Source organism: Lotus japonicus, chromosome 3 (genome assembly GCF_012489685.1).
Source record: "Lotus japonicus ecotype B-129 chromosome 3, LjGifu_v1.2".
In the NCBI taxonomy this organism is placed as follows: domain Eukaryota; kingdom Viridiplantae; phylum Streptophyta; class Magnoliopsida; order Fabales; family Fabaceae; genus Lotus; species Lotus japonicus.
Window position 1 is genome coordinate 23,588,581 of NC_080043.1, and position 142,619 is coordinate 23,731,199.

Genomic DNA, 142,619 nt, shown 5'->3' on the forward strand with positions numbered 1-142,619 from the left:
TTCCCTTAATTTTCTCTCTCTTTTTTGATTGCATTGTTAGGCGCAAGAAAATGCAGTAATAATCGATTTTTTAGATATTATTCCCACAATTTTGTGAAAATTTTGAATGTTTTGCAGCTTGGAAATAGGGCAGCGATTGAAAAGGAACGTGCTCGGCTGTAAGTTTTCAATTTTGGTTTTCGGGGTTTCGTAAAGTGGTTGAACTGTAATCAATGTAATGAAGTGTTTTGTGCAGTACAGATGAAATGAATAGGGGATACTTTGCTGATATGGCTGAATTCAAGCAGCATGGTGGTAAGGTATTGCTAATTTAATTTGCAATTTACATTAGGCTGTAGCGAACTCTTTCGTTGCGTATTTTGTTACGATACCATGTCATAAGATACCATGTCATAAGATCAGGGTTGTAAATGGCAGAGAGCGTAGCGTAGTTGCAAGCCCATAAAATGCTATCGAGCACTATAGCGGCATGCTACGCTATTGTGCCGCTATAGCGCGTTTCACACTTCATAATTCAGAGTTTTGTATTGCAATTCAGTTAACCGCATAGCCCATTAGGTAAAGAAAATTAGAATGTTCCCTAAACCCATATTGTTCAGTTTTAGCGGTGAATAGTGGAGTAGCGGTGAACCCCTAGGGTGCTACGCTATTGCGCCGCTATAGCGCGTTTCACACTTCATAATTCAGAGTTTTGTGTTGCAAATTAGTTAACCTCATAGCCCATTAGGTAAAGAAAATTAGGAAATTCACTAAACCCCATATTGTTCGGTTTGAGCTGATTTTTTGCTAAAGTTAGTAAGTGTTCGTGCTTGCTTAGAACCTGACTTCTCTTTTTGGCTTACCTCAAAGCAGTTGGTTCATGGTTGTATATCATTTTGACCAATGTATACATTTATTATCTGATAAGCAAGTAACAGCGGTTGGTGGTTGATAGGGAGAAACTCCCATAAAGCAGCCGCACAGCCAGGATAGGCAGGCTCAAGCAGTGGAGGCGCAAACTGCTATAGGCAGTTAAGAGCAGTTAGTGGGTTAGAAACTGTTGGGTTAGTTATTATTAGTTAGTTACATCAGTTTATGTTAGTTGTGTTCTATCAAAACTGCCTAGGGGTTGTTATTAATTTTCTGGTTACTAAATAGGAGTTGTGGGTGTTAGTCTAGATTATTCAGAAAATCTGTCAAGTGAATAGGAGAGGACTGGCTCTCGAACACGAGTACATGTATAATTATTCAGTAATTCCAATCTACTCTTATCAGTGATTAGAATGGAAGTACATCTTGGTTGTACGGGATAAGAGTGTGACAGATTTATCTGTGATTTGTGCAGATTGCTGAAGCTAATAAAGTGATAATACCCGCAATGGAAGCTGTGAAGTTTCCGGATTTCGAAGTCTGCTACTCGGATGGTAAAACAATGAAGCTTCCTTTCCGTCTTTGTGATAATGTAGTTGGCTCTGATAAATCTTCTGTCCCCAAGGCAACTTTGGTTTGTCTTTCATTTCGAGCAAGCTCCCAGGTAATGGATCATGGCATTGTTTCATAAAGTAAAGATATGACTTATTTTATCTACACCACTGAGTTGTATGCTCATCTAAGTGCTGTCAACACCAACCATGTATGTCTTGAATGGTCAACACATGTGATGGTAGCATCTGTGGTAGTCTTTCTATTCAATTCAAAAGCTGAACAGTATCTGCTATTTGTTTTCCACGGTGAAGGGATTTAAATATAACTAGAGAAATGAGTGTAAATGACAAGAAGAAAAGGATAGAAAGAAGGATATTAAAAGATGCAATGCTATGGAAAGTTACTTCACTCTTCAGCCTAAACAATCCTTATATTTTACTGGCAAATCACTCATATATTGCTACAAATCATGTCGTACCTTTCAAATCCTGAATTAGTGTCTTTTAAACCTTTTGATCAGATCAAAGGTAATTAAGGAATTGTATAGTGCGTTCACTGTATTGTTTGGTATTTTGGTAACAACATTTTGTTTTGGTTTTGACTTACTGTCGCTGCAATAAAATTCCTTTCTATATCCTTCACAGGAAATGATCAACTCTTGGAGCAGGCCTTATGCTGAAGCATTTAGCAAATCCAAAGATGTCCATTTATATCAGGTGATTTTCTGTTTTGTTTAGATTTTGTCCATTTCCTTCTCATTGATTGTGACATATTGATCAGCTATTTATGATGACACATAGCTAAAATCTCCCTCCCCAAATGCTTAGCTTTATGTTCTGAAACTTCCTGAAAGAAAAACTTGAAAGATGCTAAGTGATACATTAAATGCTTTTCCATGTGTGTTTCACAGGTTTTTTGGGTATTTATGAAACTGTGAGAAGGTTACACCATGAAGTTGAAAACTATTTTCAAAGATTCATTTTCCATTTGAAATCTATATTTTAAAATTTTATTTTCTACCTGTGTTGTTTCTCTGGCCATAATCGTTCAGTCTGGTTTAGTTTGTTAAGGATTGAAGAGAGCCTTCTTGTCAACCACTTCCTCCGTTGGATCTAGGGTCCTGAGGTGATCTTATGCTGGGCTTCTCATTGAAAAACCAAATATATGTTAAGCCAAGCTCCTGGGCTGAACCCAAAAAGTTTAAATGGCCACTTTTATTTGAAATTAAAAGTATTACAAATATCAAGAAGTTATTTTTTCGTGAAAACGTTTTTATTTTTTCAAAACAAATATTATCCTAATACCTAAAATGTTAAAATTATCTTAAATACATGATGTTAGATTTTTATATTGAGACTATAGTAGGTATAGTAGTTTTTGTCTGTGGGCCAGTCTTTTCAACAAATTCCCCTTTCCTGGTCCAGGGTTTGATAAGGCCTAGTCGGAGCGTGAAATGTCATCTTATTACTCCCCTCTTACTGGAATTTTTTTATTAGCATGGAAGCTTTGCCATTTGCATTTATCTAACTATTGATCTTCAGATTGGAAGTCAGGATGTTGAATATCCAATAGGTCCCACTTGTTAGGATGTGGAATTGAGTTTTGGAATAGTAATTGGAGTCTTGGACTTTCCAGTTCTAATTAGAATTCCAATTCTGAGTTTGAACCCATTGAATTAAAAAATAATCACAAATATAGTCTTTTCCTAGAAGTTAGGGTAAGCTAGGATAAAAAAATAACTACTCTATAATCAATTATTTGCTTAGACTGCAATGATAACCAAAGAATTCCATCTTCCTTGTACCAAAAACATGTTAAACTTGATATTTCCTATTTTAATGTTCATGATCATTGTCACATGCTGATCCTAGAAATCGTTGCCGTTGACATGCCATTGTTGTCTGCACCTGCCATGTCACTGGCAACAACCTCCTCCGACCACCACCATCAGCATCCTCCAACCACCTCCATTGTCACTACCAATGTCCTATGATTATCATAGCCACCAACTTCCTTTAATAGAATTCCAATTCAATTTGGCTTTATCTCAATTCTTTAGTTATCCACCAATTCCAATTTTGACACAATTAATACTAGCATTCCAAATTTTAATTTGTTAGAAATCCTTAGTTAGAACCACACAACACCACAAAACCTTAGGCTTAAGGCAATGGGTGTGTGTGTTCTTTATTATATATGCACTTGTGCACTTGCTAATCTTGGCAATGTGGGACTTCTTTGAGTTACCACTTCATTATCTCTATTACTCCCCCTCAATTGGGACTCCATTTTTTTTTTTTTTTTTTTGCCTGTGCCTTGAACTCCAGCGGGAACATCAGTGGTCGTCGGACTTGTGCTCCTTCGTCTGAGTCTGCCTTTCGACTTTCTTTGTCTGGGCTAGTACTCTAGCGGGAACATCGGAGTTCCTTGGACTTGTGCTCCTTCATCTGAGTCTGAGGTCTTGGCTTGCGCAAATGGGACTGCCATTTTTGCTTTTTTTTTTTTCAATCTTTTTTTTTTACTTTTTTTTTACGTTTTTTTTTTTTTTTTTTGAAAGCGGAAGTCATGGCTTGGATCAGACCAGCTCTGATACCATGTTAGAAATCCTTAGTTAGAACCACACAACACCACAAAACCTTAGGCTTAAGGCAATGGGTGTGTGTGTTCTTTATTATATATGTACTTGTGCACTTGCTAATCTTGGCAATGTGGGACTTCTTTGAGTTACCACTTCATTATCTCTATTATAATTTCATTATTCAAACGGAAGAGATTATTTCTTTCCGTTTGCACCTTGAATGATCATCTGCAAATTTAATAAGAGGCTTAAGTATTTTATATCAGGTATCATTTATAGATTCATGGCTTTTATGTCGGGGTCCTGTAAAGCGTTTCCTTCTCTGGACAATGAAGAAACCTAATCACAATGAAAGCAATGATACACTTCAGAGGCAGACTGTGTATTCATTTGGTGACCACTATTATTTCAGAAAAGAACTAAAGATACTGAATCTCCTCACAGGGTATGAAAGCTTTTACTTGCTTATTCAATTCATGGCTAGCCAATGAAGTTGAGTTATGAAGAGTACTAACATTTCAATTTCACAGGTATATCTTCCTACTAGATAATTTTGGTAGAGGAAGATGGAAGGGGTCTGGATTGGCAACAGAAGATGAGCTGTCTTCCCTTTTTTCTAGCACATCACTGCTTCTAGATGAGTAATGAGGTAAGACATCTATTTTGATGGCTTGTGCCTTGCTGTAGTCATATCGTATTAAGTAAAATTATTCTTGAAAACCACATTTTTCTAATTTTAGTTTTTTTTAGCATTTTTTTCTATCATTTTGTGGGTGAGAGACGACACTGATGTTCTGTTTTTCAGAGTTTGGGCAATGGTTGACATAATTGGATGCAATTTTGACCAGTCTGTCGGACATTTATGGAGCTACAATTTTGTGAGGGATGGAAAGTGGAAACTGTAACCTAAGGAAACTACGTGAGGATAAAAGTGTTTTTTCTTTTTCGGAAGTACATATAGTTTTTTTAACCATAAATTGAAATTCATTCAAATAAAAGCACATAGGATTTTAGGATAGTCAATAGTATTTGCTTATAATACGTAGCTTTACTCTCGACTTAAGATTATCCTTGACAATGCAATCTTTTGTAACGATCACTACATTATGTGCTGATGAAGAGGGTATCACTTTTTATGTCAGTATAGATCTAAAGATTTTTCACTTTCATCATTGACTGTAAGGCTAAGTGCATGTTTGAAATTCTTTTACTTTTACAATTGATTTATGAAGTCAGTAAATTTTGGAGAGAAGTTTTTGTGAGTTGTTTTTTAGTGTTAGAATTGATTATTGATTATGAGCCGTCAACCGTTGGCACAGCTAGTCACAGGTTTCGAGTTTAACGCTCACCTCCCCATAGGTCGAGGGTTTGAATGAGACCTATGCATCCAATAAAATTCTAGTTGGTGTGCAATTCTCTCTAGGGGGAGGTGTTTTTTGCTTTATTCTGCCATTTTTGTTACTAAAATTAATATTAATTATGAGGCAAGATAAGTTTATCCAAGCACAAAAGAGATGAGTTGTTTTACTTTTATTATTTCATTTCAGCGTATTAGTTTATTACGTGCAGCTACTCAGCGTTGTACCATTACTACAAACCAACTCTCTTCTCTGTGGCTTGAGCATCCATTCTCCTCCATGTGCAAAGCACAATGTCAAATTCACAACCCATCAGGCACTCCTAAACTCACTTATGAACTACGCTTCTATTAGCCTCCATCATCCAGAACCGTGTTCATTGCAAGTTGTGAACAATCAAATAACCACCAAGACAGTGCCTAAGCTATTACCATGTTTGGTTCCATGGTCAAATGCCCTGGAACGCCCCTCAGGGCAGAGATACAAGTCAGCGGTGACACTTGTGCTTGAGGTTTTTGGGTTTCTGAATTATGGGTTTTGGTGTGGAGATAGCATAACCAATTTTATGGCATGATTTTCTCAAAATTCTTATCAATATGTATCAAAGCTTTACACTAAGTTTCCCAGCTTCAAATGAGTGCTCGAATGAGTGGCAAGGATTATTTTGTGGGATGATTCTTTCAAGGTGTAATTGTGGCCTTAATTTGCTTGCTACTATAATCTTATTCAGCTTTACATTGACGCAGTTTAAATACCAGTTTTTATCTAGATATGTAAGCAGTTTACAGTAATGATTATATGCAGAAGAAACCAAGCTTAATCAAAACAAGCAAAAGAAACAGTTATATTTTACAACTCGTGTGCGTAATTGAATTAGTAATCTTGTGAAGTAATTTTACAATAGTGCCAAAAATAAATAAGAGAATCTGATTTACAACACTGATAGTGTACAACAGAATCATCTAAAGCTGACCCTCACAAACCTGTTGTGCATAAAAAATGAGGCACAAGAAACATTCAAAATAACATGTGGTCCTGCCAATCGGCATAGATATACACTGGAAATGGAATATACATATGAAAAAGAATATTAGATATCTCCCATAATACACAAATACTACAAAATTACAAGGCTGCAAATCAGTGTTATATGAAGGAAGAAGGCCAAGAACCCTGTATTTGTCAATCTAAGTCCATCGCGTAAAGAAGTGCTTCCACCTGTCTCTCCACTCCCAGCATTCACAAACTCGCTTGTGCCGGTGCCAGTTGTGGCTGAGACATTAACCGTCGAAGAACCTACATTGTTGAATTTCAATTGAAAAGCATTAGAATAAAGATTATAGAACAAAGTTAGAGTCTTGTTCTTTGTTTCTCCCACCCTCAAACGAACAAAAGAAGTTTCTTTGTTGGAGTGGAAAAGCAGTAACTTAAGAGCCTCATGAAAAATATAAGTATTTATTTCCTTATGCCATCCACTAGATGCCTTTCTGGTAGTGTATTTGAAACTTACAGTCATAGTTAGCCCATCCAATGCGTTGACCAGCCAGATCATAAACAATAATTTTATCTTTTAATACAAGATCTGCCAAAACAGAAATTGATAACTTCAGTACAAGAAACAATATTTTGAATTGATAATGATATTCTAGCAGGTTGAGTGTAGAACCATACTAGGGTTAAGTGTTAACTGTGAAACCACAATTTGCTTTCTAAATATAAGTTCCAGTTTCAAAAAATTTAGCTAACATTCAATCAAATGTAAAACTTCATGCAACATATTACAATAGAAATGATGGATATATGACCTAAAGAGTTCAAACTGATATTATACCTCCTAGAATTGTTATTCCTTGACCCTGAATTTTCTGAATGCCAATGCACCACACTGCTCCACCACCCTGTAACACGCATATGTTCACCATAGCATTTAGTGCGATAACATACACTATATAAATATCAGATACAATGAAGCAGAAGATGCAAGTGAAAATGCACATAATCAGTGTTATCATCAATGTCCAGAATCAACAATGGTACCTTTAGACAGGTCAAACTTTCTCTACACTCCTTGGTACCAGATATCAGTTGCAAAGTGACGTTTAGTTAAAAGAAAACAAATGGTAATCTGTAACCAACTATAATGGAAATGCAAAAGAAGCTTGTTGTACTGGAGGATAATTTGGATAATATCATATGATTTAAGAAATTATTAGTTCTATACAAGAAGTTATCTTGGAAATTGTTTTACAGAAAGGCACATGGGGCATCTTTAGAAACAAAAGTAAAATCAAAATCAGCTTTTAAGGGACAAACAAGTCTAATCAAAGGAAAAAAAACAAACTAATAGACACCAATTCTTCAACCTTTGTCAAATTCAACTCACTCGGACTCGAAATCAATATCTTTGGAGATCATAGAATCTAAACCATTCCTCATAAATTGAAACGTTAGAAACTGAAGCTTGAATACTTACATTAAAATTCTGTTGTATAAGGTAGTCCTGTGGTCCTAAAACCATAGATGCACCGCCAGCAAAGTTCAGACTTACTTGAGGAAAAATGTCAGTGACTCTAAACACAGCACATACAAAAGGAGTTAGCGAAAGAGAGTATCAAGGTGATCTATTTTTTAGCTCCTAATTACAAAAATGTGAGTAAGTGATAAAACAATCCAGAAAATATCTAACCTGGCAGTGGTTAAGTAACACTGATTTCCCTTGGAAGAAACCGCACGTATGGATTGTGGAATTGCAGCTGTAATCTGCATTAACCAAAAAACCATTTTGCCACCAATATTTAGTAAACCTCTAATCAAGAGCATGCCATCGTTGCCAATTCATAAATAACGCATCCAAGCTACATAGGCTATTGATAAATTGAATGACATGCAACTACCTAAACGAAACTCACCGCATTGACAAAGGGATCATAAGCCTCTTCTGCAAGATACGCTAAGGTTGTTCCAGAATCAACAATGGTGCCTCTATTGTTTGATGTTGTGAAAACTGATGAATCAATTTGCAATGTCTGGCCGTTGACAGAGATGCTCTGCAGATTTAAATTGTAATGAGGCCTGAAATATTTGCAAAGTAAGCAGTTAGTCTAAATATCATTTCAGATGGACATTCTTTTAAGACACTTAGTAAAAAAACCAAATGTTACAAACTTGTTTATATTCTTCCATTCCAATTCAACTTCTGCATAAAACTGAGAGGACTGACTAATGAATGTACATCTTACTCACGTTCATGATAGAGAATATATTTCTTTCTGGGTTCTGAGGGTTGATTTCAACTTCTTTCAGGCTTAACCTTATTCAAATATGAAATTTAAATTGGTGGCAATTCATATCTTCATCTAGGCTTTCCATTCTTAAAATTTCATAATCACATTCTGATAAGAACCAGCCACTGAAGAATTAAAGAAATCTGATTTTATTGAAGTAACACCCAGGTTATTCGAGAGAACCTGGTGTTTCCCTATTCTCAATTACAAATGATCCCAAATATACCCATACTCCCACTAAACTCTCTTATTGTAACATTTCCTCTCTCACGGTCTAACTAACTCTCAAACTAACTAAAACTACCTCTACTAACTTACTAAACAACTAACTAAAATGGTTACCTTTCACATTCCTGACCTATATGCTAAAACATAAAGTGATATTGACATTCAAGATTGAAAAACAGGAACTTTGTTTTAACATCTTGCTTAGATGATAATTAGAAGCCTTGAATACCGAATGACTTCCAGTATTAAATACTTGCCATCTATCAGTACGTCTGAAACTTTTAGATAAACATTTTATTATGCTCCTAAGAACAAAGGAACAAATCTCCATTTGCTAGCTGCCTTTACCAAAGAATTCAGATTACCCTCAACATAGATTTATTAATTAACTACCACAAAAAGAAAGAATGTAAGCTTAATTACTAGAAGGATATTAAAATGCAGAAGAAAGAACTTACTGTAATGGAACAAGTGGAGTATAAACTATGTTTGGCTCCACAATCTCGCCGAGAACCAATATGCCGCCACCACTACTATCCCCTTTAAGACAATGGGAGAATACTCTTGGAGCAATCCCTTGTGAGGAGAGCTGAGAGATGACAGACATTTCCTGTTGCCCAAATCCAAATATCCCATCGACCGCTCTGTCAGATTTTGTCAAGTCCCCACTCTGCTGGTTACTACAACTGCTCAACTCAACAAAGAAATGCTTTCCGAGATTAAACCAACAAACCTGAAGAAATAGGAATGCTATCAAGTAACAACCATCTCAGGCAAAGAAAACTCACCCAAAAACTACAGGAGCTGATGAATTTGACGTCACGGATCCCTCGGAAATAGTGTCGAGATGCAACATATCCGACACGTAGTAGCCTGATGTCCCGCTACCATCTCCATACTGGAAACTGTAAGAGCACTGGTTGTTCTGACTGGAACAGCTGGCATCTGATGTCTGGATTCCAGCTTTGCACCTTTTGTCAGAACAAGAGATTGATGAAGATGTTGATGAACGCCCGGGGTCAAAAAAATTAAGCTGAATCTGTAATAAAATCCAAAAGCCATGATATTGAGAGACTCGAGAAGTATATATATTGATCTTACTGTTCTCCAAACATGATACTGGATCAATAAATAAAGAAATTTGAGTTCACCTTAAGCCCAGTTGTCTGAGGACAACCATTGCAGGAGCTGCAACTGACCCAGAGAACATCACTACCAGTGTCAATCTGCACATTAAATTCCACTGGAGGAGTACCTAACTGCACTGTCGTAAAATAGAGCCTGAAATAGTCCATTATTTTCAAATTAAAAATATATATATATATATATATATAATGCAAGAAATGAAAAACTAACAGCTGGGGAGTAGAAGGAAATTAATAAAGCAACTTAGAAACCATATATTTACCTCCTATTATATCAACAAAAAGTGAAAAGTATCTGAGTTTAAAATATAAAAATGAATCTTGACAGCCTCTTAGTGTATAGTAGACTTCTAGTATAGTAAGGGTGTGTTCAGGTAAACAGCTTAATTAAGTGTTTATGGCAACAAGCACTTATGAAATAAGAGCTTATTGATAAGTGAATTTGACAAACTTATTGAAATAAGCTGAAAGAAGGTTATAGGAAAGCCTAAGCTAATTTTAACAGCTTACGTAAATAAGCTCAAAACAGATTATAGGCAGCCAGGTAGGCCATAAGCTATTTGCATAAGCTCTCTTAGACACCTGTATAAGCACTTATATGTTATAACATAAGCTCAAATAAGCTCTTCCAAACAGGGGCTTAATGCTGTTATGTTAGCTTAGCTTGTAATAACCATTAGCATAACAGTTGCTGTTAGCAGTTGGAATGGAATTCTATTAGCAGTTACTAAAGATTCTGTTTGGAATTCTGTTAGCAGTTGTATAAACTCACTCCAGTATTCAATTACCAATGTAATGAAACAATCTCAATTTTCAGAAAGCTTACTCTACACTTTCCTATGCTCTCTTCTCTTCCTTCTATCAAAGTTGCAAAGAACTAAATAAATCAAAATATTCGGTTTAAACTTGTTCCGGGAACCAGTATGTCCAAACGACCACATGGTTCGATTCGAGCTCCGAAACTCTTCTAGTCGGTAAGTCCGGCTATCACTATAGTTCAAGCTCCACAATGCTTGCGGACCAGAACTGGGGGACTACTAAATCCGTAAAATTCTCGTATAAAATTGGAAACCCAATATTCAAAATCAAACAAAATCCCAAAAACTCAAAACCATTCTGATTGATTCAAGCACACGAAACCAAAACCCACCTTCCAAAACACACATAAAAAATAGGAAAATTGATTAAAACCGAGAGAAATTACTCACCCAACTTGGTAGGGATCGAAGGTGCCTTGAACGGAGAAATCAACGACACCGTTTGAAGATTCCGACAGCATTCTACGATGCCGGAACATGTCCCGAGCACGAAGATGACTCAGCTCAACTCCATGATTCGTCGGAAACGCTCTTTCCAATGTGAGAGTCGCCGGAGATCCAGAAACAACCGCCGCTGCCAACAGTGATAAAGCGACGGAGACAAGAAAAGTAACCGCCACAACCATTTGTGTTGCTTTGTAACTACCTGTTTTTTTCTTACAGTGTATATCTATCTATAGATTACATGTACAATCTGAGAGAGAATTGAGATAATGATGATGGGTCAAAGGATTGTGCGTGAGAGACAGAGGTTTTGAGGTGATGATGTTTTTTGTTGTGCCGTGTTGACGTAATTGTAGAGATGGGGATAGATAGAATGAATGTGTCTGAATTTGTAGTATTCAACAGAGGTGTGTTCCATTCCAATCACAAAAGATGGTTTTCAAGTTGCAGTTTTCAACTATGGATTACGTAAAGTTTGATATTCTCTGTCTTCTATGATTTCTCTGTTTTTCTTCTTCTCTTTTTTTCTTATATATTTTATCATGTCACCCATATTTCCATCTCATCCCTTTTCTTTTTTAAATTCCAAAATTACTCTCATTTTCTTCCAAACTCTCACACCTCACCCCTAATAATAATGTTATTGTTATGTTCACACCTTATTTTCATTCATTTTTATTTCTATCTCTCTCATTTTAAGAATATTTCTAATTTTGGAGCACTATTAGAGCAACATGACATTGCATTTCTTGTTGCTTAAATTTTAGCAATGTTGTTTATTTAAGCAACAATTTCTTATTCTCTTTATTCTTGTTTTTTGACAAAAAATTTATATTTTATCTTTCATTCATGAACTTGAATAGTGTCATGACTTTGAAATAATATAAATATATGAGGTATAGTGGGACCCAATCAAAAGTAAAATCAGCGTGGTTGGAGCAAATTCTGCTTGGGTTGCTTAAATCCTATGTGGCATTTTGGACCCACCAGAATAGTGTTTAAGCAATCCAACTAACAACCATGCATTGGAGATGCTCTTATTATCTATCGCATCTCATATTTTCTCATCTTACTTTTTCTTTTCCTATGTCGCTCTTCCCCTTCCACCTTTTTCCACACAAAAAAATGTGAAAACAACATTATTCGTTGATAAGTTATCTGGGTATTAAATCCCAATATATTAAAAAGAACTAGTGGGATTTTGAAAATTCATTATATGAGTTATTGGGTTTTTAATCTCAATATGTTAAAAGCCACAATCAGATTTCCTAAATTTGGTATTATTTCAATTTTTTTGTTGGTATTATTTTAATTTTTGGTATTATATAAGGAACTTAAGTTTTTACTTTTTTGAGTGTAAATCACATACTTGAAATAAGAACCCGAAAACAATCTAGGTTTTTATGTATCAAATTTTGTTTCCAGTATGTTAACAACAAAAATGTGTACTTTTTAATATTTGATAAACAAATGAAACACACAACATTTTAGGAGATTATATATTACTTTTAAGGGTGTCGAATTGGGTTGGTGGGGTAATATCGACTCTCCACCGATACATCTCACTTTCTACCACTCTAAAAATGAAAATGAGGTGTTTGTGCTATTCAGACCGAAGAAATTTTCTAAAACCTGAAATTGCCCCTTTCGAACGCACCTTTAACTTGCGTGATGGTCGCAGTTTGAACCTCATTTTCCGAGTGTGACACTAACGCACACTGAGAGTGCATTGTTGACGCACTTTGAGAGTGCGTTAAAAACGCACCGGCCATTGACCATGAGTCAACAACCGGTAAAACTCATTAAATGAGTCATTAAGTGCGTCGTTACAACCTAGGGCACCGCAGCTCTATTAAGAGGGCTTCCCGATCCTTCATTTTCACACAAAATCTATCTTCTTCCTCCCCTCCTCTTCTATGCTTTTCTTATGTCTTGTTTTTAGGGGGTTTTGAGTGGTTGGGGTCATGTGGATGTTATCCCCAACATTAGCAACTTTGAGTACTTTGAAAGTGAAATTTCAAATTCAGAGTGCCAAAGTTGCTAATGTAGGGGTGACCATCCTTACTCATCCTTACTTGTTCAAAGTTGCTAAATAGAATAGGTCCACGCTCCAGTAGAAAATGCCCTCTGGCGTCTCCTTTTTATGATGGAAACATCAAGGCTCACCCAGGCTCAGGTGGCTGCACTGAATCCATCCGGAATGCCGAGGAGCAGAAGATAATGAAGAGGACCTCAGAAGCCAAGAAAGAGACCTGAAGAAGAAGAAGACTGCCTCCTCTTGGTTGTATCCCATATAGGGGTCATTGTACTTGTATATGTCAAGTACTAGGGTCAGGACTTAGGGTCTAGGGGTCATTGTACTTGTATGTTCGAAAATTTTGTAATGTATCATCAAAAAATTATGAATAAAGTCTTTTTTCTTGGATATGTTTCTGTTCATGTCTGTTTCATCATGTTTCTGTTTCATATCTGTTGTTGTTTTGGAGTTACAAATCGCACTCTCATGATGCGTCTGAGACGCTTCTCCAAGGAGCGTCTGAGACGCACCATGGAGAAGCGTCTAGGACGCATCATGAGAGTGCGATTAATTCAGAACTTGTGTAATGTACAGGGACCCTGACCTTAAAGTTACTGTTTGAACATAAATTTTGTTACACGTCGCACTCTCATGGAGCGTCTAAGACGCATCTTGAGGGTACGATTCAGTCGCACCCTGAGTGTGCGATGTTCGCGCACCCTGAGAGTGCGTTTATAAAGGAACTCTGCACCAGAAACGTTTCAGGCAAAACAGAAACATTAAAACAGTAAATGGTACAAAAACAGAAACATGATAAGAAACATAGCAGGTAAATGATACAAAACACAACAATTGGAGACTAAATTAATCACATCACAACATAACATAACATGTCAACATAAATTAATCCTAGGTGAAAAGTAATTTGTCTTCAATACAGTCATCCATAAATTAATCCTAAAACACTAGACCTAACTAGTCTTCGAGGTAGATGCTTTTCCTTTCTTCTTTCTGTCAGGGCCACCACCACTATGAGGTGCAACTCCATTTCCACTGTCACTATCATCATCATCACCTCCATACTCCAAGTGTTGCAGTATGATATCCCGCATACGCTGGTTTGCCTCGAGGATCCGCTGAGGCGTCTCACTGGGGTCAACTGTGATATCACTCAACTCCCGTAATTGTTCGAGAACATCCTACAAGCAACAATGAAACAGAATCATAAATTGTAACATAAACAAAATCAAACTAGTCATTAAATTATTGATCCTTACCACAAGAGTTACTGCCATAGGACCTCTTGTTTCAGGAGGGACCACAAAGCGGTATGAGATTGACTTGTACCACTCAAAGTAGCGAGGCGTTGTCGTTGGAGTGTCAGTATGTTGAGCAGCCACGCAATGAGCCATGTTCTCAAACTTCTCATCAATATCCTCAACAGGGGGAATGTTTGCCGGTGGTAAATTGGGTTGATCCTGGAGCATATGGAACTGCCTCAACACACGCTCTGGCAGATATGGGCAAATGATGCCTGAATGCCGAATCCACCCACTGTAAATACACTCCTGCCGAAAAGGGCCAATCCACACTATGCCCGTCATATGGAGTCCATATAACACTGCTATCCCTAAGGTCATATAGGATTAGCCTCTTCGCATGCATGTCCACAGTCCCCCTCTTTGTGACCCATTTGCAAGCTCGCGGGTCTTTCTCACTGTATTTCCTGTTCAGGTTTCTATCAAACAATGAAGCAGGAAAGTGCTCAAATATCCATGCCTGCAATCAAATACTCATACATCAAAATGTGATACCTTATACATTAAATTACGTTAATTACAATTTAACTAAAATAAGAGTTATAGAATCATACCTGAAACAGATTTAAGTATCCTCCAAGGCTAGTGGTGCAGAGTTTGGTGGCGTCCTTCAGCTGGTCATAAATGAAAGCCAATGTCATGGCGCCCCATGCATACTCCCCAACCTTCTCCAAGTCCATGAGCATCCTCAAATATGCAACATTCACCTTGTTGTTTGTCTTCCCACAGAAGATCGTCATCCCCACCAAACGCAGCAAGAAGGCTCTAGCAACTTTCTTGGTCTTCCCTTCCTTAGCCATGTCTTCAGCCACCTTCAACAACCATGTATAACGAGCATAAGGTCCTAAGGACTTCCAAATCTCCTCTTCAGCAGCTGCTTGTGTAACACCAAGCTATTTATGCAATACAATGACTGCTTCCTCACGAGTCAGGATTGGGAGAGTGAAGAATTTTCCCTTCACAGGAATGTGTAGCAAAGAAATAACATCATCCAGTGTGATGGTCATCTCCCCAAATGGCATATGGAAAGAGGATGTCTCCGGCTGCCATCTCTCCACAAACGTTGTTAGCATGGTCTTGTCAATAGAGGGAAGGTTTCATGTCAACAAAGGCAATAAACCAGCAGCCTCAACCCTTCCCTTTACATAAGTCGAAAAGCATTTTTTCACATCGTTATGCTTCTCCTTATCATTCCCAAGCATAGCATTTCTATGGTGGTAGGTTTTCAAGACACCCCTATCAAGCACTTCAGCAGGTTTCTTGTAATGCTTCCACACCTCCAGTGATATATGTTGCTTGAAGCTCTTCAGCAAAGTATTGTCATAAGGCCCCCCAGGAAAGAATATGTCATCATCATCATCTTCCTCACCTTGTTCCGCTTGTTTATCCCCGTCCTCCTCTTCCTCCTCCCCGTCCTCCTCTTCCTCTTCCTCCTCCTCCTCCTCAGTAGAACCCTCCTCCTCTTCTTCACCAAAACTCTCCTCCTCTCCTTCACCAGAACCCTGTTCTGTATCAACCATATCATCATCTTCAGGCTCCTGTACTGGTTCAGGCTCAGGCTCAGGCTCAGGCTCCTGTACTGCACTGGCAATAGTTGTTGCACTACCTGCACGCCTTTTACGGGTTTCCTCGTCACGCCTTTTACGTGCTTCTTCTTTCTTTCGTAGGGCGGCGGCTTCACGCTCCTTACGTACCGATGTCGTGAGGGGGATTCTCCTTTCGTTGGCCGGGGGCACATTCAAATTCTTTGTTCTTGTCATATCTAAACCAACATTGGAAACATAAAACTCAAAACAGAACAAAAACATAAAGGCATTGAAGCTTTGACAGATAAGGGTCTATGACGCACTCTCAGGGTGCGTCTGTGTCGCCCCTTAAAGGTGCGGCTCAAGCGCACCCTTAAGGTGCGTTCATTCTGAAATGCACGCACCTTCAAGCTGCGACACAAACTTATCTACAAGGTGCGATTAAAACCATAACAGAATGGGTTGGGTCGCGTAACAAACCTGGGTTTCGGGAAGAATGTTGCAGCAGAAGGTGGCGATGGGGGTGGCGGCGACTCCACTCGGTTGCGATGTCGCTGGCGATGGCGGTGGCAGGCGGAGGCAGTGGAGGAGATGTGTGAGAGAAGGAGGGAGATTTTGAATGAGTGAAATGTGTTTGGGGGGGTTTCAGAAGTTTGAAGAAGTGGGATAAGGGGGGAAGTGGGAGGGGGGGGGATTTAGTGGGGAAAGTGGGAAGTTTTTTTTTTTTAAACAGGGGCATTTTGGATAATTCACCAATTTTGAGGGGTCTGAATAGCTATCGGGGGGTCTGAATAACAATTCTCATTAATTATTTGAATGTGGCTAATCTACCCCTTTGTTATTGTTATAGTATTGTATATTCTTTTTCTGTTTCGTTTTGTCCTTGAAATGTTCAATGGGCAGAGGTGGCATTTTGTGAATTAGCAGGGCCATATTATTATTACATTATATAAATATGAAGCCTTTTATACCTCTTATATAAATAATAGAGAGACATTGGTGTCGTCATTATTATTCTAGAAACTGCTCACTTGTCAGGCAGAGGTTGCCCAAAAGAGAAGTAGAAGTCAATTACCATTAGTCCATTATATACATGTTTTGGGCAATTTCCTAACAAGTTCAGCTTTGGCATTGCTATCTCTATGCATCATAGATGAAACATTAGGTAGTGACGATAAATCAAGTGATAGGATCAAATCCATAAAAAACCTCAAATAGAGAGAATGTGTGGTAGTAGAATGAAATTTCCTATTATATGCAAACTCAATGTGATAAACACGTTTGAAAGTATGATTTATCACGTACATGATCTATTTGTCCATATATTTGTGGAATGTGGATGACATGAGGTGAGAAAATAGAAGTTTGATTCCTAGATTTTGTTAGAAAAAGAATAGGCTTGATCGTGATGAAATCACTTTTCTTAAAGTATTTCAAGCACTTTCTGAATTCGTCTTAGAGTTTGGATGCTAGAATACCCAGGATAATCAGCCTTACTTCGAGTTTGCACAAGACTAATGAAAACTCGAAATGCAGCGAAGTGTTTTCTGGAAAAACAGAGGATATGATTGTGTGTTCTGAATTCTGAACATGCACTCTATTTATAGGCAAAAACAGAACAATTTATAAGGTTGCGACCCTTCATAAATTATGTCTGTTACTCAAGTGCCGTGCCGTCTACAAGCCGCCACCGGCGAGGGGTGGTGTGAATGGAACATGTGACATAAAAGCTTGGGACCACCAAACCATGCACATGTGGCACTATATCCTCACTTTGTCTCTTTGTTGAATGGTTGGCATTTAATGATATATAAATGCTTTGAATAGTTACTCCACTTTCTATGTGGGACTTCATTCAAATCCATTCAATGCAACACATTTGTTATTTTGGAACACACTATGTAATTATTACTCCTTGAGTAATTATTACAACAGATTTTTCCATAGCGTCCTCCGAAAATGTCTTAGAAACTTAAGTCTCTATGATCTGAAACTAAGCTTCTTAGCAAGCCATGCAACCTCACAAACTCATTGAAGTACAAGTCAACAACATGTTTTCATTTACATCATCTACCACCATACGTTAAATAAATCTTAGAGAAGCGATATCCACAACCATAGATATGGATCAAGTCCATGGCATACTTACAATGAAATTCATATATAGAAACATCCGTTCATGGGTGATCCGGAACATGTAATGGATTATAAAGGGCCATGATATTTTTTTTTGTCTTGAATAAGGTATCTCCACAGCCGATAGCCGTGAGATTAATTCATTGCCCCACGGTCAGCGCAATAAGCGGTAGTGGGCTGGTCAATGAGTTTTTTCTATTCGTAAGAGTTGGGATTCGAACCCCAACCACTTGCTTAAATGATGAAGTGTTAAACCACTACACCAACACACTTTTAGTGTATAATAATTAAAATCCGGATTATATCAAGTTTGACCATTCTTGAATCTCATAAAATCACATATAATACTATATCAATTATTATGAACCCACAAGTCATCTTCTCATCTTATGCCTTTTATGTAAATTTTAAAATTTAATTATTCTCTGACTAGTTAGACTTCCTCTTGTGATCAAAAAATTATCTGACTAGTTAATTATTTTAATCAAATAAAAATTATACTTTTCTTGAAATTTTCAATCAAAATTTAAGTTTTTTAATTAAACATTAGCTAGGCATAATATATAGATAGTTAAATAATCATTAAAATGTAAAAATAAATTGAACACGTGTTTTCTACTTTTATTATTTTGTAGAAATAATTATTTTATTAATTTATACCTTTTTAACTTAATATTTCTTTTTTTCTTACGGAAGTGTCCATGTATGGAATAGGATATTTGCAAGTTAAGAACCAATTATCATTTCTTCTCCTTTCATTTTCAACCAAAAATATTGTTGTTACTCAAATTTCCCCACATAGTTGCGTATAAAGTATAAAAAGAACAAATGATTGTATATTTTGTTTAACTGGCCTGCACGACGTAATAATTTCCCATGAAGTAAGCGCTGATGTTTCTTCTTCTTTATTACTTGGTTTGATTTGAACGTTGTTGTGTGTTTGATTGTCATTTGTCAAGGTCTTACAAAAGAATTGAAAATGATATTCTAGAAGATTATAGACCAGGTGCAACTGTGTGTTATTGTCAAAAGGGTGAAACAATTAATATTGACAAAAGCTTAACAAACTAAACTGCCGTAAACATTGACTTAGTTAACTCCACTTTGTCTTTCTGTGACTCTTTGAAGACGATTGTAAAAAACAAAAGCGTTTTGGTGTTGTTACGAGGCAAAACATAACTCTAAAAAAAAGTGGTTCAATAGTGTACCATTACAAAAAGTTAAAAATATCATCAATCATCACATACTCTCTCCTTCCTTTGCATCATCCACTTCTAAACATTTTGACTGTCGTCGTTACTCTTACATCTCATTCTCCAACTGCAAGACCGTGTGAGAGAGGGGGAGAGAGGAGGAGATCCCAAACGAGAAATTGTGGCAGGGGGAGAGAGGAAGAATGAAACTTGATGCCAAGCTCACGTCATAAAAGGCTATGTATAGTGCTTCCGTCGTGGTTCTCAAAGGCGAAACCTGACCACGACTCAGTTGTTCAGGCCGAAGACAGGTTGAGGGCGTCGCGACTTCTAGTGATAATTCGAGTGCACTGCAAGACAACATGTAATTATCGACACCATTTTACCACCAGCCTAAAAAGTTATTGCAAAATCTCAATGTTATTGATGGTAACATTCTTTTAATGTGTTACCGTCGGTGTTGACCGGAGGTAATTTGGCATCAGGTAATTTTTTGACAGAATCAGTTACTATCAACTTACGCACGAACAAGGTTGTCGGTTTTCTGAAAGAGATTAGTTTCTATGCACTGACAGTGTAAAAAGTTTTACACAGTCATTCGATCACAACCTTCCATTTCTTATTTTAAATATTATAAAATTTAAAAGTAATTATGAGATGCCAAAATGGAGGGATGTGATTGAATGATTGTGTAAATCTCATTTACACTATCAGTGCATAGAAATTAATCTCTTTCTGAAATGACTGTCAAATTACTAACGGCCTATGCGGCTGGTAACTTGAAAGTCTTTCTAAATTCTGACAGTTAGTTACTGACGAACAAAGTCATCAGTAATTTCAATTTTTTTTAAAATTAGTGAAGGCTGATCACTTGGACGATCTATTTAAATTCTAATTGTTGGTTACCGACAACCAAAGTCACCTGTAATTTCAATTTTTTAAATTACCAGTGGTTTTGGTCGTCTGTAAATTGAAGGTCTATTGAATTCTAGTCATTAGTTGTCGATAACCCTATAATTTTTTTTTGTTTACCTTGTATTAAGGGTTGAAAAGTGAAAATGAACAATGGACAAAAAAAACTCTTTCTGCTAAGGATGAAAATGTAACAATTGTGGAAGGAACTTTCATGAATTGACATTCATAACCACAACAAAATGAGTTTTTTTGTGCAAGTCAAATCAATTGCCGACACTCAATATCATCGGCAACATACCCAAGGTTGTGTCCGTAGATAACTATCGATGACCTAATATTCATGTAATTACCAAAGTTCAAGATTGTCCGTAATTACCAATTGTCAGTAATTCATTGTAAAAAAAATTATCCATCGACAACCTTTGGTTATTACAGACGACTTTTGGTCGTTAATAATCCCTTGTTTCCTTGTAGTGGCGAAGGCCGAAGAGGTTGGAGTCGCAGTGGTAGATTGTGGCGAGGGCTACATTGTAGCGTAAAGAAGGACGAAAACAACATATGGGCTCGATTAAACCTCAGCATGGTACGAAGAGTGTCCAATGTGTTCACCACAATGGCACAACTAGTTGGTTGTGGTTGTGGGATGAGGCCATCAATGGTGGTGGTTGTTGCGTCGTGGTATGGGGTCGACAATGGTTTTGGTTTGGGAAAAAATGGGTCTTTAAGTGGATGGTTTATAGAGGTTTGGAGTCTGTTGGGTATGACTTGTAAAAAAATTACCTAGGGTTTTAGGGAGAAAAGGGCATTGGAGAAATGGTAGAGAGGGAGTGAGGGAGAAGGGGCAGTGTGAGGAAAAGGTGGCGGTGATAAGTGTCATTTTTACGTGATTTTCAATATCATTTAGGCATTTATCTGCTTAAGTGCTCCGATTACATATCACTTTATTCCTCAGCTGAGTAAATGTTTAGACTTAGGTTAGATTTATGTTAACTTTAAGTGTAATCCCTAAATTTTGTGTATGAATGAAGTTTGAAGAGAAACCATGAAGATCCAACTGAAAAGGAGGAAACAAAAGCTGGGATGAAGGAAAGTTCTCTATGGAGGTTCAAAGGAAGGAAAGACAATTGGATCTCGCTTCAGCCAAACTTGAGCGAGCATAAAACATAAAGTAAAATCTTTAAGGTTCGCTTAAGAGACCTGAATCTATTGAAGAAATGATTTCTTTGTGATCCATCTATTGAGATAACTTATTCGACTTGGATGCGGTAAAAATAAAATAAAATAATTATTTGACTGCTCAAACAGTTACTTTTAAGTTTTAACCATTGGAACCAATCGGTAATGTTTACTATTCTCAAACAAAGATTTATCTTTCATTTACGTGTGTTTTCCCGGCAACACCCACACAAAAACCCTAATTTCGTTTCAGTTTTCACCGTTGCCTGAGTTCAAGGGTTTCTGCTACCTCTTCGTCAAATCGATTCACCATCGTTGAAACCTTCAATTTCTCTCACTGCATCGATATCAACAGTTCGTGATTTGTGAACTGTGGTGGTTTGTCCCTCAATGGCGGAAGACCGCAACCGCAATGAGGCGAGTGACTACAGTTCGGAGGACGAAGGCACCGAGGATTACAGGCGTGGAGGGTACCATGCGGTTCGGATTGGGGACGCTTTCAAGAATGGGTGCTACGTGATCCAGAGCAAGCTCGGTTGGGGTCATTTTTCCACTGTCTGGCTCGCTTGGGATACTCAGAAATCGGTTAGTGCCCTCGTGTTTTTTTCCTCATGAAACTGTTGGGAAATACTAAAAATCTATGCTTTTTACCTTTCATGAGTAGTTTAATGTTTTGGGTCAGGGAAAAGATAGTATCTTGTGAGCTATTTTACATGTTGGTAGAAAATTTTGATTAAAGTATATGATTTTCTTCACTTTTATCATCCTTTTTTAGTTTGGAACAAATAATAGAACTTGTCTTAACCGAACCATCCAAACTCGAAACACTTATTAACAAATTTTGCAAGTAGTTAGTCACACATAGTGTATGTTTGTATTTCGGTTGAACTGCGGTTCCACGTTTGAGTCAATGTGTCAAAGTCTTGCTTATCCGTTAATGCGTTGGGATTTGTGTTTTCCGGTTTCGGTGGCACGTGCTTTTTGTTGCCTTGTTGCTCTTTATGTTTTGCTATTATGTGTCATATGATGGTAATTCACTTAATGGCTGTGTTATTCTTTTTATCTTTGAAAGCTAGCTGATGACACACATGTTGTGGTCTTTCATTTGGAACTCTACTGATGAGGGGGGAAATTATTTGTTTTTGCAGCGATATGTTGCTTTGAAAATTCAGAAAAGTGCTCAGCACTACACTGAAGCAGCGATGGATGAAATAAAGATTCTTAAACAACTTGCTGAGGGGGATCTAGATGATAAGAAATGTGTTGTAAAGCTTTTGGATCACTTTAAGCATTCAGGGCCTAATGGCCAGCATGTTTGTATGGTTTTTGAATTCCTTGGTGATAATCTCCTCACACTTATAAAGTATAGTGATTATAGAGGGATTCCACTTCCAATGGTCAAAGAAATTTGTTTCCATGTTTTGGTGGGTTTGGACTACCTGCATCGTGAGCTTTCTGTGATACACACCGACTTGAAGCCAGAGAATGTCTTGCTTCTGTCTCCAATAGATCCATCTAAGGATCCTAGAAAATCAGGTGTTCCACTTGTCCTTCCAAACACCAAGGACAAGACCTTGTCCAGGAATGGGACCATAAAAGATGAAAAAAGTTTGAATGGAGATCTGACCAAAAACCAGAAAAAGAAAATGCGGAAAAAAAAGGCTAAAAAAGTAGCTCAGGGTGGTGTTGTGAAGGAAAATTCTGAGGAAGCAGAGGAGGACTCTAAAGCACCTCAGCAAGATGATTGTAGTATTGATTCGAAAGTAAGTCTAGAATCTAGTGAAAATAAACCTAATAGTCCAGTGAGTAAAGATGAATCAAAAAAGACTTGTGAAACTAAGGATGTTCCACAAGGAAGTCAGGGTCATAGGAGAGCTAGCCGCTCTACCAGAAAGAAGTTGCTTGCAGATGTTGATCTTAAGTGCAAGCTGGTTGATTTTGGTAATGCTTGCTGGACATATAAACAATTCACTAATGATATTCAGACAAGGCAGTATAGATGTCCTGAGGTTCTTCTTGGATCTAAGTACTCAACTCCAGCAGATCTATGGTCCTTTGCTTGCATTTGCTTTGAGCTTGCCACTGGTGATGTTCTTTTTGATCCTCATAGCGGTGACAACTATGAGAGGGATGAGGTAAGTGCACCTATTTTGGACTTCAAAATAAGTGTTCGACTTGACTTTTGTCTATCATTATCTAATGCTTGCTGTTAATATTAATATTTTTCTTATTTTTGCTTTAATAACTCTCTTGTCTTCAAAAAAAATCTGAAGAGAGTAGAAGTTGTAAAAACTGTGTGATTGGTTGTTAATTGTTATTTAATTCTACAATTTAATTGTTTATCTTTTCATACTACAAGAGTTGCATCTTCATTCATGAATACTTCTTCTGGTTTTGTCAAGTAAATAAGTGTTTAAATTTCTTTTACGTATCTTGCTAGCTATTTATATATGCGCAGCCACTTCCATTTTATCATTGCTTCAGTGCTATACTTTTTACTGTCTGGGTGAATAATTACATCTTTTGTTGATTTTTTTCTGTTTATATCTGCCATCTTGGTCATTTGCATTGTATTTTGAGATTAAGGAAAGTTTAGTGTGAATATTGCCCTATTAAAATTCCTGTTGTACTAATATGCTTTAAAGGTGGGTTTAAGGTTGTTAGCTCGGCAACATTTGGGGCCCCAATAGTTTGGTTAAAAAGGACATATTTTCCATCTAAATATTTTAAGTTCTGGTCAGCTTTGTTTCTGAAGGTTAAAATAGAGGTGTACTTCTCAATCTGTAATTATGCTACCAGACCACTCATTGGACATATCAATTCTCTAGTATTTTAGATTCAATTATCCGCTAAATTATGGCTTTGGTCTAAAGATGTTGCAGTCTTTTCAACTTTTTGAATATATTTGTTGTTTATTCTGTTAGTGATCTTACAATTGAAGCTTTACTATTCTTCTTTGGCGCTTAGCAAAAGCTTTTAAAGTTCAAATCTCTAGGAAGCAAAATAACTTTTCTACATTTAGGCAATTTCTCTGGTTCTCATCTAAAAATGGAGGGATTTCATACCTTTTTACCTTTATTTGTCATGCTTTATTGCATAATGAACTTTTGTAATTTGCAATCTAGTCCTTTACATTTCAAATGATGGACTGAATGGTTCTAAACCCTCCCATTTTAAATGGGTACTGGAGCAACACCCTTGCGGCTCGAAGCCCTCATTTCATTAAAAATATTGTTTACTGTTGAATTTGTTTTTCTTGTCCATATCTACCGAGAATGCCATCATTTCCTGTTCTTTTGGGAATATATGATATACTGCTGCAGTTATTTGGACTTCAACTTCAATTTACCAATTATTTTGATCAGATTTTTACTCGACAGGATCATCTGGCATTGATGATGGAGCTTCTTGGAATGATGCCGCGCAAGGTAGGCATGTTAGGTGTTTTGTTGCTAAACATATAAGTTTGTTATTATTATTTTGCATCTTGTTATGCTCAAGAAAAGAATATTCAACTCAACATACATGCTGCTTAATTCTCCCTTATGTTATTCAGTTGCTCCACCGTAGACACTACTTTCATGATCTTATAGTATTTATATTTACTCCTTTTTTTTTACTGCAATCCATTTTAAACTGATTACTATCTTCCATCTGCAAAAATTGAGCAACTTTTTCCTTCAGATTGCACTTAGCGGCCGCTATTCCCGGGACTTTTTCAATAGATATGGTGATTTGAGGCACATTCGTCGGTTGCGTTTCTGGCCTCTTAATAAAGTGCTGATGGAGAAGTATGAATTCAGTGAGCAAGATGCAAAAGACATGGCTGACTTCCTTCTTCCACTACTTGATTTTGTCCCTGAGAAGAGACCAACAGCTGCTCAATGCCTCAGTCATCCATGGATGAGTGCAGGTCCTCGAACTCTTGAGCCCTCATTGCCTAATATACACCCTGATGCTATTGACAAGGAAATGTCTGAAAAGGTGAAGAGGGAAAAGGCTGAGCATGAGGCTGTGGAAGTTGGTATGGGGAACATAGTCATTGATGGAACCCCAAAGGCATCAGAATAGACGCAAATTGGTGTGTCTGGGTTGTGTATGCAACCTGATTTTGTTTATATGATAAGCCTTGATGGTCTTTTGAGCTTTGGTAGTCTCGAACTGTCTTATTAAGCCTTATGTGCACTATGGTTCATACTTGAGGTTGTGATTTGAGAAGCCCATCACAGGGTCAGGGAAGCTTGGATGCCTGCTATAAACAGAGCAGAATCTCCAAAAGATTGCTTCCTTCATTTCAATCAGAAAGTGCACTGATTCATAGCCACGAGGATTTTCCCCTGGAGAGTTTTTGATTAGTTGTTCATCTTGCTACTTTTAGGGGGTTTGAACTGTACATTTTAATGAGTTTATTTTTTTGTGTCTATAACAGATTTGTTGCAGACTTTACATTGTTTTGTTTCCTAGTTTTGGTATTTCATTAGTATTTCGCATTTGGAATTTTACTTTGACCTAGAACTTAACTTAGGCTTCATTATATATACTCATATTTTATGTTTCCCTAATCATAGTTTCTAGGTTTCTTTCTACGCGGTAACATATAAATGCAGGTGGTTGTGGAGATCAAATATTCCGATACCCATTTATAACTGATGCTATTTACCTTATGCACGTCAAATGATTAGTCTATTCGAAGAAAAAATTGGTAGATTTTAGAATATGTGGGAACTGACCAAACTGGATCAAAACCGGTGATAAGAGATAATGTATTCATAATAAAAGGTATTTTTTTGGGTAGATATAAAAGGTATTTTTTTTATAGGTGTTGTTATCCCGTGATGAAATTATTTATCGAATTACAATTTTAAAATTGGCTCATACATTCATGACCTTCTTTTTTATAAAGATAATACATTTATGACCTTTAAAATGCTTTGTAATAAAACACTTTTAACTAGATTTATTACCTTTTAAATAAATTTTAATAAAACAAACCTTTAAATAGATCCCAGTTGATATCTTTCAACATCTCAAGTAAGTAGCTGTAGGTAGGTGTTAAATAAATTTGACAATAGTAAAAAGATGTCTATGATTTGTAGAGAGGTGCACGAAGCTGAAAAGCATGCTGCAAATAAAAGTTATTTGATTTTGACTGAATCTGGATATGCAAACCAAATGCAGCACATTTTTGGAAGCACATGATGCTGTGCACATTCAGGCTACCAAAGAACCAAGGTGCTATCTCTTTTACTCTTCTTTTTAACCTTTCACCAAAAATTTAGAGTAAGCATACAATTCAAAACATGGTAACTTTACAAGCTACACTTTGACCTTTTCCGCAGAAGTGATTACATGACTTCCAATGACAACTAAACATAAGATTAATTCGTGTTTAGAGAAAATGTCTCAGAATTACTTTTTAGCTTCGCACCAAGTTTCGGTACACACCATTAGTAGGCTTAAGCAGATAATAAAAGGAGCCAGATACGTGTTCATTGTTTTTGTGGGTGGAAGTGTTTACTGATTTCAGACATACATTATCACCCTAAATATTAGTTTGGTAATATTATACCACAAACAAAAATGTTTATTGCTATCTGCATTGAATTACCTACTTTAAGCATTGCTTATGTATATTGTATCTTTGACCCTATAATTAGCACACACAAACGCCCACAAAAGAATACAACCAAATGTGGAATCTCATGATAGCTAATAATCTATCATGACTATCATATGAACTCATGAAGCAATAAAGAATTGTCTACCACCCTCAAATAATGTGAGTAATATGATGCATACTTCCGAACTCAATTTTGGATGATTAATCCTCATCGACAATCACTGCAGCTGTTGGGTGCTTGCTTTACTTCATAATTTAACATCCCCTGAAAATGATTCAGATTTCCTTCAGCCTTCAGGTTCGGACTTTAACACGGAATCATGGTTATAATATAATGATCACTATACCTTGGAAGATCATTAGAAGCCTTGAAAATACTTTAAATGTCTTTTAGGTTAAAGATGCTGGGCTCGTTTGTTTCCGCTTAAAAATTAGTGATTTTAGAGTTGAATAAAAAATCAGAAATTAACTTAGGTTTGTTCACAAATATAAAAATTGATTTTCACTTTAAAAGTTACTAGAAGTAACTAGATTATTCCAAAAGCTACTAGAAATAACATAAAGAAAGGGTATACATACAGTCCAATAAATACATAAGTGATTATTTTTTGAAAATAAATGATTAATTCACAAAGCAGAGAAAAACAGGTCCATTATATTGGTGATGTCATAACAATAAATTCACATCTCTGCCTCATACTAATAATCTCGGAAGAAAAAAATGGTGTGAAACAGGTTAAAAGGTAATAAAATTACCTAATTTGAAGTTTCATCAGAAGATTTTCCTTGCCCTGAGGTAGGAATACATAAGAAAAAAAGCAATTATACCACCAATAATTATCCCAGCGGTTGTCAGCCAAAATGCAAGCTGCATAAAACCCACAAAGTGCGGTTATTTTAACAAGAGAAAATAACAGTTTCGCAACAACTTCCAATAAGAATCAAGAAATTCATGCATGGAATAAGATTTGAGACAGTGAAGTCATATACCACTTGCTCCTCAAGATAGGACTTCAGGTTCATGCCAAATATACCTGAAATCATGAAAATATTTATCGATAAGTAAGGTAAGGACATAATGCTCTCTCACATAATAGATCAGCCAATCGCATGCTTTAGACGTAATTATTCATGCTATATAACCAAAAGTTCTTATGTAATTTCCTATTCAAGATCAAATTGAGCACCTCCAGATTCAAAATCCTGGAAGTCCTATAAGGAGAAGTATTTAAACAAAGCAAAATTCTGCAATGATCATGATGCAAATTTATGTAACAACTAACAAATTAATATCTACCTACATGGTTAAATGATACAGTGTCATGTTTGTATTGGCAAACTTCAAAACTAAATGATATAAAATAAATAAATAATTAAGTGATGGGTGCAGAATAGGTTGTTTTAATGCCATCCAAAACTTCAACAAAATTTAATTAATCAAGTTTGAGTTCACTTCTGGTATGTGAAATTGATTTCTCTACTAATGGGCGGTTTTCTAGGAACCACTGTGCTGTATCAAATAATCACAGAAAATAGGTACCTGCTACGAGGGCACCAACTGCCACACAGAATGTTCCAACCTGAAGAAGCAGTTCCACTCTGCTAACCTCAAGCCTTCGTGAGCTGTTGAATGGAATAAAATTTATTAGAACAAATAAGGTTAGTAATGACAGATATAATTGACGGCAACAAATTCCTTTTCTTGAACCGAGTTTAAAGCTAAGTAATCTATGGTGTCTGACTATATGCATGACGGAATGTTGATGGTTCTTAATTACAACAGCACTAAACTTCCTAACATTAAATTATGTAATCTTTCAAACCTTTCAAGGTAGTAATTAACAATCAGTTGATACAAGTCTACCCCCCACCACCACCACCACAAAGAGAGAGAGAGAGAGAGAGAGAGAGAGAGAAGATATTCAAACCTCAAACTGACACCTATAGAATCTTCCATTTCCCTGGCAGAATCAAGAAGTCTTTCAGCTTGACCATGACAAGATTCACATCTGCAATTTTATACATAAAAATCAACTTTGAGGATGAAATCAATAGAAATGTTAAACTTACAAAGGAAAGTAATTAGCATTTGCCAGAGTTCTCAACTAATAGTGGAGTTTGAACTTTGAACGCTTTATGAGAGTAGCTTCTTAGTTCTAATGCATATTCCTTTCAGATACTGTAACATGGTTTAGAGAGCTTTCTGGATATCTGTGGGGTTGTAACATTGATGGATAATTATTAGTGCCGGTCAGTGTGTCAGTTAGTTACATAAAGAGGCTTATCTTTTGTTTTGGAAAAAGGATCTGTATTAGGAGAGAACCAAGTCTGTCGAATATGTGGTTGTATATCTTGTATCAACAATTTTTCTTGTAAATAAACACATTTTCTTCCTATATTCTGATCCAATTCCTATCAAATCAAACATGTACTTCTCGTGTATGGACATTAATTATAAGTTAAACTTCTGATTCTTGGTTTCAACTTGTTTCCAGTTTCCATCATCTTAAACTCAGACAAAACAAAGATCATGAAGGCATGTAATAGTGCTGCATGGCGTACTACTACTCCAAATACCATATATAAATCCTCAATGCATGAAAAATCAATTATGAAATATAATGCACAAATTAGGAATGAGACTAACCTTTGAAGATAATTTTCCAGAAGCATCTCAATTTCCTCCTCCTCCGCTACATATCATGAGAAAAGCAAAGTAGAAGTTGTGTTATAAGTGCAGAATGCAAATATCTATATTGATGTCAACACAAAACAGAATCCTTTGAACAGCTTACCCTCAGCAATCTGCTTTTCTGAGGGCAGTGAGCATTCCACATTATGGTTTCCTCTATTAAGTATGCAGTTTCTTCCCATGATACATATCCGGCGTATTTCATCGGGGTCCTCCAGAAGGTCAAGCAGCATCTGTCTGAGTGATCCTGCCTTAGAACCTAACTCAACCTAGCAGTTGGCAGGAAGCAAATAAAAAACTAATTTTCTCCCACAACCCCTGATTAGTTGATGATTACTGAAGATTGGTAAAAAAAAAGTTAGACAAAATACCAAAGTTTGTTTGCTAGTACGAAGTTGCTCCAATATATCGCCAGTTATCCGATTTGGCAAGGCCTCAAGAAGAGCTTGAACCTAGGACCAAGGGAGGGAAGAGAAGATGGAGAGAGAAACTAGTTATTCCAATCAGGGGATGAATCCAGAGACAGAGAAAAGTGCAAACTTTTAATCTGTTAAGAACTTAGAAGGCAAAAAATCAATCTACTCAATATTTTAATAAGGAAGTTTGTGCTTGTAAGCATATAGCCATATACTGATGAGAACCAAAATACAGAAATAGAGAACAAAGTATGAGAATAAGGAAACACTTTGATTAATACTGAAATAGAAGAAACAGAAATGCAATAGCTACTGCTATTGCCCCAGAGTAAGACTCCTGTAGAAGAAGAGACTCTCTTCACTCTACTCTTAACAACCTATTTCTCATCATAGTCCTTCTCATTCTAACAGAAAGCTTATATGAGAATCTCCACTCAGCCTTACGCACCTCTCACACCCTTCCTACCCGCAAAGGCCGTAACTAACTTGTGCCAGCTCACCCTCCTAAGATTCCCCTCTCTTATTCTTTCTCACATATACTTTCCATCCTTTGGGCCTGGTCTCATTGGCTGTGGCCCCACCCTCACTAAGAGCTCTATCAATTCCACCGGCTTGAGGAACAACCTTGTCCTCAAGGTTGAAGGCGGGAAACTGATTTAAAATAGTCAACTCATCTTCCCAAGTGGCTTCATCTGCAGACTTGCCATTCCACTGAACGAGATATTGCTTCACAGTTTCCCCTTGTTGTTGGATGGTGCGGGCAGCGAGCACCGTGCTGGGTTCCACTGATGGTGGCAATTCTCCCGCAAGGCCCTCTGGAAGTTCTTTCTCAACCTGATAATTCCCGATTGCTTTCTTTAGAAGAGACACATGAAACACGGGATGGATGCGAGATGTTTGGGGAAGGCGAAGCTTGTAAGCCACAGCTCCTATGCGCTCAAGCACTTCAAAAGGGCCATAATACCGTGGGGATAGCTTTGGGTTGATGCGTTGTGCCACAGATTGTTGGCGGTGGGGTCGAAGTTTCACAAAGACCCACTCACCCACGTCGAAGTGCTTCTCTGTGCGCTTCTTATCAGCCTGAGATTTCATATATCCTTGAGCTCGAAGGAGGTGACTTTTCAATTGACGCAGTGCCTCATCTCTGTCCAACAGCTCTCGAGCTACAGCTTCCACTTTCGTTTCCCCAACAGTAAAACGGAGCAAGGTGGGAGGGGCACGACCATAGACTACCTCGAAAGGAGTCACTCCCGTGGACGCATGGTAGGTGGTATTGTACCAATACTCCGCCCAGGGTAGCCAGTAGAGCCATGTGCGCGGTTGGTCCGCAATGAAACAACGAAGATACGTCTCTAAGCAACGATTAATGACTTCAGTTTGTCCATCCGTCTCAGGATGGTACGCGGTACTCATAGTCAGATGTGTCCCTTGTAACTTAAAAAGCTCAACCCAGAAGTTGCTGACAAAGATGGGGTCCCGGTCGCTTACTATGGATCGAGGAACTCCATGTAAACGCACGACCTCTTTGGCAAAAGCTTCTGCCACACCTCTGGCAGAGAAAGGGTGGCGCAAAGGAATGAAATGTGCATACTTGGACAGTCGATCAACCACCACAAACACTGTATCAGTTCCTCTGACCTTGGGCAAACCTGTTATGAAATCCATGGAAAGCTCATCCCATATCTTCTCCGGAATTGGTAGCGGTTGGAGCAGACCCCCTGGTGAGGTAGCTAAGTATTTTTGCCTTTGACACACATCACAGGCCTTGACAAACTGTTGAACCCTCCCCTTCATGCCAATCCAATACATATTTGCAGCAATCCTGCGATATGTGCGGTAGAAACCCGAATGCCCACCCTGCGGTGTGGCATGAAATTCGCTGAGGAGTTGAGGGATCCAGCGAGATGAAGCAGAGATTACAAGGCGATTTTCATAATACAAAACCCCCTGATCATAAGTATAGCCAGGTTTACTGGAAGGATCCAATTGTATCGCAGCAATGATCGAGGCCAACTTAGCATCTTGATGGGCCTCTTGAACCAATTCTTTGCCTTCTGACCATTGAGGATAGGAGACAATGGACTGGAATTCACCGTCTTCAAATCTACGAGACAAAGCATCTGCTCCCTTATTCGTTGGGCCGGGTTTGTACACAATGTCAAAACGATATCCTAGGAGCTTGGCGGCCCAATTCTGCTGGTCTACGGTTGTGATTCTTTGGTGGAGCAATTGGCGTAGACTCTTTTGATCAGTATATACAGTAAACTGTCTCCCCAACAAATATGGTCGCCAATGTTGCACTGCTAGAACGATGGCCATCAATTATTTCTCATAAGCAGATTTGGACAGATTGCGAGCACTCAAGGCTTTACTAAAGTAGGCTATGGGTCTGCCTTGCTGGAGAAGTATGGCTCCTACCCCATTCCCGGAAGCATCACTCTCTATAGTGAAAGGTTGAGAGAAATTTGGTAATGCAAGTACAGGTTCAGTCACCATTCGTGCTTTGAGTGTGTCAAATGCCTGCTGAGCTTGTGAAGTCCATTTGAAACCTTCTTTTTTTGTAAGTTCAGTCAGTGGCCTAGCGATCTTACCATAATCTCGCACAAACTTGCGATAGTATCCAGTCAACCCGAGAAAACCACGTACCCCTTTTACATTCTTAGGTACTGGCCATGAGGTGATGCTTTGCACCTTGCTAGGGTCCATTGCCACTCCCTCCTGTGAAACCACATGACCCAGATACTCTACAGAATTCTGGGCAAAAGTGCACTTTTTACGATTCGCCACCAAACGCTGTGCACGTAGTCTCTCAAATACCATGGTCAAATGTTGCAAGTGCAGATCCCAATCTGAGCTGTACACGAGGATGTCATCGAAGAAAACAAGTACACTCCGACGCAAAAGGTCACGGAAGACTTCATTCATCAACGCTTGAAAGGTGGAAGGGGCATTCATCAAACCGAAGGGCATCACAAGGTATTCATAGTGCCCTTCGTGGGTACGGAATGCAGTTTTGTGTACATCTTCCTCTTTCACCAACACTTGGTGATAACCCGACTTGAGGTCAAGCTTGGAGAAGTAGCGAGCCCCATGAAGTTCATCCAATAACTCGTCTATCACTGGAATTGGGAATTTGTCAGGGATCGTTGCCTTGTTCAACTCGCGGTAGTCCACACACATGCGCCATGACCCATCCTTTTTCTTCACTAAGATGACGGGGCTGGAGAAGGCGCTTTGACTGTGTCTAATGATTCCTGATTTCAACATGTCCCTGACTTGTTTTTCTATCTCGTCCTTATGGTGATGGGAGTACCTGTATGGCCTCACATTCACCGGCCCTTGTCCTGCTACAAGATTAATCTGGTGATCTTTCTGCCGCCTTGGAGGTAATCCCATGGTCTCCATAAAAATGTCCTCGAAACGACTGAGGAGTGATTCCAACTGATGAAGCTGTTTCTCAGAGAGTCCTGAAACTTCTTTGGTGTTCTTAGTAGTATGCGCTGCTTGCAGCTCTTTGCTCTCACCTTCGTGCTCCTCACTTTGGCCAAAAATGCTCTGCAAAGCCCACTGTTTATGCTGTATTCCCTTCTGTCCTTGCAAAAAGAACCACTTCCCAGCAAGCTGAAATTTCATGGTTTGTCTCCCCCAATTGACTAGCATGTCTCCAAGGGTAATCAGCCACGTTACTCCCAAAACCAAGTCAATACCATCCAAATCAAATAGGATTGTCTCTACCGTGGTTGTGTAATCACCAATTTCCACTCCCACATGTTCAACCTTACCGCTGGCCATCACCTTGCTTCCATCTCCCAACAGAATTCGCATCTCTGGTGTAGCTTGAATTTCCCACCCCATCGCTGTTGCTACTCGTTTGGACAAGAAATTGTGCGTTGCCCCGCTATCAACCAAGATGAGGATTGGAACGCCCTGGACTGTTCCCTGCAGCTTCATCGTGTGGGCTTGAAGTGGCTCGGCTCCCAATTTCATGATGCTTAGCTCACCGTCCACAGCCGCCGCGTCGTCCTCTTCTGCTTCCAGCGACATATTCCCCTCTTCTCCTCCGTCGTCTCCTTCCTCTATCAACATGATGCGGAGCTGCTTGTCGGGGCACTGGTGAAGTGGGTGGTACTTGCCGCCGCATTTGAAGCAGAGCCCCTTCTGACGCCGGTCAAGGAGCTCTTGATATGGCAGATGCCTTATCCCTTTGTCGCGATGGGTGGGACGCTTGTCTTCACGTCGATCTCCTTTGTCATCTCGGTTCTTCACCATTACCCAACCTTGGGTTGAGTCACGACCCGCTAGAACTGGGCCTGATGCTGTTTGGTGGGCCGGTCGGTTATATGACCCCGATCCATATCCATATCGTGGGCCTCCGTTTTTTGACCCGGTTGAGCTGCGACCCGCTCCGTGGAGCTCTGTCTCTATTGCCCGAGCTAGAGGAATCAATCATGAACGAGGTAGCGTCGTCAGAGCCCGCATACTGCGAACCCGTGCTCGAATGTCCTCACGCAACCCATGGATGAAGTACCCAAAGTACTGTTCATCGGGCAGATTTGGCGTCTGCGAGAGCAAACGCTCGAAATCAACCACATAATCGTCAACGGTCCCCTGTTGCTGGAGATCCGAGAGCTGTTCGAAGACGTCACCCTTGTTGGCGGTGCCATAGCGCTCCAACAACTCGTTGGTGAGTCGTTCCCAGGTTAATCCGGGGTCCAAGTGCAGCAAAGAGTTGAAATAATGGATCGTGGATCCTTCCATGCATAAGTGAGCCAAGTTCACCTTGACTTCTGGGCTTGTACCCATGACATGGAAGTAGACCTCAGCACGGCAATCCAACCCGCCGGGTCTTCTCCATTGAAAAGAGGAAGCTCTACCTTCTTGGCAGACTTGCGGAATTCATCCAACTGTCCTCCATCGAGCTTAGTCCAACCAGATACACCAGATGGACTTCCCTTCTCGGCTCCAGATCTTGCTGGTGTGTCTAGATTTCGCACACTCCCCGAATCATCTTGCTCCTGAGTCTGCTTGGATAATTTCTGGGTTAAAAGATCAATCAAGCGAGCCTGATTGTTCTCCGCTTGCTCCTGCATAGTGACAAGAGTTGATCGGAGATTTGCCACTTCAGTTTCCAGTGCTGCTACCTTCGCTTCCATCTTCTTCGCTGGTGGCATTCGTTGTCAGATTCAACGAAGATGAACGCTGGCTTCCGTCTCGTAAATGATCCGGTAGGTCGGACCAATTTGATGAGAACCAAAATACAGAAATAGAGAACAAGGTATGAGAATAAGGAAACACTTTGATTAATACTGAAATAGAAGAAACAGAAATGCAATAGCTACTGCTATTGCCCCAGAGTAAGACTCCTGTAGAAGAAGAGACTCTCTTCACTCTACTCTTAACAACCTATTTCTCATCATAGTCCTTCTCATTCTAACAGAAAGCTTATATGAGAATCTCCACTCAGCCTTACGCACCTCTCACACCCTTCCTACCCGCAAAGGCCGTAACTAACTTGTGCCAGCTCACCCTCCTAAGATTCCCCTCTCTTATTCTTTCTCACATATACTTTCCATCCTTTGGGCCTGGTCTCATTGGCTGTGGCCCCACCCTCACTAAGAGCTCTATCATATACTATGCGAGAAATATCTCAAAGTGCCATGGAATGCACTTAATGATACTTTTAAGACCTCATAGAATGGCAGGAACACATCACACATGAAAAAACAGATAAAGCCCAGAAATTTCTACCAGTTTTTGTTCACATGGAGGTTTAGAAATAACTACTTATCAAAACCATAAACAAAAATGTACACATCTGCAATTACAGAAGCAACAAGCATTATGTACGTGTGCGCACCCGACACACACAAAGAAACAACAAATCATATTCAGTTACTCACTGTGTTTCCATACTCACACGAGGTTCTAAGCGCACCAGTCTCTGCTCCAAGCGTTGTATTCTTGAAAGCAATGCTGCTTCAACAACCTGAAAGTTCCACCAAGTTGAACCAATTATCCCAAAAGCATAAGCTGTTGGGTATATGACACATGAATCATGATGGTTTTATATTATATTTCTAACACGCCCCATCACGCAAAAGCCCACTTGGGCTTGAAGCGTGGACAATGCACAAACCCACATATCATGTGCTTAAGTTCAACATTTTATTAGAATAATGGGGGCAACAGGGTCGAACTCTAGACCACTTGGTCACAAACGCTCTGATAGTGTGTCATGAACCAATTATTCCAAAAGCTTAAGTTGTTGGGAAATGACACATGATGGTTTTATATTGTATTTCAACACAAATAACTAGGGGAAGACTAGCCTATGATGATAAGCCAAATGGATGATGACCCAACACTATACAAAATAAAAACAAAATTATATCCATGATAACCCACTTATCATATGCATGCTCATGTGAACAGGAATTTTCAAAATTCCTTTAGTTTTTTAAAGAGGGTATTTGCCACATGTAACAAGACCTAGACGGCTAGAACAATTACTTGGAAATAAACTCCCAAAACTTCAAAAAGTCATAGACCCAGATGGCTAGAAACCAATCATAAATAATACTATAAATTGTCTTAAATTACTCTAAGATAAGATTAAGATATTATCAGATATCTTTTCATTTTCTAGCACAAGTACATAACCATATTCAAACCAGATTATATTCCCCTTGCTTTGTCTCGTAGGATTGAAAATCACTTTGTTCTCTCAAAGACATAGCATAACATGAGTTGGGAAACATAGCATTGTTGCACAAGACTATGCCTGGAAGTGACTGCATCTTTATTCAGTTTTGTTTCACTCCTATTAAGTAATAAGCATGTTAAATGAAGAAGTAAATTCCAGACAGACCTCGAGTTCAAATGGCATTGATGGACCTCCATTGTTGTTCTTGGGGTTCAACCGAGGCAGCAGTGACTCTAGAAAAGCTTGCCCTCCTTTACTGGTAGAAGTTTGGTTTTAGTTTACTACTACTTTATCAAAGAAGTAACGACAGCGATGCATCCCATGATGCATGAATTAATTCAGAATTAAAAAAATACCGATTATAGTCAAATATAAGTACACAATCTTGCATTGCTATTGCTCGTAGTGAACCCAGATTTAGAAGTATAGCATACTCACGGACCTGTACAAGACAAAGAAATTGAATAAATATTAACTGATAAACACGACAGGTGATATAGATGTTGTATATTCCTCTTTACCACATACTGGGTAAACTTCACGAAACAAAAAGTGTGCATGTGTGAGTAGGGACTAGATTCAATTTTATGAGTGTTAATTCATTTTGAGGCTGAATTTTATAAACAGTGCAATATAGGAAGTAGTTTAAGAGCAACTTTTGGGTCAACCTTTGCAGTAGATTAATTAGACTCTTATTTCTTATGGACCTAGTCTTGTGTAGTTTTTGTCCTACCACTTTCAGTACATGGTTCTAGTTTTACATGTTACCTATTTTATATAAATCACACCTACATGGTGCTTTACTGAAATTTGGGGGGGATCAAGAACGATGATGATGAAAGCCAAGTTCAAATTCTATTTCTCAAAACAATACAATGAACCATTCCTATTTTCAGCATAATTATCTGGACTTATGTGCATTTATACTTATAATGAGATATTAAGAAATGATACAGGGAGAAAATAAATTGTACCAGTAAAGAAGGCATTGAATTTGTCAAAAACAATGACGGATCCACACTTCGTATGTCTCGTGGACGAAGACCTGAAAAATTAAAATACTCATCAAACTGCAAATGAAAAAAATAATATTCAATAATATAAATAGTTTAGCGTTGTTCAATAACGGAGGGTAACAATAAGTCAATAACATTACAAAACAAAACAATATTGATAATGGAAGACAAGTGACAACACAAAGCAAGTGCAATGGACAATCAATATACAATTGCTATGCAAAATTGCAAATTATATTTTAATAATTATGCCATAAACAACTGACAACTCCTTCTAAATTGAGCCCATTAAAGTGAAATAAGCACAAGCATAGATTATACATGACCGTGAAATATTGAGTGTTTATTCTCAATTCAGCATAGAATTTTACTTACCACTAGACTTCAATAATTGTCTCCTGTTGATTTTCCTGGTCGATACTGTCCCATTGGATTTCACTTCTACAACCTGCTCAATTCACATATATAATTTCAGAATTAAGATAAAATCAAAAAAAAAGGAAAAAAAGAGCTAAGAAGAACGAACTTCATAAACCGGTTCCCGAATCCCGAGAGAGAGCGAATCGCCGGAAGAAGTGGTTGCAATTCTCTGAGACTCAACACATTCACTTGCAGGAACGGTTGTTGAGGTCGGAACCTGACCATTAGCATCATCCGCCGCAGCTTCATCGGAGTCAGACGCTGCTGCGGTCTCGGCTTCTTCACTCCACTGCTTCTCCTCCGTGGATCTGCTGCCGATGCACTTCACCGGCTTCAGCAGCGGCGGAGATGCGACGAAGATCTTGCTCCGGCGGAGGAGGTTGAGGGAATCGAGGCATGGCGGTTCGAGGGAGCGGAATTCGGCGAGATCGGAGAAGAAGACGAAGTTGGCGCGCGGTTGAGAATGAAACTGCAGTAGGTGCGGCCAAGTTAACGCCATGTTATGGTAGTTAGTTGAGTTCAGTTGTTCAGTTACGGTGGCTGGATATGGTTACGGTTACGGTGGTCATGCATTGCATGCTGCCGTGAATGGAGGTAGTTGGAGAGCGTAACGATCAAACTCAAAACGAAACAGATGAATGATTTATCCAGATTAGTTTTTTATTATATTTTTTTTTGGCTCTTAAATACTGTAACAACATTTTTAATTTTCTTGTAATATACTGATGAATTTGAGCAGGGAATAGGGAAGAGGTGGATAAGCAGAAAAGGCAAAAAAGGGAAGTTTTAATATAAATGAATTATCAAAAAAAAGATCGTGTATATATTTCTTGGCGCATTCTGTATGTGTGGCTGAAAATCCGTCGACGAATGTCGATTCGAATGCGATTGATCTCTGATTTATCCTTTTTTTTTTGAAACAAGCTTTATCCATATTTAATTGGTTAAGTTTCAAAAAATGATTTAATTGGATAAGACTCATATTTATTCAATTACAGCATACATTTTGTGAGTTGATAATTGGACAATGGGCAAATTGTAATTATTACACTAATTCCTCCTCTATTTTTTAATAAGATATTAATCATTTTTTTATGCTTAACAACAAAGAGAAAAAGGAAAAACAACAAGAACAGAGAAGCCCCTACTGCCTAACAGTTACATAACCCAGAGAATCAGCCACAAGCAAATGCTCCATTCTAGGGGGATCCTGGAGGAGAAGAAAATCATGATCCTGACTTGCTCCCGCTTTCGCTAAGAAATCCGCGCAGGCATTCCCCTCACGCAAAACATGAGCTACCTGGACAGCCCAGTCATGCCGCAACGGATCAAGATACTACCAACCAACACACCTTCCACATGAAACTGGTGGGGAGGCTTTTGTATCAAGCCGACGGCCAATAAGAAATCTGAGAAACACTCAATCTGTCTATGCCCCAGGTTCCACGCAATTTCCAATCCATGATAAATTGCTAAGAGTTCCATATGCAGCACCATTCCCTGGGCACCACAACCAAGAAAACCGGTGATCCAAGCTCCATTAGAGTGGCGGAGACAACCTCCAAACCCTGAACGCAACAACACTCCAAGAGAGCTGCCATCACAATTGACAGCAATTGCAAGTGCCACCGGCGCAATCCAAGATATTAATCACTTTTAATATACGTACTAAGAATATTGCACTAATTTCTATTGAGGTTTATTATTATTACATTGATCTTCCTTAAAACTTTTTTATTATAATACTCATCACTCCACTCCTCCATGATTCTAAATGAAAAAGAAATGAAGAGATGTATGGCCTTTAGCCCTCACACGTAGAAAAAATAAATTAAGAGATGTCAATGTATTTTACAAACAGAAAAGAAGATTAGTATAATGGTGATAAATTTCAGTGAAAATGAAAGCAATTTCTCCTTCAAAATTGAGTAAGTGAATAAATTTACTTATATTGACACTCCATCCACGCACTTATCTATCATGCAATGGAAAGAAGAGAAAATTAGAGATATGGATAATGTGGTATAAAAATAAGAAAAATAAAAAGAGAGAATGAATGTTAATAAGATAGTCTAAAATTAAAAGTGTGAATGAATTATAACTCTTATTATATGAATTACTAAATATTCGGCCAACCTTAACTTATTCACACCTCATATTTTTCTACCTTATTTTCACTAAATTTTATTACATCTTTTTCTCATTTTCTATCCAACCATTTCTGTAATATTATAGTGGAGTGTGAAACACATTTTAAAAAAGGGTTAAAAACTATAATCGTCCCTGAACTTTGAGCGAGTTTTGAAAACCGTCCTTCGCCGGAAAATTATCTGAAAACCGTCCTCATACTTTTAAAAACAAATTTGACCCGTCCCTCCGGCCACCATAGGTCCGGCCGGAGCTTACGTGGCCGTCCACGTCATTAATGAGAGTCCGACGTGTATTTTTTTTAAAATAATAAATATTTCTAAAAAAAACATCATCATTTATTTCAAAATAAACATCTTCATCCTGAATTTTAAAATAAAAAAACTTCTTCATCATCTTCCATTGAAACTTTGTGACTGTAGATTCCATGGCAAAATAAGAATAAGCTTCAGGGAATTTTCAATGGCAAAATAAGATTCCATGGCAAAATAAAAATAAGAATAAGCTTCAATTGCTGGGCATACCAAAAATTCTGACGAAAGTATTCAAGGAATACAATAATAGTTAATATGTCTTTATCATTATGTTAGGCGTTGGCACCATATTTGTGCAAAACTTCAAACACGCAGAGCCCAGAAATTTAAGCAAATCTGATAACAATCAAGTCTTAAACAACTTGAAGAAACAAATTCAGAAATCATCATCTTCTTCATTATTATCTTTAACATCCAGAACCCACCACAAACCCTAAAACCCAGAGCCCAGGAAAGAATACACAGGCTCCAAAATTGAACCACCACTGCAACATATTCAACATCGAACCCAGAACCACCACCCACAAAACCCAAAACCCAAATCGAAACTCAGAAAGCGCAAATTGAAACACATCAAGCCCAGAAAACCCTAGAAGAAGAAGAAGAAGAAGAAGAAGAAGAAGAAGAAGAAGAAGAAGAAGAAGAAGAAGAAGAAGAAGAAGAAGAAGAAGGTAGTCTCCCACCGTCGTTGTTCAGATCTGAAACGAAACTCGGCAGCTCCTCCACTGTTGTTCACATCTGAAGTCAAATCTCCCTTTTTCTCTTCAAACCCAGCCAAATCCCCCTCTTTCTCTTCAAACCCAGCAAAACCCCCTTCTTTCTAGGTCGCGTTTTGAGGTTTGTTGATGGTTGGAGGTGGAGGCGCGGTCTGGGCTAGGGTTGGGGGTGGCGGTGCGGTGTGGTTGCGGCGGCGGCGCTATGTGGTTGCGACGGTGGTGCGATGTGTTAGGGTTGGGGGTGGTGGCGTGTTTTGGGATGTTGGAGGAAATGAAGACATGAAGAAGATGATGATATTGTTGTTAGATGAAATGAGATGAAGATGAAGAAATAAGAAAGAACATAAACGATAAAGGAGAGAGATGATAATGAAGATATGAAGAAACTAGGTTTAAGGTTAATTTGGGAATTTAGAGTTAATTTAGGATAAATAAGGTAATTCAGATAATTAGGAAATATTTATTATTTTAAAAAAATACACGTCGGACTCTCATTAATGACGTGGACGGCCACGTAAGCTCCGGCCGGACCTATGGTGACCGGAGGGACGGGTCAAATTTGTTTTTAAAAGTCTGAGGACGGTTTTCAGATAATTTTCCGGCGAAGGACGGTTTTCAAAACTCGCTCAAAGTTCAGGGACGGTTATAGTTTTTAACCCTTTAAAAAAATAGTGGAGTGTGAAACACCCCCGGTTCATCACTACATCTTATATTTACTTGTGGTATGCGAGGTTACTTTGGGAACATCATCTTTAATGATGGGAGAAACAGAAATGGCCAACGGAAATTACCTATAGAACGAATAAATGTTATAAATACATAGATTTGACTTTAATATCAACAAGTGGTCGTTGTAGTGTAGTGGTAAGTATTCCCACCTGTCACGCGGGTGACCCGGGTTCGATCCCCGGCAACGGCGTCTTTTTATTTTGTGTCTGTTTTTTCAATACACAAGTTTTTTATTTTTTGGTGAAAAGCTGAAGGGAATGTTATCGGCCTGATGGGTTGGAATTGGGCTTTATTATTCTGGCGTACCCAAAGTTGGGCCGTACAGAATAACCAAACCAATTTTACACAAAAATAATCTAGCTAACCCAAATAAAATTTAGGGAAATATTTTGGATACTATTGTTATAGTATGCATTACATCTCACTCATCTCTTAAAAAATCTCTTATATTTTGTTCTGTTTTTCTTGTAAATCTTTTTCTCTTTCTTAATTATTTTTTGAAAAAGAACAGTTAATTTATGAGAAAAAGTTTTTTTGAAAAAGAACAATTAATTTATGAGAAAAAGTGCTGATGATTTAATATCAGCTGAAAATTCATCACAAATTAGACCTTAGGGCTTTCATTTTAGAGTTCAATTTCTATGTACCGACGGTGTAAGGTTTTTTTACACTGTCAACCAATCAAATTTCAAGGATATGAGAAAATCTTTCTTTTTATTTAATTTTATTAATTGACGTGACACAACCTTAAAATCTGATTGGTTGACGGTGTAAAAAAACTTTACACCGTCGGTGCATCATCATTTTTCTCTTCATTTTATTTTCACTGCTCAAAATGAAATTATTCATCTGCGAGCTAGCTAGCTATCTATAGGCTTTCAACAACTCAATATTAACAATGTCAAACTTATCATATCCAATAAATTGATTGATTAAAAGGAAAGCGATTATCATTACCACAGGAGGAGTATAATGCTATAACCAAAGGAAAAAAATTCCCTTTTCATTAATCTCCAACTACATAAGTACATGATCTTTTGTTATAATATAGATTCAAATGTGTTACTTTATAGCCATAACCATTAGCCAACCAATACTCTCTTCCTTAGTTAGTGAAGTGGCTCTGGTCGTCAAACTTCATAGAACTTTCAGTCACTAACCCAACTAAATAGGATAGGACTTCCAACAAAGTTATCCCATCTCCCGAGTTCTACATGTTGTTAGTTTGATTCCTTTGAGGTTGCTCAAGCCATGATATTGGCTTCCCTCGGACTTGGAGAAATACATACTGCAACTCAAGTAAAACATAATGAGTTGTATATGTTGGAGGGCTGTTAAAAAAGCTAATAAAAGATATTTCGGCTTAGAAAATAAGTTTCTTTCATTGTATCTAGGAATTCATTGCCTGAATTTTAGTAGGTTAGCTACTTGTGATTGTGAACATACTTTGTAGACGCTGCTCAATATAGATGCTGCACTTAAACAAGATGGAGTTGGATTTGGAGCAATCATAAGGAATGAAAAAGGACAGACCATGGTGGCAGCAACAAGGAAAGGGCGAGCGCAAGATGATGCCACGATGGCGGAAGCTTTAGGAGCTAAATGGGCACTGGAATGGACAAAGGATCTTGACGTCACTTACTAGAAATGAATTCTCTAATTTTGGTGCAACAATGAAAGAGTAACAATTTAGAGGACTCCTACCTACATGATGTTATTAGATTTTGTAAGAACATGTCTTTAAGATTTAGTTATTTCTCTGTTTCTCATGTCAAGAGGTCGGATAATAGAGTTGTTGATTTTCTTGCTCACTTAACTAGTACTATCACTCGGGATTCCTATTGGATTGAGGAAGACCCTCCCGAGACCTCTACCTTAATTAGCTAAGATGTAATCACATAAATGTCAGCTGACAAAAAAAAACACGTGTCTTTTCTATGTCAAGCCCAAAAAAAAAAAGTTAAAAAAAATCTAAACTCAAGTACTCAACCCTTGACAAAAAAATAATCCCAAGTACACAACCTCTCCAACTCAGACTCAGTAACGGAGATTGATCAGGGGCTGTCTCACGCAGGTTAAGACTTCATTTTTTGCAAATTCTCGTGCTTTCCAAAATTGGAGGGAAAAACAAGCTAAGGTAAAGAAACGCATGGCGGTTCCAGCAGATCCAGCAATCGAAGAAGAAGAAGAAGAAGAACACAGTGGTCCCACTCACCACCCTTCCGCTCCGTCACATGAGGTTATCATCGATTGTTCTTTGGTGATTGTTCATACTCTCAATTCTCAATTCCTATTTGGTGATTGTTTTTGAATTTTTCCTCATGCAGTTTTTCGATTTATCAACCACGGTTGATCCTAGTTATATAATCTCCTTGATAAGGAAGCTTCTACCTTCAGATTCTGCTTCTGAAGAAGGGGATGCACCACCGTCTGCATCTGCTGCTAATGGTGAACACATTGAATCATCCATGAAAAAATCTGAGAACATGGATGTTGATGTTTCCAGTGAGTTTTCGGACCGGCGAAGAGAATGTCAAGGTAGGGGTGATGATGGATTTGGAGTTAGAAATTCCGGTGTCTCGGTTGGAGAGGATCCCTGGGAGGAATGTGGTTGCGTTTTGTGGGATCTAGCTGCTAGTAGAACACATGCCGAACTCATGGTATGATAGGACACACTGTCTTTTGGTGGTTTAGTCAGTGTTTATTGGAGTTCCTTTTGTTAGCTCTCATGATGATCGGTCAATTTTTAGCGAAATTCAACATATTTTTGAAAAAAGTGATCAATTGACTAGGCAAATCATTGACTTTTCAAAGAAATTGCGTGTTCAAAAGAGTGTGTTGCTAGCATTTTTCGTATTGTCAAATATTAGTTTCTATTCAAAATGTGTTCTAGCCGTGTAGTGGTCTCTTCAAATAATGAGTTGATTCGATATACCTTGCTGTCACTACCTGGTCATGCAAAACCATGTTTAAGTCTCAAACTTCACTCATATTGGCTTTTTAATAACATGATAGATGATCATTTGAATGTTTTCTGACATAAGCTTTTTTATCATGCCACTTTCTCCATCAACCATCAAGCTCCTGGTAATTGGTATCAAAAACCATCATTGTCACTTTCTCTCACCAGGATCTAAATACATTTAGCTTGTCAATGCTTTGAGCCATTCAATCTTTTGCTTGTTGTATAAACTGTAATATAGTGGTTGTTGGGCATAATCCTGCAGGTGGAGAATCTCATACTCGAAGTTCTTTTGGCAAATCTCGGTGTGTGCAATTCGATGCGTGTTACTGTAAGTCAATATCAAAATATGCATCATGATTCAGACTGCACTCTTTTAATAGTTTGTTAATGTAAAATTATCAGGTAGGTAACTGAGAACTCTAATGTCACTATTTTTGCATGTTTTTTTGGATTAATTACATGGTGTAGGAAATTAGCATAGGAATTATTGGGAACCTTGCCTGTCACGAAGTTCCAATGAAGCATATAGTCTCGACAAAAGGACTAATTGACACAATTGTGGATAAATTGTTTCTGGATGATCCTCAGGGCCTGTGTGAAACATGCCGGTATGATGCATTTTTTACACATGTATTTCTTGTCAACTTTGGAATTTTTATACCTGATGTTAGGGATCAAATTTACTTGATTGGTTACTGACTTACTGTTTCTTGTTAGTCCTGATTTTTCATCTCTGCATCTTCAATTGTTCCTTGTTTATTTCCAATTTACTTGACTGCTCCACGCAGATCTAATTATTCCTTGTCTATTCCCAATTGGAACATTTTCATTTTTTTCCAGGAACTTACATGATATGAGGTTACTGAGTTATAGTCTCTTTTGCTTTTACTGAATTTGTTCATCTTTCTTCTTTTGTATTCTTACAGAATTAACAGTAACAGTAATTACATGTACTGAGGTGCAGAATCCCATTCTTTTGTCTGCCAGTGCTTATTATGTGTAATAGTTTTGAAAGCAGAGCTATCTCATTTTGCATTGTTCTATAGCTACTTATCATGGGAATGGGCTCTTTGGGATTTTGGGAGGATGTTGGGTCTGTCCTAGGGATTTGCATCAGTTTCTCTTAGTTGATTTCAGAGGTTTTACCTTAAATATAGAAGCTAAGGTTTTGCGGCAATTTTCTGTCTGTGATTCTTTGCTGTTTATGGCTGGAGAGGAATGCTAGAATTTTACAGAACACTTGTTTACTTCATTTGGAATTAGGTAAACCTTCTAGGGTTCTACTCAGTTCTTATGGTGTTTTTAGATCTGTTTCTTTCTCAGACACGCAGAAAGATTGGCATGCGTTACTGCATGATTCAATTCCTAGGTGCTAGTTTTGCTTTGTTTTCTTCAAAGGATGTTTTATCATCTTTCTTTGTACTATTATCTCCTTCCTTAATAAATTTCTTTCTGTAAAAGAAGAAGAATATGCACACAGATATGCCTACTCAACTAGATAGGAAAGTGGAGTGATGTTTTATTTATTTATCTCAAGAATTTTATGAATGTTAGTTGTCCTTCACTGTAAATTAGGTATCATACTACTTTTTGGCACCATCATATTTATTTTGCAAACATCTCTTATAGTTAGCTTTGGGAACAGATTGTTGACTGTCGGTCTTCAAAGTGGTGAATCCATTACATGGGCTGAGGCGTTGCAGTCTGAACATATACTATGTCAAATATTATGGATTGCAGAAAATACTTTGAACCTTCAGCTGTTAGAAAAGGTAACGAGTAATTCATGATAGTTCAACTTTTTTATTTTTATGGAGGTTACAAGTCACTAAACTTTGTCAAAAGCATTTTGTAAATATTTTCACAAAAAATATAATTTCAGAGAACAAAATGAGTAATTTGACATTTTTTCTGAGTCAGAATGCACGTTCCATCCATTCAATAGATAAGAGTATTCTACTTTTTAACAGAGTGTTGGGCTTATATTAGCTATATTGGAAGGTCAGGCGAAAGTTGTGGATGCTCTTCTTCCACCTTTGATGAAGCTTGGTTTGGCAAGTATATTGATCAATCTCTTGACTTTTGAGATAAGCAAATTAACTAGTGAAAGAATCCCTGAAAGGTGCCTTGATCCACAACCCTACATTGTGCAATGATTTATCTTCTGAAATAATTCTGACAATTTCAGTGACACATGCTTCGAAAATGGACTGGCTTGCAATTTTTCCCCTCTTACATTTCATTTTCTAGATATCTATCCATCCAGCTATCTGGGGGAACTGATATGACAGCCTAATATCTTAACGTTTCAGGTACTCAGTTCTTGATTTAATTCTTCGTGCAATTGAGGCCATTTCTATTATAGACGACCATTCTCAGGAAATTTGTTCAAGTGAAGAGCTTTTTCGACTAATATGTGATCTGGTTAAGTTCCCAGATAAAGTTGAGGTACAGTGTTGCTGTAGGTAAAACTTTCAATATTGATGCATTTTGCTAAAGGTCAACTGTTGAAATCAATAATTTGGTTTTAGATGAGCTGTAAATTTATGAATTTTAATATTCATATTTGAATTTTGTTTTGTCCATTCTGGGGTGTAAAATATTGTCAACGGGATGTCTTAGTTTGGAAAATTATGTCCTCAAGCTCATAAATATTGTAACGAATTCTCCAAAATAATTAATGTCTTTTTATTTTTTTCTTAATATTTGAATTTTAAGAAGAATCACAAGCTTTTATATCTTTAAGGTAAGGAGCTTTTTCTCTGTCAATGAACAATATGGTATTTTTGTTTTCCTTTTCTTGGTTCCCCTGAGTACCATCAATTGAGGTATTGAACTGTGTACTTCTGATATTTTCTCATGGATATTTTCCACATTTTCCGGAAGCCATGATAAGTGTTTTGACTGTGGGTTTTGCTCAAATAGACGAAGATGAGGGTTTTCAATACTAGGCTCCTCTCCCCCAAAAAAGATTGCAAGTATCTTTCATGAAACGCTGAACATTGATGATAAATTCACAATTTATTAATATATAAGGGTGGCTGAGAATCGAAGTTACTGTTACACTTATCTGAACTAAAAAGGCATCGTCCTTCTTATGGAGGATTTTTTAGAAAAAACTAAATCTAAATTCAGTTGAGCAGTGAACTAATGCGCCGACTTAATCGTGCTGTTCAAACCTTTGTCAATTATGAATTTTGAGACCTGTTGTGGGAATCAAATATCTGCCGAAAGAATAAACACCTGATTTTCTAAATTGATGTAGAAAATTATATGAAATAATTATTATGATTAAAATTATGAATCATGTCATCTGGTAACCTGATGCTCATGCTCTTGTGCCTCTTTGTATTTTATTATGTGCTTCTCTCTTGCTATATTATTATGTGCTTCTCATAGATTGACAAGAAATGAAAATGATTTAGCCAACTGAAAAAGCATGGTGAATTGGTGATTTCTCCTGCAGGTTGGGAATTGCTGTGTTACAGCTGGAGTTCTTCTTGCAAATATTTTGTCTGATGTTGCTGATCATGCTTCTGAGGTCTCACAGGGTAAAACAGTTTTCTTTCACTCTCATCCACAAACTTAAATTATTTCCTTCTTTCTGTATCTCTGGGTTAGTTAATAACATAATATAATGGTAAATGGCATTGTGCCTTCCAGATTCGTGCCTTTTAGCTGGTCTGCTTGACATATTCCCTTTTGCTTCGGATGATTTGGAAGCTACAAATGCAATCTGGAATGCAATTGCTAGAATATTGGTTAGAATTCGAGAAACTGAAATGAGCCCTCCAAGTGTATGTAACTATGTTTCAGTTCTTGTCGGAAGAATTGATCTGATTGAAGATGAGCTTCTCAACCAACAGGAAAGCTTGTCTTCTCCTGGTTCAACAGCAGATGCTATAAATACATCTGTATCCTTCTCTTGTAGTTAGCTGAATTTGTTGTTTCTGATTCTGATCCCTACTTTGCATGGACAGGAATTCAAATGCATGAGTCACAATTCTTGGCATGATGTTTCGATGTCTTAAAAATAAACTGTTGGATTTAATCATTCCTTTTGTTTGCATGCTGTCAAGATTATATGATTAAGAATCCATTTTGATTCATCTTGCAGTAATTAGCTCAGGCTAGAGAAAAAGTGATAATTTATAGTAACTAACAAATTCATCATAAAAAAGTTAAAACATTTTTTTTGTTGAAATAAAAAAGAATTTCATTTTGATAGATTGTCACATGCAATAATATATCATTACATAATTTAATGAGTTTCACGTCTCCTGTCGTTGCTAGGAAATCATTTACACAAGCAACTAGTTTATATTATTTTTTTGTTTTACAGTCTTAACATACAGTGATACAGGGCATTTTTTTTGGTATTTATTAATGATACTGTATGTTACAGAGGAATTTTTACATGATCAGGTACATACAGCGGAAATTAAATATTAACTAAAGGGGAAATTGCACTCACCTCCCTTGAGGTATCTTATCTCAGGGGAGGTCAGTGCAATTATAATAAACCTGAAGGGAGGTCAGTGCAATGTTACCAATGAAATAAGGGTAGTTAGCGTCTTGTTAAATAATAGAGGGGAGGTCAGTGCAATAGTGCAAAACTTCAGGAGAGGTTAATGTAATTTCCCCTTAACTAAATGTTAATTTGTATGTTATGTCGTAGAGTCCATTGGTGACATTTATTATTTTCCTTTATATATTGTCAATGTGGTTCACTAAAGAGAAATTCTTAAGCAGGGAAACAAATGCATTAATGATCTTTGTTTAGATTACTGTCCTTTAAAATAAGCATCATACCTTTAAACCTCTATCTTGCTACTAGCCATCCAACGAGCCTAACTATAACAAGCGAGCCATACCTACTGACAGTTAGGATGACATGCTTAATTATGTGGATGCATGATTTTCCATTTATTTGTTTCCCTTTACCTTTGAACAATAGCTCAGGAGGATAATCAGCATTCTGAACCAGTGGACTGCTGCAAAGGAGAATACTGAGAGTAATGGGAATGCTGAAGTTCTTGTCAGTGAGGCAGATATAAACAAATTGTTGAATTGCTGTCGTAAATTCTTGATGTAGAATTACTTTTATCTTGTAAATTACAATTGTCCAGACAATCTTTGAAGGTTCTGTACCTGCAGGTGCCGTTGTATTTGCTTGTTCTGGACCTGTTACATTTAGCTATACGTACATCAATTTTGACATTGTCCTAACTTACCTTCTTTCAGAAGCTGTTGCTGGTGGGAGAATTTTCACCTACCTTTTGGAATTGTTTGCTGATTGCTGGGCTTTATGCAACCTCTATGCTGAGAGGTAATAGTAATCTCTCTGGTTTTGTTCTTCATGAGTGGTGATGTTATCCCCTTGCTTTGACACCTGGTTTAAATCCATCCTGAAGCTTCCAGCACCTTTGTACCTTTGTTGATGTTGATTAGAGTTGAGAAATCCGACTATTGATAAATTCTGAAGCTAGTTGTCTGAATGGTCATCTTTTGTTTGGTTTAGAGAGTAGGACAGGAAGTGTTTGAAAAAGTGTAGACTTCTAGTGAAAGATATATTCTATATATCCATGTTTGAGCTTGTATTAACATATGTTTATATGTTTAACACTTAACTAGTTATATTGTCAAAATGATTTTTCTTTTTGTAGAATGATGGTAATGGAGTTTCATTGTATAATTTTATGTAAACTATTTAAATTCTTCACAAGTCTAATGCGAGTTGCTTTAAGAATTAAAATGTTGATGGTGAACTTTCCAACAATAATTATAATTATAATTTACATTTATGCTTCGAAGTGAACCTCTCATTCATATTTTAAAAAGCAGTACTGTGCATAAAACTGATGTTATCTGTCATATTTCTGACATCGATACAAGGCTAGTGAGTTTCTTAAACTCGTTCATTTGAGAAAGACACATGCAATTCAGCTTACATGGAAAAATTCATCTTCTTAGCCCATGATGGTCCATGAAACTGGAAAAATTTGACTGTTTATGGTACAAAAAGAAATTGACATCTTAAAAGAATCATTTAGAATAAATAGATTGATATCACATATTTGCAAATTCACAAATGATAACAGTTTTGAGCCTGTGTGATTAATTATGGAATATGGACGAGTACATGCTCTTCATTAGTGCATTTCTACAGGATATAAACACAACCCAGACTTAGAAAATTCCAGATTTTAGATGCACTCCTTAATGAACCTATTTAGTATTCTACTATAGTTTTATGTCTGTATTTGCGATTAGTTTATCTGTCACACAAAACTAGATTCTATAAATAATATAAGTAGAATAAAAATCCAGCAGGAACACCTTTGAACACCCGAAAACAGAAAATTTACATAAAGCTTACACCAATATTGGTCTTATTACACAGGAAACTTGATAATACATAGCAAGCTTTGAAATTGAACATATTCACCTCCTACCACATAAGCCAAACTCACAACAACAATGACAAATAACTCCTAAAAAATCTCAACTGCAGAAAGCGACCCTAAAAATGTTGGATCAGGATATCAGAGAGATGCCAGCAGCGATCAAATCACCTGCCAAAACCTGGTTTGCAGCTTCTGAGGGATGAAAACCATCCCAGAAGACATACTCAGATGCATTGGCACATGTTCCTATGGACTTCTGATTGCACAGTATAGACGTCTCGAGCAAGCCGGTTCCACAACAAGCCCTCCTTGCTTCGGCAAATCCTGCAATAGTGAAGGGTGCAACACAAACAAACCTTGTTAACAACCCTTGTTCATGAGTCATATGCAATAAGATTTGGCTTTGTGGGATTAATTAGCAGAGTTAGATGTTGTACCATTTTCAGAAGGCTTAGTGACAAGGTCATAGAGAGGTTGGTAGATATCAAGGAGGACCAATTTGAGGCCAGGAAGTGATTTTTGCAAGCTCTGAGATGTGGTGTTTAGCTTTCTATTGAAGTTAACAGCATCATTGTTTAGCCTTGCCACACATTGGTTGCTATCATGGCCAAAGAGAGTGATGGCGGCTGGCAAGCAACCCACTGGAGCTAATGTTGTCACACCAATCCTCCTTGCCCCAAGTCCATATAAATTCTGTCAAATGCATGTTTGGAATTTTAAATTGCAAAGAAAAACCAGCAAATGACTTTAGCAAAGGAAAACAAATATTTCTTTTTTCTTCTGATACTTTTATTTTTTTTATCAACACACACATCTTAGTGGAACATGGTTGAGAAAGACATGCCTGAATGAAAGAGGCATAGCATTGGATGAGAATGTCTGAGAATTGATCAGCAGTATAAACCTTGTAAAGCAGAGGATTTATGTAATAGTTTTGAACAAAGTCACTGCTCCCAGCACTAATAAGATATATAGCACCAGAAATAATTGAAGAAGCATTTGATTTCCCTGCTACTCCCACCAATATATTCTGGGATTCTTTGTAGTGTTCAAGTTGCTGGCTCAAAGGAATTGCATGCTAGACAAGAGGAAACAAATGAAAGAAAAGCAAAACATACACATATCAGGACTTACCGATATGATGAGATCATGACAAGTAATGAAAAAAAGTGAGAATGTTTAAAGCTTGAAACTTCCAAATATACACTTACATATAGCTTGGCTGTAGGTTCATAGTAGCCAGAAGCACCTGAGGCAAAGTTGGCACCATTCAAGAGGTTATTTCCTTTGGTCTTTAAGTTCATGTAAGCTGGTGGGTAAGAAGTAAATCCCAGGTTTTCAGCTGCGGTGAATGGAAAAAGAAAAAATGAAAGCCTTGTCAAAAAACAAGATAATGGGGGTGATTTATAAGGAAGGGATGTTTATTTATCAAAAGCAGATGTTAAGGGAAGTTGCTTTTGTCCACCACGATATATAAATTTTAAACGAGTTTCTAAACATGTACTAAAAGGAGTCTGAGGGAGAAAAAAAGTACCAGTGAGGTCTGTGGCAAGTTTTCCATTGCAAAATCTCCCTGTTGGCTGGTGATTCTGGAAGTCTCTTCCATAAGGAAGGAAGTTTGACTTAACAATGGTGGGTAACTGGTTATTATTGCCCACATCAACTACTGAGTCCCCAAATATGAACAATGCAGGTACCAGAGGCTGTCCTTTAGCCACATTGAACAACACCACCAGAAGCAAAGAAGCCAGAAAATGACTTGAGTGCACCATGCTTTTCAATTTCTCTTCAGTAATGAGCTTATTCAGAGAGAGAATGAGGCTTTAAAGATGGAGTTACAGTATCGGGAACTATTGCTCTGAGGATGATTTATTGTGCTTTGAAGCTGTAGCCTGCAGTGGAGCTACAGTTTGGCAAAGCTGCAATTCCGAGAATCTTATAAATGATCAACTTAACTTTTAAGGCACACAAGTCAAAATAGAAAAATCTTCCACTCTAAACTAGAGTATATTAATTAGTATTTTCAGTGTCTAAAACTTTATTTGCATGCTGTATTATTTGAAAAAGAGATTGCATGCTTGTATTATTATGCTACTACTGTGTAACTAAAATTGACAAGTAGAGGTGATAAAAAGTTTAATTAAAAAGAACAATCTTATTAGCTGTAATCATCACAATGTCACTCAACTTTGTGGAAGAATGTACTCAATACAAATTTATAAGATATCTTGAGCTACAAGATACACGTTGAAACATACATAATCAAAGTGGGCTATGAGTAGCAGGTAGTTTTCTCAGCATACTACAAGATGTTAGTTGAGAAGCAAATAAATGCCATTTTCTTACTCTGGCCTCTACATTTCCCAAAACCAGAAGGCTTGGTAACAATTCTATAGTGGTAACAAGTGGCGTTTAGTACAAGCAGAGTCTTGCACGTCATGTTCTGAGCTGTCCCCGGCTTCAGCAGGAAGCCCAACTTTTTACCAGACCAAATTGGATATCACAACTGGGCTCAACTTAAACTCCCATGGTTTGAGAAATAGGGACATTTCACCGAAAATAAGAAAAAGAAATATAGGGACAAGAGGATATTTTTTACATAGGAAAATAAGGACAAGAGTGGATACATATGTGTGTGTCCGTAATCATACACGGTAGTTGAGATTAAATGTTATTTAGCCATTTCGTCTTACTTTATGTTTTAATCGTTATCATTCATGGTCCGCTCTAATGATTAAGATTCACTCCTCTGAGAAACTCCATTCACTTGATACATATACTATATATATATAGAAAACATTCACACACAAACTAAAATATGCATTGTTTTTCTCTAAAGCAAAAGAATATTATTAAGAATCAAAGTTCAGAAATAGGTCCTCTCGACAAATGACGATACGAGAACGAAATTACGAGATTACGAAAGACAAGAAATTAACCAAAAACAAAACAAGGACACAAACGATCAGGAAAGAACTCCTAGAGAATAGTCGTTGCTCAACTTCCCTAGATAATAGTTGTTGCTCTCAAGGCCTAGCTAATTCCTTCCTAATTCAAGCACTTCTTTCCAAGCTCATGTGCAACATTGTTGCCTTCCCTAGCAGTCCAAGTGAAGCCACATCGCTGGAAATTGTGTCTCGGGCTTTGAATGTCTTGCAGAATCGAGTCTATAGCCCACTCAGATCTGTATTCTATGATCAAAGTGATGAGAGGGAGACAATCAGATTCCACCACATCGAAGGTCGGATGAAAATTAGATGCAATCACCAAGGCTTATCTAATTGCAAGGGCTTCTCCAGCAAGGGGGAGCCTGCAAAAACTTTCTTAGCACGCGACAGGAGAGTAGATCTCATCTCATCTATCATTACGATCCCGATGCCACTTATGGAAAATGGAGGTCTAAAGGCAGCATCCACCTTCCATTTGATCACCCCTAGAGGCGGCCACCTCCAGACTTGGTAAGCTTCTTGCTCCCTTCTTTGTCTTTGTTGAGGGTTGCTTTGTCTTGGGGAGAAGCCAATGGTCGAGGGAAGCGAGTTTTCAGGCTCATTAATGGTAGCTAGGATCTTGGAGACTTATACTTCTGGATTTGGCCTTCTTCCTTGGAAGAAGCTGCAATTTATTTCCTTCCAAATACCCCATGATGTTTGTGCTAGTAGAGTTAACACCCCCCCCCCCCCTCTCTCTCTCTCTCTCTGCGCTTATCATTTGGATGTTTTGGTCAAGCCAATTTTGGGAGACAGGGGTCTGCTCGTTAAAGGGGAGGAGTTGAAGGGGAATCGCAGCCCAGACAAGGATCGTCCACTCGCATCCTAGCATATCATGTTCAATTGACTCAGGGACCTGAGAACATAGAGGGCACATGGGATGTGGGATAAGGGTTCTTTTGTACAGATCTTGCCAACTGGTTGAGCTTGAACACAACACTTCCAGAGAAGCACCTCAATTTTTCTATAGCATTAATACTCCAAAGGTGTTTCCAGACACAAGGGGGATTGAGACCATCTCCTTAAGGTGAGTGGTCTAGTTGGGTAACTTGGTAGCCCCTGACTTAATAGTGTACAACCCTTCCTTGTTGTGTGGCCAACGAAAATCATCTTCTCCATCTATGATCCTTATAGGAATTTGCATAGCTTGGGCTGCTAAATTCCTTGGAAGAGTATTCACCAGTCTGTTTACATCCCACTGACCTGGAGAGTCAATAGAGAGCGAGCTCATTGTGGTAGTTAGACCAATGTTTCTTGTTGGCACCACTAACTAATTGGTAATCCAGTTTTCTTTCCAGATTATCACCTTGTCTCGTTGCCTATAGTCCACTGCCCTTTATCTATCAAGAAGCCTCATCCTTGTAGTATACTCGACCATCCCTATGAAGTGTTTCAAGGATTAAGGCCCACAGCGAAATAGGCTCCTAGACCATCTTGGCTAGAAGGGTGTATTCATTTGGTTGAAGTCTTTGAAATCTAGTCCCCATCTTCATTTGGATATGGATTTGTCCTTCCACCTTCTCTAGTGGATACCTTTATCCTTCCCTGGTCTCCTCCACCATAACTTGGCAATTTGAGAGCACAAAGAGTTGCAAAATTCTTTAGGGAGCCTAATGATTGACATAACGTAAGAGGGAATAGCTTGTAGGACAACTTTTATCAAAACCTCTTTACCATCTTGGTTTAACAGTTTTTCTTTCCATCCCTCAATATTTTGGAAATTTTTTTCCTTTATCCAGCTTCGAGTACTGCACTTTGATCTTCCACAATCTACAGGGAGCCCCAATTATTTCCTTGGGTTGTCTCATGCTCTCATGTTTAGGATAGCAACAATTTTTGTTCTGGGTGGTTGGGGTACAAATTTGTTGAAGATTATGCCCGACTTCTATGCGCTTTTCATTGGCCAGAGGAAATTGAGTAGGCATTGAGGTTGCAGATGAACTTGTAGGATTCTTCCTCGGTGGCTTTGGCAAAGAAGATTGATTCATCTGCAAAAAGAAGGTGGGTTACAGTGTTTCTGACAAGTTTTAGACCTTTCAGGTTCCTTTATGCCTGTCTTCTCTTTGTTTTTTCATTGGCCAAAGGCCATTGAGGGTGAAGATGAGCTGGTAGGCTTTTTCCTCGAGGGCCTTGGCAAAGAAGATTGAGTCATCTGCAAACAGAAGGTGGGTTATAGTTAGGCAGTTTCTAACAAGTTTTAGACCTTTCAAGTTCCCTTGAGAGAGGTTTTATGACATGATATGTGAGAGTTCCTCGTCATTGAGGACAAACAGGTATGGGGAAATATGATCCCCTTGCCTGAATGCTCTTTGAGGAGAACATAATTGACTAGGAACCATTGATTTTGAACCTGAAGGAGGCACCTCTCACACAAGAAATAATTTTTTCTACCCATAAGTCATTGAATCCAAGAGCCTTTAGGAACTCTTGTAAGCCTCGCTCGACTTTGTCATATGCTTTGCTCATATCTAATTTTAGGGTCATGATCCCTTCTTGGTATGTTTTGGATCTTTGGAATTGTTGGAACGCCTCGTGAGCCACCAAAATGTTGTCTTGGATTTGTCTTCCTTGTATAAAAGCACTATGGGTTTGGTATACTAGTCCATTCATGTAGGGCTTGAGTTTGTTAACTATGATTTTGGTGCTCACCTTATAGATGAAGTTGCAACAGCTAATAGGCCTTAGTTGGGTGATAATGTCTAGGTTGGAGATTTTTGGAATCAGGCTCACAATTGTCTCATTGGTGTTGTTTGAGAGAGATTCGTTGCTAAAGAAGCGTCATACAACATCACAAATGTCATTCTTAATAGTGGCTCAATGTTGTTTTAAAAAGATGTCATTTGGCTCATTTGGCCCTAGCGTTTTTAGGTCCCCCAAACTATCAATTGCTCTTTTCATTTCCTCATCTTGGATCTTTCTAGTAATCTGATAATTGCATTCCCCAAAGACAAGCTTTGGGATGACCTTAAGCCCCTACACTATATATGTAGTTCATGTGGTAGAGAAGAGTTCTAAGTAGAAAGACTTCACTGCCTTGAGAATATCTGGTGTGCCTTATACCCATGCGTTGTCCTCATTCTTTATCCTAGTGATCTTATTTCTCCCTCTCCTTTGTATTGTGGTGGCGTGAAAAAAATTTGAGTCCCCTCCCCCCACTTGAGCCATCTGAGCCTTGATCTCTGACCCCAATACTTATCTTCTTGCAACATGATTCTTTAATTATCTCCTTCACCCACCTCATCTCTTCCTGATCTTGGGTCTGTACACCTCTGTTGGATAGACACTCAAATCTTGGTTTCATCCTTTTGATTTCCAAGTCAGCTCTTTAGAAAGTATCCCTACTCCAGTTTTTTAATTTCTTGCTGCTCCTCTTCAGATTATTGAGAGTATCCCAATTCGATTTTCCATGTGTATTTGGCAGCCATTCTGTTTTAACAACTTGTTTGCAATCTACATGATCCCCCCAAGTAGGCCTCATATTTGAAAGAGATTGGGCTTTTTTTTTGTCTGGTATAGTGTCAATCAAAATAGGGCTATGATCTGAGCTAATTGATGGCAAGACTATGAAGATTGCATGAGGAAACAAGGCTCTCCACTCCCAGCTCACCAACACCCTGTCAATTTTTACTCTGATCTGAATATTCTGTCTCTTTGCCCCATACCAGGTGAATTTTCATCCATTAAGCTCTACATCCATCATTATTTCTTGATGTATGAAGTCTTCGAACTGAGCCCCAATTCTAGTTGGGCAGGCTGGTCTTCGTCCTTGCTTTTCATAATGGTGTAACACTTTATTGAAATTATTTGTGCAGCACTAGGGGATATTGTTGTTAGGTTGAAGATTATAAATTAAAAATGTTTTGTAGTGTCGTGACTCTTGGTCCTATCAGGGTTCTTTTTTGAAATATCTCACTCATTATAAAAACAACTTTTACACTAATTGATGAACAACTAGAAATTTGTGTCTTCAATGATTCAGATTCTAACCTAGAAGATTGTGTCTGAGCACCTGCCTCCAATGAGTATATTCTCTTTTATTTCTCATTCCTTCTTCTCTCCATTTTGTTCCTCTTTTCTTCCATTTTTTCCTTTTTGGTGATCTCTCACTCATTATAAATAGAGCATTTACACTAATTGATGAGCAGCTAGAAATTTGTGTCTCTAGTGATTCAGATTCTAACCTAGAATTGTGTGCCAGAGCAGCTGCCTCTAATGAGTTTTTTCTCTTTTATTTCTCCTTCCTTATTCTCTCTATTTGGTTCCTCTTTTTTCTATTTTTCTCTTTTCTGGGGGATCTCTCACTCCTTATTAATAGACCATTTACATTAAATGATGAACAACACTGGTGATTGAGATTCCAACCTAAAAGTGTGTGTGAGGGGACAATAGTATTTGATTTTTACCGACAAGTTATGGCAGCATCATCAAGAACTTTTCTTCCCAACTATCATATGGGAAAGAAAGACTGTAGGCCTGAAGCCATCTTCGGGTCGAGTAAATTCGGGTCGAGTAAACAACCACATAAAGAAAGGAAAGGGATGAGATAGGATGATCCCAGTCAGCAGCAGAGTAGAACTCAACCTTCTATCCTCGGGATAGGGCTATGAAAGAACTCGTTCCAACTTCACCTCAAGCACGAAACTTCAAGTTCATGATCAAAGGAGCTACCCTAGGCATTTAGGGTCATCAGATCAGTCAACGACGGTGAAGGAGTAGCGGCGGTAGCCCTCCGATAGCACAGGTTCCGGCTTCGAGGGAGTTAAGGGGTAAATGACTCTGCCTTAAGCGTTGAGCTTACGCGAACCAAAATGCGAAAAATACTTTTATTTTGGTAGCCTTCCATGCCAAGCCAGCACATGGACCAGATTGGTACTATAGGCCCTTCCAATTCAGGTTCCAGCCCATCACGCTCGACCCCAGAAGACTCCTTCGAGATTCGGGTCTTAATGGAACCCTTTTCCAAGACTGCATCGTCGGCTCCGTCCATCAGTGCGTGTGGAGCCTCATGAAGCTTCTTCTTTGTGCTCGTCGTCCCCTTCTCCTCCGGCGCAGATAGAGACTGAGCTGAACCTAGAGTTGGAGCAGCACGTGATGAAATGGCAGTGCTTGCACGACCCCTTGAGGGCGCTCTTCACGATAAATGAGGAAGAGAAAGGGGCTCGAGTCGGAGAACGACTCCTCCGCCGAGTACAAAAAGATCGAGACGGAGGCTAACTCGGGATGGAGAGATGGAGGGAGATGAAGAAGAAATCGTGATAGAGCCATAGGCCATGGTATCACATATGGGTTTGGACATGTTGGCTTGGCTATGGTGGTATGGGAATTTGCTTTCAGATCTGAAATTTTTTAAGGTGAAGAGAGATATGCTCCGATACCATCTATGTTCAATGCAAATCTCTTTCTTTTCTCAATTCTTAAAGCTTTCTTCTTCTCCTACTCCTCCTCCTCCTCCTACTCCCTATTATTATTCTTCTTCTTCCAACTATTTGTTTTCTCCTCTTCTAGTTTCTGGATTCGCAAAACTTTCTTCCTCTTGTTCCTATTTTGGCTTTTAATTCTTCAGTTTCTGCAACAATGGAGGTTTTTTATATTTTCTTAAAAACGCGGGAAACTAGATTTATGTATCTTAGATGAGAGATTTAGGGATTTGAGGTAGGGACATCAAGTTAGGGATTTGAGGGTAGAATTAGTGAAATAATTTTAGATTAGGGAATACTGGAACCAGTCAGTTGAGGCGATAATATCAACTCCAACAGTATATCCTTGTTCTCCTCCTCCACAAAAGCCAGATCCTGAGCTTTCTACAAATGGGTTAAAAGTCATGTGCTGATTTTTGAGTTCTTGCGCTTATGGATGAAAAAGTGTGTCCACTAAATAACCATTCACCACTTCTACCAGTTTACCATATGATGGTTCATGGGAATAGATCTTGCAAGACGAGAGGTTTTTGTAGCTTTATCTATGTATGGTAAAAGAAAGATGAGAAATGGGCATTATCTTATGTTGAGTAGAGCTTTTGGATGGTTGAGACACATATCTAGGTAACCAATGAAGATTCATGAATGAATGGTTTTGGGGTTTCTATTTTTTTTCTTGGATTTCTAGATTTGTATGTTGGAGAAGATGAAGAGCTAATGGAGATTCTTGTTTTATTTTTTATTTTTAACTAATCTTTTCAATTAAAATATTATTTAAAAATGCCATATAGGTAAAAAAAAAATGTTAGTGTTTTGACGGAAAACTGTCAAGGGACCAAAACTGTTAACAGAAGGTAACATCCGGGAGGTTGGATTCTATTTTTAAAGTTTATAGATGTTGTTTGCAAATTGTCTAAAATAGCCTTAAAAGTCAGTTTGGCAGCACCAACTTTGGCGACAGAGAAAAAGGAAGCGAGAGAGTTAGCATGGATCGCATCTCTCCTCCCTCATTTTGTCACTTGATAGTGTACATCAAGAGAGAAAATTATGGTGTACTATCCAACATTTTCATAGTCTTCTCAAAATTAACGAGAAGAAGTTGGCCACATGTGCATCTTTTTTAGACTTTCAATCATTGCTCATTTGATCAACTATAAAAATAATTAAATATTTATAGATATGAGGGTAAAAATGTTATGAAGTAGCAAAAAAATATCTTGTTTATTCACCTCATTTTTCTCTTATCTTTCTCTTATATCTTTATTATACCAAACAATCGTAATCACCTTTTTCTCTACTCATGTCTCTATTCTTAACTTTTACTTCTTTATTTATCTATTCTCTATCAAACAAAGTGTGAGTGCACAAATGTATTTTTATTGTATTTTTTATAATATATACATTTTTTTTGAAAATGTATAATATATACATGTTAATTATGTAAATGTCTAAGAGAAAGCACGTATAAACAAGAAATATTTTTTAAATAAAATTCAAAGTAGTTTGTTGTCCCCGTAGGATAACTCAAGTGGTAGGAGCTAGGGCGCATATGAGTTTGATAGGGGAAGGTCTAGGAATTTATTATTGACCAGTGTAATTTATCTTTCCGATGTACGAAGAAAAAAGTAATTTCATGTTTTGTAAATTTGTTTATAAATTGTTTTCTTTTACATCTTTATCTTTCAAATTAGGTGGTTGACCTTTTGATATTAAATTTCGATCTATATGAAAATCAGTGATAATCATCAATTAAGAATATACTCTTACAAGATACTAGCAATTATAGTAATATTCAAGACATTGACTGTAAGGGGAAAAAAATCATTTTATGCTTATTTTTCCTTATATATTCGTTTCCAGCTTTAATGACATGAGACGAACGCGAGTGTGAAGGAATAAAGTTGGAGTTGGACAGCTAACGGCCACAGCTCAATACAGTCGGTGACTCACATTCGCTTCGTGTGAGATCTCATTCGCATTTATTTTTTTGTTTTCTTTGTTTTATTTTCGAAAATGATGGAATTGATCAATTGACCACTAATTGCTCACTATAAACAACTAAATTTTATCCGTTTTTTATTGAGTAGTTATTAAGTTGAAAATTTATGAAATTATAAAATCTTAAAATTCATTAAAATGATAAAAAATTAAAAAATTTACCATTTCAAAAAGAAAAGCCAATACAATATTAATTAAGTTATTAAAAATAAAAAATGTTTTGTCATGTAATAAATCTTTGGCCCATTAGAATTCTACCTCTCACTGATTATAAATAGAGCATTTACACAATTGATCAGCAGTTAGAAATTTGTGTTTTCAGTTATTTAAATTCTAACATAAAAGTGTGTGCCTGAGTAGCAGCCTCCCATGAGTATTTTCTCTTTTATTTCTCCTTCATTCTTCTTTCTATTTGGTTCATATTTTCTTCCATTTTTCTCTTCTCTTTGATTTTTTTTCTTCTTATTTACCCTCTTTTCTTTCATTTTTCCCTTTTCTCTCTTTTCTTTTTGTTTTTATTTACTAAGGGAATGAGTTTAAAAAAAATCATATATTATATATAGTTACTAAGGGAATGCCAATGTATGCAAACAAAATGCAGAGATCTCATTCGCATTTATTTGTTTTCTTCGGGATAATGATGGAATTGATTAATTGATCACTAATTGCTGCTTTGAACCCCTAAGTTTTATCCGGTTTTTTATTTTGTAGTAGCCATTAAGTTGAAAAATTATGAAAATTGAAAAATCTTAAAATACATAAAAATGATAAAAAAAAAATTACCGTTTCAAAAAGAAAAGTAATATACAACATTAACTAAGTTAATAAAATTAAAAATTAAAAATGTTTTTGAGGTGTCATAAATTTTTGGCTTATTAGGGTTCTCTGTTAGGGTACCTCTCACTCATTAAATATAGAGCATTTACACAATTATATTAACCAGTAACTAGAAATTTGTGTCTTTAATGATTCAGATTCTAACATAGAAGTGTGTGCCTGAGCAACCGCCTTCAATCAGTATTATTTTCTCTATTATTTCTTCTTCCTTCTTCTCTCTATTTGGTTCCTCTTTTCTTCCATTTTTTCCATGGGATCTCTCACTCATTATAAATATAGCATTTACACTAATTGATGAGCATCTAAAATTATTTGTATACTAGATATCATACCCGTGTGATGCACGGACTTACTTAAAATATTATTTAACATTATATAAAAATTATTATAGTTAAATAATTAAAATTAAAATATTTTTCACTATAAATATAAAAAAATTAAGTCAAGACATTTCAATAAATATTATTATAGTTCATTTTGTATAAATAATTAATATTACTCAAATTTAATTATTAGCATAAATTAATTTTAATAATTAAAATTTTTATTTATTTAATAATATGAAAATTTATTAAGTTAATTTGAAATATTTAAATTACTAAAAACATGTTTAGTAGTAAGTGTTTTTTTTTTTTTGAAACTAAGTAGTAAGTGTTAAATGTCATGAAATAAGTTTTAATATCATTTTTTATATTTTTTACATGGAAAAGTCATTTGGTGTGACATGTCAAGACCAAGAAAAATAAATTAATTTTAAATTTTTGAATTATAATAAGTGATAACTTAAATAACATTTTTACAAAAATAAAAGCCCAAAGTATTATCTTATGAATTTAATTTTTTTCAACTTATTTGGTTTGAGAGTCTTTTCTCACAGCCGATAGCCATGAGACTAATTTCTTGAGGCTCTACGATCACGGTAAGTGGATAGACCAAGCCTCTCAGAGCAAACATTTATTCAACTTTGACCATTATTATTTTCTCTATTATACTTCCTTGAGTAATTTTTATTAATATATCATAGATAAAAAACATTTTTTTCCAATAATGCACATATATGTTATAGTTAATATTAAATACCTTGCAGCAGCATTTTTCAATTTTAAAATAATTTTAATTTTTAATATTTGTAAAATGCAAAACTTAAATAATTTTAAATAAAAATTTAATATTTGTCAAATGCAAATAAATATTTATTTTTTTATGGTTTAATGTATTTAATGTAAAACTCAAGTCTCCTTTACATTTTTTTTGTACATCGGAAAGATAAATTGCACTCGCCAGGAATCGATTCTTGGACCTCCCCTTATCCAACCCATATGTCTCCAGCTCTTACCACTTGAGTTATCCTACGGGGACCAAGTCTCCTTTACATATAAACTCAAATGCACATATTTGTTTTTAATTGTATTTTTTGATTGTAAGATCTTTATAAATTATAATTTTTTATAAATATAAGAAATATATTAAATAGAAGAAGAGTCACTATTTCCTTCACTATTGTCTTATAATTTTATTTTTTAATTAGTTAACGGCTTTCAACATTGCAATTTTATTAAGTTTTTAGAGTTGTGGTATGCCACACGATTTCAGATTATAATCTCATTATTTTCTAATAACTGATACTTAAATTTTTTTAGTCGGTTACATCTCCATGGATATGCATGTAGTATAATTTTTTGCGAGTTCATTTCATTGACCTTTCATTAAAAAAAAATATAAATACATCAGAAAACACAAATACATTCTAGGAGTACATTATCCATTGTTTGTTGATTATACATATTCATCTATTTATTTATTTAACCATTGTTGTGGACTTTTCATTTCTGTCAGTTTCTTAATCCTTACTCCCTCATATGTCAACTTACTAATGTGGATTATCATGCTTATAAAAAAAACTAATGTAGATTATTATTTTAATTTAATCTTTATATTTAATACAATGATGAAGTCTCTTGTACATATACATATTTAATGCTTAAAAAAACACAAGTGTGCTTTACATACATATATAGATAATATATAGATAGATAGATGATGATCCAGACTCTAACATAGAAGTGTGTACTTGAGTAGCTACCTCCAATGAGTGTTTTCTCTTTTATTTCTCCTTCATCCTTGTCTCTATTTGGTTCCTCTTTTCTTATATTTTTCTATTTTCTCTCTTTGATTTTTTTTCTTTCTTATTTACCCTCTTTTCTTTAATTTTTCCCTTTTCTATTTTATTTTGTTTTTACTTTACTAAGGGAATGTCAATGGAGGAAAACAAAATGCAGAGATCTCGTTCGCATTTATTTGTTTTCTTAGTTTTATTTTCGATAATGATGGAATTGATTAATTGACCACTAATTGCACTTTAAACCCCTAAATTTTATCCGGTTTTTTCTTTCAGTAGTTATTAGGTTGAAAATTTATTAAACTTAGAAAATCTTAAAATTCATAAAAAATTACCATTTCAAAAAGAAAAGTAAATACTATAAATTAAAAAAATTTGTAGTGTCATGAATCTTTGGCCATTAGGGTTCTCTATTAGGGTACCTTTGACTCATTATAAATAGAGTACTTATACAATTGATGAGCAGCTAAAAATTTGTGTCTCCACTAATTCAGATTTTAACCTATAAATGTGTGTTTGAGCAACTGCCTATAATAAGTACTTTCTCTTTTATTTCTCCTTAATTCTTCTCTCTATTTAGTTTCTTTTTTCTTCCTTTTTTTTGGGATCTCTCACTCATTATAAATTGAGTATTTACACTAATTGATTAGCACAGAAGATTATAAATTAAAAATGTTTTGTAGCATCATGATTCTTTAGCACATTTGGGTTCTCTTTTAAGGTACTATCTCAATCATCATAAATAGAGCATTTACATTAATGAATGAGCTGCTGAAAATTTGTATTTCTAGTGATTTATTTTAGCCTAGAAGTGTGTGTCTGAGCAGCGGCCTCCAATGAGTATTTTCTCTTATATTTATCATTCCTTCTCTCTATTTGCTACAACCTCTCTTCTTCCATTTTTTTTGGGATCTCTCACTCATTATAAATAGAGCATTTACACTAATTGATGAGCAGATAAAAATCTGTGTTTCTAGTTTTTTTTTTGATAAGCCATGAATTATATATAAAGATATGAAGTACAAGGGGTACTCCAAACCCAAATAAAAAGAGAGAATCCAATCTAAACTAACATAACAGAAAATAGACTAGCCTAACAAAAAAAGAACTCCCCAGCAACTGTCCATATTTGCAAGCCAGCTATTGCTTTCCACCACCCAAAGACTTTGAGCAACATCCTTGGGACTTTGGAACTTTAACAACAGCAACAGACCCATATGCTGCACGAAACCAACAAGCCAAGCATCTAACGTGACCCTTGCTTCAAAACAGCAGCCTATTACAAGGATCATTTTATAGTATATATATATTTATCTGCCAAATGGAACTCTGCATACTGAATACTACACTAGCACAAAGACTCACACCAGTTCCATGAAGGACCAACAAAAAACATCAAAGAATTGCCCTGAGGCACAGAACTGGATTGGCACACCATTCAGAAAATGACTGCTGGAAGCCCCTTGCTCGTGTTGATAGCCATCTCCAAGACCTCACTTGTACTAGCTCAAACACCTTTTCTGGAATGAATTGCTCATCCCGAAAGATAAGATTATTCCTTGCAGTCCAAATAGATCACACCACCGCCATCCAAATCGATCGGAAGCCATCATTTTGCCCTGCAGTCAATGAAGGCAAATCATGTTGCAGTAGATGAGATCTCGCCTCCCTTGGTAATGCAGTAGACACACTGAGCCACAAATGGCAGTAGGTCCACACCTGTAAAACTAAAGGGCATGTAAAAAACAAATGATTAGTAGATTCCTCCGCCTCATTACAGATTGAGCACCCTGCCTCCGCCTCGTCTGTTATGATGTTCCTTCTCCTTAGATTAGCTTTTGATTGAACCCTGTCTATCAATACCTTCCACACAAACGCAGCAACATTGGATGGAGCCACACCCGCCCAAAGCCTATTAAAGAGCAATGAATCCTCTCCCACAATTGAGTCCAACAATACACAATATGCAGAACTAACAGTGTATCTCCCATCTGACTCGTGTATCCACTGCCATGTGTCTCTAGTATCCTGCTTTAGGCTTACTGCCTGCACAACCTACAGCATCTGATCCAGCAAGGCCGTCTCTCTCACACTTAAATCTCTCCGCCATCTAAATTTCCAAGTCCAGATACTATTCTGCCACAACCCCATTTCTTTGATCCTGCAATTCTTCTGCATTGAAAGGGAAAACAGTTTCATGAATTGATTCTTCAGTGGTCCATCCCCAATCCATTTATCCTTCCAAAACAGACATGTACTACCGTCTCCAAGGATCATTTTAACACTGTCCTCGAACCAGCTCATCTCCCCATCCCCGAAGCACACACACCACACATCTTTCCACCAACCTGATGCATTTGAAGGACAACACAGTGCACCTCCACGTTGGGCATCCTCATACTTTGCTCGAATAATTCTACACCAGGTGCTGTCCCTTTCTTGAGATAATCGCCACTTCCATTTTCCTAGCAAAGCTACATTGAACTTCTCTAAATCTTTTAATCCCAGTCCCCCAAACTCTTTAGGCCAGCACATCCTCTCCCAACTTACCCAGGACACCTTGTTCCCACCCTCCACACCACCCCAAAGGAAATTCCTCATGATACCTCTTAAGATTTTTGCCACTCCTCTCGGGATTCTAAAGAATGATAAGTAAAACAACGGGAGCGCAGACAGTACGCTCTTGATTAGGCATATTCGACCACCAAACGACAATGACTTCCTACGCCATAGAGCTAGCTTATTCCTTACCTTAGTGATAACCGGCTTCCAAAAGTCAATCAACCTCTGATTCCCTCCAATCGGCAAGCCTAAATAAGTGAATGGAAAAACCATCTCCTTGCAAATTAGAAAATTCACAAATCCCCTCAGCACCTCACTCCCCACTGCCACTCCCCCACAGCAGCTCTTCTGGAAGTTAATCTTTAACCCGGAAGCTAATTCAAAGCATCGCAATACACACTTCCAAGTTCTAACATTTTCCAAAGTAGCCTCTCCAAATAAAAGGGTATCATCTGCAAACTGTATTAGTGAGACTTCCACCTCTTGATTGACACCCACCTTGACCCCCGAGAGTTTATGAGTACTTACTGCCTTCTTCACTAACCCATTCAACCCTTCAGCTACTATTAAGAACAGGAAGGGTGCTAACGGATCGCCTTGTCTGATTCCCCTCTCCGGAATAAATTCCTCACTTGGGCTTCCATTTACTAAAATAGACACAGAAGCAGATTTCAGACATCCCATCACCCAATGAATCCACTTGTCGCATAGTTTCATTCGTCTCATCATGTACTCAAGAAAGCCCCAATCAATTGTATCGTAAGCCTTCTTGAAGTCCACCTTAAACACAAGTGTAGGTTTCTTTTTCCTCTTAGCCTCATGGATTACCTCACTAGCCACAACAACACTATCTAGCATATTCCTACCTCCCAGGAACGCTGATTGATCAGTATCAATTACATTTGGCAGCACAAATTTCAAGCGGCTCGCCAACAGTTTTGCAATTATCTTGAACATGCACCCAATGAGCGAAATAGGCCTGAACTCGTTTAAGCCTTGGGGAGACTCAACCTTTGGAATCAAAGTAATGAAAGATGCGTTGCATCCCTTAGGCCAAGATCCAAACTGATGAAATTCCTCCACCATCTTCTGAACATCCCCCTTTATAACTTCCCAGAACGACTTTAAAAATCGGAAATTAAACCCATCTAGTCCAGGGCTCTTATCACTGGCACATTCCCACACCGCCTTCTTAATCTCTTCCAAGTCAAAAGTAGAGCAAAGAAACACATTATCAGCTTTGGAAACTGTCTTGAAAGGTACCCCGTCCAGCTTGGGTCCCCTACCTTGCTGTCTTCTAAACTTATCTTGGAAAAAATCCACAACCCCCCTTTTGATCATCGCTGGATCCTCCACCCAACTACCACCAAAATTCAGCCCCCCTATACTATTTATTCTCCTCCTCCAATTAACAACAGTATGAAAGTATTTGGAATTCGAGTCTCCTTCCCTTAGCCAACGTGACCTGGACTTTTGAAGGAGAATGGACTCATGTAACTTAGATATTTTCCAGAATTCAGCTAGTAGCGTTTGTCGTTGTCGCACATCCTCTATACTCAGATCTTCATCCTCCGCCATCAAATAAATCTCATTAAGTGATTCAATCAGCACCTTCTTCTTGTCAACGACATTGCCAAATACCTCCTTATTCCAAACCTTTAGCTGTCCCTTCAAGGCCTTCATCTTTTCTTTTAAGACGAAGGTTGCTCGACCATGAATCTGAGGCTCATCCCATTTTCCAGCGACAAACTCTTTGAACTTTGGATGTTGTAGCCAACAGTTTAAAACCCGAAACGGCTTTGGTCCCCAATCCTGACAGATGTTCCTTGGAAGCAAGGGGCAATGATCCGAGACTTCCCTGTTGAGAACCAATTGAGAGCTATTTGGCCACAATTCCAGCCACTCTTGTGTTACCAAAAACCGGTCTAACCTGCTCATAGCTGTACCATTTGGTCTGTACCATGTGAACTTCCTCCCTAGCATCGAAATATCATCGAGCTCCATTTGATCAATAAATTCATTAAAAGCATCAATCTCTCTTCTCCCGTTAGTTAGATCTGTTGATCTCCCTCTCCTTTCCTCCGCACTCCTGATTGCATTAAAATCGCCTGCAACACACCATGTTGGAATATTGCTAACAGCTTTCCATTCAGCCAAATCTCCCCACAAAGCTCTCTTCCCCTCCATGCTGCAGGGGGAATACACGTTTACTATAACACATGTGTGATTTTGATTCTCCCAAACACCCTCCAGACCTATAAATCTAGTACCTAAATGCACATTGTCAACATGAAATACACCACTTCTCCAAATACAGAGTAACCCACCACTCATATTTACTGCAGGTACCACCTTCCATTCACAGTTCACATCACCCCAAATTGCACCACACAACCTTGTATCCACCACCTCCAATTTGGTCTCCTGAATAAGAATCATATCTGCATTCTCCCTGCTCACCATCTCTTTCATTGATCGCCACTTCACTCTACTGGCGATCCCCCTAGCATTGAAGCTTAGTATCTTCATTGATCACAATGCGTAATCCCCTCTGTTGCTGGCTTCACAAGTAATTTCCAGGAACCATTATCTCTCTTTTCCAGCTCAATTAACCTCTCTATCATATTGATGTCCGGCCCGGCAAAAGTGGCCCCAAGCTCCTTCCCCAGTTTCCAAACATTGCTTGCCTCTTCCTTTAATTCTCTTTCCCACTGTGCTCTATTACAGTCCATCACTCTGGGATCCAACATTGGATTACTCAAAGAATAGAGCTGCTGTCTCACCTTTTTCCTAACGGCAACTGCATGATTATATTGAGATGAGATCAAGGAGGTCGAGACATGGCTCTCCGAGGTCTCCGGCTGCTCGTCAGGATCTTTCCAATTCAGTGAAAATTCGACGCCAGGTTGCACCCCTACGGTGCCATCATCAACTCCTGGGTATGCCACTGAGCACTGTCGAATGGACTCCGCATTTTGGATCGCGACCACCGTACGAGGTGCATCCCCAGCTTGGTTCGATTCTGGTCTTCAATTCACCCCATCACCACCAGGATTCTGTCTAGTCAACTCCCCCCAACCAGGATTCCAAGTCGTGTTGGATTTCCCTTGACCGAGACAATCGTTTGCCGCAAGAGATGGTTGAGCGTTGTTTGTGAGGGGTGTTTGGGTCTGGAACGTTGTGGAATGGATCCTAGCAGGATTTTTGTTTGTGTCATCCAGGCCCATCACTTCCCCAAGGCCCTTGGAAACTCCTATTGGGCCTTTAATGTGCTGGCCCAGTTTTTCCCCCAGCCTTTGTTTCTTTGGATCCTCTGCTATCACTTTTCTAATTTCCTGCTTATTTTGGCATTATTAGAATTTTCCTCCTTGTCTGGGGCCCGCTCACAGTCTTCAATTCCATTCCCACCCACCAGTGATTCCACAATGATTGGCGCATTATTCTCACCCATCCTCTGATTTTGTGCATTGACTTTACCGTTATATGTTGACCCATTCTGCAGCCCTAACTGGTGCATTAATTTCCCCTTTATTTCATCAAGCGTTTCTTCCACCTCATCAATGTTACCGGACTTTTGTCTCTTGGTTGGCGACGGCGCCAGCTCGCTTTCCTCAACGTTGTCAAACCAACCGGAACCATCTTCAGACGACTCATGCCCCTCCGTAGACAGTACCTCATGTTCCCACCATTTGCTTGATATGTCCTCACCGATCTCCTCTACCAGCCTTACCCCATACACAAATCCATTAATTCTGAGTTTTCTGAAGAGTGCAATAGGGTCCAGCGCTGCTGTCCTTATATGAAACCTTGCATAATCCACTTTATCAAATTCCTCTGTTTTCCTGTCAATCGCAAACACGTCCCCCACTGGTGCCCCAATGAAATTGAAACATCTTCTGCTCCACAAATTCAGTGGTAGGCCATAACATCTCACCCAGGTGATCCTGTGACCAGGGACAAGTGTGTGATTCCACCAATATAGAGATTTAAAAGTTTCTTCAATCCAGCTCTCATCCCCTCTCAAAATCTCCACCAAGTTCTCCTCCCCGGTTCCAGAGATTAGCATCATTTTATCTCCCATATGCCTGACCTTGATAGAAAGAAAGCCATGCAGGATAAACTCATCTTGTAGTGTATCAATCAACGCGTAATCACGCAAGGTGCCCACCATACTCTTTTGAAGCCAATCGACTCTACTTCCAAGATCGCTACCCTCAAAATCTTTCCATTCCTCTATGTTATTCCCATCTGTTATTCCCACATTGTCTCGCCTAACATCTCTCCAACCTTGATGCTCTCGTTTCATTTGTCGTGCCTCCCGGTAATCTGGTGCCTCTGCCACTATCTGTGCGTAGGACTTCCTGTTTTCGACGTGCCTTCTCTCCACTACCTGGGATTTGACTTCTGGTTTCCTGTACGACACCCTCACCTGGCTGTTTGGGATCACCAAATTTTGGTGCACCGGATACCTTAGTCGATTAACCTGTACCCTCATATTACCAATCAGGATGGTGGATAGCCCACGTTCCAATCTTGCTGGATCCTTTTCATCCAGGAACCTTACAAACCCAAACCTATTGCCTCCTTTGTCTCTCTTCCTTTGGATGAACACTTCCCATACCCTTCCATACCTCTGAAACAGGCCCCACATTTCCTTTTCCCCAAAGGAATCAGGGAAATGAGTGAAGTAGAACGAGGTGAGTCGTCCATTGTGGTCATATTTGCGCATGTCCTCCCTCCTATGACCTCCCTCCCCGCCTGAGAACTGTTGTTGGCGTACCTTTGGCCTCTCAAGCCTCCGGGGCCGCCTAACTTCCACCCACTCTCCCTCAGCTCTCTCTCCTGTTTCTCTCTCCTGTTTCTCCCTCATTCTCTCTTGATAATTGATTATCTGTGTTTCTAGTGATTCAGATTCTAACATAGAAGTGTGTGCCTGAGTAGCTGCCTCCAATAAGTATTTTCTCTTTTATTTCTCGGTCATCCTTGTCTCTATTTGGTTCGTCTTTTCTTCCACTTTTCTTTTTTCTCTCTTTGATTTTTTTCTTATTTACCTTCTTTTCTTTTGTTTTAATTTACTAAGGGAATGTGAATGGATGCAAACAAAATGCAGAGATTTGTTTTCTTAGTTTTATTTTCGATAATGATGAAATTGGTTGATTGCCACTAATTGCTCACTTTAAGCCCTTAAATTTTATCCGGTTTTTTATTTAGTAGCCACTAATTAAATTCCACTTTAAGCCCTTAGATTCCTCTTTTCTTCCACTAATTGCTCACTTTAAGTTTAAAATTTTAGAAAATAAAAAAATCTTAAAATTCATAAAAATGATAAAAAAAAACAAAAATTACCATTTCAAAAGAAAAGTGAATACTACAACATTAACTAAGTTAATAAAAATAATAAATTAAAAACGTTTTGTAGTGTCATGAGTCTTTGGCCCATTGGGGTTCTGTGTTAGAGTACCTCTCACTCATTATAAATAGAGCATTTACACAATTGATGAGTAGCTAGAAATTTATGTCTCTAGTGATTTAGATTCTAACCTAGAAGTGTGTGCCTCAGCATATGCCTTCAATGAGTATTTTTTTTTTATAAGCTAGTTTTTTCTTCATCCTTCTTTTTTTTTTTGGATCTCCTACTCATTATAAATAGAGCATTTAGTCATTTACACTAATTAATGAGCACCTAATATTATGTGTATATGATAATTCATATTCTAACATAGAAGTGTGTGCGTGAGTAGCTGCTCCCAATGAATATTTTCTCTTTTATTTCTCATTCATTCTTTTCTCTACTTGATTCTTCTTTTCTCTCTTTGATTTTTCGCCTTATTTACTCTCTTTTCTTTTTCTCTTTTCTTTTGTTTTCTTTTTCAATAAGAGAAAGTGAATGGATGCAAACAAAATGCATTGCCTTATAAGCTTATTGGTGGAACTTGGTATATGTATTTTCATTTTATGTTATTTGGTGCAAAATAAAGGCTCTAAATTTAATTACTTCCTTAGAAACTCTCAGTGAATTTAACTCTAGTTTCTAACTCATGCCAACTCAAACTCGTGATATTTTTATCTGCATGGGTTATGGGTATGTGCTTATCTCCTTCACTGAATTTTGTTCTCAAAACCTGATTGGAATTTGTAAGCTCATGAGTGATTGTGTTCACTTGACCACCATCATCAAACTCTTCTTGGCTCAAGCTAATCTTTCAAAATATCATTTTCTGGTGTCCACCAATTTGGAGCTAACTTAAATTACACTCATTTTCCTATTTCTTCATAGACATTGTTGGAGATTTTAGTATCATCAATGGATTTTAGTAGTAATGTGATTTATTGTAGGCCGATGCGATTATGCGTTAAGCTTGGAAACGAGTTAGGGTAGTGCGGAGTGCACGCTTGTTGGGCCAACGCATAATTGACAGCGATTAGATTGCGGGGTTCCAAGAGGCGGAGCCCCTGACTGAAACAAACTCCTTTATAAGGAATTATCTGGCCTCAGTTTTAAAAAATACAGAAAACAAGAACCGATATCTCTCTACATTCTGATCTGTTCTCATTTTGCCTGAAGCAGATTGCTCTTGAAGAATTATCCCAACAAGGATTTCGTGAACCCAGGCAAGAATAGGGTCGAAATACTTTGTTCGGAAAGTGTACGAACACGATTCTTTCAAGTTTTTCAGGATTATCATACCCAATTTCTAACAGACATCACCCAAAGATTAAATTATATACTAAATGCTTAAAGAGGCTAACTATATATTATTTGTGTTGGTCCTTATTAACATGAATCGATAATTTTAGAGAAAATAAGTTGGTAGGAGATTTGTGCACAACCATTTAAACGTTTAAAAGATTCATTTTTAATAAAATATACCAAAAGTATAATATATACTTATCTCTTAATTAAGGTCAATGTTGGTATTGAAGTAAGAGGTGATAGACGTGGAATTGATTATTTTTCTCAGAAGAAGTGGAGGTAGTTTTTTTTTTGGTTACAAGAGGAAAATTAACAAAAGAGAAAGACTAACTAATTGCATCCAAATACAATGATGCATAAACAAAAGAGGGAGGTCTAGCCCAAACTTGCAAAGGTGAACCCAAGCGGCATGCTTCCCGCGCTAATTTGTCCGCCGTGTTATTCTTATTCCGATCAACATGAGATAACCGAAAACTTTGAAACTGCAATAAAAGACCACGCACCTGCCTGATCTCCTCTCTATCCCAAAAGCTGCTAGTATCACCCCCATCCTGTAATGCTTGCACCACTTGTAAACAATCTGATTTACAATCCACAGTGTTGTGCCCCTGCTCGAGCGCGTGTTGTAAACCCAACTCCACAGCCTTAAGTTCAGAAAGGAAGCTGCTGCCATTATCGTAACTCAGAGAACTTGCAGACATCCATTTTCCGTGGCTATCACGAAACACAGCTGCACAACCCATACGACCCACTTGAGGATCCCAACTCCCATCCACAGCAACATACACACTAAAGGGGGCCAAATATGGCAGCGTGTTCCCCCATCCTCCGGAAGACGCAGCGGTTTTTTCATCGTCTCGCGCCATAGGGCCTCATCTCTAAGCACACATCGCAACACTTGGTTCAATGGTAAGTTCTGAGTTTCGAAGACACTATGGTTACGCCAACGCCAAGCCCACCACAAAACTGCGAAGCCTAAGGTGCTGTTCCTGTGTGCAAAAATAGTCCCGAGCCAATTAACAAAATCCATGTGAATCGCTAGTGGTGGAAGTACAGCTTGAAAATGACTCCAGAGCCTTCTTGAGTCCGAGCATCCACGAAAAATATGGTCCAGATCCTCTTGATCTGAGTCGCACCTCGAGCAGGCTGCGCTGACGGCAAGATGGGCCGTGAAACGCTTGACATTGGATGGTAGTGCCCCATGAGCTACGAGCCAGAGGAAGAAACGGATCTTCTCCGGCACTCTCGTCGTCCAAATCTTCCTCCAGATGCCAAAATCTCCCATCACCGGTGTCGTCAAGCTATGGTATGCTGTGCTCGGTGTGTAGTAACCGTTAGGACTGTGGATCCATCTTAACGCATCTGAATGATTTCTGTTCGGAGGAATTTGAATACACATTATTTCGGCAAAAATCTCAGGAGGCAACACAGTATACAAGACATTAAGATTCCACTGTCCCTCTTGCCACAAATCTGCAACCTTTACTCTTGTATCCGCGATGTTTACAAATGGAAGACGATCACATAATCTCCCAGTCCCAAGCCAATTCACGTACCACAAGGATGAAGAGCCATCCCCTAGTTGCGGCTTGAATCCAGTACCAACATGTTCAGTAGCTCGTATGATGCTTTTCCAAATATAAGAGTCCCCTTTCTTATATTTACCTTGAAGAATCCCATCCGTTCTCAGATATTTTTGCGTCATGGCAGTAACCCAGGGCTTGTCCTTATGATGCAACAAATTCTCTACGAGGGAGCCAAGCATGGCAATGTTATTCAACCGGGCACTACGAAGACCTAGGCCGCCGTGCTCCTTAGGCTTGATAATTTCACTCCAAGGTACCAAACTCCAACCGCGATTGCTTGTTCCTTTAGCCCATAAGCAGCAACGAATTTTCATGTCCAGAAACTCACAGACAGATTGAGGTAGCCAAAGGGATTGCATGGTGTAAATAGGAATGGACGTTAAGACAGATTTTGCAAGGCAAAGCTTACCGGCCTTATTCAGCATACGAGTTTTCCAAGAAGCTAACCTTGCATTAACCTTCTCCATGATGGGGAGGAAAAGATCCCGAGTCACTCTTCCTTTTAACAAGGGAATACCAAGATATTTACCAAGGTTGGACGCTCTCCGAACTCCCAGAATGGAAGAGAAGTCTTCTTGGACCGCATGAGCAACAGTTTTAGAGCAGCACATACGAGACTTTTCTAGGTTCACACGCATTTCTGACGCTTCACAGAAATCTTTCAGCGTTTCTGCTACTACACGCATTTGTTCCCTGTTTGCTTGACAGAACAGTAGCACATCATCTGCAAAAAAGAGATGCGAGATCCCCATGCCTTCCTTTGCAATGCGGACAGGATGCCACGCACCCTCATCAACTCTCTTCTGTATCAGAAGTGCCAGACGCTCCATACACAAGACAAAGAGGTAGGGTGATAGTGGATCCCCTTGTCGGAGCCCTCGTTGAGGATTGAAAGAATCAAGCTTTGATCCATTCCAAAGAATAGATATAGAAGCCGATTGAACACCCCACATAATCAACTCGACAACCAGCGGAGGAAAACCAAAGTCGTGAAGAGTGGCTCTGAGGAAGTCCCAGCTGACCCGATCATAGGCTTTCTCCAAGTCAATCTTTAACGCCACCAAACCCCCTTTCCGCTTGTAAGTATGAATGGTATGCATTACTTCTTGTGCCAGAACTATATTCTCTTTGGATCCTCTCCCCGGGATGAAGCTTCCTTGAAGGGGGTTGATCAAACCATGTAGAAGAGGCCGGAAGCGATTCACTAGGACCTTTGTGATGACTTTATAGGCAACATTGCACAAACTGATGGGGCGGAGATCTTTAAAGCGAAACGGATTATCAACCTTCGGAATGAGAACAATGAGGGTTTCTAGAAGAGATGATTCACCCTTCCCTTGGACAAAAGCGTCAGCCACCATAGCATGAAGATCTTGACCCAATATGTTCCAATACTGCTTGTAGAAGAATGCTTGGAAGCCATCAACACCGGACGCCTTAAAGGATTGCATGGTCATGACTGCACTACGAACCTCCTCTAGCGAAACAGGTTGCACAAGGTCAACCCTATCCTCCTCAGAGATAGATGGCGGCATGATCTCCATAACATGGTTACGGTAAACCTGCGAGTCAATAGAAAACAGGTTAGTAAAAAAGGTTTGAGCTCCCACCTTCAAACCTTCCGGATCCGTACACCATTCCTCGCCAACAAATAGCCCATGTATTTTGTTTCGCTTCCTGCGAACCACGGTCTGAGTATGAAAGAATTTGGTGTTCCGATCCCCAAGCTTCACCCATTTCTCCTGGGACTTTTGATACCATGTGAGCTCCTCTTGGGTGAGGATCTGATCATACTCCTCTTGTAGGGCCCGTTCCAATCGCAGCAATGATTCTGTCTCTTGCACTTCAAGTTCATGTTGGAGTCCCTGAAGGCGACGCTCCACACGTTTCTTTCTCTTAGTGATGTTGCCAAATACGTTCGCGTTGAAAGCTAGGGATGCCACCCTTATATTGTTAAGCTTCCCTGTCAAGGAGGGGGGAGGTTCCTTCCAAGTATCTCGGACTAAGGGCTCAAAGGAGGGATGAGTGGCCCAAGCTGCATGAAAACGGTAAGGTCGGGACTCACGATCACCAACTGTCGCATTGCATCTAACAAGGATGGGGCAATGATCAGAGTAGACTCGTGCTAGGTGTTCTACGTATGCCTCCGGGAAGATGTGCCTCCATGAGATATCCCCAATGGCACGATCCAAACGTTTAGCTATTGTGCGCCCGCCATGTGGTCTCCGTTCCCAAGTAAATTGTTTCCCTGTGGAGCCTAGATCAATAAAATCACAAGCTTCTATCATGGACAACATGCGATTAGCTCGCATTTGGCAAAAATCACCACCAGACACCTCATAGGGGGAGATTATCTCGTTAAAGTCACCGATAGCAAGCCAAGGTTCAAGAAACCTTTGGCGGAGGGAAATCAAGTGCCTCCATAGGTCTTCCCTCAGAGTAGGATTAGGGCTTGCATATATAGCTGAACAAATCCAAGCTCGGTTATTAATGCTCACCCAAACGGAGACCACTTGTACATGCACATCCACCACTTGAACCTCAAAGCTTCTATCCACTGGTGCAAGAATCCAGATTCCTCCCCGATGGCCAAACGCCTCCGAAATGCCACATAACTCGTAACCTACACGCCGCCAAAAGGATGCAGCTATGTCAAAACGACAGTGTGTTTCCACAACAATAAACAAGGAGGGGCGGAATGACTTAATCAAATCCCTGACTCTCCGCTGACCTCGAGCTCCCGCTCCGCCTCTAATGTTCCATGCTAGGACACTAAGAGGTGTACTATCCATAAACACTTTGAGGGGGAAGTGCCAAACAGACAGACGCTACTGCCTGCTTGAGGGGTCATGAACTGCGTGCTGTGCTCCTGGGTCAAAGGGAGTACCAACAGAGGCATGTAGCACCAGATGATCTTCCTCTCCATGAGCTCTTGAGTCTTCTTCCTCATCCAGCAAGGCATAACGATTGCCTTGTTGGTGTTCCAAGTTCAAAGTTGTAGCCGTCCCGCCTCCAAACACAAATATTTTTTTATTCCCTATCATTCGTGTTTCTGGTGGGAGTCTCCCTTGGTGTCCTTGTTGTTGTATCGACTTTGGAGGATTAGTTGAGGTGGATTCCCCAAAAGGCTCTAGTCGCTGGCCCTGTGAGGTTGTCTCCTTTCTTGTTCTCTTCCTACCAGAAGGTGCCACCTTCGTATTGAGAGAGATGGCTGTTTCAGTTGCTGCTCCAGCTTGCATGGCCCCACTGTGCACATCATGGGATACCCCTGCCCCTCCCTGCTGGCTAAAACCTTTTTTCCCACCTTGATTTCTGCTAGGCGCACGCACAGACTTAGGAATATTCCCCAACGGATTCCTAGGCTTTGAATTCTGATTTTTCCATACCTTTTTGGTAACTGACATCCAATCACCATGCGCTGATTCCGGGCAATTAATCCTCGCGACTTTCACGCCAGGGTCAACGCCCTCAGTCATCTGTTGGTCGGGTTCTAGGGTTGTCCCTTGGCGGGTATCCTGAGTTGTTGCCGCAACCGTCGCCGTGGCCGTCGGCGGAACCGTAGTGGCAGTTTGTGTGCGGGTCTGCGGTTGTGGAACTGGCGTTCCTGTGCACTGCCTAGCAAGATGGCCATAGCAGCCACAATTCGAGCATAAGAGGTGCAATCCCTCATATTCAATGTTATACCAAACACCACGTAACCCAACCCTACCAAGAACTGGTTTGTTTAAATCAATTTCAACGCAAACTCGCGCATACTTCCCCCTTTGCATATCCACGGTGTTCATGTCTACCCGGATGGGGGTACCAACAGCAGATGCTAACGTAACAAGAATACTCTCATCATAAAATTGGAAACCAAGGCCCGGTATACGTATCCAAACCGCTGGATCAAAAATGTAAACTTCCTTCAAGAAAGATTATATAGTAATAGTAATTCACTACTAAAACTATAATGACCAAAATCTCATGTAAAATATATGGATCAAAACCAGTGATATCAGACTCGGACCGGTGATCGACTCGGTCGAGGCACTGGGTCAATGAGTCAATGGTTCAACCACTGGGTCACTGGTTGAACCGTTTGACTCGGTTGACAATAAAAAAAAATTCAAAATACCATAACAATAAAACATACAAGGTTCCATTATTTTCCAATGTTTTATGTATATGGGCCTGTGTATTTCAACTATATCCTTTGTAACCGTTTGGGCTTTGCCCTTTCAATAACCAACCTTTGACCAAAGTGCCTAGCAGTTGTTTTTTTTTTTCTTTTCAATAGTGCCTGCCAGTTGTTAAAATGTAATGCATTGAAAAAAGTAAAGTAAACAACATATATTTCTGTAAAGTAGCTTTAGAAACAGATCTGGATCCGTATGTTTTCATCCATTTACAAACCTTGCTAAGTTTCAACCGATTGTTCGTGTGTGCAGCAAGCTTGCCTCTCAAAACTGAAAGAAACCCAGAAAGCATAGTAGACAGATGATCAGTTTGCCCACAAATCCCTCCTCCTTCCTCCCACACCCCTCTCCCCTCAACTATTTTGCCAACGGAGCCAAGCCATCATATCATAAAAATTAGCAATGAACCTGAACGTGATTGAAACAGGAGCTAAGCTTAAAATAGGAAGGAGAAGCAGCTCACCAGGAAGAAGAAGCTGTGAACCGTGAACCGTGAGCAAGGCGTGGTGGAGCGGCGGCGGGCCACGGCTACAGGCGGTGGAGCGGCGGCGGCGGCGAAGGCTTGGAAGTTGGAAGCCGCGATGAGGAAGAATGGGTGAAGGAAGTGGTGAACCACTGAAGTCTGAACCGTGAACGTGAGTTTGAAACCCTACTCCTGAAGGGCTGAAACGACAGTGTTTTGTTCTGTTTTACAATTTGTGTTTTCTGGTTTTTTTTTTAAATAGCGAACCGGTTCAACCGTAAGGACTGAGTCACTGGTTTTTTGACTGAACCGGCCGGTTTTTTCCGGTTCGCAGCGAGTGGATTGCATGGCCGATCCGATGCTCGGCTCGAACCGACTTAGGGTCCGGTTCCCGGCTCAACCGGTCGAACCGGCCGGTTTGAGCCGAGTTTTATAACACTGATCAAAACTACGATTAATTCAATATTTTATGTTGACAATTAACAAGTATACAGTCTTGAAAGTAATGCTAGAACCTGTAACAATATTTTATTGAATGTCAAAAAAATAAAAAAAGAGATGGAAGATTGGAATCCCAAGTGGCCACATTCTTCTTCAAGACAAACAATAGCCTTATAATACACAGCTCATGAATCATGGATCACTACTATAATAAACAAGAATCACATGAAACAAACCAAAATCTTTCCATAACAGCACACACTTATTTTCTTCCTAACATATCACACCATTGGCAAAGATGTGACTAATCATTTAAAACTCTGAGATTACATTATTTATGTGAATAAAAATTCTCCCAACAAATATTTATCTATACACATCGTTCATAAATCAAATTCTAAACTAGATGCTTATAAAGTTCGACTATCTATACGATGCTCTAATCATAAATTAAATTAAATACCTTGCGTGCAAAAATCAAATATCGATAATAGCAGTGAGTGAGTGACAGTAGAAAGAAACCAAAGAATCACAGGTGGGAGAGCAAGCACCACTTCTTTATATTCACACCACAATCTCCTTCATTTTCCCACCACCATCTTCTTCTTCTTCTTCTTCTCTGCATTGTTGTTCTTGCCATGGCTGCGCGTGTGGATCTCGATGGCAACCCCATCAAGCCATTGACCATTTGCATGATCGGCGCCGGAGGCTTCATCGGATCCCACCTCTGCGAGAAGCTCATGTCGGAGACGCCGCACAAGGTGCTCGCTCTCGATGTCTACAGTGACAAGATCAAGCACCTCTTGGAGCCTGACACGCTCCCTTGGGCTGGTCGCATCCACTTCCATCGCCTCAACATCAAGCACGATTCTAGGCTTGAAGGTCTCATCAAGATGTCAGATCTGGTTCGTTTTCCTTCCTACCCATCTCGATTTTTCATCACCATTTCTCATTCTGTCATCTGGGTCTCCCTCAAAATTCTCTCTTTCTCGCTGATTTTCTCTCTATCAATTCTGGGTTTCCCTCAAAATTGTGTGTTTTTTTCTTGCAGACTATTAATCTCGCTGCAATATGCACTCCTGCTGATTACAACACTCGTCCTTTGGACACCATTTACAGCAATTTCATTGATGCTCTTCCTGTGGTACGTGTTCTTATCTTACCTTCTCTCAATTTTGGAGTCAAAGGTTCACTTATTGTGGTTGTTGCTATGTTGTGGTGTGGAAGAATTTGATTGATGTAGAGGATTTTTGGTTTCAGGCGAAGTACTGTTCGGAAAACAACAAGCGTCTCATTCATTTTTCTACTTGTGAAGTGTATGGGAAAACAATTGGAAGCTTTCTTCCTAAGGATAGCCCACTTCGTCAGGTGAGCTTTCATTTTCCCTGTTGCATGTTACTTCAGATCCGTGGTTAAACAATGATCCGTTACTTTTGGAATGTGTCGGTGGTTAGTGGTTACCCCATTTCACCCCAACCATATGAGATCACCTGGTTTCATGATGGTAAATGCATGCATGTGTGCCTTATAAACATAGAACTTGATTGATATTAGCATTTGGTATGTGTATTATAGGACAATCAACAATGTGAAATGTCATCACATATTGAGAGATTTACATATATGGTTCTTCTTAGTTTCTTTAGGAATTGTTTCTTAATTTCCTTTGAAGTATTTACTATTAGAGACTGTGGATCTTTTTGAACAACAGGTCCTCTTTGTCTTTCTGCCTTTTTCCCCCCTTTTGCTGCTGCCATTGCTTTTATGTTAGGCTTTAGGAGTTAACTGCTTCTTTTTGGTAGTGAAGTTCTTTGGTTTCTTCGTTTTGGTAATGAGCTAAATTATTTTATTTCCAATGCTGTGTTAGGATCCTGCATATTATGTTCTTAAAGAAGATGAGTCCCCTTGCATTTTTGGTTCAATTGAAAAGCAGAGATGGTCCTATGCTTGTGCAAAGCAGTTGATTGAGAGGCTGATTTACGGTTAGCTAATTTTATTTCATTTGATTTTTTGGTGGATTTATCTGTTTCCGAGCCCTGACTTATCTCTTTTACATTCCATCATTGACAGCTGAGGGTGCTGAAAATGGCATGGAGTTCACAATTGTGAGACCTTTTAATTGGATCGGACCAAGAATGGATTTCATTCCTGGCATTGATGGTCCAAGTGAGGGTGTTCCCAGGGTTCTTGCATGCTTTAGCAATGTCAGTCTACTTTTCTATTAAGCTTGTGTACATTTCAGTCAAATTCTTTGAATACCAGCTCTAAGATTTGGCTCTTTTCCTTTCCTGCAGAACCTCCTCCGCCGAGAGCCCCTCAAGCTTGTGGATGGTGGCGAATCCCAGAGGACTTTCATTTATATTAAGGACGCTATTGAAGCTGTCTTATTGATGATTGTAGGTTCTCATATCCAATGCTTTACAATACTTTTTTCAATTTCAAATTATGTGGTTGCGGAAGTTAATCTTTGAAGTATTGTTCTTATTTGTTGATCCACTAAACATGCTATGGCCTTTTAACAGGAAAATCCTGCCAGGGCAAATGGGCACATTTTTAATGTGGGTAACCCACACAATGAGGTTACAGTTAGGCAGCTTGCTGAAATGATGACTAAGGTTAGATAATTAAGTATTTTTTTATTGTTTCACCCTTTCATTTAGAACCTCAGCATGTTATTTAGTGGCATTTCATATATTAATTTCCTTTAAATTCTCGCAGGTTTATTCAAAGGTAAGTGAAGAAGCTCCTTTGGAAAATCCTGCAATAGATGTGAGCTCCAAAGAATTTTATGGTGAGGGGTATGACGATAGTGACAAGAGAATTCCTGACATGACCATAATTAACAAGCAACTTGGTAGGTTCCCTCGTTAACTATACCATACTTATAGCATGTTTGGATCAACTTCTATGTTCTCATGATCAATTTTGAAACCCTGTAACTAGTCACATAAGCTTTTCACCAGAGTTGGTTTTAACTTTAGGAGTCAATTGCGGAAGAATTTCCAAACATGCACTTAGACCATAAGATTGTTAACATTCTAACATTCTTTACCTGTTTATCTTGTTGTCTCTTTTTCAGGCTGGAATCCTAAGACCTCACTTTGGGACCTTCTTGAATCTACTCTAACTTATCAGCATAGGACTTATGCTGAAGCCATTAAGAAGGCAATAGCAAAACCAGTTGCAAGCTAAGCTTACATGGTGATGTTAATGGAGTGTTTGGCCCATGGGGGCACTGAAATATAGTTTACTTGTTGATTTTACATAAATGGTAATTGTCCCAGTTGGTTTTGGCAGCCAATAGCCCACGCCCACGTCTCTTTTTTATTACATGTTTATGGAGAAATAGTAATTTATCAAGGGCAATCTTGTGCTTTTGCTATGTAATTTTCATGCAAAGCTTCTTGCTATACATGTTTAGAGACCCTTGTAATGTTTAGAGACCCTTCTACAAGGAAAGATATTTTTTTGTATGGTAGGGATGTGTCGGTCATTCCTTCAGTTGTAACATTTGCCATATGTTTCCTACATAATTTGTCATTGATTTATTTTATGGATTATTTTTTGTATCAAAATGTTTTCCTCTAGTAATTTGTACAAGTTCCACCAACCTTCATTCTCAACAAAATAATTAAAAATAAAACAGTGTTGATCTATCCTAGTTAAAAATCACTGGCCTAGACTTCAGTCAGATAATTTTGTACTTGAGGACTTGGAGTGCATTTATATGAAAGTAAAAATCAATAGAATCTGTCCGTAGAAACTAAACATGAGAGGATAATATATGATTTCTATAGATAAAATATAAAGATTAGTAGTTGTTTTTGGATGAGATGTTAGTTTTATTTTTAAGTATTCTGAAATGAAGAATTAAATTTTGAGAATAGTGACTATTAAAGAATATATAATTTGAAGCAGGTACTGACTTATGTTTGGTTGAAATTAGTGAACTTACAAAATGAAAACGTTTAAATAAAAAACAAAAAGGAATGGGTGAAAAGAAATTTAAATACACGCCCGGTGGGACTCGAACCCACAATCGCCTGATTAGAAGTCAGATGCCTTATCCATTAGGCCACGGGCGCTTGTTGATATAAAATTTGGGTTTTCAGAAATAAAATTTATTTACCATTCATTACCCCTCCAATCAATTTAGAAACTGAGTAAGTGACAAAGGAAAATATTGATAAATGTTAGTTATAAATTATAATGATGATAATGATGCAATGAAAGTTAAGAGAGATTAAATCTTTGTTTGATTACAAATGTTTTGTATGAAAATGGAAAAATAACACATTTTGAAAATTATACAATCTTTGAAAATGATAAGATTAAATCCGAGAGTTACCTGACGCCACTTACATGAAAAATGAATAATAATCTCAATGAAAACAATGCAACAAACAATACCAAAAACATACATGAGTATAGTACTTAAGAAGGCCAGCAATTCCATACAATGTATTTTAACATGTTTTTCATGACTAATAATGTAATAAAAACAATGAATTATACAAATTTCTCAACAACAAGCTACATTATATATAATGATGTTTATGAAGTTACTTCCTTCAATTGTACAAATGAGAATGTTCTAAGGAAAGTGAAGTTTTATTGCATATGTTCCTTGAACAGAAATGAAATGAAGGCTTATCATGACCAATGTTCCCTTGTTTGTTTTAGTGGTAATAGTGGTCCCCCCCCCCCTCCAAACCCTTTTGACCCCTTCCATTATTCATGTTCACCCAATGATCAATGGCCATTTTAATTAAACAAAAATATATTAATGAGTCCTAAAACATATGTAATGTTTTGTTACATATGACCTTAGAAGATTTTTATTAAATTTTATCCTCAGTCCTTTCAAGTCCGAAGTTTCTAAAGCATTTAAACTTTTTTTTTTTTTTTGAACATAAAAAGCATTTAAACTTACACATGGTACCTTTTGTTTATGGTTATTAGTTGGTCCTACTCACCTAACGGCCGTGCCCACAAAACAAACCCTCCTCACTCATTTGTAAGGTAATAGAAAAATAGCACTCCCTTACTATTAACAGTCAATTTCTCTTCAAAAAAAATTGTATATTTGAGTTTCACTGTCAATGTGAGAAATATATTAACGAGCGATTTATAACTTCTATAAGGATTAATGATGCATTCACACCTCATTTTTTTAACAATCTTATTTTCACGCATTTTTCTTTCTATCTCTTTTTACATTTTCTATCAAATTGCAAATCATATCACTAATTTCTCTCATTTCTCTTTCTATTTACATCTTGAGAAAATTAGATATCTACGCAACATTATTCTAATTCCTTCTATAGGTAATCTAAGGTCCCAAAAGGATACCCTGATCCGTGTGATAACCGAAATCGAATCCACCTAAATTTTTCCTTCATATGAAAAAAAAGTTATAGAAAAAATGAAAGCCACTCATGTTGTGGTTAGTTGGACCAAAGTTGCTGAGTGCAGGCCAAAGAATAATAAATAACCCAAAAATTAAAAAAAACTTTAATTGGGAAAGTGGGAAAACAGAGTGTGACTGATGAGAAGGGGGACAAAAAAAGAGTTCCACGACACATCACACTCATTTATTGACCTTGTAATGTTCTTCTTAACCCCAACGACGCTCCTCACAATGTTGTTGTTTCTTTTCTTATCTCTTCCATTCATTCATGATTCCCCAACATCATTTGATCATGCTTTTGTTTATTAAGACACTCACTGCCGCTCCTTTTTCTTTTTCGAATTTGCTTTTACTTCACCATCACCATCACCATTCACCGCTTCATTCAACCGTCGTGATCGCTGCCAGCGTCATTTTCTGTTCCATTTTTAATTCAAACCTTGTTGTTCCTTTCCTATGATTGCTCTTCTCTGAGCTTTGTGTTCTCTTTGTACTACACTTTGGTTGTTGGGTTTTTTTCCATATTTAAACTAGTAAAGAGTAAAGACACACTGTTGTTGCTGTTGTTGTTGTTGTTGTTGTTGGGTATTCTGATTCTCTTTTTCTTTTTTGCTGTCTACCCTTTTTCTCTTTTGTCCCCCCATGTGTTCTCTTATGCAAGAGGCAACGATTTAGGCCAAAAAATGCTGTTGGGGTGGTAGAGTAACAATAAAAATTGAGTCTTTTCCTGTTGACCATGGCTCCAGCTGGGAAGCTTTCTGGGTTTCATCGAGAAGGCGATGATTGGTATTGCCTCTATCAAAAGTTTCTGTTTTGAATTTCAATTTTGAATTTTTTGTTCAGCTGATTAATGGGTGGAGTCCAGCTCAGACATGCATTTCTGTAGTTTTGAAAGAGATGTTTGAAGTTTGATGGGATGCTTTTTTTTGGTTTGTGGTTTTGGTAGGTTCTGTGATACTGGATTGCCAAGTGATATTGCTGTTTCCATTGAGGGTGTCACTTTCCATCTTCATAAGGTATGTGGCTGTGTCCTCCTTTCTCAATTGTTCTCTTCTCTCCACCAAATGGTGAAATAGTTGTTGGCCTGTAATTTTTGTGGTTCTAGTTTATCCTACTACTTTTTGCTGTTTTGTGCAGTTTGGTCCAACACAATTAATATGTTTATGCTTTTGCTTTTGCTGTTAGTATGTTCCATCTTTATTGTTTAAGTGTAGATACTAAGCATCCTTCTTCACATAAGGGAGCTGCATTCTTAATTTCACTAGACACAATAATTCTCTGTACAATAAATAATAATACCAGTTTATCCATAACCTTGTGGATCTTCCTATGCTGGAACCTATTTGTATGGTTCTCAAAGGCTGTGGCCTATCTTGTTTTTGATTTACTTTAAGGCTTAAATATTGAAATTCCTGCATCTTAGTCTTAGTTGAGATAAGGTAGGGACAGGCCTATCTTAAATTCTTAAATGTGGACTGTATTTCAATTCATCTGGTGTTCATATGATGACTATAAAAGATTGCTTTTAGATGATTGGTTGTATCTTGGTGTGTGCGTCCATCGGTGCAGACTTGTAATTAATGGTGCTTGACATAGCAGTTAGTAATCAAACTAAATTTTTTTTCTAGTTTTGCCAAAGGCATCATCATCTATGCTGATGTATTAAACAAAACAACTTCAGACACATTTGATTCACAAAATTTGCTGTTTTGGAAGTTATGCTGCTAGATGAGGTCTATGACATGCCGTAAACTCTTGTTCCTGCTGTGTCATTTATTTTTCTAGGTCCTCCCTCTCAACAGACTCAATAGGAAAAAGAAAGTGTTTTGAGAGAGCGGAGAAAATTTACCTGGGAGCTGGTGTTTCCCACATTTCAATTTTGACTTCATGCGTAAATGCGCAGTTAAATAACAGACATTTCTGTAGTACAAAATTTGATTTTATGTCAGTGGTACTGTTATGCTTTTGTTATGAAAAATTATTAGTTATACTGTATTTGAGTTTGAGTAAGATTTTCCATGGAACTGCAGTTCCCTCTTGTATCAAAATGTGGAAAAATTGCTCGGGCACATGAAAAGTCCAAGAATACCCATGAGGAGACACTCGCAATGGTGCTGGAAGAATTTCCTGGTGGTTCGGACACTTTCTTATTTGTGGCCAAATTCTGTTATGGGTTTCGTGTGGAACTGACTGCGAAAAATGCAGTTCTGGTCCATTGCGCTGCAGAGTACCTGGAAATGACAGATGAATTTGGAGAAGATAACTTGTTGTCGAAATCAGAGAGCTTTTTCCATAAAAATATACTGCGCAACTGGAAAGATTGCATTTTGGCTCTCCAAAGTTCCGAGCCTGTTCTACCAAGAGCTGAAAGTCTTCATTTAGTGGGCAAGTGTTTAAATGCTCTATCTATGATGGCTTGTACTGACCCAAGTTTGTTTGGATGGCCCATGATGATGTACGGGAGTTTTCAGAGCCCTGGTGGAAGCATTCTTTGGAATGGTATAAACACCGGTGCTAGAATTCGGAGCGCAGAATCTGATTGGTGGTTCGAAGACATCTCATATCTCAGTGTGAGTTTGTTTGAGAGGCTTATTAAGACGATGCAAGCGAGAGGTATAAGACCTGAAAACCTGGCAGGTGCCATCATGTACTATTCTAGAAAGCACTTGCCCGGTCTGAGTCGGTGGCAGGGTGGCCAAGGCGGCAAAACCCGGACAGTTGTGAGTTTCAGCTTGACGCCTGCTACTACTGTTGATCAGAGGGTTCTGTTGGAAAGCATTGAAAAGCTTCTTCCTGAAAAGAAGGGAAGATCCTTTTGTTGCTTCCTACTTGGACTTCTAAGAGTGGCTTTGATATTGAATGTCAGTCAAACTTGCAAGGATTCTTTAGAGAGGAGGATAGGGATGCAATTGGAACTGGCAACTTTAGATAGTCTTCTGATTCCTACGTATTCAGATTCTGATGCATTATATAACACAGACTGTATTGAACATATAGTCCAGCATTTTATACGTGCAGAATCAAATTTAACTGCCTTTTCTCCTTCATCACTTGACCAGCATGCGTCGTCTCCTTCATCTGAATCATCCAAAAAAGTGGCAAAGTTGATAGATAGCTACATTGCAGAAATTGCTTCTGATGTTAATTTAAAACCAGGAAAGATACGCGCTCTTGCAGAGGGACTCCCCGAGTCATCAAGATTATTGCACGACGGACTTTACAGGGCACTGGACATATATTTCAAGGTTTGATTTTCCTGAGCTACATTTTTACTCAATGGTTTATTGCGATCACGGATGGTTACTTTGATGACTAATTATGTTGTGATATTGTTCAGGCCCATCCTTGGCTCTCTGATAAAGAGAAGGAAGAACTATGCAACATCATTGACTACAGAAAACTCTCAATCCATGCTTGTGCCCATGCGTCGCAAAACGACAGGTTGCCCCTCAGGGTTGTTCTTCAGGTGCTGTTCTTTGAACAGCTGAATTTGAGAACAGCATTAACTGGATGTCTCAATGCATTGGATGGTGAAATTGCTCCAGCAGCTCCTGTTCGTGCAACTGCCTTAGGTGACACGGCAGGCGAAATTGTACAGAGGGACGGATGGGTGACCGTTTCGCGCGAAAACCAGGTTTTAAAGGTGGACATGGATCGGATGAGCTCTAGAGTTGGAGAACTTGAAGAAGAATTCAGCAAAATAAAGCTAGAAATGAAAACTGTGGCCAAATCCCACAGTTCTCAGGGTTCTCCTCGATTTTTTGGGAGGAAATTTGGGTGTAAGCTTGTTCCTAGATCTTCAGATGCTCAACCAGAATCCCTTGACCGCTCCGTGTCCACACCAAGAGCATCAGTTGAACAAGCACGTCGATCCCATAATTCGAAACACAGGGGAAGTTTTTCTTGAGTATCAAGAAACAAGAGCTACTCTTCATTTTATTTATCCATAGTTTCATACATAGCAGCAGTGTTGTGTGGTTTAGATTTTTTGTACCGAGGGAAAGGGAAGGAAAATGTTTCTTAACCCATTATGCCTTTTTTTATTTCACTAGTTTGTGCATATCTGAACGTTTTCCATTTCTTTCCCTCGTGTAAAGATGGTTGTATTGTGTAGGAAATTTCACATGTTGTCCTGTTTGTCTGGGGAGTAATTCATGTAATTGTCCATATAGATATATTCTTCATTCTGACTTTTGAGATGTTGACAGTGGAAGATGTTATGTGAAGTTCACCATTGTCATTGTCATCTGAGAAAATCATATAGGTGCAAAGCGGGTACACACAGGTTGGAGCTCAGATATGCACCTAACTGACCATGAAGTGCATGTTTGGATGCACGTGAACGGTGAAACTAAAACCACATATAGACATAAGGACTTCCCTTAGCTTTTGCGACTGTTCATCATGATTTTGGTTCATCATGATTTTCCACCGTGTATTTGAAGATGCACGAAGTCACTACTTGTGATACTAGCATAGTTTCTTTTATAGATGGTAGTGTATAGTTGTGACATTTGTGTAATTTCATTATCTAGGACAAAAACACATGTGGTATGATACTAGTTGACATTTTTTCGGAGTATACAGTGAGGTCCATTTCATACTGAAAGAGTCATGATTCTTGCAGGCTACATCTTTATTATAGCACAGCAAACACCAAAAGAAACAAATCTGAACTCCCATGCTTGTTGACATTTGTGTGGTCTTTTCTCCTTTGTCACTGTTAGAGCCGGCAATTTGGAGTTATGATGTTGGCTAGTTCTTGTATTTTTTAAACTAAGTTGAAAATATTTTTCTGATAATATACACCGATAAACTAGATAAAATACATAAACCTAATGATTACTGTCTACTTGGAGACCGACAAGTTAGCCTTAGGGCTGGTTGAAAAATGTGTTGAGCTAGGTTTACTCACTTTTTGACGAGTAAAAAATGTAACTCGGTTAAAAAAGACAAAAAGAAAGAGAAAATAATGTAAAATATATATATATATATATATATATATATTAGGAAAAAAAAGTTACATTTTGATGTTTAATTTCAAATTTTAAAATAGTATACAAAATAAAGTGGGTTGAATGAGCAAACCTACCTAGATCAAGCCTACTTTGTTTCATGAGCTAATTGAGCTGGGGTCATATTAGCTCGGGAAAATATGAACATGTTGTTTTTACCAACCTAACCCACCGTCGAGTCGGATTGGGTAGGGTTAGCTCACAAGCTAAAGCTCATATAAGAGGCTCTTGATCATAGGTTGGTGGTGTGGAGTTGGAGCATAGGCGAATTGAACGTTGTGGGTCTAGATTGGACATGGAAATGTAGATCAGATCAAGTTGGCGATATCACGTGCACATCATATTTAGTTGTGATTGCAATGATGGTGACTAATGATTGCAATCAGTGGTGTCACCGCCTCACCGTTGAGTGGTTGTCTCTCTATTAGTAGCGATCGACTAAATTAACACTTGTATGTGATGGTGGGAAGTTGGTGCTAGTGAGAGGTTAGACACGCGCGAAGTTGAAAGAACAAATCGAGCGTGGTTGAGTGAGTTAAGTTTATGACGTAAGCAACTCTCTATTGTATCTTATAATTCGATTAAGTATGAAATATGTATAATTAAATTCATGCACATCATCAGATCATGTATTATGTCTTTAAACTACTTGATTCTTTGACATTACTAGACATGTCTCTAACAATTCTTTTTGTGTACAATAGTAATACTCATATTCTTGTGTATAATTATTTTTGGTAAAGAGAAGTATAAAATGAGGAGTTCTCATTTATTTTAAAGTTCGGCAAAATACATTAATATAGATACTATACGAGGTCTTCTTCAACAACGACGCTTTGGCCGAGTGGTTAAGGCGTGTGCCTGCTAAGTACATGGGGTTTCCCCGCGAGAGTTCGAATCTCTCAGGCGTCGTTTTCTTTTTTTTTTTTTCATTTATTTTCTAGGGACGAAAAACATAAAAATGTATTTTACAGGGACTAAAAGTTTATTTAACCCTTTCAATTTTTTTTTTTTCAAATTTTTCATTCTTCTATGATTCCTTCTGATTCCAACATTTTTCGTTCGTTTTGCAACTCCTTCTCCTTCTCTGGTGGCGGCACTGCAACTGCAAACAACCACCGCCATCACCACCACCACCACCACCATGCCATTCTCTTCACTCACCTTCACCCTCTCCAACTCCTCCACCACACCCACATGGACCACCGCGAATCAACCCACTCCACCATTCCACACTCTTCAACCCACCCCACCACAAACCTTCTCCATCTCCCTCCACAAACCGCACCTTTTCAGGATCCACTGCACCAAACCAGATCCACTCGCCCCGTTACCTAAACACGATCCTACGTTTCAGCCCGCAATTGGCGGAAACGACGACAACAACAACGGCGGCGATGGCAGCGGAGGTGGCGGCGGTGATGAAGGGTCAGGAGGCGGCGACGACGGTGATGAGGAATTCGGACCGTTGTTGAACTTTGAAGCGGTTATGAAGGAAACTGAAGCTCGGGGTGTGAAGTTGCCTTCTGATATGGCAGAAGCTGCGAAGAGCACAGGCATTAGGGAAATGTTTCTTCAACGTTACTTGGAATTGCAGGTGGGTTTTCTCAAAGTTGAGATTCTTCTTTTTTTGGTTTCATGTTTGAATTTTTGTTCACTGATTGTGTGTGCTTAACCATTTCAGGGTTCTTCTTGGCCACTGTCTTTTCTGATTGAGCATTGTTCTATGCTGAGAAATCGAATGCTAGCTGACCCTTCTTTTCTTTTTAAAGTTGGAACCGAGGTTTGTTTGCGGTTATGGTTATGAATATGAACTTGATCATGTGCTGTTTAGCAATTTTGTGTGTGTTGAGGATTGGATGTGCTGAGCAAATTAGTTGTTTGTCACTGATTTGGCTTGTGCAGATTGTTATAGACTCTTGTTGTGCAACTTTTGCGGAGGTTCAGAAAAGAGGCAAGGATTTCTGGGCTGAGTTTGAGTTGTATGCTGCTGATCTTCTGGTTGGGGTGGCTGTTGATATTGCTTTGGTTGGTCTGTTGGCACCGTATGCTCGAATCGGCAAGCCTTCTGTGTCAAAAGGTTTACTTGGACGATTTCAACATGCTTGTGCAGCCCTTCCTAGCAGGTCAGTGTCTGCCTGCAAATATGTAGAACGATTGAGAATTATATTATTTTCTCTATCATTTTTACTGCAATGTTTTTGTTCTCCTTCATTTGGACTAATAAAACAAGTAAAACTTGATCTGATACACACACTATCATTTTTTCTTCAAACTAAAAAACCTATGAAGATGGTGTAAGTGTAACAGTTTTGGCATATAAATGACTTTACACCTCAAGTTACTATTGAGCTCTGCTGATCAGCCTGAATTGATGAATTATTTTCCATTGTACTTTTCAAGCCTCAACCACCTGGAGCCATTAGAACTTTTTTCAATTGACTATTTTAGAGCAGGCCGGGTCAAGCTTTTATAAGAGCAAACTGGTTGGCGGATTGACATATAATTGTTGCCACAACCAGATGCTAAATTTTGGAAAGGATGGAATATGCTTTGAATTCAATAGTGCTATCCCGATAGATCAAATGTTTCAGACTTTCAGCAATATCCAGCACTCATTATTGGTGTATTTGCTACATCTAGGCTGAATTTTGTTTTCTATTCAATGTCACCATTTTCATTTATCTTTGGTGTATGCAAACCATTTATTCTGTGTAATTGTATGTAGAAGCAGACATTAATTAACAATTCAAGTCTTTAATTGAGATCCCTTGTATTCTTGTTAGTGAAGCTCCTTGTATTCCTGTAATTCTGAAGAATGGTACTACAAGGAAACCCTGGGAATAAGTGAATAACTTTCTCCCGTCCTTAATTTGTGCCTAGCAAATTTTTTGTTGACTTAAAATTGATAATAAACTTCTCCATGCTTTTCAGAGATGAAGATGAATGTGTAATTATTGTGTGATACTAAATTATAACTTGAATGCAGTGTTTTTGAAGCTCAAAGACCAGGATGTAAATTCTCTGTGAAGCAGCGTATTGCCACATACTTCTACAAGGTGCCGTGTGTTCTGAAACTTCATAATTATTTAATTGTATGACAGAAAAAAGTCATAAAAGTTATCTATACAACAATAGCATCAAATTTGATTGCATGTGATAGAGACATAGAGTGCTTCCATTTTTTTTGGTGTTAGTTATGTTGTCTTTGTTTAATATTTTACTTTAATTTTGTTTCTAGTCAAAATTTATTCCTGACCTTCTGTGTTCAGGGTGCCTTGTATGGATCAGTTGGATTTGGATGTGGTATAATTGGTCAAGGAATTGCTAATGCAATCATGAATGCCAAAAGGTATGCCTACTCGTGTGTCCGGATAGAGGGCTTCTTTTGTTTAATTTTAGTATAGATATGTCTTATCGACTAATTCCTTGGTTAGCTGCATTATTTTGGTCCTGTTTGGATACGGACCAAATAGCACTTACTGAAGCTTATTCAGCGCATTTTTTTAGTAGAGAAGCTCCAGTAAGCCGTATCCAAACGGGCTCTTTATCATAATTGCTTGATTTTTTTGTTATAAGATTATGAAAAGAAATATTCAAATGCTTTTTTTATTATGGGGACCAATTTTTTTTCTTTTGTAAATTACTAAAGGAATATTATATTTAAAACAGGAGCATTAGCAAATCTGAAGAGGACATACCTATACCTCCTCTTCTGCAAAGTGCTGCTCTTTGGGGTAAGTTTCAATCTGTTATTCAAAATTTCTGTCTCCTGTTTTTTTATGCTTTATTCTTCAACATTTGATAAAACATATCTGAATAGTATTCTGTTTTGTTCAGTTTCTTGAGTTAGCTCTGTTTTATTGAGGGACAGGGAATTTATAAAGCACGAATCTTAATTTCAAAATGGCAACAAAAAAACAGTTTCATATTAATGTTGTTTTTAGCACCTTTTTATTGAAAAAATGTTGTTTCTATAATTTGCAAGGAAGTTTTTCTTTTTCTTTTTCCGACCTGCTCACAAGAAGCACATAAAGTAGAGCACCATCTTCTGTTGTTATTTACTTGTTGAATAGAAGATATAAACCTTATTGCCTTTGAGCTTAGTTGTTGCATTATTACCTTTGAGATGAAAGAGAGAAAAAGAAGAAAAGAGGGGCTAGATAATTTGTGTTAGTTTCACATACATGACATAGAGATTTGGCTCCTTTAAAAGTGAGAGGGTCACTTATTGTAAAGTAAGTAGTGATAAACGTTGATTAAGAAATTAATGGTTGAGATTGTGATTATACACTTACAGATGTATCAAAAACTATGAAGTTCTGTAAATTTCAACTATTAATTTATGAATTAACGGTTGTGATGACTTACTCTGCTATTTAAAGCCACTCATTTACCTTAGAGGAGCTAAGTCTAGTATGCTGGGGTCATCTTAACTGATCCAATAGTAGCTGAGGAATGGAAATAGTGTTAGGGTTATCGCCATGTTATAATTTGCTTACTTGGTTTTCACCCTATCAGGTTTCTTTCTTGCTGTCTCATCCAACACGCGTTATCAGATTATTAATGGACTGGAAAGCCTTGTCGAAGCATCTCCGGTTGCGAAGAAGGTTCCACTTGTTGCAATGGCTTTCACTGTCGGCGTGCGATTCGGTAACAACATCTATGGCGGTATGCAGTTCGTAGACTGGGCCAAATGGAGTGGCGTACAATAAGTGCCCTTGTTTTCACTTCCCAGTCATTGTTTGGAGTTTTCATCCAAATTTGGGGCTAGCAAAGGTTCTTATTCAAATTAAGAAGGAAAGCTCCCATCATTTTTTTTCATCTGTTGAGCATCCGTTGTGTGATGAAAAGAGGATCATAGCCATCCACTCATGCCCGCTTTTTCTTCTCTACAACTTCATTTCTTCTTTTCGATTTTCGACATCATTATTATGTAACTTAGTTGTTTCAGATTTGATCTAGAGGTATTAGGCTTCATTTAACTGGGCATGGTCTTAAGTTATCAAATTCATCTATTTGGGTACTGTTAGCATGGGAAAAGATAACTTCAAAACCCAAAAAAAGCATGGGGAAAGATATTTTGCAATCTTTTTTGGAGTAAAATTAGCCATTATTCTCATCAATGGACAAGCCAGTGGGTTGTTGGTAGCATTAATGCTGCTTATTGTCAACATAAAACATTCGATTGAGGGCTAGATCCTCTTCGTTGGCATGTTCGCCAGAAAGATATCCTAGTCGTCCAAACTATTTTTAATCTTCCACATATTTTGGACAATTGGGGCTTCTTCCCGGTAATCATGTCACTAGACATTTAATATTTAAGATTTTATGGTTGATAATTCTTGTTTTTTTTATAAACCTAATAATTGTATTCAACCTTAGCACAAGGGGTGCTAAACCCAAATACAAAAAAAGAGTTTATGTGAGTAGCTAGATAAGTCACACCAAAGGAAAAACAGAAAGAAAAAAAAACTGAACAATCTAGAAGTTCAAACAAAGTGCAAACAACATGATCTATGGTCACACACTATAACACATGATGGCCAAGACCAATGGCTATCCCCAACAAAATCCATCCACCAAGCATGACCAAGCCCCATAAGAACATAGACACCCGCAGCAAGCTCCCCACATGACCTTCGAATCCTCTAAAAGTTCACAACAACGCCCTAGCCCAAAATCAACAGAGTTACAAAGCACAAGGTTCCAAAACCACAACCAAAAGTGGCAACACAAGGTTCCAAAACCACAACCAAAAGTGGCAACACGCATTGAAACAGAAACAAAAACATACACTAGCAATACTCATTGAACCAGTAGCAACAACAAAGGCCAACACTTCACAATCACAAGACCAGGCTAATAGTGGGAGCCAGGGGACCACAAGGGGCTGAGATGTCCATTCAAACAAAGAACAACTGAATCCACTCACCTTCGCTTTGATCCATTGCCAAGACCTCTATTTAATTAAATCCAACACATTAGGATATCGACCACACCATTTCTGAAAATAGTTTCATTGCGCAGCAACCACATCGACCAAGTCACAAATAATCAAATCGAAAGTGCACCCCTCTTCTGATTCTTGTTCCAGCCAAAGTTGAACTGTAGGAGATGGGCACTAGGAGACACTGGTAATGTCGTTAGACACCCAACCAACGATAGCATTCACGCCACACATCCAACGCGATCGGGAAAGAAAACACAAGATGGGCACTTGTCTCTAACTCATTTTGGCATAGATTGCAGATGGCTTCATCCACAGATTGAATCACCTTGCTCCGTCAGTGCTTGGGAGCCGACACCATTTATCGGGAATTCCTTCAGAAAGCTGAATGCAATTGATTTCGCAAAGTAAATTATTTAGCCACTGCTGCTCCCTAGCAACAAGAGACTTTCTCCACCTCAAAACCCGTCGCCAAACCCCATGGCCCCACTACCCACACTCCTTAACCTAACCATACTTCATTGGGACAAATTATAAAGTCGGTAGTATTTGTCATAAAGAGTACCATTGCCTAACCAATTCTCTAGCCATAATTTTGTCGCATTACCTTCCCAAACAGATTTGCGAGTACTAAGCTCAAACCAATCACCATTCTCATAGCTGATTTCACATCCCCACCTGTGGTTTTTTTTTTTCCAACCACTAGATGGTTAACTTGGTGAGAAATTCACTAACCAATCCAAAAATCTCAACTTTTCCCAAGAGGATGAAAAGGAAGATCTATGTGGGAAGTGGGTGGTCATCGATTGTGTCGTCCTCTGCCGGAAACGAAGAGAAAGGGACAAACTAGTCACTGAGAACACAAAAAAAAAAATCAATTCCATTAAAGTGAGTTAAGAAGCAGCGCGCAAGCATGCTAGTTTTAAAGATTACAAGATACTATGACTATATGACAGGGTCTACTAAATAGAATTTAAGAATACATCGTCTTCTTGACAAAAAAAAGCAGAATGAATCCCTAAGAAGGGTTGTTTTTACGGGATCATATCATATAAACTTCTCTCAAGTTTATTTACGTTGAAACTTTGTATTTAACTCTCTTGATATGTGTTAAATTACTTTTTTTTAACATGGAAAATTCATTAAAACTCAACCCGGCATAGAAGCCAGAACAACTGCGTCTAAGAATGGAACCAAACTAGGAGGCCCTCTTCTACCTAAACATGCTCAAGAAAAGAAGAAGCATTCCTAGCCATAAAGTCCGCCGCAAAATTACCACCGCGATGTACAAAAGAAAGTTCAACACGATCAAACAAAGGAAACAACGCAAAGCAATCACTAAGAACATAAAATAAATACAAGAAACCAGCTTCCGCCACTCCTGATAAAGCTGCAGGCTATCAGTCTCGAATTGAACAAAACGGAACCCAAGTTGTGAAGCTAATTCCATAGACCATCTAAGGCTCAAAGCTTCCGCTAAGACTAGGGAAAGAACCACCGTGGTATAGCGAGTTGTCACAACCAAGATTCTCCATTTCTGTCTCGCGCCACCATTCGAAAACCCGTTAGACGATCCTCACCAACGACTGCATCTGAATTAACCTTCACCATTCTACTCGGTGGCCTTGTCTAGCGGCTTGGGAGTTGTACAACAGAAGCCCGCACCACTTTGGACGCCAAAGAACAGAGATTTGCAGCACGCTGCACCACCAATTCGGCATGGACCTGTATCTCATAAAAACATGCCCGATTAAGCCCCTCCCAAATCGCATAGATCATCTCCTACACCTAAGTGATACTGTCTTCCTTTGCCTTTGTCAAGAACCGTTGCAAAAAATCATGAAATCCCACTCCATCTTCTACCCACAATCCTAACAGTGATCTAAACCAACAACACCTCACAACCTCACACCCCGTAACAAATGGTCGATTGTCTCCTCTCCAAGCCACACAAGGAACAAAGGTTATCAACATCAACACCACGCTGCCTGAGGGAAGCACAGACATGTAGAATATTCATACACACCCTCCATGCTACATCCTTACACCTTGGTAGAGCTGGAGTTTTCCAGAATTTACGCCATAACGCAGCCGCCATTGACAACTCCATCGACGCCAAGGGAGAAGATTGAGCCACTAACCGTTGGATAAACTCATACCCCGATCTTGTAGTATAGCCACCATCTGTTGTACCAGTCCAAAACAACGCATCTTTTCCACCTTGCTGCGACAACGGGACAACCAAAATACGAGCCGCCGTCACCGGACAAGAGACCCACTCAACTAAGGATTTATTCCACCCCGTCCCTGGAACCATAAGGTCTGCCACCTTCTCAATGTTTATGGTTTAGGGTTTACATGTATAATACATATTAAAAGAGAAATAAAGTTTCAATTTAACTAAAATTGAGAGAGTTTACACTTACGCGGTGTTTGCTAGAAGGAAGTTTGCGTAAAGAGGTTTTATAGAGAGAGATAGGCGAGAGATTCAAGTAGCAAGTAGCACCCGTGTCTGGTTGGACAAGATAGAAGAGGGCTTGCCAAATCTGTGGGTCTCATTACCTTTTTCCAACCTCTTCAATTTGCGAAGAAACAAGCTGGTGGCTGAATACTTCATGGCATTTCCTATTTCAAGATTTGTTTTAAGGCTTAAAAATGTTTTCCATCCCTGCAAAATACATCATTTTTTTTTCGTTATTGAAAAAAAAATTAACATCCTCCCAAAATTTTACATTTTGTTTTTAGTCATTTTTGTCACATTTTTCATCAAACCTAAACTAATTAAACACAGTTAATACAAGAGTATACATGAATAAACATAATACATGGTGAGCTAAGGGAATGAAGGGATTTGCAGGGTGAAGGGCCAAGGTTCGAATCATGGTGAAGGAACTAATTTACTAACAATTAACAACTAACATTGACCTATCAAAAAAAAATCATTTAACTCATGTCACGTGTAATTCCATTTAGGTTGGATGGAAAATGTGATAAAAATGACTACAAACAAAATATATAATTTTGGGAGGATGTTAAAGAAAAAAAAAATTGAGGGACGAAAAAAATAGTGTACTTTACAGGGACGAAAAAGTTATTTAAGTCTTATTTTAATTACTTATACATTTATTAGTTACAGTATATATTCATATAAATATATGAAAATAATTAGATTAAATATAATTATACTAAACATATTTTTATAAAATATATTATTATCTTTTAAATTTATATTAAATATAATTCGAATTATGTTTTAAATTTTTATATTTAGAATAAAAATGTCATTTTATTACTAAATTTCATATTCTCTCTTCTCTATTTTCTTCTTTTACCAAAGCGTTAGAATGACTCATAGCAAATTCAATTTGAAAAAAAGGCACGCAGGGGGCCAGTCCAGCTGTGAACACAATGCTATGAAGCTTCACAGCTGGCAGTGGCTACTTTGGTGTAAATACTCATTACTAGAAAGGCTAATTGTGTGGTGTCACATTAACTTTGAATTTATGTATGTAAAACGTACGTCATATATATGTGCCACATTAACTTTTAAATTTATTGATATATAGATAATAGATAAAATTCATTAAATGATTTGAGACCACATAAGGACATCTGGACATGATTTTAATATTTACATTAACAGTGCCTAAACATGAAAAGTACACGAAGGGAAAATGATACAACATTACAACCAATGAACCAAGATTATAAGAGATTAGATCTTGAACTAAACTCAGACAGATCTTGGTTAGTAGTTAGACCGTGATGACACCTAATGAATGTTGCAACTTGCAATGCAAGGCTGTGATAAGATCCCCTCCCAGTACACACATGGCTCAAATTCTAATCGTAAGGCACAGGAGGCCAAATTTGACTTTGACCTGTGCAATTTATACCCTTTGACTTGAATACCAAAGCAAAAGATGCATTGAACAATACTCCCTGTATTCCTATTTATCTGTCTAGAAAGAGAAAGTTCACACAAATTAAGAAAAATAATTAATTGTGTTGATTTTCATAAAAGCATTATTTGTTTTCCTATATCACCCTTTAGAATGTATTTTATCTTTCTTCATTTATTGTTTCTATAAGGGTATTTCTTGGAAAAACATCAATTAATGCTCTCTTGAAACTCTAGGTGGACAGATATATAGGAACAAAAAAATTTCTTCAAAGTAGACAGTTAATAAGGAACGGAGGGAGTATCATTTTTTAGACCCTTGAATTGAGTTTATTTTTCTCTTTATCTCTCTTTTCTACCACATAATATGGAAAGTAATTTAATAAAATTATTGAAATACATTTAAAGTAGTTTTTATTTTATTTTAAAGAAAAGTAGCTTAGATATATATCGATGTTTATTCATCAACTAATCTGAACAACTTATCTTTCAAATGTTTGCATAATCAGTTAGGTTGCAAGATAAATTCAAATGTTCTCGTAGGATAGCTCAAGTGGTAGGAGCGGATGACATATGGGTAGGGGAGGTTCAGCGTTCAGGAATTAATTCGTGGTGGATGCAACTTATCTTTCTGATGTACCAAAAAAAAGATAAATTCAAATAATCTATTACAGATATGGTATGACGAATTTAGAATAACTTATTTCTCTCTCCCCCTTTTAGGGTAAATTATTTCACTTACCTTCTTTGAGGTACCATTTTGGTACTGGTATCCCTTTATTATTTAACAAAACACTAACCACCCTCACTTTATTGGAAACATTGAACTAACCTCTCCTGAGGTTTACATTATTGCACTGACCTCCCCTAAGATTTATCATTATAACATTCAACACATGTGTCTTGTGTTAAATGATTTATGAAGAGGACATATTAATGCATTTTGTAAAATAAATGGGAGGTGAGTGCAATTAACCTTTTTTTTTTTATTACTTTTGACCTAGATGTCGCTAGTCCAAAAAACTGTAGTGTAGTCCATCACAATGATTTTGAAATATGCTAGTAACACTCATTCCAACACTCACTTTTCAACATTTCCTCATTAGTTGGAAGAAATTCATGTGAGATCAGCGACCGGAAATATGAAAAAACTTTCAATCTAGTAAGACATACATGAATTTCAACCAATACATGAAAGTGTTGGAAAAAGAATGTTTGAACCTAGATTGTCTGCAATCACTTTTATGACGCAACGACTGTACTCACTTAATATAATTTATTTAATTATGATCGCACACTTCATATTTAATCTCGGCGAATAAGTTATAAATACACATGAAAAACAAGATTCGTCTGATATGCATTTGTGACTGCAGTGCAGTTAACAACAAAAGATCAAATTTCGTGTTAGAGTGAGTGTTTCTAGCCCTCTCAATATTTCAACTTGTATTTAAAGAGTCTAATTAACTTATCACATCACCAATACCTTATTAATATCCTTATGTTGTTTATGAAACATTCTTCATATGATGTCTACCTTGATGTGTATCAAATATTTTCCTACCTAGAATAACACCAAAAAACCATGGGAAAAATATTGAAAGAGGATGATATATTTTTTAAATAGAAACATGAATATGACAATATTAATCAATTAAAGACAAGTATTTGGTTGGAAGAAAAAGAAGAAGTAAAAAACAGAAAAATGGAATTGGTAAATGGTAAATAAAGGTGGTTCCAAATTCCATTTCATTCCAGCAGTGTGCGAGCGAGGGCTGTTTTTTTAATTTTCGTCAGTCCACCCTCTCTCTTCTCTCTCTCTCTCTCCTCCACCACCCGCGAACTCTTTCTTTCTCGCTCTAGACGACAGATCAACCGTAACAGAACCCACAATCCTCCCTCCTCCTCCTCCGTTCTCCTCCATCTCCGTTCGCCGTATCGGAGCTCAAGATCGGCGACCCTCAATTTCGATGCTGCTGGATCCGCCGCATCCGTAATCCAATCGAGTTTAGGGATCTAAGAATCGAAGAGAAGAGAAGAGAAGAACGATCTAGAAGCTTAAACCACCGGCGATGGCGATGTCAGGGATGCGAGGACTCTCCGTGTTCATCAGCGACATCCGCAATTGCCAGAACAAAGACCAGGAAAGGCTTCGCGTTGACAAGGAGCTCGGCAACATTCGTACACGCTTCAAGAACGAAAAGGTTCGCTTAGGGTTTTTCCTCCTTTTTCCTTTTAGCTTTTTCACTTCAATTGCCACTGCTGCACCGTTTCTTAGTGATTGTAGTGCATTGAATTTTGATGTTATTTTCACTTTGAGATTGTTGAAACCTAGAAAATGAAATGGCGGAACGAGTTGATTGGTAGAGTTAGGTTAGATGTTGTGCATTTTTTGAATTTGGGACGATATCGTAACGAATAGGACTTGAAGTGTTTTTGGAAGTAGCCAAGATTCCAGAGGCCTGTAGAGTGTACTGGACATTATGTTATGTGCTTTCTCGGTTAATTACTATATCTAGTTATTCACTCCCTTGTGTATCATTGGCTGCATAGTTGAAGTTAACATAGAATGGCTCGATAGCATAGCACACGTGTAGATATTAGTATACATGTTGTCATGTTTTAACCGTATTAGAAGAATGCGAAGGTCGCGAATGGTAACATGGGGGGAAGTAATGTGCGGGGATGTAGCTGTTATAGGATGGAAATCAAGGGTCAGAATTGCTTTGTGAGATTTGTTAAAAACTTTTCAGGGTCATATATGATTTCCGTAATAGGAGGCCAATATTTCTTAGTTTCAATAGATTCAGTACTCAGTAGACATTGTAAGAAGCATAGTTTCTTTCAGGGATAAATTCTAGTGACTATACTGTTACTTTGTTAAAGAATGTATCGGAAACTATACAATGATGCATTAAATTTTTTTCCTCAATAAGATATGGTTCTTGGAGCTGGAGGAATTGACTTAAGATATAAAATTCTTTCTTCCGTCAGTTTTTGAGGTCACGTCACAAAATTATTCATTTTCTAATCTCTGTAGATACTTCAATATTTCTGTGTCAAATTTAGTTATATATGACCGGAAGATGGCCTTTTCTTGCTCTGTACTCGAGAAGTTCACGAGTACCAAATAATAAAGTGGAGGAGACCAAATTCATTCCCACAAGGACCGCACCTAATTACCAGCTACTCTAACCCTTAATTTATATGGAAGAAATTGAAATTCTAAGAAAATATTGAACACTAGAAAGCCTGAAGGAAAATGCATTGAACATTACAAGAACAAGTTAGGAAGTAAGAGTGCAGTATTGAAGACCGTAGGATCCAATTTCACTTGGTTTTTCTAACTGGTATTTACAATGCTGACTTGGTGAAAATCTAATCAACCCATTGATAGGGAGATTCCTTGTGTAACTACTACTCAATTCTCTGGTGTATCATTCTCTTTAATTACTTAAACCTAATTAATTCCTTAGCTTGAACTCTAAGATTAAAGACATTAAATATTTAGACTCTCGAAATAAATCCCTTACAAACACTAATTACTATTATTAGAAAATCAATGAATATAATATTCATCACATGGTTAAGTCATGTATAAAATTTCCAATTTTCTACACAACTCTCAAATTAAATTTATGAATGGTCAATTCATAAAAGTGCTAAGAACATGTATACACGCTCAATGGTCAATAGAAATCCAAATACATCATCATTCAAACCAAGCTACATCTTCACCCTAGTAGGATAAAAATTCATAAAAAATAACAGAAGAAGAAAATAAGACTATTAACATTACAACTTTTGTGTACGCGTCTTCTCCCTGGAACTCTCTAGCTGTCTTCTTTCACAAGCTCAGAAGAAGAAAATAAGACTATTAACAAGCTCCTTTCATGATGGCTGCCCATCTGATAGCTCTCGAACAATCTCAAAAAATCTCCCCTTCTCATATATAAATTAGGTCTTGAAGTCATATACTCGTGTTTCATGATTTATTTGTTCTTAACCTCCTTCTAGACCTGTAAGACCTTTATTTATTTTTGGTAAAAATAGGGTTTTATTTGATTCTCTTTATGAACTTAAAGATTTGGGCAACACTTTGAGCTTGATCAAATCTCCTCTTTTCAAAATATCTCTCCATTATTTGTCCAAAGTATTCTAGAATAAACCGAAAAACTCAAATCAAACATAAACATGATAAGGGAGACTAATTTGTGCAAATCCTGAGAAGGTCAACTGTGATGAAATAAAATAAATTGAAAATTCTAATTATAGAACCCAAAGATTTGTGCGATGTTGCAGTGCGGCCTTTTATGTTTCATGCAATTCAAGAACTAATTGATATTTATTTCTCCTCTTTATTTTAACGCATAATATGCTATTTAAAATATCAATAAATGTTTACTTTTAGATTATATACCTATGAATGTCCAAATTATCTAACACTTTATGTATATGATCTTCAATAATATGACATGATTCAGCAGTTGCATTGGTTAATTTCGCATTGTAAAAAAAGTTATGAAGGGTCTAATCTAATATACCAAGACCTATAGCTAGTGTCAACGGATTCTGACTCGCCATACTACAATTTCTTTTGCTGACAAGTAAAATAAAATATTGAGTATTTATTATAAACTGTACCCTGATGATAGAAACTGAAATCGGCATTTTCCCCTCTATATCTTTTTTAATCTACCCTTTCTTCAAATTCATTCAAATTTCTCATTGATAAATGTTTCCCTTGTATTTTTTTGTTGGCTTTCTCCTTCTTGGGGTGATGGAGATTATGAGGTTTGGAAAGTCTTAAAGGAGACTTTTGAGCTTTAACTAACAACTTTTAAAAGTTATTTTATCTCCTTTTAATAAAAAATGGATTCTCTATTGTCATCTACCCACTATTTCAAAAGCTAGCTTGAGCACAAGAGTCATTTGTGTTCGTATCATGGACAATGCACAAATTCACCCACCTTCTGTAGAAATTTGACTTTTCTTATTAGCAAAGGGGACATAAGAATTGAATTCTAAATCACTTGGCCATCAAAACTCTAATACAATTATCTCCAGTCACTTGACCTAACTATCTTAAAAGCTTAAGTTGTTAGTTGACAACACATGGATGGGTTTTGTATATATCTTTGACATTTACCTTCTTTTTGCGCCGCAAATAAAAATATCTACTCATCTATTACCCAGCTTCCACTGTTGCTTGCTGTTCATCAAAGAAACTTGAATGTCTTAATAATATCTGAATTTGATTTTTACCTATTGGTTCTTTCTTTAGGCTCTGACTCCATATGAGAAAAAGAAATATGTTTGGAAAATGCTTTACATATACATGCTTGGCTATGACGTGGATTTTGGTCACATGGAAGCTGTTTCGCTTATATCTGCCCCAAAGTATCCAGAAAAGCAGGTTTATTATTTTACTTTAATGTGTCGCTTTATATATATATGTATGCATGTGTTTGCGTGGGTGTAACTGTGTATAACTCTTGTGAATTGTCATTCAGTTCATTTACATGCTTACCTTGCAGAAAAAACATATGGACTGAACAGAAGGAATTTTCTAATTTTCCCATAAATGACTGCAGGTTGGGTACATTGTAACATCAAGTTTGCTTAATGAAAATCATGACTTCCTCAGGTTGGCTATAAATACTGTGCGCAATGATATTATTGGTCGCAATGAAACCTTCCAATGCCTAGCTTTGACTATGGTACGGTAATGGAAAAAACTGCCGACTTTCTTAGGCTTGTTCGTTATATTTATCATTTAACAATTATCTATGTTACTGAGTTTGTCATAATCTCTTAATGCACTACGTGGAAAAAGTTTTGCTGTGTGTGGACGACTTCCTCGTTTTTTATTTTATTTTTTATATTTTACCATCCTCTGCTGATGTGTGTACCACGAAAAAGCTTTTACACAGTAATCCTTTTTAATATATAATTTACAAACTAACAAATATCCACCCTGGATGATTCTGTAATGTTTTTTTTTCCATTATGGTTCCAAAATATGTGAGTTAAAGATCTCATTATTTTACAAGATTTTGCAATCAATACATCTAGTAAACTATGGAAGTTGATAAGACTTGTGACTCTGTTGTTTTCCTCTGACAATGAATCTTTGCTGCTGGAAAATTGTTCAAAAAGCACATGCAAATGCCTGATTCAATCAGATTTAATATATACATGTTTTAAATTATTTATGGTTAACTTCCCATCCTTTCTTTTGCTGATTTGATTCTCAGTTACACTCAAAAAGTAGTTAGACCAGATAGTTGGGGGTTGTAAAACTTCCAATATCTTTTGGCGAGAGGCGCTACAGACTTCTCTAAAGAAAGGTGCTAATAGTAGAAAAAATGTGATAACAGTAAAATACTTGATTCTTTCACAATTTACCTTAATTTCCCAAGTAAACTAATTGAGCTGCACAAAACAAACATAGTAAAGTAAAATGTTAGAATGTCCAATCTGCTAAATCCTTAGCTGCTTGCTGTTAAAAGTCTTGAAGATCAATAATACAATGCAAAGGGTAGTAATTTTAGCGTCACAATCAGCATGTTTGATGGCTGTGATTTTAGATTTCTTTTACAGTTATCAGAGGCCAGTCGGGCAGTGGCTTACCTAAACCAGAAACAGTTGCCTATGCAGCTAGAGTTGTGTGCCTTAACCAGCAAGAGCCACTAACCCCTTTTGTTCCCTTGCCTCAACCAGCAAGAGTAGAATTTTCGCTAACAATATATTTTCCTAGTTTATCTTCTGGCCTTGCTATATAAGCTGGAATATTCATTTTAGTATAAATCGGATTCATTTGATTCCTTTCTTTATACTGATACTTTATTATGATATGTACTGTACATTTATATCTCTATCAGCTTTTCAACTTTTGAGTCGCTGCCACCATATCTTCTATTTTGTAGGTTGGAAATATTGGCGGTAGAGAATTTGCGGAGTCCTTAGCACCTGATGTACAGAAGTTGCTGGTAAGAAATTTTGCATTAATATTAAATAGGCGTGATTGGAAAATATTGATCTCAACTTCTTTTTGTGATCTAGTTATCTAGCAGCTGCAGACCACTTGTAAGAAAAAAAGCCGCGTTGTGTTTGCTCCGCTTGTACAGGAAAAATCCTGATGTTGTCAATGTAGATGGATGGTAAATGTGAATGTAACTTTTCTGGTTATATACTCTTTCTTTATTGCTTTTCTTCAAATGTATCTTATTACTCCTCTTTTGCCTTAATTTTAAGGGCGGATCGGATGGCACAACTTTTGGATGAACGAGATCTTGGTGTTTTGACATCTTCTATGAGTCTCCTTGTTGCTTTAGTATCAAACCAACACGAGGGTTATTGGAGTTGTCTTCCTAAGTGTGTTAAAACTTTAGAACGTCTTGCTAGGAACCAGGATATTCCCCAAGAATACACTTACTATGGTATCCCATCTCCCTGGCTTCAGGTTTGTAAATTTTTACTTATCATAAAGAACATTTGTGTTGGCTTTGGTTTTATGAAGATTTTCAAATGCTATTCTTACGTCTTGCTTAAATTAAGAACCAAGAGTTGCGAACTAAATGTGATCTTATCCAGCAAGTTAACCTTAATTAATGCTCAATGTAGGTCAAAACGATGAGGGCTCTTCAATATTTTCCTACCATTGAAGATCCGAATACCAGAAGATCGTTGTTTGAGGTTTGTAATATCTTAATAATGGCACGTCCATAAGTTAACAAATTGTAGTGAGTCTTGATTGATTATTTCAGGTCTTACAAAGGATCCTGATGGGAACTGATGTTGTGAAAAATGTGAACAAAAATAATGCATCCCATGCCGTTCTTTTTGAAGCCCTTGCTCTGGTATGTTCATTGTAAACAAATACAGTTGTTCATTCTTTACAATCTCGTTATAGATAAAACTGTACGTGTAAAAGCATTTTTATTGTGATGTTGGTTAAACTACCTAAAACCCTAGCAGGGGAGTCTCCAACTTTTTATTTTGGTATTCTAGCATTTTTTTGTCTTCTTGGTTCTATTTCTATATGATATATTAAATTATGTTTAATGATTCATATTAATGATTTATTTCAAAAGATTTACATTTTCATACTTCTGGGCTTTAATAGATGCAGTTATGAACATATTCGTGTATTTGGTAGATTCTTCATGATGTGCACTGTTAATTTGGTGGGCTTTATGTTTTTCCCTTTCCCTAAAATGTTCATGGTATGTTTTAGTTATATGTTATTCTAATTGCTCTATTCAGGTGATGCATCTTGATGCTGAAAAAGAGATGATGTCTCAATGTGTGGCTCTTCTTGGGAAATTTATTGCTGTCCGCGAACCAAATATTCGTTATCTTGGCCTGGTAAGTTTTGGGGGGTGGGGGGCACACTTGATTTATCCATAGTTTTGTTTTCCAGTTCTCTTCCTTCTTTTTCATTTTTCTGTTTCGATAGAGGGTCGTGTAACCAATATTCCATGGTAGATTTCATTGCATCGTGTAGTTTAGAAGGCTTGGTGTTTGTTGTTGTCATAATGCAATCCCCAGTAACTCACATGCTTTTGTGGTGCAGGAGAATATGACTCGAATGTTGATGGTTACAGATGTGCAAGATATTATTAAAAGACATCAAGCTCAGATTATTACTTCATTGAAGGATCCTGACATCAGGTTACATTTATTAGCCTATATTTTGATTTCATTGATCATGTATATATTTTCATGGAACTACGTGCTGAACCCAGCCTGCACAAATTCTGTCGGTAACATAATTATACATGTATGTATAATCTCGTTATAATTATGAATGATAAGATGTCCATTTATGGAAGTTGTTAACTCATGCTTTTAATTTTTACTTAACAGTTAACAACCAAATATCATCTGTCTGATTATATGAAAGGCTCTATGTTAATCAGTTGCCATCCAAACAAGAATTGCTATCTAAACAGGTGTATGAAATGTCATGTTTAGGTTGATCACACATTGCATTTGATTATTTTCTATCTTTTGCAAATTAATGAATGACTTTTAATGTTTTGTTGATTGGTTGGTAATTAACACGTTTGTACACCTGTTTTCTTGTGAATTGCCATCAGGACCTGCTAAACATGTTCAAACTAAATTGTAAAAATAAGGAATGGTTTTTGCATTTAATTTCTTAACTGCAGGATTCTTTTAGTTAGGTCTTACGTACACTAATAACTGATACCTTGTTGTGTCCATCATTACTGGTGAATATTTATTCAGAAATATTAATCTAGTAGCACATATGCTAATTATCTGACTTGGGGTCTACATAATGTTGATTTGCTCTCAGCACAAACTCACTTGCTCCTTGGTAAACAATTCAAGCTGACTTATGAGCAAAGATGAAAAGCGATGTGGATTTTCTTTGGAGCATCTTTGTTTTTATTACATTCTCTTGTGTTGTTAATAAGTAGATTTTAAATCCTGTGATTTATTTTTCTTCAAATATTTAATTTAGAAGAGAAAATTGATTCTATTTACCAAACTAGCTTTTAGAAGTGCTTGAAGATGCAAATATGATACACAGATAATTTCTTTGTTCTCAATTTTTATTAAATCTAGTATTTCTGACTGCATTGATAAATATATGCAGTATTCGGAGGCGTGCTCTAGATTTGCTTTATGGCATGTGTGACGTTTCAAATGCAAAGGATATAGTTGAAGAACTACTGCAGGTATAGAGCTAGATCCAGACTAATTCATGCTTTTCAGATATCTCACTGTAAACCCTTTTGCTTCGCCAACCTCAGAACGAAAACCAAAAGAAAATAAAATGAACCACTGTTACATGTCAACCACAAAATAATTAGTTTGTGTCTTGCAATTCCAACTGTTTTGTAGTATCTCAGCACAGCAGAGTTTGCAATGCGCGAGGAATTGTCACTTAAAGCAGCTATTCTAGCCGAGAAGTTTGCACCTGATCTTTCATGGTAATGCCATAAAGCCTACCTGAAAAATACACAAATGAATTGCTACTTCAGGATTAGTTGTAGCCTTTTCTGTGTCATGTTGTAACAAAATGCCAGAGCTTTTAAGGACAATTTCTTGCTTTCCCCTTTCTATTTGACAGGGCATTCTTTTCTAATTCCTTATGGTGCCTAGCGAATGGTTGCTTTTGAGGGTGGTTTCATTACCATATATGCGATGGGTTTTTTTTATTTCCAAAATGAAAATTCAGCATGATTGAAGAGATTTGTTTATTTAGTTAATTTTGGTTTTGACGTGTTTTGGGTTTTCTTTTGCCGGGGGGGGGGGTAATTCAAATTTTGCACCTTCCTCCCCTGTCAGAAAAATTCTTGGAAAAAAAGAGGCATGATAAGTTGATAACCGTAAAATTCAAAATGACAGCTGACCCATGTAATGTCAAAATCAGGATTTTCTATGATAGAAATGTATGATCAATTTAGAATTTCGTGGGGATTAGTTTGCATCCTTTTTTGAAGTTGTAAAATGAAAAATCATCAATTTCTGGACATTTTTGTGTAACTTTAAGTGATTGCTGAATTTATTTATGTGAATCTCAGTATTCGTAGAATAGACCTATATTTAAGCACAAAAAGATTGCCAAGCCTTCATGAGCAGAACTTTTGTTAATGTTACTATGCCATTCCTTTTTTTACAGGTATGTTGACGTTATTCTTCAATTAATTGACAAGGCCGGAGATTTCGTTAGCGATGACATCTGGTTTCGGGTGGTGCAGTTTGTTACAAACAATGAAGACCTACAGGTGAGTTTAAAACTTGAAGTGACTTTGTTACTGCTTCCTAGTTGACACATCATTGACATGGTTTGTTATGTCTTTGATTAGCCTTATGCTGCAGTAAAAGCTCGAGAGTATCTTGACAAACCTGCCATACATGAGACAATGGTTAAGGTTAGTGTGTTTTCACTGCCATTCTGTAATAGTATGAATATTGTTAGTGTATGTATAATATTTATATGTTGTGTGTGCCACCCGCTGATGGTTTCTAAACTGTAGAATATGTATGAAATATTTATCCATAACGGTGAGATCTTTGTTAGAAGGGTTCACTTAAGTTGAACTTTGGTATTCTCTTATGACGTATGAAGAATGTCAATAAGCATTTCTCTCTGTTCATGCATGGATTTTTCTGTATTGATTTATTCAGTTACTAAATAATTTATTACACTGAAATAATAAGCGGTCTGATTTTAGTCGTGTATTTGTATAATATAATATCTATTTCACGTCTCTAAATACTCTTCAACAGGTCAGCGCATATATTCTTGGGGAGTTTGGACACCTTCTAGTGAGACGACCTGGATGCAGTCCAAAGGAAATATTTAACATTATACATGAGAAGCTTCCTACTGTATCGTAAGCAGAATCTCTCTCTCTCTCTCAGTTTGGATCTGTGTAGCTTGGATACCTTATAAGACATGCTTCACTTTCAGAACTTCTTCTATTCCTATTCTTCTGTCAACATATGCAAAGATTCTGATGCACAGTCAACCACCAGACCCTGAATTACAGAATCAGATTTGGACAATATTTAAAAAGTGAGATTTACGTTCGCAATGTACGATTTTTTCATTATGTATTGTTCTGTGCTTTTTCATGATGCATTTTTTAACTCATTTTCTCATCTTTCTAGATATGAAAGTTCCATTGAAGTTGAAATACAGCAACGAGCTGTTGAATATTTTGCTTTGAGTAGAAAAGGTGCAGCCCTAGTGGATATATTGGCTGAGATGCCTAAATTCCCTGAACGACAGGTACAATATTTGATTTGAGGCAATTTGTTTGCAGTTTCTATAAATTATGATCACTTTGAGTAACCAATGGTATAACATGGATTAATTTAATACTCTTCTTCAAATTCAGTCTTCATTGATTAAAAAGGCCGAAGATACTGAAGTTGATACTGCAGAACAAAGTGCCATAAAGTTGCGAGCTCAACAGCAATCTCAAACATCAAATGCTTTGGTTGTAACTGACCAAAGTCATGCTAATGGAGCTCCGCCAGTCAGCCAACTTGGTCTAGTAAAAATGCCCAGTACGAGTAGTAATGTGGTTAGTATCTCCCTCCACTTTTAGTTTTTACTATATTTTAGTCAACGCTCCAGCGTAAAACTGTCAAATCTACTTAACATGGAATGATTTGACATTTTGGTTAACATTTTACTGTATTATTGATCACAGTGTCATCCTTTTTTACCACAAGGTCGTTCCTCCTGTTGCTTCTTAATTTGATACTGACTTTGTTTCGAAACAGGATGATATTTCAGCAGATCAAAGATTATCCCAGGAAAATGGGACATTGAATAATGTAGATTCTCAGTCTCCCTCACCAGATCTCCTTGGTGATCTCTTGGCTATCGAAGGCCCTCCCAGTGGCAGTCTCCACCCTCAGCCGAGCTCAAGTTCAGGATTGGAAGGAACTGCAGTTGAAGCCACAGCCATAGTGCCTGCGGGAGAGCAGGCCAATTCTGTGCAGGTACTGGTGTTGATTTATAGTGCCTAAATAAATAGTAAATGCTGCATCATAGTTAAATTTGAAGATTATTAGTATTATATTTTTTTAGATCCGATATTCTCTTTTACACATAATTAGGGTTCATGACGAGTCACATTATTACACTAAAACTGTCATTAGTCTTAACTGGAATGAACACTAATTTATGATAGACACTGTTAAAATTAGAGAAGCAATGAGAGAGAGAAGAGAGAAATAGAAATATAGCAGAAAATGTATTATTGATAATCTGAGTGATTACAGAAGATGTGATATCCTTATATAGAAGAACAGGAGAATGCCAACAGCTGTAACATACAGCTGACATAAATAGGAGAATACCAACAGCTGACATAAATAGGAGAATACAAACAGCTGCATATGTCAGCTGTCATAACTACTCAAAAGATGATGCAGCAGCATAGTAAATACAAACTCAATGTACTCTAACATACCCCCTCAAACTCAAGGTGGTTTGACAAATGAAAATTTGTCAACCACATTGAGTTTGTCCTTAAGCTCATGAAACCTTTCTGAAGAGAGGGCTTTAGTAAAGATATCCGCTTTCTGCAGAAGAGAAGGAACATGCTGAACAATAAGAGTCTTATTGAGAACCTTCTCTCTCACAAAGAAAAGATCCATTTCCATATGCTTAGTTCTAGTGTGAAGGACCGGATTAAGAGTCAAGGCTACGGTGCTCAGGTTATCACAGAAAATTGTTGGTGTTTGGAAGGGAATATGCAGCTCAGTCAACAAGGATTGAATCCAAAGAATCTCAGCTGCTATGTTGGCCAGACTCCTATATTCCGCTTCTGTGCTTGAGCGAGCAACCAAAGTTTGCTTCTTAGCTGACCAAGACACTAAATTGGGGCCAAAGAACACACATGAGCCAGAAGTTGACCGTCTATCATCCGGGTCAGAACCCCAATCTGCATCACAGTAGGCATGAAGTGCTACTGGACGATCAAGAGAGAAAGGCTTAAAAAGCAACCCATGATGAATGGTACCCTTAAGAAACCGCAGAATTCTCTTAACTGCCTTCCAATGTTCATCATGAGGCTGAGACAGAAATTGACAGACTTTATTGACTGCAAAGCTGATATCCGGCCGGGTAATTGTAGCATATTGCAATGCTCCAACTATGGATCTATAGAGAAAGGGATCATTCATGCAAGTACCTCCAAACTTTGACAGTTTGCTGCTACTAATCATAGGAGTGGGCAGAGCATTGGCTTCAGACATATTTGCTCTCTCAAGAAGATCTTCAATATATTTGGTCTGATTAAGTAGCAAAGAGCCATCAGACAAGTGTGTAACCTGAACTCCAAGAAAATAATCAAGTTTTCCTAACTGTTTTAAAGCAAAAGAAGAATTCAGTTTGTCAACAAGATGTTGAATTAGGACTGAAGAACCTCCTGTGATAATAATATCGTCCACATATACTAGAACATATGTGCAGCAAGTTGGTGAAGACAAAGTGAACAAGGAGGGATCACACTTACTAGCCTTGAACCCTAATTGAACAAGAGTGGCAGTCAACCTGTGAAACCAGGCTCGAGGAGCTTGTTTTAGGCCATACAAAGCTTTGTCAAGCTTACACACAAGGGACTTATCACCCTGTTCAAATCCAGGTGGCTGAACCATGTAAACCTCTTCTTCTAAGTTCCCATTGAGAAAGGCATTATTCACATCTAACTGTTGAAGAGGCCACCCTTTGGAAATAGCAAGAGATAGAATCAACCTCACAGTTATAGGTTTGACCACTGGAGAAAATGTTTCAGAATAGTCAAAGCCATGCACTTGATTGAACCCTCTAGCTACAAGTCGAGCCTTGTACTTATTCACTGTTCCATCTGGATTTTCTTTAATCCTGAAAATCCACTTACAACCAATAGGCTTTCTTCCAGCTGGAAGTGACATAAGAGTCCAGGTCTTATTAGTCATCAATGCCTCATACTCTTGCTGCATTGCACTAAACCACTTACTGCTCTTGAGAGCTTGTTTGACTGTAGTAGGCTCTACTTCTGTCAACAAGACAGAAGGAAACAAGCGAGGCTTGACAATGCCATTCTTTGCTCTGGTGAGCATTGGATGAGCATTAACAGGGATGACAGCTTGAACATTATCAGGTGTAGCAGCTGATGCTGGAGGCTGCTCAGAAGAAGAAGGAGAGACATCCACTGAACCAGAGGAGGAAGAATTAGAACCCTCAGAATGCACTGTCACAGCAGGAGAAACAGGTGCAGAGATAACTGGAGATTGCTCAGACGAAGGAGAGACATCCACTGAGCCAGAGGGTGAAGAATCAGAACCCGCAGAATGCATTGTCATAGCAGGAGAAGCAGGCTCAGCAGCTGGAGAAGCATTAGAAATAATATTTGGAGCAGCAGCAAGAGGAATCAGCAAAGAAAATGATTCTGGAGAAGTTGTTTCTGTAGCAGAATCAGGAAACATTTCAACATAAGGGAACCTATGCTCATTAAACAACACATCTTTAGAGACATAGACTCTGCCTTGAGCATCCAAGCACTTGTATCCTTTGTGTTGAGAAGAGTAGCCCAAAAATACACACTCTTGGGACCTATATGCCAACTTGTTATTGGTATACGGGCGCAGAAAAGGATAACAAGCTGACCCAAATACCTTGAGGAACTTGTAATCAGGTTGAGAACCATACAACTGAAAATAAGGACTTTGTCCTCCTAAAACAGAAGTAGGCATCCGATTGATAAGATAGGTAGCTGTAAGAAAAGCGTGATCCCAAAAGTGCAATGACATTTTGGCATAAGCAAGCAAAGCAAGTCCCGTTTCAACAATATGGCGATGTTTCCTCTCCACACTCCCATTTTGATGGTGTGTGTGAGGACAGGTCACACGATGAACTACCCCTAACTGAGTAAAATAGGGAATCAAGGATCGAAACTCTCCTCCTCCATCAGTTTGCACACTCTTAAGCTTACATTGAAACTGCAGTTCAACCAATGCTTTGAAGTTTTTAAAAGTCTGAAAGGTGTCAGACTTGTGTTTTAAGGGATAGATCCAAGTGTATCGTGTGCAAGCATCAACACAAGTAAGAAAATATGAAAAACCAGCAAAGGATTCTATGGAAGCTGGTCCCCATAAATCAGCATAAACCAACTCAAAAGGCAGAGTATAAACAGTAGAAGAAGAAGAAGAGGGCAACCTATGTGCCTTTCCCATACAACAACCAACACACATGGCAAAAGAAGTTTTATTAGGCAAAGGAACATTACATAGTTGTAAAGTAGTTTTCAAGACCTCATGATGAGGATGACCTAGTCTACAATGCCACAAGTCATAGCTGGAATTACCTAAACTGGAAACAGAAGACATATTCTGTGATTTTCCAGTACCTGGATACACTGTAGATAAAACAGAAGGAGTACTAGTAGACAAATCAGATTTAGAACAACTAGAAGAGACACTAGCAGCGTTGACATCATCAAAGGTGTATAAGCCATCAGAACCAACACTTCCACGAAGCAACACTTTAGATGTATCCTGTGATTTAACAAGACAGAAAGAAGCGTGAAACTCAAAATAAACATTGTTATCCTTGGCAAACCTACTAACACTGACAAGGTTTTTGGTGATAGAAGGAACTAGAAGCAGTTGACTAAGAGTGAGAACAGTGTGTGAATCATATGGTGAGGGAATGGTGCAAGAACCAATAGAGTGAATTGGCAAACCTTGGCCATTGCCCATCAAAATCTGCTCAGTTCCAGTGAATGAAGAAGTGTCTGAAAAATTTCCAGCAGCATTGGTAACATGGTGAGTGGCACCAGAATCGGGATACCACAAAGTAGGCTTGTCAGGACGCTGAGATGCGGAAGAAGAAGCATGGTGCAGAGGACCAGCAAGCATAGCATGAGCAGGAGAGCGAGGCTGAGAGCCAAGAAGGCCCGGATAAGATGGAGGTGAGGGCCGAGGTGAATTCCAAGAAGATGATACTGGACCAAAAACAGCTCCAGGTGCAGAATATTGAGAACCACCAGTAAAAGCAGGAAACTGAGAACCTGAAGGGTAAGCACCATTGTAAGGTCCTGCGGAAGAGCCAAAGTAATTCCACGGAGCAGGTCCAGAAGCATAAAAAGACGGTGAGGAAGAGCCAAAAGTGGCAGAACCAAGAGGCATAGGAGGAAAGGCTCCAAAAGGTGCAGGACTAGGCATATTAGTAAAGGTGCCATTCTGTACAGAACCACCTCCAACGGCGCGATGGTAGCAGACACTCGCATCATGTCCCCACTTCTGACAAATCTGACACTGCAAATTACGGCCGCGCCCACGGCCGCGTCCACCACCGCGTCCACCAGCAGGATAGCCACCACGGCCATCGCCTGGTCCACGTGAATCATTCTGGTCATGATAGGTATCACGATTGTCACCAGAATCACGATAATTTGGACGTTGTTGATCATTCCGATAGTCACGTCCACCACGAAATTCAGCAGCATAATTGGCCTGAGACGGCGTCAAATCCACAGAAGGTGGCGGCGTTCGGGAGATCTGAGGTGAAATCGGAGCAGGAACCGATGCGAACGCATGTGTATGCGCAAGCAACGCAGAAGCAGTAGAATCGCTAAGGCTACGTTTCCGTGATCGTTCCAGGCGAGCATCATGAGTAATGATCATCGCTTCGACCTCAGAAATCGTGCTCGAAGAAGCATGAGTGAAGATAATCGTGCTTAAAGCACTATAATCTTCAGGTAAACCATCAAAAATCGCTTCAAGGTGATCGCGAAAACTTACGGGTTCACCAATGGAAACCAGAGTGTTGACGATCGTCTTGATGCGTCGAAGATATTCAGTGATCGACTTCGAACCTTTGGTTATGTTCTTCAGCTCAGATCTGAGCTGAGCAGACTGTGCGCGACACTGATTCTCAAAAAAGTCAAGGATCTCACGCCAAACCTGCGATGATCTCTCGCAGTTGATCACCGTTGGAAGAACAAACGGAGATAGAGTCGTCAAGAGCCATGTAAACACCATGGAATCTTGCTTAATCCAAGTCGTATAAGCTGGATTCTCAGTCGCAGCTACACGATCCTCTTCAGTCAGAAAACGTTGTGGAATTTCTGGATCAACCAGAAAATCATGAAGCTGATGCGATCGAATCGCACCTTCAACTTGTTGACGCCAAGAATAGAAATTCGAATCATCAAGCTTGATTGTTGCAGTACGAGACAGAGACTCAAGAACATTGACAACGGAAGCAGGTGCAGCAGCCATGTATCAAGGACCGATTGAAGCTCTGATTACCATGTTAAAATTAGAGAAGCAATGAGAGAGAGAAGAGAGAAATAGAAATATAGCAGAAAATGTATTATTGATAATCTGAGTGATTACAGAAGATGTGATATCCTTATATAGAAGAACAGGAGAATGCCAACAGCTGTAACATACAGCTGACATAAATAGGAGAATACCAACAGCTGACATAAATAGGAGAATACAAACAGCTGCATATGTCAGCTGTCATAACTACTCAAAAGATGATGCAGCAGCATAGTAAATACAAACTCAATGTACTCTAACAGACACGTAGCACATCACTTTTTTACTAGACTCCATTTCCATTCATCATTAGAAGAGTATTTCTATGAAACAATTTGTGGGCATTGGGATACAACTTATTTCCTTTGTATGTGCAGCCAATTGGAAATATTGCTGAAAGATTTCATGCTTTGAGCTTGAAGGATAGTGGTGTTCTATATGAAGATCCTTATATTCAGGTTTTTTTTTGTTCATATTTTTTCTAATGCTCTCTAGTATTTGTGTGTTTTTGTTTTTGGTCATACATATTTGCAGGTTACTTACAAAGTCCTTTATGTTTGGTAATTTAAGTTAAGCTCAAAGTTGTTTTCTTATATTTTATTTTTATGTATATATTTTCAGATTGGCATTAAAGCTGAATGGAGAGCTCATCAAGGGCATCTTGTTCTTTTCTTGGGGAACAAGAATACTTCTCCTCTTGTCTCAGTTCAAGCTTTAATATTGCCTCCTGCCCATTTGAAGATGGAGCTCTCTCTAGTACCAGAAACTATACCTCCCCGGGCACAGGTGAGAATCTGTTGTTACTGTTATGTTGTGCTTTCATATATTGTTAGTTTTATTTACATTTCCCCTCTTGATGGCATAGGTGCAATGTCCACTTGAAGTCATTAATCTCCACCCAAGCAGGGATGTCTCGGTTCTTGACTTCTCCTACAAGTTTGGTAACGAAATGGTACTTTCTTTAAACTCGTTTTACATTCCTAATATGAATAAGGTTTAGTCTTCTAGGTTGAGAGAGAGGAAAGGGACTACAGACTACTCATAACTCAAGAGGGTAAAATGAGAACTAAAATTATAATATTTCAAAAAGCGAGGAGCAAAATGAAGTTTTTAAAAATTAAGGACTAAAGCCAAATATTGACAATTTTATAGTGGCTGAAAGTATAACTTTACCTTCATAGTAAAATTATATTGATACAATGTGAATGATATGTCGGATGTTTATATAGAAGACAAAGCACACATAATCCTTATTTATACTGATACTGAACTTTTGGGTCCGGCTCCTCTGAAGTCATCCCACCATTGAGAGAGTAAAGTAAGTCACCACAACCATTGATTGAGTTTTTTTATTGACTTTCAAAGTTGGTAATCATTATTAATGGCTTTACCCTCTAAAGTGAGTGAGCCAAATCAAAATTTTAATCTTAATTAAATAAAGAAACGAAATATGGTATATAAGGAAACATGGAAACCAATCTTAAGATATAATTTAAGTAACTTTAACATTTTATAATGTAGGATAATGATGTCAGAATTTTTTAGGTATACTCCTTAGTTTGTTCATTTACTTCCAGAGCCAGTCAGAAAAAAATGCATTCTAACCACCTTGTATATACATTTAGTTCATAAACACAAATGATTTTGAGATGTTCCTTTGAAGAAGTCAAGCATGGGATCCAAAGCCTTCAAGATGTTGATTTTTCTTAAAAATTGAATTGGGTAGTGGAACATGATTCACCAAAGGTGGGATATACCTCAATTTCTAATTATCAGAAAGTTTGTTCTTAAATAATAGAACAGATAATAATTGAAGAAAAAATAATTTATCATTATTGAAGAAATTTAAATATTAGAAACAGATCATAAAGGAAGAGCATAAGTTTAGATTGTAAGTTTGGAAAAAATGGATCTTATATGTTAAGTTAAAAGGAATATTTGTTGCTATTTTTGACATTCGACAATGGTTAACGTTGAATTAATTTATTTTCATGTGTTGGTTTTCATAGGTCAATGTCAAGCTTCGCATGCCAGCTGTCCTAAATAAATTTCTTCAGCCTATAACAATATCTGCTGAGGAGTTTTTCCCTCAATGGAGATCCCTGCCTGGACCACCTTTGAAGCTTCAAGAAGTGGTATGTAATCTGCTTTGTGTACATTGCGAAGTGCCGAAGTATGTATATTTACTAAGTTGGTTATGGTTTACCTTGAGAGTATGGTATTCACAGTGGCATATATATTTGTATTGCTGGCTTGTTCTTCTGGTCATATGCACTGATAGTTTCATCTTTTCTGCTGGTTTTGCAGGTTAGAGGTGTCAGACCACTTCCACTGCCCGAAATGGCAAACTTATTTAATAGTTATCATCTGACAGTGTGCCCAGGGCTTGTACGATATTTAAGTCCCTCTTTTTTACTTCCTTATTTTAGTCTATTTTGCCTGAAATTCTTCAATAACTACTAATTTTTATATAACTTGTTTCTTCCTGTCTGTGTTTTAGGACCCCAATCCAAACAATCTTGTTATTAGTACAACATTTTATTCAGAAAGTACAAGGGCAATGCTCTGTTTGGTAAGTATATATGTCGATCTTGCACTGCAGTCATGAATTCTAAATAACCTGATTATTCTGATATAGAGGAGGGGAAATTGAGGCAGCCTTTGTGGCCTGCTTTAAGATCATGATGATCAAACTATGTTACAGTGTCACTCTGTTTTGGGTTTTTTCATAAAGAACCTCCATATGTGCAGACAAGAGAGGATAGGTTGTAAATGTTTTTCCCCTCTTGGAGAAGCATATGGTTGCTTGTTGATCCTCCTTTTCAAACACCTGACGTAATTGTTTGATCATTTTATGTAAATGAATGTGCAGATAAGAATTGAAACAGATCCAGCGGACAGAACCCAGCTGCGAATGACGGTTGCTTCAGGGGACCCAGCATTAACGTTTGAGTATGTGATTTAATTTCCTGCTTACCCAGATGTCATCAATGCATTCTAGAGCTTTAACAAATCATTCTAATATTGGTTTGCAGGATGAAGGAGTTCGTCAAGGAACAACTAGTCATCATCCCCCCAACATCCCGTGTACCTGCAACACCAGCAGCTCCAACACCTCCAGTGGCTCAACTAGCTATTGCTCCCGCAACAACGAACGATCCTGGGGCCTTGCTTGCTGCTCTTCTATGACAATATAAAGATGTGATCATTTGTCATTACACTCTTGTAACTTGATCTGCACAGCCTAACCCACCTATGTATCCCTCAAGCGTGGGGTGGATAAACAAAATCATGATGCAAGGGCTGGCGGAGTTAACGGTGAGTGAGCTTATTTGCCAGCAGAGTGTTCGAGCAGGGTTTTCTGGGTTGGTGGGCATTTTTGAGATTCTTTCAGCACAAAAGGATTGTACTTTTAAGCGATATTTTATATCATTTGGGGTGAGGGTTTTCAGTTTTCTCATATTTTTCGCCTTCCCAGTTTCACTGGATTGTTTGCGGTGCACCTGATAGCATGATAGCATATGTAAGATATTGCCAACCAATTGTAACAGTTTGAAATTCTTATTCCGAAATTATAGTTGCAATAATAGCTTGTGGAGTATTTGCATTTTTATTATCGAATGCTTTTGGGGTTCCATGTCAAGATGATAACTATATTGTATGACTACTAAAGGTGTGGCTACTTGATTATTTAAAATGAGGCTGATTTCATCATGCCATAGTTAATTTATAGGAACATTTTAATGTGTGCCTGGAGCATAGAGGGATGCGAGAAATACATGCCAAAGTGTTTGAGGAACCACAAAGTTGGACTAGTTTTGAAGGGGTGAATATTAGGTGAGCCTTATCTAGTGAATCACATTTTTGGTCTCATTTCAAAGTGCATTGTAATCTCACGGCCTCTGATGTTATCCGTTTGGACTATAGAATGGACTGATGTGACGCGTTTATAATTTTATACCACCTTAGCACACGGAATAAGAAAAAAAGGGAGTGATGAAACATATACCCTTTTTATTATTAGTATGTAGTCTCTTTCACATTTACGCTTACATGATTTACCAGGACGAGGCGATACACAATTTAAAGTCTAAAACAATAACTTCTTGGTATGTGGATGAGGCTTTGAAGGGTGAGGCTTTGAAACATATACCCAATAACTTGTTAGAAATGAGGATTTTACTTTCTTTGTTGATCATGTAGCCTCAAAGTTGGCTTCTTGGAAAACTAATTTGTACCATAAACTGGTATGTGTCACCATAAAAAATGTGGAGGTTGAGTTTTCAAAATATAAAAAAACTACTATCTAACATTTTAATATAGTTTTGTTGATTTAAAAAAAAAAACACGGGACCAAAATCCTAACGAAATTTTGCACCGACCAATTTAATAAAAAAATAAATTAAGAATTTTTAATATTCTTTATCTTCACATATCTTCGCGAACCCTTTGCTTATTTAACACCATTTGTCTTGTATAATGTGAGCTTCATAGTTAATTAGGTTAAGAAAGAAATTCAGCCCACGTACCGAGATCATAATATATTTTTCATAACATGATAGTACCCTCATAATTTTAGAGAAGGAATCAAGTTACTCCAACCACTGAAGTTACTTCAAATTTTGACCCCATTATCATTTTATTTTTATCTTAATGCCTATGCTTTATAATTCATCAAGTGTCATGTGACCTCCCTTTGTTTCCTTTGGTCTTCATCTACAAACTTGTTCTATAAGTTAATGGTAGTCACCCTGATCTTGAGGGACTGTGACTGAAATTCAAATATCAGAATTCTTCTTTGTTTTTGTTCCCTAATGGTGTCTTTTCCGTCGCTTGAATTGACAACTTGACTATGGGATTTTTTTTTGTTCCTTATGGCTATTTGCAAGATGTAGCTCTCCTTATATTTCTCAAGTAATGGAGATTGCAGCTATAGAAAGAGATATTAGGAAATTTATTAATTCAAATGTCTTAGTTTGAATACGCATGAAGATGAATACATTAATACAATTCATGTATCTTGTGGTTGTGAATCGGTGATATGTTAAATTCTGATGGCAGATGGGCTAAAACTTCTGATAAGGGAGAGCAGAAACAAAATTAAGTATTCACTATTCAAACTGCTGCTGTATTTTGAAACAGTCAGCAGAGTATTTTTCTAACACTTTCGTGTCCATATTGGTAGTTATTGGTTAATGTGATAATCGTTAAACAAAGAAATCTTCTCTTACTGATGTTCTATTGCACAATTTGTTGAGTATTATGATTTTCAATAGTCAAGTGGGTTGTCTATTATGAAGCTTGCCTACTTTTCCTAGAAGTAGACTTCTGAGTCCATTTTGTTCATGAGGACCTACAACTAGTTTCAACTTACCGTCTATTTGGTACTTTGGTTGCATTTTAGTGTGCTTTCATTCATTCCCATTAACACATTCTTTTTATTTCAAGAGTGATTGGTTGCATTTTAGTGTTGTTTTGGTACTTTGGATGCATTTTTAGTGTTTGTTTCAGCCGGTCCCACCCATTTCTTCCAAACCTCATGTGTAAAGCTAAGTCGAAAACTAAATTATGAAAACTAAATTAGTAAAAAAATGGAATGGGACTTTTGGTTTTAGTTCTTTTGTTAGCCACGTCATCATTTTTTAACGGATATTAACGGCAGGGGCTTAAATCTCTCTATTATTTTCAGAATAAGGGTGTATTCCAACAAAAAAAATTAAGAGGGACTTTAACCAAAGTACCCCTATTTTAGAGGGACTTCCAACATATTTAAGCCTATCAATTAAAATCAAATTAGTTATCTTCACAAAAAAATTATCTTTATATAAATTTATTTCAAATTCCCTCTAGTTTTTTTTTTTGTCTGAATTCCCTCTAGTCTCTACCTCTATCCTCTGCACATCTTTATTTTTTTCTTCAACATATTGGTCATTTGTCATATGTATTTGGACATATCAAAGGAAAAACAAGTCGGGCTAGGGGCCCAAATTCATACAAGCCCAGTTTACACAATGAAACATCACACATGTCCTCAACAGAAAACATTCACTCGGATGAGTGTAGAAGAGGATTTAGTCTAAAATCTTATAAAATGATTAATTTCTCTCCACACAATACCTTATTTTCTCATTTATTTAAGATTACGGTGCTAGTGATCTGGATAAGGTATCTTTGTAGAATGAAAATAATACAACATTTTTGAATCCTCCACTAACAACCTCAGTTCCAATATTATTCCTTGACTAACTTTATTTTCACCAACAATTATTGAGCACCTCTTCAACAATTTTCAATTGTGACTCTACAAAATGCTCAACATATAAATCAAGTCCAACATGTCCCTTCACATTTTCAAGAAAGTGAATTTCATCCACATCATCATTGAAGGTTCAACATCCATTGAACAACCCAAGAATACGGTGTTTATACCACACATTGAATGATACATTATCTATTTTTACAACTTTTCCCAACTTAATAGAGTTAATCCCATCTACATTTTACCTCTATATATGTTCATATACACCATCTATATATTCATACTTAAGTTCAGTAACAAATTTTCCTCCATGCCATATACGAACTGTTACTAACCTAACATTAGTAGGCCGACAAATTTACAACAACAGTTATCAAGAGGCAATAAATTAAGCAACCTAACACATACCACTACAAGAAACCTAATATACAAACACTGAAACCTAACAACGAGTGAAAATAGCACCAAGAGAGGGAGTTGGGTGTTACCTACGAGTCGGACTATCCAACGGGCGGGTTCAGGCCCAAACCTCGATTTTGGTCGGGTGAAAAAAACCAAACCACCAGGCCCACCACCGTCCATTCATTGGCTACGGGTGGTTCGAGTCCCATTTGGCCGGGTGTCGATTTGGTGGGATCAATTCACTCGGGTTTTAGATCCAGAAAATAATTAAAAATAATTAGAAGATGAAGGAAACAGATCCAGATCTAAATGGTCACAAAGAAGAAAAGTACAACAGATTTGTGAGAAAACTTTACAACATAACTATATTAAAAACAATGTTACAACATAATTGTGATAAATCGGAATGAATCTATATTAAAAACAATGCTACAAACTTACAATGATAAAAAATTAAAACTTTACAATAGAACTTTACAACAGAAAAGAAGTTGAGGTGAGAAAACTTGACTTCAAAATCCATGATGCACATCCACATCCACCAAACTCTTCGATTGAAGGTGAGGACGAAATGACGATGACATACACATTCACCGAAATCTTTGATCTCAAGGATGACGAGTGTTGACGTTCGGCGATCCTACGATGTTTGTGACGGTGAGATATCAGAGAAGGAGAAGTTGTGCGACGTAAAGAGAAGGTTAAAGCTTAGGATCTTTGAATGATGGGAGGCGAAGATAGGTCTTGGTGCAGCTGGGAAAAGGAGAACAAAGGATTTGATGCGATGGTTGGGCAAGGGAGAATGAAGGAGTTGATGTGGCCAGGGGCGAGGGGAGGGGGTGACACACCGGTGCCCCATAGTCACCCCCAAGTTGTGGATTTCTTATGATGATAATACATAAATTTTGTTATTGTCCCCTTCTTTCCAATATGTGCTCTTTCCATTATTTACCAATTCAATTTCTTTTTCCTTTGGCTTCTATATGGAACTGACAATTAACCTCTTCCTTCATTTCTCTTTTTTTCTTTTATGTGGAATCATCCTATAGTCTCTTTTCAATATGCAAATTAAATTGTAGTAAGAACCCACCGCTACTGTTGTATTTCTCACCTGAATCCTTATGAATTAGAGTGATAATTAAATGTCTTTATTTTTCTGTGGCCGCATGTTTATATTATGTATTCAGTTAACAATATATTATAGATGTTAATGATATGTTTTATATAGTATATATGTTCTAAATAGTCGGAGACAAATGGACTGAAATTAACATTTTGATATGCAAGTTGAAATTTGTATGTTGACTAGTATCATTTGTATGTAAAATAAGTAGTTATATACCAAATTTGTGTTATGTTTAATTTAATTTTCTATGTGAATTTTTTTTATGTGAACTAGTACATGTTTAAATAAATGAGGAAATCAGGGGTGCTAAAACCACTATGGATAGAACAATTTTTATAGCTTTGTGGTTGTTTCCACGATATTTAGTTTAATGATTTTCTATTATGTATACGAACACACACATATACTCATAAATCTTGGTCATCCCTTTTCTAAAATGTTGCCTTCGCCACTAGATGTGGCGGCTAGGGTTTCTTGCAGTGGTGGTGTGCAACTAGGGTTCAGAGGCTGGGGCCAGGGTTGAGAGACCAATGTTAAGAGGCTGAAGGCTGGTTGGTTATTGGGCCTAGGCTAAGAGACTGGTTTTTTTAAAACTATTTCGGTCGGTTCGGTTGGGCTACAACTCAAATCGAAACCGATCGCCCTTAACCACAAAGAACCATTTTCTGTACCCGTACAAAACCGAAAACTAATCGGGCCAACCAAATGAAGGAAAAGAAACATCGGTTAGCTCGGCTTTTGGTCGAATTGGACCAAGATGGATAATCCTACCTGCGAAGATGCAATGTCGACATTGATGAGTTCCAACAGCGACAAAGGGGTTGCGATGAATCATTGTAGCCAAACTAGCTACCTCTTTAACTTGAACCAGGTTTTAGAGCAAATCTTACCTTCAAATATCTCTCAGTGTCTCTTATATTCCTAATTACAATTCTGCACACATAACTTCATACGTAACATAAATGTTTCATTTGATTGTGCTAACTTAAAGAGAGAGCGATAGAGTAAGTTTTGAATAAATTTACCAAACAATCTAAATGTTCCATCTAATAAATTTGTCTTTCTACCGGAGACTCTTCCTCATAGATATACACTTTTTCTTTTCTTTTCTGCTTTGATTTATTTTCAGCCCAATCTTTAATCTTAGCACGTGGCCTTATGCTCGCTAAACATGCATGTTTTTTTCCTGCCAACATTACATGCATATAAGGTATTGTTACTTTTACTGGTTATTTAATGCTTATAAGACGATGCAGAGATTTTATTGTTGCTTACTTTATAATTCAAATCGTATATACAAATTTGAATATATTTGTTTCTTATTGTTGTAGTTCATTTTAAATTGATTTTTTAGTTTGCCTTCTTTTTTAAGCAGGACTAAGCCGAGAGGATGAAACTCTTCATCCAACTATCTATATGGAGACGTAAGAAAATTAAATTTGAAAGAAAAATGTTTTATCGTCATCTATTTTTCTTTTATTGACTTCAACATCACTTGTGGAATACGTAGCTAAAATCCATAAAGTCCCTCAATTGCTTATCTTACTTTTGCTTATTATACTAAATGCTAGAGCACCTTTTGTTTAACATTCCTACTATTAAATAAATTTATATAAACCTAACAATTGTGTTTTGATTGCCTCTTATCAAATAAACTTCTGGTAGACATTTTCAATTATGATGATGAAAACAAGCCCCGCTTGACCATTATTAAGCTTATAAGAATATGGTAATCATCAGCATGGGAAGGGAATTTGCATGGTGACTTCATTGAATCAGCATATCCTACGTACGAACAATCTTTACTCATTACCCATCGATCCCACCCGACCATCTAAAGCACGAATGAAGAATGCTGACGTCACCTTCAATGTATCTCTAGTGAGCAGCAAATCCAAATTCTACTTGTAAATGCATGGCTTTTGTTCGAACTTGTACTTCTAGAGGAACCTTTCCTTCACCCATCACCACAGTTTACCGAGATTGATACATCTGAATTACAAATCAAAATCAGATGATATAATATAGAGATGGTCACTAGCAAGTGTACATCAGCATTTTGAGCTACAACATACCTATTGAACTTAGGGCATACCCAACAGAAAATCTTTAATCTGAGACTGATTTGGTGTAATTAATACTCTGAAGAATCCTTCCTTCATTACCAATGAATGAAATTCCAAGTAATATATTTTCATTTGTTTTAATTTTTCAAATGATAGATAAACAAAAGTTAAAATATTGGGCCTGGGCTAAGAGACTGGTTTTTTTAAAACTATTTCGGTCGGTTCGGTTGGGCTACAACTCAAATAGAAACCAATCGCCCTTAACCACAAAGAACCATTTTCTGTACCCGTACAAAACCGAAAACGAACTGGGCCAACCAAATGAAGGAAAAGAAACATCGGTTAGCTCGGCTTTTGGTCGAATTGGACCAAGATGGACAATCCTACCTGCGAAGATGCAATGTCGACATTGATGAGTTCCATCAGCGACAAATGGGTTGCGATGAATCATTGTAGCCAAACTAGCTACCTCTTTAACTTGAACCAGGTTTTAGAGCAAATCTTACCTTCAAATATCTCTCAGTGTCTCTTATATTCCTAATTACAATTCTGCACACATAACTTCATACGTAACATAAATGTTTCATTTGATTGTGCTAACTTAAAGAGGGAGAGCGATAGAGTAAGTTTTGAATAAATTTACCAAACAATCTAAAGGTTCCATCTAATAAATTTGTCTTTCTACCGGAGACTCTTGCTCATAGATATACACTTTTTCTTTTCTTTTCTGCTTTGATTTGTTTTCAGCCCAATCTTTAATCTTAGCACGTGGCCTTATGCTCGCTAAACATGCATGTTTTTTTCCTGCCAACATTACACGCATATAAGGTATTGTTACTTTTACTGGTTATTTAATGCTTATAAGACGATGCAGAGATTTTATTGTTGCTTACTTTATAATTCAAATCATATATACAAATTTGAATATATTTGTTTCTTATTGTTGCAGTTTATTTTAAATTGATAAAGTCCCTCAATTGCTTATCTTACTTTTGCTTATTATACTAAATGCTAGAGCACCTTTTGTTTAACATTCCTACTATTAAATAAATTTATATAAACCTAACAATTGTGTTTTTATTGCCTCTTATCAAATAAATTTCTAGTAGACATTCTCAATTATGATGATGAAAACAAGCCCCGCTTGACCATTATTAAGCTTATAAGAATATGGTAATCATCAGCATGGGAAGGGAATTTGCATGGTGACTTCATTGAATCAGCATATCCTACGTACGAACAATCTTTACTCATTACCCGTCGATCCCACCCGACCATCTAAAGCACGAATGAAGAATGCTGACGTCACCTTCAATGTATCTCTAGTGAGCAGCAAATCCAAATTCTACTTGTAAATGCATGACTTTTGTTCGAACTTGTACTTCTAGAGGAACCTTTCCTTCACCCATCACCACAGTTTACCGAGATTGATACCTCTGAATTACAAATCAAAATCAGATGATATAATATAGAGATGGTCACTAGCAAGTGTACATCAGCATTTTGAGCTACAACATACCCATTGAACTTAGGACATACCCAACAGAAAATCTTTAATCTGAGACTGATTTGGTGTACTTAATACTCTGAAGAATCCTTCCTTCATTACCAATGAATGAAATTCCAAGTAATATATTTTCATTTGTTTTAATTTTTCAAATGATAGATAAACAGAAGTTATTATATTGAGAAGCTAAATAAAAAAGGGAAAAGTGTAACCTACTTTAGCATTTTGCAATAAATTCTATACAAGCTTTTGAGTCTCCCAGAAATGACATGATAAGATATGCCTTCATTTTTAAGGGTTTGCTCCAACATAGCGTTGAAAACAACAATGCCATCCTAGCTAAAAGCATAAAAGTCAACCAGCAAAACACACAGAACAAGAGAGCGAAACAGGGTAAAGAGCAATTAACTCGGGAACCACCGAGCTCTTTGGCTAGATTCAAATGTTGATTGACAATCTAACAAATTTTGATCTCAAATTAAATGCATTTATTGGTTCATACAAGACATGTTTCTCACCCCTACCACTAAATCAACAACTTTAGTTCCAAACATCCCAAATATATAACCATAAGTCATAAAAACATCATCAAGCGTGTCATGCAAAAGCCCAACAACAACTACTGTGGAGTTGGCACAAATCACAACCAACAGTACAATAGTTTCCATAGAATGTTGGAAATAACGATCCCCACTACCTTGCATCTACCGAAACAAAGCACTCATCAATAAATTTGAACGAAACAAACTATCAATGGTCAAACCCACCATATGCACAAATCACAAACCCAAAAAGTTCTATTCACCTGTCATTTGTGAGCTTTCTCTGCGTCACAAAAGGCCTTAATAACGAACTCTTCACAAAAGATCTTGTGCCTCAAATAAGCACCCAGCAGCAACTTGATAGCACAATCCACATTTGGAGATACACTTTTTATTTACCTCGCGGGACACATCTAACTCAATGAAAACAATACGAGAGTTGTGTACATAACTTCAGATCTAAATGACCTCGATGGTAAATCTGCAAAAATGTTTCCTTTTTTTATTCTAATGTGCTTCAGAACCTGACATTATTGAACAATAAAAATTTTATTGAAATTCAAGACATTATTAGGAAACAGTAATAGAAAAGGTGCCAATTGGAGTGTCCCTTACCGCGTTGTAGACACATGTCTTCTTTTTCAGGGAAGCTGCAAATAAGCATGATACAGTAGTAATAACAAATTTTGGGCCATTTCCAATGATTAGAGATGACGACTTCTACTATAATTTGCTAAAACCAGTACTAAGGAGGTCAAGGGGAGCATCGAGCCTAGATGTTTGAAACACTAGTTTTAGTTTATTTCATGATTTACATTTTCAATATGCACTCCCAGTCAATTTTGTTGCAAAGAAGAAAACAGAAGATATTAGGGAGAGGATCACTTAATGTGCCATTAACAGCTTGGTATATTCTTAATTTAACATGATTTAAATTTTGAATTTCATAATTTATTGAGTGAATGATTTAAATTTTTAATTTATTGATTTATTGAGTCATCAATTTTGACCAATGAAAAATTATCAATATGGACCAATCAAAATAAGACATTTGGAAAATCATTATAACAACCAATAGAATAAAACCATGTGGCATTTAAGTTGCAATATGACCCACTTTGGTGGATGGGTCTTATATATTATTAAGATAAGATTAAGATACCATGTCATTTAAGGGTGACAAGTTAAATTCAATTTTGATTTAAATTAAAATAAAAGTCTATTAAAAAAATTAAAATAAAAGTGTATTTGATAAAAATCAATTTGATGTATTTGTAAGACTGCACAATCCTTTAATTCTAAATTTAATAATATAAACAATATAATTTAATTATGATAACCGAATACCAAAATAAATTAATATTTTCCATTTTCATTTTTTTTCTAAACTCAAGTTTATCTTTTTTTTGAATTTTTTTTTTGAAATAAACTCAAGTTTATCATTTTCCCTTTAATTTAGTCTTATCTTTGATGCCAAATTAAATGAAGCAATTACAATTCAATTTTATCTTCTATGAGATATACTCTTATTTGCCGTTTTATGAGATTTATTCAAATAATACTTAATTATATGATAACCCTTAATTTAATTCTTAAACTTCATACCAGCATGCTGAATTGTCAAAAGAAAGGCAAGTGCCTTGGCAATTGAAAAAGAGAAATGACAAAAGTTGAAAAGAAAAAGAAGGAAGGAGTTCCAAAGTCTTAAAAATTCTGCTCAGGTCTTGTTAAAGAGAAGAATCACTCACCCCAAAATCTATTTTGAGCCCTTGTGTTTCCATTTTTTTGGCATCCCTACCTACACTTTACCTTAGCCAAAGTTACAATCTTTTTGAAGTCTCTCTTGTTCTTGTTATTGTTGCAACTAACTTTGAATTGATTGATTATCAGGGCTGAAGTATTGTGTTTGTATGTTAGAGCGCCCAAAAGGTGAGGAGAGTGCTTGATATGTAAGGAATTAGATGAACTCTTACTTGGAAATCTTGCTTACCTTTGCTGGCCTCTCATCTTTAGTTGTGTGCATTTGACCTTTCTTTTGTTTTGTGAAGTATCTTGTTTTGAAAAGCTTTAGCAGCTGAAGAGGAAGTGATTTGTTATGTGCTTGAGGACAAGCTAGTCTTAGTGACGCTCTAAGGCGAGCTGTTGTTGAGTTTTTGTTAGTTTTGAGTCTTTTTCTTGTGTTCATGTAGTGTTTCATGCATTCTCATGCATTTTTGTCTTAATTTGTGTTTTTGTTTTGTTTTGGCAATTTCTTAGTTTTATGAGGACTTTATTTGCATTTTAGGTTAGTTTAAGAGTTTATTGAAAGTTCCACTTGTTTTGAGGGCCTTTGTGCAAAACTGACCTTTAAGTTTCTAGATATTTTCTAACTTGTGAATTAAGTTTTTCAGGTTGGATGAGCTGAAGATGGAAGGTCTAGGGGCTTAAATGCTTGATGGAAGCATTAACGTGGAGTTAAAATGAAGTTTAAGGGTTTTGGAGCGTACAAAGGGAGCTCAGGCGCCCAAGTCTGGCGTCTGAGCGCCAATTAAACAGAAGGTTGGGCTGCCAGCCTCTAATGTTGGCGCTTGAGCGCCCCCGGAGAGCGCTTGAGCACCCTTGTGTCAGAAAGTTTCTATTCTGAGGGCGCTCAAGCATGCTTTCTCAGTGCTTGAGCGCCCAGACTCGCCCATTTTGCCGATAAATAGGAGTTTAATTGTTTTGTTTCATATCTTTTCATTTCCTTTGTAATCTCATTCCGTACTTTGTAAAATTTAGAGGGAGAAGAGCTTCTAGGAGAGTGTGAGAGGGCTTCCATGCTTGGCTAATCTCTCATATTGCTTTGATGTTCTTTGTAAGACTTTTCATATTTGAGTTATAATCTTAAGTTCTTTCCCACATGTTCTTCTTCTTTCCTTGAATCTCATTTTCTGAATTTCAATCTAAGCTTGAATGCATGCTTGCTTAATGCTTTTCTATAATCATAATGTAAGTTTGTTATAGATTAGGGAACTGATTTGATATTACCCCTTCTATGCTTGCTACTAAGAATAGAGAAAGGGTTGGGGTTTGTTAGCCTGAACATTGTATGCTTTATACTTCAAACAAATGTTTAAGTACACAAGGAATTGGGCTTATCTTTTGGTTTGAAAGAATTATCTATGCGATGCATCGATAGGTAGTTGCATAGGCTATAGCATCAAGGAGGAATTCATAAGTTCATGTGCATAGGATGATGTGCTTAAATTGATTAGTTGAGCAAGAACCCAAAGTAATTCAATCTCTGTTTCATTTCTGAATTTATGTTTACTTTTTTCTTATTACTACTTTGACGTATCATTGTCTCAATAAAACAACCCTTAAAAATCAAGGCTTAAGTTGAATTTATTCACTCACAATCCATATGGTTCGATATTTAAAACCGGGTAATTCTGTACACTTGGGGATTTCCCAACAGAAACACATACATGTTCTTGAGCTTGGACTTGCTATGTTGTATCACTCGCATGTACCTACTGCTTATTGGGTTGATGTCTTTAGTTCTGCGGTATACATTATTAATTGTTTCCTCTCTAAGGTTTTATCTGATCAGATTTCGTGCTTATGTCCCTACATGAAAAATAAGTTCAGTCCTCGGAGCACTCCGTGCATATTTTTGGGATACAATAGTCGCCACAAGGGATTCAAATGCTTCGATCCGACGACTTCTCGCACTTATGTGTCCAGTCGTGCTCAATTTGATGAATTTTGCTTCCCTTTTGCAGGTTCAAACTCTTCTACCAATGACTTGGTGGTCTCTACGTTTTATGAACTGGCTGCAGGATCTCCTCGATATTCACACCTTGTTATTCCTGTTGTTCTAGAGAATTCCCCACTTATTGGTCCTCTGCCTTGTTCATCTTGTGTTGATCCAGATGTTATGTCGGTTCCTCTTGATGATGCACCGCCTTCGTCGGTTATTCACCATTACGCTCCACCTTCGCCGGCTCCTATTTCCCCAGCACAGCCGACCACCCCTCCTATTGTGACTCAGGCTCCACCTACTTCACCACCGGCTACTCCTCTTATTGTTGCTCAGGATCCCCTCGCTCTTGTTGCAGTTCGTCCGCAGACTCGCTCTCAGAATGGTATTGTTAAGCCAAATCTGCGTTATGCCTTGGTTCATGATCAACCTAATGGTCTTCTCGCTGCTTTGCATACTGTCACTGAGCCTAAGGGATTCAAATCTGCTATGAAGCATCCTCACTGGTTGGCCGCCATGGAGGATGAACTTGCTGCCCTTCATAAAAATAGTACTTGGACTTTGCTTCCTCGTCCTTCCTCTACAAATGTTGTTGGAAGTAAATGAGTTTTTCGCACTAAATTCCATAGTGACAACATTGTTGAGCGCTTAAAAGCGCGTTTGGTGGCTCAAGGTTTCACACAGATTCCAGGGTTTAATTACTCTCTTACTTTCAGTCCTGTTGTCAAAGTTACTATGGTACGTCTTATTTTATCTCTTGTCGTGCTTAATGATTGTCAGCTTCATCAGTTGGATGTCAAAAATGCTTTCCTTCATGGTCATCTCACTGAAACTATTTATATGGAGCAACCTCCTGGATTTGTTGATCCTCGTTTCCCGACCCATGTGTGTCGGTTGAACAAGGCCCTCTACGGCCTCAAACAGGCGTCTCGTGCTTGGTTTCAGTGCTTGAGCTCTTTTTTCATGCGTTATGTTTTTTTGTGTAGTCAGACTGATCCATCATTGTTCTTTTTCTACAAAGGACATATTACTCTTTATCTTCTTGTGTATGTGGATGACATCATTCTTAAAGGTAGTGATTCCTCTCTTCTGACTCAGTTTATTGCTTGTCTTAATGTTGAGTCCGCCATTAAATATCTGGGTAAGCTTAGCTACTTCCTTGGTCTTGAGATCACTTACACTGCTGATGGTTTGTTCTTGGGACAGGCCAAATATGCCCATGATTTGCTTTCTCGTGATATGATGCTTGAGGCCAGTCATGTTTCGACGCCCTTGGCTGCTGGTTATCATCTTGTCAGTTATGGTGAGGATTACTCATATCCTACGCATTATCGCTCTTTGGTTGGGGCCTTGCAGTACTTAACTATTACTTGACCTGACTTGTCATATGCTGTTAACACAGTTAGTCAGTTCCTTCAGGCTCCGACTGTGGATCATTTTAAGGCTGTCAAACGCATTCTTCGTTATGTTTGTGGTACGCAACATTTTGGTCTTACATTTCGTCGTACCTCTTTCCCCGATGTCCTTGGTTATAGTGATGCTGATTGGACTCGCTGCATGGATACTCGCCGCTCTACTTATGGCTATGCTATTTTTCTTGGTGATAACCTCTTGTCTTAGAGTGCTAAGAAACAGTCTACTATTGCTCGCTTTAGTTGTGAATTTGAGTACCGAGCTGTGGCTAATACTGCTTATGAGTTAGTTTGGTTGCTTAATCTTCTTCATGAGCTTTGTGTTCGGTTAACATCGACTCCTCTTCTTCTTAATGACAACCAGAGTGCTTTGTTTATGACTCAGAATCTCGTTGCTCATAAGCATGTCAAACACATTGAATTGTCACTTCGTTCGTGAGCTGCTTTCCTCTGATCGATTAGCTGTTCGTCATGTACCCACTTATCTCCAGCTTGCTGATATTTTTACTAAGGTGTTGCCTCGTCCATTGTTTGAGCTTTTTAGATCCAAGCTTCGTGTTGGTCTTAATCAAACGCTAAGCTTCACGGGGGGTGTTAGAGATAAATAGACGTAATATGCTATGGAATATTTCTTTATTTCTTTATTGACTTATTTTGTAATATGCCTCAGAATATTCTTAGCATATTTTGTACTTTATTATTATAAATAGCAGTGTCTACCTCACATACAATTTGTAATGATAGTACTCAATCTTACAAAAATAAAACATAAGAAAATGAAAAGAGAAGTAAAAGCCCAAAAAGGCTTGAACTTTGGCTAATTTGATCGAAGGGTGTAGAATTAGAATACTGTTCTTTTCTGATGATGACAACTATTGACCAGAATGAGAGAAGGTTGTACAGAGGTGCAGGCTTTACTTTTTATTTTGCGGTGTTAGATTATGTACAATGATTTTGTCATTCAATACTCTCATTTTTAACTTTTTACACGCCACATCATCTTTTATCTCTTCCATCTAATAATTCAACACACATTAAACTTTTACTCATTATAATGATTTTGTTTAATTCAACACCCTACCCCACCATTTTTATTTCATATTCTTATTTTCTTTTATGTTTTTGTTTTTGTGATTATATATTAATAATAATTATCGATTTAAATTAAATTAAAATAATTAAGAGTTAAGTTTTTTTTTCTAGTTTACCAATTGGGGACCTCGTTGGTTGGAAGATTCATTTTGAATTTTGTAGTTGTTGGGATTTTGGTAGTTGAAAGGGTAATTAGCCGAGTTTTGGGTGTTAAAAGAGTTATTGTTGGGATCCATTTCATTAAAAATATGTTTGGAGCTACAAACAAGAGTTTATTGGAGGCTAAATAGAAAAACTAGAGGGGAAGAAAGTCGTTTTTTTTTCTGTGTCTAAATCAAATGAACCAAGTCTCTATTTATAGACAAAAAAATGATGAATTTTGGTGAAAAAAAAATTAAAAAAAATAATTTACTACGAAATAATTGACCCAAAATAATTAAGATGAGATAAAAATCTGAAAATTACAACAATTAATGAGATTTTGCCAAGTGTGTAAAGTGGGCCCATTTACTATCCATTCAACTATGTTGAAAGTATTCAACACGTTGAACATTAAGCATGTCTTTCAACTACTTCATTACATGTATTAAACTGTTGAATCCGTGATTCAACAAACCCATTGCATATTATCTTAGAGATAATATAATATTCAATTTAATGGCTAGGACCACAACATTTTCTTTAGACTTCTGCAATTTCGTAGAGAGAAAGCAAGCAACCTATCTTTATATTAATAATATAAGTACTTTCTTTGTTGTCATTTCGGTCGGTTTCGGTTATACTGGGTGTCATTTATCTAAACCGCTTCCGACCGAATCAACCCATTCTAAACCATTTTTCCAACCTGTTGACCTGCTTGAACCCGCCCGCGTGCACATTTTTCACTTTGGTTTTCTCGGGTTTCGGTCGGTTCGGATATTATGCCCAGTCCTACCATAACTCATATAAATTAAATAATAATAAATTTATTTAAAATAATTATGAGCTTAATAGAATAAAGTTATGTACAAAAATTGATGGAGGAAGTTTAAGAGGAATATGAAACGGTTATGAAAAATCACAGATGAAATAATATGTAGAATTACTTAAAAGCCCATAGGTAAAAATAAATATATGAAACATTGTTTATTGATAGGCTATTTTACCCTGAAGATTGCTAAACTTCTCCTTTATATTAGGCTTAATACATCAGAAGGCCCCTGTAATTGTAAAGGGAATCAAATCCAGGGCCTAGAAAATTTTTGCATCAAATTGGGTCCCTAGAAATTTTTTTTTAATTCAATTAAAGCCAAAGTGTGTCTGATGCTGAAGTGGCTTCAATTTTAGCCTACTCAGCTTTTCCACGTGGCATTTGGAATTATTTTTTAATTGAAAAATTCTAAAAGTTAATTTTTTAATTCCAACTCATTTTTTAATTATTCAAAAAATATTTAATTAATTATTCATCATTCTGATTAAACTTACTAACCTAGATCTAATTGAACTTCTCAGTTCTCATCTTCCTCCCTTCTCTCCCACCATACCCACCCTCAACCTCACCCCACCCCCAACCCAACCCAACCCAACCCAAACAAAACCCCAACCCCCCACCCCCAACCCTGTAAACCCTCTGTGTGGGTCGCGCTCCAGCGCTGCTTCCTTGTCGCCACCGCCCCTCATCTCTCTCTCTAAATCATTTGTGGTCGTCCTAAACTTGTGGTGGCTTGCGGTGGTGAATGGGTTTGCTGGGTTTGTCGTCCTTTTCTCTCGCCCCCATCACGCATTTCCTCTCTTTGATTCGTACTGTTCTGATGATCTCGAAGCCCTCAGGGAGCGCCGCTTGGCAGCAACATCGTTCCTCTTCTTGTGATTCGATGGATCTGAGGGATATATAGTGGTGGGTTATGGGTGATGGGTTCTGGGTTTGGGGTGGTGTGAAGAGGTTGGTGATGGTGGTGGTGGTTTCTGGGTTTCTGGTTGATGGTGGTGGTAGGTTCTGGATGGCGTGGAGGTGGGTGGGTTCTGGGTTTAGTCTAGCTCAGAATTCCTTCATTGATTTCAACATAGATGGGTTGCTTTGAGGAGATGAGAAACAGAGGAACGACAAAGGTGATTAGGAAGAAAAGGACCAGTGATGGTGTGATTCAGAGGGGAAAATAGAGATGGTGGTTATGGTGATGATGGTGGCCGCCGGCTAGGAGAGAGGGGGAGACTTCTCTGTGTTCTTGATCTCTCCTCAGTTAGGTTTCAATTTGGGGGAAGATTGAGATTGGTTATAGGGATTATTAGATTAGATTAGGTTAGATTATTAGATTAGTTTATTAGTTAGATTATTAGTTTGTTTAGTTAAGGATTATTATATTAGGTTATTTATTAAGTTTTTAATTTTTTTTTCTGATTATTTAATTGAGTTGGAATTAAAAATAATTTTTTATTCTTTTTCTAATTAAAAAATAATAATAAAAGCCACGTGGAATTGATGACTGGGATAAAATTGAAGGCTGGCACACTTTGGCTTTAATTGAATTAAAAAAAAAATTTCTAGGGACCCAATTTGATGCAAAAAATTTCTAGGCCCTGGATTTGATTCCCTTTACAATTACAGGGGTCTTCTGATGTATTAAGCCTTTATATTATTGATATAGATATAAATATAATATATCGACACTCTATCTTATCATATCCTACTAGTTGAATTACCCGTGCCGTGCAAGGCACGGGTGACTTTTGTTATATTCCGGTTTTTAGTTGCTTTTGAAATAATCAATTGTTTTTGCAATTTATTTGAAAGTGAATTTTTTTTTTCATTTGTAATTAAACATGAATTAATTAATTTTGCATCACATACTCTTGTTAGGGTATTAGTGAAATTATAAAATTGTAAATATAAATGTTGTGTGACACTATATTTTTTTTACCTTTGAGTAAATATATCTTAACAATTATTTTAAATATATATGTTTTGAACATTGCGTTTTTTTTAAGAAGTACAATGTGCTTTAATCTACCATCACCTTTTTTTCTTACTTCATTATGATATAATTTAATTTTTGAAAAAATTTAAAAATTAATTTTAGTCAAGTTTTAAACTCAAAATCTTATCATAATTTTGTTGACTCGTCAAGTCTTCTTTCCCACCGCACACACATTCCACGAAAAATCACCCACCCACCTTTCATTCTATTCTTACACTCAATCATTTATCTCTCATCTTGTAAGAACCTCTTTCTCTCTCTTCTCACCAAGGACCGTGGCGTCGAATCCGTCTTGGCCGCCATCGGCAGCTTCACTTAGTCATTTCACTTATAAATTATTCAACATTCGCATTTCACTTATAAATTATTCAACACTCGCATTTTCTGTCAATGTGTGACTTTTTAAAAGGTTTTACTCACACTTGAATTCTAACATCGGGTGAATGAAAAATGAAGGGTCGGAGCGTGGCAAATCAATGCAGTGTACTTGAAGTTTAACCTCAATACCAAATAAGATTGGGCTCCTAACCCATTTTTCTCTGGGTCGGCCAATAAGAAAAGAATAATGGCAGGGTTTGTGAGGGAGAAACCAAAACATGATATTGAAGATTCAATTGCGTTTGTGAGGGAGATCATTGAGGAAAAGAAGAAAGAATTCATTGAACTTAGTATGATTGATGGACTATGTGATTTACCTAAGTCTAGCAAGCAGCTCCGCGTAACATGCTTGAATGTTTTTCAACTCTACAAATGAATTCCATCTGGTTTTATGTGAGTAAACCTTTTCTCTGTGATTTTACACTACATATGAATTTTTTTCTTTTGGCTGATTATGTCATTCATGTACTATCAATCTATTTGCTTTGGGGTTCAAAAGTTTTCTTCCTTAACTAAGTATGTCACCTAATATGGACCAGTTTTTTAAAAAGTGTTACTTTAGGCCGTCTAAAGTGACCGAATATAGCATGTTGAGCCAGTAATTTCTTGTAATGTAGAAGATATAATATTAAAGTGTAACCAAAATTTTTAGATAGATTGACAACTAAATTTCGTTCCTTTTCTAATCTATGGTTCAACAACAACTGTTCATTCCTAAAAGCCCCAAAAGCTTATCAATTCATCTTCCAACCACTGCTCTTGATGCATGACAGAATCTATTGATATATGTAGGATAACTTTGATGAACTTTTGGTCTTATCTCACACTGAGGAGAAAAGAATGAAGGATATCTCTGTAAGTTAAATGGTTATTTCTTCCTTTGATAATTTTAGCAATCAGTACTAATCCTTACTTTGAAAAAGGTTTCATATATACTTCAATATTTTTATATCTACCTGCTTCTTTAGTAATATTAGTACAAAGTTTGAGAAAGGAAATGAATGTTGATCTGCAAGCTTAGTATATTTACATGCCTAAACCCTCAGTTAACATGATTTTAATTCTTCGATTATGATTTAGTTTTTGAACATTTTGGTGCAGAATGGTTTGTGTTGATCTTGCATTAGCTTTATAGTTTTTTCTTTGCAATTTCCTATCTCAATTCGACTTCTGTTTCATGAGCAAATTTCTTTTTAACTGCAATGATCAGGTACTTGTAGAATATAGAAATAAAGACCCAAATCATGTTGAGTGGGCGAAAGCTCTGAAAGAGTTATATCTACCTGGTTTGAGAGATTATGTCAAGGGCTTTTATCCTTTAGGCCTTGTCTGGAATCCAACAGGAAGCATAATTGCTCCATCAAAAGCTCTTGCACCTCCTACTGATTTTGTTGTTCCTCCTCCTCCATCTGCTTCTTTCTTTAGTTCTGAATCATCTTAAGCTTCATCGTTTAAGCCAAAAGTGGGGATGTCTGGTGTTTTTGAAGAAATCAGCACTAGGAATGTCACTGCATGTGGCTAATTCTACTCTTACTCTCTTGATTGAATATTGTGAATTTATGAATAATCAACTTTATCTACCAGGTTTGAGAAATGTATCAGATGATATGAAGACCAAAAATCACACAGATAGAACTTTATCTACCAGGTTGGAGCATTAAATAATGATCTGTTTCTATCCAACTTATCACTTGGTGAAATGGCTATAATTTTCAGGCAAGGTGAATAACATAACCATTGATAAGTGCACGAAGATGGGAGTTATATTCAAGGTTAGTGTGGCACATGCGAAGTAGAGATTGGCTGATGAATGAAACGTTAGATTATTGTGTTAAGTTCTAGAATTTGAAGTTAAGTACGTTTTGCTGTTAAATAAAATCCTTGAATATAATTTGACTCCTTAGATTAAGTATGTGGCCATGATGTGTTGAACATAAACAATAATGTCTTGCTTAAAACACAAAGGTCCTTTAATATATTAAGAAAAGGAACCCAGAATGAGTTTGTTTTGCCGTTTAGTCTGGTTCTCTCCAAAAATGCACTTCATAAACAATTGTTTTTCATGAGTAAATAAATAGAAAGGAAATAAAATATATGGGAGAACATG

At 37.6% G+C, this 142,619-nt stretch overlaps 11 protein-coding genes and 3 non-coding genes across 17 annotated transcripts in view; 9 read left to right on the forward strand and 5 right to left on the reverse strand.

Moving 5' to 3' along the window:
- Nucleotides 1-5,123, forward strand: part of LOC130748044 (uncharacterized) — a 5,413-nt gene extending 290 nt beyond the window's left edge. The window contains exons 2-8 of one of the 2 annotated variants that reach the window (XM_057601130.1): nt 118-158; nt 236-299; nt 1,325-1,513; nt 2,049-2,120; nt 4,249-4,427; nt 4,513-4,631; nt 4,788-5,123. In XM_057601130.1, the coding sequence (XP_057457113.1) occupies nt 118-158; nt 236-299; nt 1,325-1,513; nt 2,049-2,120; nt 4,249-4,427; nt 4,513-4,627 (660 nt within the window). In that variant the 3' untranslated portion in view covers nt 4,628-4,631; nt 4,788-5,123. The remainder of the gene's footprint in view (nt 1-117; nt 159-235; nt 300-1,324; nt 1,514-2,048; nt 2,121-4,248; nt 4,428-4,512; nt 4,632-4,787) is intronic. The other variant, XM_057601131.1, reaches the window with a different exon arrangement.
- A 1,110-nt stretch (nt 5,124-6,233) lies between these two features.
- On the reverse strand, nt 6,234-11,751 carry LOC130748043 (aspartic proteinase 36). The gene is made up of 10 exons (XM_057601129.1): nt 11,206-11,751; nt 10,004-10,133; nt 9,641-9,891; nt 9,311-9,538; nt 8,250-8,412; nt 8,027-8,100; nt 7,814-7,910; nt 7,172-7,238; nt 6,851-6,922; nt 6,234-6,636 (listed from the first exon to the last, which is right to left on the reverse strand). The coding sequence occupies exons 1-10, from the start codon at nt 11,439-11,441 to the stop codon at nt 6,458-6,460; spliced, it is 1,497 nt and encodes a 498-aa protein (XP_057457112.1). The 5' UTR covers nt 11,442-11,751; the 3' UTR covers nt 6,234-6,457.
- Nucleotides 11,752-21,747: 9,996 nt separating this feature from the next.
- Nucleotides 21,748-26,031, forward strand: LOC130748049 (uncharacterized). The gene is made up of 4 exons (XM_057601134.1): nt 21,748-22,126; nt 22,690-23,676; nt 24,922-24,969; nt 25,226-26,031. The coding sequence occupies exons 1-4, from the start codon at nt 21,932-21,934 to the stop codon at nt 25,610-25,612; spliced, it is 1,617 nt and encodes a 538-aa protein (XP_057457117.1). The 5' UTR covers nt 21,748-21,931; the 3' UTR covers nt 25,613-26,031.
- Nucleotides 26,032-26,992: 961 nt separating this feature from the next.
- On the reverse strand, nt 26,993-39,171 carry LOC130748050 (magnesium transporter MRS2-11, chloroplastic). Its single transcript, XM_057601135.1, has 14 exons — nt 38,515-39,171; nt 38,364-38,436; nt 37,947-38,017; nt 37,329-37,414; nt 37,138-37,228; nt 36,187-36,255; nt 30,225-30,305; nt 29,957-30,122; nt 29,809-29,854; nt 29,090-29,170; nt 28,702-28,784; nt 28,152-28,195; nt 27,918-28,029; nt 26,993-27,426 (listed from the first exon to the last, which is right to left on the reverse strand). Exons 1-13 carry the CDS (start codon nt 38,905-38,907, stop codon nt 27,934-27,936), a joined length of 1,380 nt encoding a protein of 459 aa, XP_057457118.1. The 5' UTR covers nt 38,908-39,171; the 3' UTR covers nt 26,993-27,426; nt 27,918-27,933.
- Nucleotides 39,172-42,433: 3,262 nt separating this feature from the next.
- Nucleotides 42,434-42,505, forward strand: TRNAD-GUC (transfer RNA aspartic acid (anticodon GUC)). Its single transcript has one exon. It is a non-coding gene; the product is annotated as a tRNA-Asp (tRNA).
- Nucleotides 42,506-44,312: 1,807 nt separating this feature from the next.
- LOC130748051 (uncharacterized) lies at nt 44,313-50,948 on the forward strand. 3 transcript variants are annotated; one of them, XM_057601138.1, is made up of 11 exons: nt 44,313-44,554; nt 44,643-44,975; nt 45,543-45,608; nt 45,749-45,888; nt 46,926-47,052; nt 47,251-47,402; nt 47,593-47,728; nt 48,747-48,831; nt 48,944-49,194; nt 50,238-50,422; nt 50,525-50,948. In XM_057601138.1, exons 1-10 carry the CDS (start codon nt 44,465-44,467, stop codon nt 50,373-50,375), a joined length of 1,518 nt encoding a protein of 505 aa, XP_057457121.1. In that variant the 5' UTR covers nt 44,313-44,464; the 3' UTR covers nt 50,376-50,422; nt 50,525-50,948. The 3 variants fall into 3 exon arrangements, 2 of the variants coding, with proteins under 2 accessions (XP_057457121.1, XP_057457120.1); XR_009022577.1 differs by having other exon boundaries at nt 44,314-44,554; nt 50,238-50,437; XM_057601137.1 differs by having other exon boundaries at nt 44,314-44,554; nt 50,238-50,948.
- A 672-nt stretch (nt 50,949-51,620) lies between these two features.
- Nucleotides 51,621-53,738, reverse strand: LOC130748052 (GDSL esterase/lipase At5g22810). The gene is made up of 5 exons (XM_057601139.1): nt 53,222-53,738; nt 52,899-53,029; nt 52,532-52,765; nt 52,125-52,380; nt 51,621-52,011 (listed from the first exon to the last, which is right to left on the reverse strand). The coding sequence occupies exons 1-5, from the start codon at nt 53,457-53,459 to the stop codon at nt 51,818-51,820; spliced, it is 1,053 nt and encodes a 350-aa protein (XP_057457122.1). The 5' UTR covers nt 53,460-53,738; the 3' UTR covers nt 51,621-51,817.
- Nucleotides 53,739-74,627: 20,889 nt separating this feature from the next.
- LOC130743792 (uncharacterized) lies at nt 74,628-75,167 on the reverse strand. Its single transcript, XM_057596019.1, has one exon. It carries the CDS (start codon nt 75,165-75,167, stop codon nt 74,628-74,630), a length of 540 nt encoding a protein of 179 aa, XP_057452002.1.
- Nucleotides 75,168-81,463: 6,296 nt separating this feature from the next.
- On the forward strand, nt 81,464-84,544 carry LOC130748061 (UDP-D-apiose/UDP-D-xylose synthase 2). Its single transcript, XM_057601149.1, has 9 exons — nt 81,464-81,874; nt 82,021-82,113; nt 82,230-82,337; nt 82,837-82,951; nt 83,040-83,173; nt 83,264-83,365; nt 83,492-83,584; nt 83,688-83,823; nt 84,049-84,544. Exons 1-9 carry the CDS (start codon nt 81,608-81,610, stop codon nt 84,159-84,161), a joined length of 1,161 nt encoding a protein of 386 aa, XP_057457132.1. The 5' UTR covers nt 81,464-81,607; the 3' UTR covers nt 84,162-84,544.
- A 437-nt stretch (nt 84,545-84,981) lies between these two features.
- Nucleotides 84,982-85,054, reverse strand: TRNAR-UCU (transfer RNA arginine (anticodon UCU)). The gene has a single exon. It is a non-coding gene; the product is annotated as a tRNA-Arg (tRNA).
- A 1,492-nt stretch (nt 85,055-86,546) lies between these two features.
- On the forward strand, nt 86,547-91,005 carry LOC130748062 (BTB/POZ domain-containing protein At3g44820). The gene is made up of 4 exons (XM_057601150.1): nt 86,547-87,165; nt 87,326-87,395; nt 88,410-89,624; nt 89,717-91,005. Exons 1-4 carry the CDS (start codon nt 87,116-87,118, stop codon nt 90,284-90,286), a joined length of 1,905 nt encoding a protein of 634 aa, XP_057457133.1. The 5' UTR covers nt 86,547-87,115; the 3' UTR covers nt 90,287-91,005.
- A 1,219-nt stretch (nt 91,006-92,224) lies between these two features.
- On the forward strand, nt 92,225-92,306 carry TRNAS-GCU (transfer RNA serine (anticodon GCU)). The gene has a single exon. It is a non-coding gene; the product is annotated as a tRNA-Ser (tRNA).
- A 122-nt stretch (nt 92,307-92,428) lies between these two features.
- On the forward strand, nt 92,429-96,520 carry LOC130748510 (protein RETICULATA-RELATED 1, chloroplastic). The gene is made up of 7 exons (XM_057601740.1): nt 92,429-92,991; nt 93,079-93,177; nt 93,300-93,520; nt 94,384-94,453; nt 94,667-94,746; nt 95,067-95,131; nt 95,916-96,520. The coding sequence occupies exons 1-7, from the start codon at nt 92,539-92,541 to the stop codon at nt 96,107-96,109; spliced, it is 1,182 nt and encodes a 393-aa protein (XP_057457723.1). The 5' UTR covers nt 92,429-92,538; the 3' UTR covers nt 96,110-96,520.
- A 6,498-nt stretch (nt 96,521-103,018) lies between these two features.
- Nucleotides 103,019-122,666, forward strand: LOC130748064 (AP-2 complex subunit alpha-1-like). Its single transcript, XM_057601152.1, has 27 exons — nt 103,019-103,449; nt 106,530-106,661; nt 106,840-106,965; nt 108,175-108,237; nt 108,311-108,408; nt 108,503-108,710; nt 108,872-108,943; nt 109,015-109,107; nt 109,514-109,615; nt 109,824-109,921; nt 110,874-110,955; nt 111,122-111,210; nt 111,903-112,008; nt 112,090-112,155; nt 112,514-112,620; nt 112,698-112,802; nt 112,898-113,018; nt 113,128-113,316; nt 113,519-113,740; nt 119,431-119,511; nt 119,675-119,839; nt 119,919-120,005; nt 121,063-121,188; nt 121,361-121,441; nt 121,554-121,625; nt 121,926-122,005; nt 122,089-122,666. Exons 1-27 carry the CDS (start codon nt 103,318-103,320, stop codon nt 122,240-122,242), a joined length of 3,057 nt encoding a protein of 1,018 aa, XP_057457135.1. The 5' UTR covers nt 103,019-103,317; the 3' UTR covers nt 122,243-122,666.
- Nucleotides 122,667-142,619: the final 19,953 nt, after the last annotated feature.

Bases quoted from the DNA above. Each gene is read 5' to 3' on its own strand.
- LOC130748043 (XM_057601129.1), bottom strand. From the start codon at position 11,441: ATGGTTGTGGCGGTTACTTTTCTTGTCTCCGTCGCTTTATCACTGTTG. The intron at 8,101-8,249 runs GTGAGTTTCGTT...TGGTTAATGCAG, and splicing joins ATGATCCCTTTGTCAATGCG to ATTACAGCTGCAATTCCACA. The intron at 6,637-6,850 runs GTAAGTTTCAAA...TCAACAATGTAG, and splicing joins TGGATGGGCTAACTATGACT to GTTCTTCGACGGTTAATGTC.
- LOC130748062 (XM_057601150.1), top strand. From the start codon at position 87,116: ATGGCTCCAGCTGGGAAGCTTTCTGGGTTTCATCGAGAAGGCGATGAT. The intron at 87,396-88,409 runs GTATGTGGCTGT...ATGGAACTGCAG, and splicing joins TCACTTTCCATCTTCATAAG to TTCCCTCTTGTATCAAAATG. The intron at 89,625-89,716 runs GTTTGATTTTCC...GATATTGTTCAG, and splicing joins CACTGGACATATATTTCAAG to GCCCATCCTTGGCTCTCTGA.
- LOC130748051 (XM_057601138.1), top strand. From the start codon at position 44,465: ATGGCGGTTCCAGCAGATCCAGCAATCGAAGAAGAAGAAGAAGAAGAA. The intron at 45,609-45,748 runs GTAAGTCAATAT...TACATGGTGTAG, and splicing joins GCAATTCGATGCGTGTTACT to GAAATTAGCATAGGAATTAT. The intron at 47,053-47,250 runs GTAACGAGTAAT...ACTTTTTAACAG, and splicing joins ACCTTCAGCTGTTAGAAAAG to AGTGTTGGGCTTATATTAGC.
- LOC130748050 (XM_057601135.1), bottom strand. From the start codon at position 38,907: ATGGCGTTAACTTGGCCGCACCTACTGCAGTTTCATTCTCAACCGCGC. The intron at 38,437-38,514 runs GTTCGTTCTTCT...TGAATTGAGCAG, and splicing joins TTCGGGAACCGGTTTATGAA to GTTGTAGAAGTGAAATCCAA. The intron at 30,306-36,186 runs GTGAGTATGGAA...CCTTGGTCCTAG, and splicing joins TGGTGCGCTTAGAACCTCGT to GTTCAAGCTCTTCTTGAGGC.
- LOC130743792 (XM_057596019.1), bottom strand. From the start codon at position 75,167: ATGGCGCGAGACGATGAAAAAACCGCTGCGTCTTCCGGAGGATGGGGG.
- LOC130748510 (XM_057601740.1), top strand. From the start codon at position 92,539: ATGCCATTCTCTTCACTCACCTTCACCCTCTCCAACTCCTCCACCACA. The intron at 93,178-93,299 runs GTTTGTTTGCGG...TGGCTTGTGCAG, and splicing joins TTTTTAAAGTTGGAACCGAG to ATTGTTATAGACTCTTGTTG. The intron at 94,454-94,666 runs GTGCCGTGTGTT...TTCTGTGTTCAG, and splicing joins TTGCCACATACTTCTACAAG to GGTGCCTTGTATGGATCAGT.
- LOC130748061 (XM_057601149.1), top strand. From the start codon at position 81,608: ATGGCTGCGCGTGTGGATCTCGATGGCAACCCCATCAAGCCATTGACC. The intron at 82,338-82,836 runs GTGAGCTTTCAT...ATGCTGTGTTAG, and splicing joins AGGATAGCCCACTTCGTCAG to GATCCTGCATATTATGTTCT. The intron at 83,366-83,491 runs GTAGGTTCTCAT...GCCTTTTAACAG, and splicing joins AAGCTGTCTTATTGATGATT to GAAAATCCTGCCAGGGCAAA.
- LOC130748052 (XM_057601139.1), bottom strand. From the start codon at position 53,459: ATGGTGCACTCAAGTCATTTTCTGGCTTCTTTGCTTCTGGTGGTGTTG. The intron at 52,766-52,898 runs GTAAGTGTATAT...CCTCTTGTCTAG, and splicing joins AACCTACAGCCAAGCTATAT to CATGCAATTCCTTTGAGCCA. The intron at 52,381-52,531 runs GCATGTCTTTCT...TGCATTTGACAG, and splicing joins GCTATGCCTCTTTCATTCAG to AATTTATATGGACTTGGGGC.
- LOC130748049 (XM_057601134.1), top strand. From the start codon at position 21,932: ATGGCGGAAGACCGCAACCGCAATGAGGCGAGTGACTACAGTTCGGAG. The intron at 22,127-22,689 runs GTTAGTGCCCTC...TTGTTTTTGCAG, and splicing joins CTTGGGATACTCAGAAATCG to CGATATGTTGCTTTGAAAAT. The intron at 24,970-25,225 runs GTAGGCATGTTA...TTTTTCCTTCAG, and splicing joins TTGGAATGATGCCGCGCAAG to ATTGCACTTAGCGGCCGCTA.
- LOC130748064 (XM_057601152.1), top strand. From the start codon at position 103,318: ATGGCGATGTCAGGGATGCGAGGACTCTCCGTGTTCATCAGCGACATC. The intron at 108,944-109,014 runs GTTTGTAATATC...TGATTATTTCAG, and splicing joins CCAGAAGATCGTTGTTTGAG to GTCTTACAAAGGATCCTGAT. The intron at 119,512-119,674 runs GTTTTTTTTTGT...ATATATTTTCAG, and splicing joins ATGAAGATCCTTATATTCAG to ATTGGCATTAAAGCTGAATG.